This window comes from Paramisgurnus dabryanus, chromosome 24 (assembly GCF_030506205.2).
Source record: "Paramisgurnus dabryanus chromosome 24, PD_genome_1.1, whole genome shotgun sequence".
Taxonomy (NCBI): Eukaryota; Metazoa; Chordata; class Actinopteri; order Cypriniformes; family Cobitidae; genus Paramisgurnus; species Paramisgurnus dabryanus.
In genome coordinates, this window is record NC_133360.1 from 23,919,892 (window position 1) to 24,024,586 (window position 104,695).

The 104,695-nt window shown below is 38.5% G+C and overlaps 5 protein-coding genes and 1 long non-coding RNA gene across 7 annotated transcripts; 3 read left to right on the forward strand and 3 right to left on the reverse strand.

Moving 5' to 3' along the window:
* The first annotated feature begins 8,854 nt into the window (after positions 1 to 8,854).
* Positions 8,855 to 13,474, forward strand: LOC135741083 (atrial natriuretic peptide receptor 1-like). The gene is made up of 9 exons (XM_065259725.2): positions 8,855 to 8,974; positions 9,174 to 9,246; positions 9,781 to 10,076; positions 10,579 to 10,722; positions 11,147 to 11,268; positions 12,160 to 12,371; positions 12,514 to 12,654; positions 12,954 to 13,073; positions 13,190 to 13,474. Exons 3-9 carry the CDS (start codon positions 9,970 to 9,972, stop codon positions 13,319 to 13,321), a joined length of 978 nt encoding a protein of 325 aa, XP_065115797.1. The 5' UTR covers positions 8,855 to 8,974; positions 9,174 to 9,246; positions 9,781 to 9,969; the 3' UTR covers positions 13,322 to 13,474.
* A 15,593-nt stretch (positions 13,475 to 29,067) lies between these two features.
* Positions 29,068 to 36,681, forward strand: LOC135741218 (uncharacterized). The gene is made up of 4 exons (XR_010529379.2): positions 29,068 to 29,185; positions 30,208 to 30,343; positions 32,951 to 33,044; positions 35,282 to 36,681. It is a non-coding gene; the product is annotated as an uncharacterized lncRNA (long non-coding RNA).
* Positions 36,682 to 41,543: 4,862 nt separating this feature from the next.
* On the forward strand, positions 41,544 to 61,498 carry LOC135740961 (afadin- and alpha-actinin-binding protein-like). 2 transcript variants are annotated; one of them, XM_065259559.2, is made up of 12 exons: positions 41,544 to 41,749; positions 43,442 to 43,572; positions 43,667 to 43,870; positions 47,139 to 47,249; positions 47,384 to 47,516; positions 48,027 to 48,102; positions 48,653 to 48,833; positions 50,222 to 50,360; positions 50,747 to 50,877; positions 57,787 to 57,960; positions 58,041 to 58,152; positions 58,927 to 61,498. In XM_065259559.2, exons 2-12 carry the CDS (start codon positions 43,456 to 43,458, stop codon positions 58,986 to 58,988), a joined length of 1,440 nt encoding a protein of 479 aa, XP_065115631.1. In that variant the 5' UTR covers positions 41,544 to 41,749; positions 43,442 to 43,455; the 3' UTR covers positions 58,989 to 61,498. The 2 variants fall into 2 exon arrangements, with proteins under 2 accessions (XP_065115631.1, XP_065115629.1); XM_065259557.2 differs by having other exon boundaries at positions 50,219 to 50,360; positions 58,927 to 61,497.
* A 2,044-nt stretch (positions 61,499 to 63,542) lies between these two features.
* On the reverse strand, positions 63,543 to 70,275 carry LOC135740964 (vitellogenin-like). Its single transcript, XM_065259562.2, has 28 exons — positions 70,221 to 70,275; positions 70,072 to 70,092; positions 69,836 to 69,987; positions 69,502 to 69,753; positions 69,267 to 69,428; positions 69,039 to 69,187; positions 68,807 to 68,957; positions 68,540 to 68,697; positions 68,293 to 68,458; positions 68,068 to 68,193; positions 67,765 to 67,983; positions 67,458 to 67,675; positions 67,269 to 67,366; positions 67,013 to 67,137; positions 66,828 to 66,929; positions 66,616 to 66,735; positions 66,347 to 66,533; positions 66,164 to 66,266; positions 65,872 to 66,057; positions 65,637 to 65,748; positions 65,345 to 65,552; positions 64,965 to 65,263; positions 64,817 to 64,861; positions 64,647 to 64,724; positions 64,352 to 64,558; positions 64,129 to 64,271; positions 63,902 to 64,040; positions 63,543 to 63,813 (listed from the first exon to the last, which is right to left on the reverse strand). The coding sequence occupies exons 1-28, from the start codon at positions 70,258 to 70,260 to the stop codon at positions 63,691 to 63,693; spliced, it is 4,089 nt and encodes a 1,362-aa protein (XP_065115634.1). The 5' UTR covers positions 70,261 to 70,275; the 3' UTR covers positions 63,543 to 63,690.
* Positions 70,276 to 79,315: 9,040 nt separating this feature from the next.
* On the reverse strand, positions 79,316 to 86,033 carry LOC135740965 (vitellogenin-like). Its single transcript, XM_065259563.2, has 28 exons — positions 85,959 to 86,033; positions 85,808 to 85,828; positions 85,560 to 85,711; positions 85,192 to 85,443; positions 84,953 to 85,114; positions 84,727 to 84,875; positions 84,496 to 84,646; positions 84,237 to 84,394; positions 83,990 to 84,155; positions 83,789 to 83,914; positions 83,486 to 83,704; positions 83,173 to 83,390; positions 82,988 to 83,085; positions 82,732 to 82,856; positions 82,543 to 82,644; positions 82,338 to 82,457; positions 82,071 to 82,257; positions 81,883 to 81,985; positions 81,596 to 81,781; positions 81,364 to 81,475; positions 81,076 to 81,283; positions 80,696 to 80,994; positions 80,560 to 80,604; positions 80,387 to 80,464; positions 80,098 to 80,304; positions 79,870 to 80,012; positions 79,644 to 79,782; positions 79,316 to 79,553 (listed from the first exon to the last, which is right to left on the reverse strand). The coding sequence occupies exons 1-28, from the start codon at positions 85,996 to 85,998 to the stop codon at positions 79,431 to 79,433; spliced, it is 4,089 nt and encodes a 1,362-aa protein (XP_065115635.1). The 5' UTR covers positions 85,999 to 86,033; the 3' UTR covers positions 79,316 to 79,430.
* Positions 86,034 to 94,699: 8,666 nt separating this feature from the next.
* On the reverse strand, positions 94,700 to 101,515 carry LOC135740966 (vitellogenin-like). The gene is made up of 28 exons (XM_065259564.2): positions 101,411 to 101,515; positions 101,274 to 101,294; positions 101,038 to 101,189; positions 100,649 to 100,900; positions 100,411 to 100,572; positions 100,182 to 100,330; positions 99,953 to 100,103; positions 99,665 to 99,822; positions 99,428 to 99,593; positions 99,192 to 99,317; positions 98,891 to 99,109; positions 98,585 to 98,802; positions 98,402 to 98,499; positions 98,147 to 98,271; positions 97,956 to 98,057; positions 97,744 to 97,863; positions 97,461 to 97,647; positions 97,285 to 97,387; positions 97,018 to 97,203; positions 96,778 to 96,889; positions 96,492 to 96,699; positions 96,106 to 96,410; positions 95,974 to 96,018; positions 95,786 to 95,863; positions 95,497 to 95,703; positions 95,269 to 95,411; positions 95,042 to 95,180; positions 94,700 to 94,942 (listed from the first exon to the last, which is right to left on the reverse strand). The coding sequence occupies exons 1-28, from the start codon at positions 101,448 to 101,450 to the stop codon at positions 94,826 to 94,828; spliced, it is 4,089 nt and encodes a 1,362-aa protein (XP_065115636.1). The 5' UTR covers positions 101,451 to 101,515; the 3' UTR covers positions 94,700 to 94,825.
* Positions 101,516 to 104,695: the final 3,180 nt, after the last annotated feature.

Sequence of the window (104,695 nt, forward strand, 5' to 3'; positions counted from 1 at the left end):
TCCATTTTAGTACAGTGAACTCATTATCATGTTCAAGAACTAATTTAAAATGATTCAAGTTTTGGTGCATTATCCTGCTGGAGGTAGCCTACAGAGGATGGGTACATGGTGGTCATAAAGCAATGGACATGGTCAGAAACAATGCTCAGGTAGGCCGTGGCATTTAAACAATGCCTAATTGACACTAAGGGGTCTAAAGTGTGCCAAGAAAACATCCCCCACACCATTACACCACCACCACCAGCCTGCACAGTGGTAACAAGGCATGATGGATTCATGTTCTCATTCTGTTTACGCCAAATGAATGTCTCAACAGAAATCAAGACTTATAAGACCAGGCATCATTTTTCCATTCTTCAATTGTCCAATTTTGGTGAGCTCTTGAAAATTGTAGCCTCTTTTTTCGTATTTGTAGTGGAGATGAGTGGTACCCGGTGGTAACCCATCCACCTCAAGGTTGTGAGTGTTGTGCCTTCACAAATGCTTTGCTGCATACCTCGGTTGTAACGAGTCGTTATTTCAGTCAAAGTTGCTCTTCTATCAGCTTGCATCAGTCGGCCCATTCTCCTCTGACCTCTAGCATCAACAAGGCATTTTCACCCACAGGACTGCCGCATACTGGATGTTTTTCCTTTTTCATAGCATTCTTTGTAAACCCTAGAAATGGTTGTGTGTGAAAATCCCAGTAACTGAGCAGATTGTGAAATACTCAGACCGGCCCGTCTGGCACCAACAACCAGGCCACGCTCAAAATTGCTTAAATCGCCTTTCTTTCAAATTCTGACATTCAGTTGCAGAACAAACTGCAACTTTTCCCACCCAGTAGTATAATTTATAATTTCCTATAGTTAACTGTAGCAAACTGTAGTATATACTATAGTATATTGTAGTAACTGTAATACAGAATAGTATAATTATTACGATATACTAGTGTTTACTATGATAACACTATAGTATCTAGGAAGTTCACAAAATAGTAGATTAAATTGACTTGCAAAACCAAGTTGTTTTAACTTCATGCTGCATTTTTTTTTTACAATGTGGTAAACTGGTAGGGTACTACCATTGCAGAATTTATCATTGATTCTTGTGAGCCACTCCTTGTATGCAGACTTCAAATGCTAAAATACAACTGTAGGTATAAACCGGTTCGTTCAGCTTTATGTGTAAGAATGGCCAGATGTCCGTCTTGCGTAATTCTGATGCAATGAGCTGCAGCAAAACAGTTCACCTGAGTTGTTCATGCGCCCTCATGCAGTTGCGACAAGGATTCATTCCTGTGTAATGTGCTTCGGGAAAACAATAAAGGGACAACAGCTATAGCTTTGATTGTGAAACTAGCTTTTCCGGTTTTCTGTTTAACTTAAACTTAATAATGACACGCATCTACAGTAACTTACAAATATAATGTGGTAAAGCATTTAAAAATGACACAACTGGGAAAAATCCAGATGATTCACAATTCCACTTCAGAAACATAGTAAGCGGGAAATGTGCACATTACCCACAATTGGTTTAAATGGTCCCAAGCTGTCACTGTATAGGGCAGTAAGTATGTACCATTTAAGTGTACACTGTTTATACATTTGGTAAGGTAATACAAACTCTTTAGGTGCAAATTTGTACTTTTTGGAAAGGGTACCAACATATTTTTGGCCATTGATTTTGATATTCACATTTGGGTAAAGAGCTGGTGTTCAGTTGGTTGGCTAGTTTGACCAGCCTGACCAGACTTAGAAACCAACAAAACTTGGATATCAGCAAAATAGCCTGGTTTTGTGTATACGGTTATTTAAGGCAGATTTGTTTGTACAAGTCTGCTGTGATTGGTATGCCTTCAGTTCCCAAGAATCGTATTTGTTTTGAATAATCATGATGTAATAAAAGGCGGGGCTATACATGAGTTCCTATGAAATGTCTGTGCGTGTCAGTCTGTATATAAATCACATTGAGATGAATGCACTATGCAATAGCACTGTTTTTTTTGTTTCTTGCTAGTTTTATGTTTTATTTTTACCCTTTGAACGTGCATATTTCAGAATTATTTTAATGTAAAACTAAAAAAAGAAATATTGAGATTTGAAATGATTTACCAAAACAATTGCCCATTGGAACCCTTTCATTTTTGGTATGCTTTCCTTTAGTTTCCAATAATCATAATTGTTTTGTTTAATCACAATGTAATAAAAGGCGGGCCTATACATGAATTCTTCTAAAATGTCTGTGCGTGTCAGCCTGTATTTAAATATATGTATTTATCATTCTTTTTTTTGTCAGTTTTACACTTTATATTTCACACTTTGACAGTGAATATGCATTATTTTAATTTAAAAAAGGGCACTGGAACCTGTTCACTTTTGGAAGCATTTAAAGTTCCTTCAGAACTGGCTTAATTATACGTAGCATTGATTCAACAAGGTGCTGAAAGCATTCTTTAAAAATGTTGGCCCATATTGATAAGATAGCATCTTGCAGTTGATGGAAATTTGTGGGATGTACATCCAGGGCACGAAGCTCCCGTCCCACCACATTCCAAAGATGCTCTATTGGGTTGAGATCTGGTGACTGTGGGGGCCATTTTAGTACAGTGAACTCATTGTCATGTTCAAGAAACCAATTTGAAATGATTCGAGCTTTGTGACATGGTGCATTATCCTGCTGGAAGTAGACACCAGAGGATGAGTACATGGTGGTCATAAAGGGATGGATATGGTCAGAAACAATGCTCAGGTAGGCTGTGGCATTTAAACGATGCCTAATTGACACTAAGGGGCCTAAAGTGTGCCAAGAAAACATCCCCCATACCATTACACCAACACCAGCCTGCACAGTGGTAACAAGGCATGATGGATCCATGTTCTCATTCTGCTTAAGCCAAATTCTGACTTTACCATCTAAATGTCTCAACAGAAATTGAGACTCATCAGACCAGGCAACATTTTTCCAGACTTCAAATGTCCAATTTTGGTGAGCTCGTGTAAATTGTAGCCTCTTTTTCCTATTTGTAGTGTAGATTTGTGGTACCCGGAGGGGTCTTCTGCTGCTGTAGCCCATCTGCCTCAAGGTTGTGCGTGTTGTGGCTTCACAAATGCTTTGCTGCATACCTTTCCCATTCTGACATTCATTTTGGAGTTCAGGAGATTGTCTTGACCAGGACCACACCCCTAAATGCATTGAAGCAACTGCCATGTGATTGGTTGATCAGATAATTGCATGAACTAGAAATTGAACAGGTGTTCCTAATAATCCTTTAGGTGAGTGTATATGAAAAGAGCTTATTGCACAATTAATTGTACATAATATTTTGGATTAGCCTCGTATAAAACAAATAAACATTTTGGTAATTCTTTTTAATATAATTTAAATGATTATAACATTACATAATACTACAGAGATGACAAGATTAGTCTACCTGGGTTAAAGAGTTACTTCACCACATAATGGCATCTGTCATCATTTCCTTTTATGTTATTCCAAACTTCCATGATTTTTTCTCTGGAAAATAGACTGATGCTGTATGCCTAATGCCTCCTTTTTTTCCCAGAAAAAGTCATGAGACATGAGTACATTTTTGGTTGGTGTTGATCTCTCCCTTCACATTGACTGTTTTGAAAGTTTTGCATTATACTTATGAATGGACAAATCTACTGGCCTCTATTAAGCATTTGACCCTATTTTCACCAAATCAGCAAGATCCTGTTATGTTTGTTATTTTTGCAAACCTTTACAATGTTATATTCACACATGAATTTATACTTTCAATTGAGTCCTGTCGCTGAACCTTAAACTTTATTATTGCTCAACTGTAAACTTTTTTCCCCTTCTAGTAAACCACAAAAAAATCCCTTTTTTTTGTTTTATGTGCGACTGCACCATAATTAAACCATATTAAAAAGCCAATAAAACACAGATGGTAGCAAATGGGGTAATGAACTCATGCTGGTATAAAATTTCTCTGCAAATGTCTGAATTTGATTTACGCTGATCATAAATATGTGACTGTGAAAACTCAGCTAAAGTCATATTTTTTATGATTTAGCCTACTGTTATCTATATAAAATCATAAAAAATATAATCTTAATATCTTTAATATTGAGTAAGTAAGATGTCATTTATACTGTATCATGAGACTTTGGCCTGCACTTCACAAACAGAGTCACCATTAGCTGCATGGGAACAGTTTTTTTTTATCGTTATTTGGGTTTGTTTATGCATTTCCACGTGCTCACAGTATTCGAGGGTCCTGAAGGTGAGTTGTTTCTCCTGGGTAAGTGTGTAGGGGCAAAAAGCCACTGTGGTTATGATTAGTGAAAGCCCTCCTAACTAATTGAATAATTATGGGGCTAATAAAGGCACGAATAAATAAATAAATAAAGGGCAGCGGACCTTTCTTAGCAGATCAGTCTGCACAGCGCATCCAACCTGACCAGCAGGACAATATGGGTCTATGTAAAACCTGGGCTCTTTCTTTTCTTATGGTAAGTGCAAGCTTTTCTGCCTTAGGTAAGAGTTAATGAATATTGCAGTGATGCAGGAGAGCTGTTTTACCACTTTGTCAGCTCCTAAAACTGCTAAAACTTGTTATGAGACAATGCTTAATGATGATAGAAATCCTGTGTGAGTGATTCCTTGTCAGCTTTGTACCATTTATTTATTTATTTTTAAAGTGTTAATGTAAAATTACAGAAAAAACTGTATTTTTGTATTACAAAAAAATTCTGTCATTTATTATGCCCGTTATTTCATGGTATTTCCCCGGCACCCCAGCTGCCAGAATTGTACAGTTTATTTATTTATTTATTTTTACAGTGTTAATGTAAATTACAGAAAAAAATTTATTGTTGTATTACGGAAAATTTCTGTAATTTATTATGCCCCTTACTTTACGGTATTTTCCCGGCACCCCAGCTGCTGGAATTGTACCGTTTATTTATTTATTTATTTTTACAGTGTTAGTGTAAAATTACACAAAAAAACTTTGTATTACGGAAAATTCCAGCTGCTGGAACTGTACCATTTTTTTTTAAAAAATTTATGGTGTTAATGTAAAATTACAGAAAAAATTGTTATTTATGTATTACGGAAAAAATCTGTAATTTGTTGTGCCCGTTATCCTGTCAGCTGCTTCTGGCGTTTTATCGCCAACTGTGCCGCAATAGCGATGCCCAGAGCTTTCATAGAGTGTGCACGCAACACACTTTTTGTGTCCTGCACCTTTATGGTGATGTGCAGTTAAAAAAATCATAACAAATTTGAAAGTCGGGGGAGACATGAATAGGATTTTGCAAAGTGTGGGGGGGCATGCCCCCCTGTCCCCAGAGAAAACGGCACAGTCGGCCCCTGAGATGTTGAATAATAGGCACACACATATTATTTTCACAGGTTTAGAAATGGCTTGGGTTCAGCGTCCACCAGAAAAGGTCACTTATGGGGAGGAGTTCAACGTCACCTATTCAGTCAGCGCGTCAGACTCCTTCTATGAATACGCTGTTCGAAACAAGATTTTCCAGTTCAGGCGAGTGAAACCTTCTCAGATATAACATTACCTGAACTTTATTATTATCAGGATGCTATCAGATTGCAAACAGTTGAGAATTACACGATATTCCTCTAGGCAACCCATCACTATTTTAAGCTTCTTCTTGAATGCAATATCATGTTAACAATGTATGTCGGTATGTTGCCTTCACATAACACTACAGCTGGTTACAATGGAAACTTTGTTTCTTTGCAGTAATGCTTCAGAGGCCAAACGGTTTTGCCTCGAGCATGAGTGTCCCGCAAACTGGAACAATGCTGATGAGCACAACTGCTTCTGTATCTGACAAATTCTGTATCTTGCATCTTTTAAGTTGTTCACATGGAGTGTTGGGCAACTATTACTAGTAACTAGTACTTGAAATACACCTCTGGTGCAACTCAGACACATAATCAGTGATGTATTCTGCTTCATTGGGTGTTTCGGGTCTCACAACATCATACACCCTCACCCAGGCGACCTTGCCAGGGTTGATCAGACCCTGGCTTGTGTCTGAGTAGCTTGTATGATCCAAGGATCACCCCGCTTGATCCACAGTAATCTTGTCGCCTTCAATGTTCTTGGCGGCTTTCCGGCTGTGCAGACCCTTCACTCCAAGCATCTTGACGAATCCTCTACACCCAACCTCGATGGGATTGCATGGGGTCCTCCAGCCCTTGCTTCGGCCTTTGCCTGCCAGTTCCTTGTACTAGCATTAAAGGAACACGCTGACTTTTTGGTACTTTAGCTTATTCACCGTATCCCCCAGAGTTAGATAAGTCTATACATATCCTTTTCATCTCTGTGTGACCTCGTAACTCTTTCGGACGCACCCACCGCTAACCTAGCATAGCACAATGAATGGAAGTAAATAGCTCCAGCTAGCATACTGCTCCCAAAAACTGTCAAAATAACACCAACATTTTCCTATTTATATGTTGTGATTTGTATAGAGCATGTTCAAATAACAAGGTCATATGAGACACAGGCTCACAGCCATCTTTTAACCATATACACTGCAAAAAATTATTTTCAAGAAAAATTTTCTTAGTATTTTTGTTTTGTTTTCAGTAAAACATGCAAAAAAAATCTGCCAATGGGTTAAGCAAAAAAATCTTGAATTTTTTTCTTTCAAAAAATCTGCCAATGGGGTAAGCAAATTTTTCTTGAATTCAAGAAAAATTCAAGAAAAATTTGCTCACCCCATTGGCAGATTTTTTGCTTGTTTTATGCACAAAATTATATTTTTGGTCTAAAAACTACACTTATTTCCTTGAGTTGTTTTGCTCATCAAGAAAAGGCCTCTTAATTTAAGAATTTTTAGATATTTTTACTGAAAACAAGACAAAAATACAAAAAATATTTTTCTTGAAAATTAATTTTTTGCAGTGTTCATACCGGGAACTATATTCTCAGAAGGTGAAGCGCTGCTACTTGGGCGGAGCGATGTTATGCTAGCTGGAGCCATTTAGTTCCAGTCTTTGTGCTAAGCTAGGCTAGTGGTAGGTGCTTTAGACAGAGTTACGAAATGCACGGAGATTAAAAGAGGTATGTACACTGCAAAAAATGACTTTCTTACTTAGTATTGTTGTCTTGTTTTCAGTAGAAATATCTAAAAATTCTTAAATTAAGATGTTTTTTTCTTGATGAGCAAATGACCTAAGAAAATAACTCTAGTTTTAGACAAAACATATCAAATTTAAGTTAATTTGTGCATAAAACAAGCAAAAAAATCTGCCAATGGAATAAGACATTTTTTCTTGAATTTACTTAATACAAGAAAAATTCAGCAAAAAAAATATTATTTTATTGGCACATGTTTTGACTTGTTTTATGCACAAATTCACTTAAGTTGTATATTTTTGTCTAAAAACTAGACTTATTTTCTTAGGTCATTTAGCTCATCAAGAAAAAACATCTAGATTTAAGAACATTAGATATTTCTAATGAAAACAAGACAAAAATACTACGTAAGAAAGTCATTTTTAGCAGTGCAAAAAGTCGGCGTGTTCCTTTAAGGTACAGATAAACATTTTGATACCGTACGGGGCGTCAACAACAGCAAGGTTGATCACGACACTTGATAATGATCTCCGACACCTTTCATTCAATCACAATCTTTGTATAAGTTTAAGAGGGTAAAATAATACGATTTCAAGGTTTCTTTTTTTATATAGCTGTTTGTGCATGTATAATATCTGCATAGTTACAAAGTTCGTTCGTTCTCAATTCTGAAGAAATTCGCTCGGAGACCTACCTGAAAAGCCTCAAGGCATTTCCAACTTTGCTAGGAAATTCTTGCTCTTGTGATTTACAGACTGTAACGTAGGTGTGTTTTAACTATTTAATGTTAACTCAATAACTAAAAACACACGTTAACATCAAAGAGGATAACGTTTTATCCTTGATTCCTGTACCCTTAGTGCAGGAGTCAAGTGTTTTGTTTTAGACAGATATTAAAGTTAATGGTTCAATTAAAGGACTGTGTGAACAGTACCTGCTGTAAATTAACAAACTATTAATAAACCTGTTGCCAAGGCATAAGAGTTATAAATTAATAATATTTAATTAGGAGATAAGCTATCATTTTGACAAATGGCTTAAAGAGTAACTAAACCCCAAACCAACTTTTTTTAGTAAATGATCTGTAAGAATGATGCTTTATTAGTGCTGTTCATTGATTTGAGTAAGTTTTTTGACATTTGGATGTAAAGTGTTTCAATACTACAATATATGGTGTAAAAACGTCTGAGTGCTGCCCTCTTGAGGTTGAACGGTGGCTACTGCAGTTGAATTTTCCTATTGGATGTTGGGTCCAAGAAATGACTCGTGACGTAAGCAGGTTCAAGCTCACCACGCCCTTGTTACAATCTCACCACACACTTAGTTCGTCCCCTCTATCTCCGTTGGGATCTGCCCACTTTTCTTGCATTTTTCAAATATTGCAGTGGGTGGAGTCAGGCTCTGACCAGGGGTTTAGTTACGCTTTAAATACACTGTATACACAAAACCATATCTTCACTGTTGCGACCGCCATCCTTTGTATGGGACATTTAAGAGTGAAAAAGTTGGCAACCCTGGTATACAAGGATATACAGTAGATGTGCAAAATATACCCACAGTATATGTTTATTTATGGAAGTGTTGGATTTAATAAAGCTGTTGACATATTCTAATACTATTCCAGGAAACAATTCACATTTTCTCAGACGAAAACAAAACGAATATTTGCTTAGCCATTGTTTGTACTTTCAGTTGCGTCTGTGTGTCAAAGTGATTTTTATTTGTTTAGTGCTGTTTACACTATTGTTTTAAAGTTTGTGGAGATGAGACGTGTGAACTGGAGGAGTAACGTGTCCCGCTGACTGTGAGGTTTGTCCTTTGGCCACATCCATTAAAGTGGCCACTGGGCTTCCTGTCGCATTGTTCTGCAGTGGTTTCATCTTAACGCTGGTGGTGAGGATGTTTGCAAAGTACATAACCCATATTTGTTCATTTTTTTAGAAGCCAAGACATTATAATATTTTGGCAACTGCATAGCAAAACAACAACAAGCTGCAACACATTAGCAGCAACTGTAATGTAAGAAAATGGTACAGTATGATTTTTAAAAAATGGTACTGTACGAAATAATCCTTTTTACTCACTTTCCTAGTGGCTGCAATACCAAAAACAGAAAATGTTTTGGGATGAAAGCTGGATCATCAACTACAATAATATCATAATCGGTAAGAAATTAAATTTTTTTTATTATGATTATCTATTATTTAACTCACTCACATTAAAAAGTAAAGGTTCCTATTCGATTCAGTTCAATTAAATTTATTAAATTTTTCACAATGTTTAATGTCTCAAAGAAGCTTTACATTTAATAAAAGAAAACACAAAACATACTTTTTTTAATATGTAGAACATATAGCATAAAATACATGGTATTATTGCAGATTATAGTCAGATAAATATTTGGCGTCCCCAGAGTACGTATGTGAAGTTTTAGCTCAAAATATCATAGATAATTTATTATAGCATGTTTAAATTGCCACTTTGTAGGAGTGTGTGTCATTTAAAAATGCAAATGAGCTGACCTCTGTACTAAATTGCAGTGTTGTGGTTGGATAGTGCAGATTAAGGGGCAGTATTATCCCTTTCTGACATCACAAGGGGAGCCACATTTAAATGACCGGTTTTTTCACATTCTTGCAAAGAATGGTTTACCACAACTAAGTTATTGGGTTGATCTTTTTACATCTTGGTCTTATAAGGTCTGCTACACTGGGTTTTGTAGCACCATAAGCCTTCAGACAGTAAAGAGGAACTCCAGTGTGAGCAGAGTCACAGATGTAACCATCAGCACCGGAGTGAACGCCAACTTCAAACCACGATTCATTTAGGCTGGCATCTAGTGAGTGTTTTCCTGCCATTGCTGCCACATCTTGTCTATCTGTGGTTTGATGCAGTTATGTTTCTGTAGTGATGGAAAGACCGTAGCTGTAAAACACATACAAAAGAAACATTTCACTTTGACCAAAACCATCAGGAAAGAAGTGAAAGAGGTCAGGTGAGTAACAAATAATAAATGCACCCTTAAAAGGATAGTTCCCCCCAAAATTCAAAGTGTGTCATTATTTACTCAATCTCATGTTGTTACAAACCTGTATAAAATGCTTTAATGAACACAAAGGAAGATATTTTAAGGAATGTTTGTAACCAAACCAATCAGAGGCCCCATCGGGGTATACGTTTTTCTTATTGTGGAAGTCAATGGGGACTCAGTTTGGTTACATATATACAGGTTTGTAACAACATGAAAGTGAGTAAATGATGGGTTTTTGGGCGAAGTTTCCATTTAAAATTAAAGGTGCTACAAATGGCTATTTTAAATTTCACAGCAATGAACCATTTTTGGTTCCCCCAAAATAACCATTCAGTAAAACAATTACTGTCTTTATTTAGCTATATCTTTAGCTTTAATAAAATGTGACGAATGCATACAAATAATTTGATATGTATGAATTAGCATCTAGGATTATACACAGCCTGTGATTGTTTGCCTTAACCAGGGAGCTGGACCACCCAAACCTCTCCAAGTTCATTGGAGGCTGCATTGAAGTTCCTTTTGTCAGCATAATCACTGAATACTGTCCAAAAGGAAGCTTGGCAGATGTGCTGCAGAATGAGGACGTCCCCATCAACTGGGGTTTTCGGTAAATCTTTAAAGGGACACTCCACTTTTTTTGAAAATATGCAAATTTTCCAGCTCCCCTAGAGGTAAACATTTGATTTTTAACTTTTTGGAATCCATTCAGCCAATCTCTGCGTCTGGCGCTACCACTTTTAGCATAGCTTAGCACAATCCATTGAATCTGATTAGACCATTAGCATTGCGCTAAAAAATAAGAGTTTTGATATTTTTCCTATTTAAAATTAAAGGATTTTTCTGCTGTAACATGGCTGCAGGAGGCGCAATGATATTACACAGCAGCCGAAAATAGTCCCCTTAGTAACTTTCAATGGGGGCTATATCGGGCACTGCATAATATCATTGCGCCTCCTGCAGCCATGTTACGCAGTGTCCCTTAAGGAAAGACGGTCAATTAGGAACTAAATCTTCATATCTCCCCTCTGTAGGTTGTCTTTTGCTACTGATATTGCACGTGGGATGGCTTACCTGCACCAGCACAAAATGTTTCATAGGCGTCTTCAGTCACGTAACTGTGTGATCGATGACCGGTGGGTCTGCAAAATATCAGGTGCGTAATGAGCGGTTTATCTGTACATACAGTAGTGGCCAAAAGTGATGTCCAATTTTGAACAGTGATACTTTATAGTCAAATATTTTTAAAGATGCATTTAAAATGTTGCATGCATGTTACATTGGTGTGTTGACTCAGCTTTGAGAAGAATTTAAAGAAAAACATCACCGTTTTTAATATTTTACTATGTTCTTACCTCAACTTAGAGGAATTAATACATACCTGTCTTTTATCAATGCGTGCACTTAATCTTTGAACAGCACGTTGTGAATGTGTTAGCATTTAGCCTAGCCCCATTCATTCCTTAGGATCCAAACAGGGATGAATTTAGAAGCCACCAAACACTTCCATGTTTTCCCTATTTAAAGACTGTTACATGAGTAGTTACACGAGTAAGTATGGTGGCACAAAACGTGTCGATTTTTTAAGGGGATAAAAATGCGAAATATATTTTTATGGTTGAAGAGCACTTAGTACGCAGCACTTCAACCTCGGGTGCAGTAATATTGATTGATGATCCGCTTAGAAAAATCGCCACGTTTTATTTTGTGCCACTATACTTACTCGTGTAACTACTCACGTAACAGTCTTTAAATAGGAAAAACGTGGAAGTGTTTGGTGGCTTCTAAATTCATCCCTGTTTGGATCCTAAGGAATGAATGGGGCTAGGCTAAATGCTAACACATTTATGATGTGCTATACAAAGATTAAGTGCATGCATTGAAAAAAATATACATATGTATTAACTCATCTAAGTTGAGGTAAGAACATAGTAAAATATTGAAAAACAGTGGTGTTTTCCTTTAAAGAGGCTTTGGCAAAAAAATTCAGAAGTTTAGAAGACATAGCCCACATTTATCAAAAGACACATTTATTCCCATTATACAGATTATGGGCTTATGGCCTACAGAAAGGAGGATTTTGAAGACGTGATCACCAATTTCAATTGTCAAAATGTGTATCGCATTTACTGCGCCCCTGAAGTTTTGCTCCGGATCAGCTCTAGCTTCACAACCGCAGCTGACGTGTACAGGTTACAGCAACTTGATGAACTTCATGTCCTCAAAAACCAGATCATCTGTGTTGATTTCTTCGAAGCCTGAAACAAACATTTGTCTTTTCTTCCTCATCTCCATTATCTTGGTCGAAATCTCCACTCGGAGTGACCTCATTTTAGTAAGTATACAAAAACCAGGAAAACAGGCTTTAGGTTTTTTTTTTGGAACGTTTGTTTTTACATAGGATGTGATAAGAAACCTGATGGTTGTCACATCAGCCGGAACAAGGGATTCGGTCAAGCTTGATGTAATGTGGCTTCCGTCACTTCCCAAACTGAAGGCTGGGAAAGACAATGATTGCCCAGATCCGGACGATTACTGTGAGGTTTGTGTCTGTTAAACTGAAGAATGGCTCTTGAAAGGTATTTACTTACTGTAAGCACATTTGCTTTTATGGTGCATTATGGGAAACCCTCAACCTAAGCACTGATGATGTATTTTAGCCCTAACCATTCCTTCTTAAAAGTGTACCTAATGGTACTTTACATACTAAGACCTTTTTAAAGTGTACTGCCCCAGTGATAGCTGGGGTACGTATTTTGACCATTTTTTCTAACAGTATAATTTAGGCATTAAGCAAATGTATTTTCCTGAAAAAGCACTCAACACTTAAATTTTACCCAGCTGATTAAGAGATGCTGGTCCCACAACATCACAATGAGACTCACGTTCGAGCAGGTGAAGAAGATTCTTGATAAAATGAACCCACACAAGGTCAGCCCTGTGGATATGATGATGAACCTGGTATGTATGTTTCAAAAGACTTTCTAAATTCATATATTTGTTTTACTTTTTTTTTTTCAAATTGCATCTCACATATAAGCGCAATTAACTTATTAGTTATATTGTTTTTATTCTAGATGGAAAAGTACAGTAAACATCTGGAAAGCATTGTAATTGAGAAAACACAAGATCTTCTTCAGGAGAAGCAGAAGACAGACCGGTTGCTCTACAGTGCAGATTTAAACATCACAAAAACACTTTTGCAATAAAAATGCAGTATGAAGTTAAGCATGCAACATGATCTCACGGAAAGTTGTGTTATAGTCACGCAAAATTTGATTAATTTATTCGTGTCCATGGCACGAAATTCAGCTTTTTTTTTCGTGCCTTGAGCACAAATGTCTTTTTTGTGACAAATTTCTATAAATAGTTTTTCGTGTCATTTTATGTATTGTTTTCTCTTTTTTTCCCTATTTTTAAATCATTGTTGCTTGGGGTTGGGGTTAGGATGTTATTTTATGTATGTTTTTCTTCCGCTTTTAAAACTATTCTCACCTGCACTGCAAAAAATGATTTTCAAGAAAAAAAATCTTTGTATTTTTGTCTTGTTTTCAGAACAAATATCTAAAAACTCTTAAATTAAGATGCTTTTTCTTGATGAGCAAAATGACCCAAGAAAATAAGTCTAGTTTTAGACCAAAAATATCAAATTTAAGTGATTTTGTGCATAAAACAAGCAAAAAATCTACCAATGGGGTAAGAACATTTTTCTTGAATTTTTCTTGAATTTAGTATTTAAGAAAAATGTAAAAGATTTTTTTTTTTTGAAATATTAGGAAAAAACACACACGAAAAACTATAGAAATTTGTGCTATAAATAAATTAATAACATTTTGCGTGACTATAACACGACTTTCCATGAGATCAGTCTGAAGTTAAAACAACACTGCAAAAACATTTTTCAAGAAAACTAATTCTTAGTCTTGTTTTTAGTAAAAATATCTAAAAATTCTTAAATTAAGATGCTTTTTCTTGATGAACAAAATGACCCAAGAAAATAAGTCTAGTTTTTAGACCAAAAATATAGGGTAAGAAAATTTTTCTTGAATTTTCCATGAATTTAGTGTTTAAGAAAAATGTTCAAAAAATTTTTTGTTACTTCATTGGCAGATTTTTTTTTTGCTTGTTTTATGCACAAAATCGCTTAAATTCGATATTTTTGGTCTAAAATCTAGACTTATTTTCTTGGGTCATTTTGCTCATCAAGAAAAAGCATCTTCATTTAAGAATTTTTAGATATTTTTACTGAAAACAAGACAAAAATACTAAGAATTTTTTAATTGAAAATCATTTTTTGCAGTAAACCTGGTTTTGCACGTCAATTCAGCCATTTTAAGTTTTGACTTGTAATAAGTTGACATACAGTAACTAGTAAAACAAGTTGAAATTGTTTTACTTAATTTGTTAAAGGGATAGTTCGCCCAAAAATGATATTAAACCCATGACTTACTCACCCTCAAGCTGTCCAAGATGCATATATCTATATCTATTTTTTAGACAAACACATTTTCAGTTATTTTAGAAAATGCCCTAGATCTGTCAGTTCTTAAAATATAATGATATGGGGTCCACCTCCAAAAAATGTGCATACATCCTCAAAAGTAATCCAATCGGTGCAGTTTTGTCGTAGAAATATCCCTTTTTAAAACTTTATAAACTAAAATATCTAGCTTCCGGTAACACCGCTCTCAAATCACCCATAATCCTATGTGCGCAGCGCTGAAAGCACACCTTTTCACTGACGTAATGACCCAATGACGTGCACTTGCTAGCCTGTTCCATTTAGGCGTTCTCCCAAATGCTAAAGAGGAGCCTCCCCTAGCCTCTGAAGGAAGTGTCTTGGAAGGACCAGTCCTGCCAAGGAAGTCTCCTTGACATTGAGAAACACCCTATGATTGGGACAACAGCCATGAACTGTTATGCTAATGGCTCCACCTACTGGACATTTAACGTATTGCGGGCAGTTGTATAAAATTTCCAAGCTTGAGATAGTATGTGTGAAATTACAAATACTGTATGAATGTTCACATAATTTTTTCTATAAAATGATTGTGAATTCGGACAGAAGCTCAAAAATAAGACAGTATACAATTGTACATATGCTGAATCCACCCTTCTGATGGGATCAGTTTAATCCAGATTTTTTGGATCAAAGTGATCCAAATCCTCCAAAGAAGTTCTGAAAAACCCAAACTAAAGGTTTGATCCGGATCAAAACCAAGATTAGATTACGTGATCTAATCTGATTATGTAATCAGTTTTTTCTTTTGAAAAACCCATTTTCAAGATTTGATCCAAACCGTTATCCAAAATCCTAGTGGATTACTTTTGAAAAACTGGGCCCAGGAGTACCAAAAGAGAATGGGATCAATCACGCGGGGGAAATCGCCAGCATGGCTCTGGATCTAGTCGGTGTTTGTCACGAATTTAAAATCCCACACAAGCCCACCACACAGCTGAAGATACGAGCTGGCATACACTCAGGTCTGCATCAGTCTCTGTGCAGACCAGAGCCATTGAAAAACAGAGTTGTGCCACCGGAAGTCCAGAAGCTCGCCCGTCACGTGATTCACGGAGATTTCAGTTAGTTCCTAGAAGCCCATAGTGAGCCATTGAAATACATTGAGTTAGAGGCAAAGAGCTGTGATTTTTCTTAATTTATAGTCAAGAAACGTATTTTTTTTTAACAATATTTATATATCACATCAAAATGTGAAGGTAGTATTGTTATGTAGTTATATAAACAATGTTTTTTTGACAAATTAAATTCACCAATATAGGAAGATTTGTATGGTCATCTGCTGGTATGTCCCTTGTTAACATGTTTTACGCTGCCTTTAGTAACTTTAAAGCTTTAAAATGCATCACACTGTGTACTAATGTAAGTTTATGCCTGTTAATAATATACAAAGTGAATGTGCTGTGTATGTAACTCATACTGGTTTAATTAATTAATATACAAAGCACAACATAAAAAAAGACTTACAAAGCACTTTGTTTAATTTATTATAAATTATAATAATATTTCTGGCTTAGTGTAGTTTTCTTTTTGTTGTTAATATAAACATCTGATGGGAAATAACATCATCATCACTTTAAATGATTACTAATCTCTTAACTATGTAAGTATACATTTGACAAGTTATTAATAAATTAATTTATTTTATTTATTAACCAGCAAAACCACAGTGTCAAAAACACTCCACCCATACGTTTGATGCATAAATATGCACTTTATACCAGCATCACTTTATTTAATAGCCTCTCTAATTACACAATATTCACAATAATAAATGAATCTGCATTAAGAAAACAAAATTTACCAATAAAAGGCTGTTCGTGTTGCTAAAGTAATCCACAGCTTGTCCTAGCCTGACCCGTTTTCTACTAACACCCCCTAAATGTACTTATTAAATGAGAAATAATGCATTACAAACACACTGATGCATAAAGTCATTCGATTCACATGAATTGCTAACATACAATCTTATTTGTAAAGCGTATTAAGTCTTAAACCTTGTATTAAGTTCAACACATTCAATCTTTCTAATGCAACTCTATGGAGCTGACTGTGACTTCCGGGAACTCTGGAGAGACTCCGTGGTCCGCCATTGCTGTAAAAAAAACGTTCCATTGGAGTCAACGGACTTGACGTAACTCTCTCCTTCTCAAGGGCGTAGGTTTGATTCTGGCATTGGTGGGGACATAAATAAAATGGTTGCATTGCAAAAACTGTTTATCACCGTTTACTTGACACAAACAACAGACAACTCATATGCACTTTACTCAGTAACATCTGACTCGCCACCCCCGGCCATCCCAAATTTATAAAACAATTCGTTATGTCCTAGAGCCTAATAAACAGTAACTGTTTAAGTCTTTGTCAAAAAAAAAAAAGAAAATCACATTGTAAGATATAACCATATTTACTTTATAACAATGAAGAATATGCAATTAATATTTAATTCTTAATTTAATTTTGCCAAAAAATCCCAGTGTTAAAGTTGGTATGTATATCATGCTGTTTCCTGAACAACGTTTATTAACGTTTCTGTAGTTCACATTAAATCTTCTTTTCATTAACAGACAGTTAATCAGTGTGGAAAAAAAATAATTTTAAGTTTAAAATGCAACCTTACATTATGTCTACATCTGTGCAAGTAATGACCACAGTGCAGTAATGTAAAGTATTCAGCAATCATGACATGAATTCATGTTTTTACCATGTTGGGGTTATTTTCTTTCATGGATTAGGGGACCCCCTAAATAACCTTGATACCCCATTTATAAAAGGTTGACAAAAGTTTGCAACTCCTCAGGTTAACATGGGATTGTCGTGTATTGGTGAAAACACTGTCCTTGAATCATTATGTGACACAACTTGTTCCGTATTTTGTGCAGGAAACAGTTACAGTGGGTATAATAATACTTTCTTCCTCACTTACCTGTTGCCCGAATAATCACGCGCGTCTTGTTGAGTGAACTTTGCGCGTTGTACAAAGTGAAACCATCCTATCACATGTAGCGAGTAAAGACAAGCCCATAAAGTGATGTGATTTAGAGAGGTGGGACTCAAGAAATGCTAATCCAATCATATTAGCAATGTGATCAGAGAGGCGGGACTAAAGAAATGCAAAGCCAATCATATTAGCGATGTGAGTTACGGAGGCGGGCATTGCAGAGAACGAAAGCTGTTAACCGTTTGTGTACCACATAGAGCGTCATTTTTACAGAACGGGATTGCAAAAGATTTCTAGTCTCATTTAAATGATTTCCTGAAAAAAATATAATAAGAAAAAAAAAGAGAACACAAGAATAAGAAGGAAATTAGTGGTTATATATAAATACAGATGAATTGTTTGGTCGAAATTATTGCTAGGGACAATTCAGTCTTCCCTGAATATTGCTAGGGACATGTCCCTAGCGTCCCACCCTAAATCTACGCCCATGCTCCTTCTATGGCTCTGGTATAAAATATATAAATAAATATATACTATGCAAAAGTCTTAGTCCACCACCACCAGACTTGTTGTTTTAGAAGTTTTAATGTCAATCCATATTTATTTTTCAATCTGTCTTATTAAATACATACAGAAAAAAATTCAGGACTAATTTTCTTCTTTAGGCATCGTCGGTGTTTAGTGTGACCTTTCTTGGCACTAAACACATCTTGAGCGTTTTTGAGCAGAATGAAGTAAAATGACTAATATCTTTAAAATAGGATTAAAACTAGGATTAAATTTCATTTAGGTTTAAAAGATCCTGCAGTTTTCTGCTACAGCTCAAGTGGAAGGATAGTTTACCACTTCACACTTCAGTTTACAGTTTTTTTACAGTTTTTAATACTATACACATTTCCTGTAATTTCTGGATGTATTCTGTTAAAGAGACTGAGAATCAATTATACAAAAGTATAATTATACAACAAATCTAATTGTGGACATGTAAATATTTCTTAAATACATACATGAATGTGTGTCGTATTACCAAACCCCTGCGGTGACAGTGGAGTTAAAAAAATCTAAAGTTTAGTTTCATGTGCCCACGTGAAACTTTCATGTGCCCACGTGAAACTTTCATGTTCTCACGCGAAACCTTCATGTGCAGAATTTTTTTAAAAGTTTATTTTCGTGTGCTCACTTGATAGTTTCACGTGAGCATGCAATAGTTTCATGTCCGCACGCGAAACTAAACTTTATTTAATTTTTGCTCCATGTCCCCTTAGGGGCTCCGTATGTATTATATATTATATACATAATAATTAAACACAGCACACCCTCATATATATTATGCAAAAAGAACTTTTATTTTGTATGCGATTTGTATGAAAAAACTACTAAAAGTCTTGTTTATTGTGGTCAATAATTAATAATTTCCTTTAAAATAAAGTATCTATCTAAATTTATTCAACCCTATCTCCAATTTTTCTTACACAGGACCTGTAGTGGCTGGGGTGGTCGGTACCAAAATGCCATGGTACTGCTTATTTGGCGACACTGTCAACAAGTCCACGAGGTATTTGAGCAAATTGCTGTTTACACAGTGGCAATTATTAACAAATTCGGTAACGCTTTAGATTACAGCCCGGAAAGTACTGCGTAAGTACAGCGAATTTACAGCGTATGTTTCTGTAATTATAGTGTACTTATGAAGTAGGTATGTGTAATTATAAGGGAACAATTTATAATATTGGTGGAATAAAGGGGTAACAACCAGGATATATGCAGTAAAGTACTGCGTAAGTGCAGTGAATTTACAGCGTAAGTTTCTGTAATTATAGTATACTTATGAAGTATGTACGTGTATTTATAAGGGAACAATTTATAATATTTGGGGAATAAAGGGGTAACAACCAGGATATATGCAGTAAAGTACTGCGTAAGTGCAGTGAATTTACAGCGTAAGTTTCTGTAATTATAGTATACTTATGAAGTACTTACGTGTATTCCCAGCAAACATAAGGCCAGCGGTCCAACGGCGGACCACCGGCGGCAAAGTTGGCGGTCCACCGGCGGCTGCCGCCAGCGGCTCGCCGGAGTTTTGCCCATCGTTTTTCCAGCGGACCACCAGCGGCAGCCGCTACTTTTTCGACGGAGGTCCGCTGTCGGACCGCTGCCCCAGCTAACATAAGGCCAGCGGACCAGCGGCGGTCCACCGGTGGATGCCGCCAGCGGCTCACCGGAGCTTTGCCCATCGTTTTTCCAGCGGACCACCAGCGGCAGCCGCAGAAGTCAGAGGTCCGCTGTCGGACCGCTGCCCCAGCTAACATAAGGCCAGCGGACCAGCGGCGGTCCACCGGCGGATGCCGCCAGCGGCTCACCAGAGTTTTACCCATCGTTTTTCCAGCGGACCACCAGCGGCAGCCGCAGAGGTCCGCTGGTTTATACCGGTAATGTTTGCTAGATGCCCACGGTCAACCATTTACATCAGCAACTGCAAATTTATTATTGTCAGTAAACAGAATAAATATCCAAATGCATATACATTTATCAGATGCATTAAAACCAACGTGACTTACAAATAAAAACAATCAGTTTACACTTTTCTGTACCCATGCAAAGTTATACATGATTTTACCATCATTTGCAGTAAAACATGGTAAATATAAAATCAACCATGGTTTTACAACAATTATAAAGAATAAACATTCTCTTACAACAGCATACTACATTTTAGTAACCACAAACTTTATCATGATTTAAAAAAATATGGTTACCATGGTTTCACTCCAGCATTAATATAAAACTACTACATTGCCCTACAAAGCCAAAGCGCAGTAACTATGCATTTGGTCAAAATTGAGTTAAAGGTTGAAATGGGTTTTTGTGAGATCTGTTGTGTCTTGTGACAAAGTATCCTGGTATAATTTGTCCCATCAGAGAAATGTGTTTGCCAAAATTGCAGTAACATGTTTGACTGGCTGGTGTAAAAAACTTTAAGGGCATTTTTCTCAGTTTCAGTGTTTGCATAGTTACTGCACTTAGCCTTTGTAGGGCAGTATAGTAGAACCACGGTAACAAAACCTTAGTTTGAAAAATGATCTGCAGTTTTACCAAAGTAAAACCATTAAAGGGTAGATTGTTCTTCACAATACATTTCATATTTAGAAAATGCATGTTTCAAGATTACAAAACATCCCTTAATCAGCCAGAGGTGAGTGTGACACACTGAGGAGCATATTTTGGAAACAAATCAATATTCATATCACAACAGCTCTAATATAATACAAGTCATGTGTTAAAGCCATGTTTAGTTAACAGACAGTTATTATTATAGGATAAGTTAGCAGGATTTCAACCCACTTTGTGTTGTTACAATGTCTGTAATATGTAAATTAACAATATTTGGATGATGCAAAACATCATTTTGGCAGAGTATTGTGGACAAATAAATGGAATTAAATCAGTAAAATTAAAAAGTAAATAAAGAGTAAAAAAATGTTTTTCAAATATAAACATCTATTGTATTTGTAACAATATTAAGTGAGTTGAAAATCTGCAGAGTTGTGCTTTGGTGCAGTAATTACAATATATTACATTTGCCAGTTGTGTATGTCCATCTATAGATGCCATCATACAATGTCTTTTTGAGTGTTTACGCCATCTGAAGTCTTCACAAGTGAGGCTGGATCCAAACAGAGACGTAAGCTCTAGTTATCTTATGATGTGTATCCTGATGGACAAAAACAGAAAAGCAAAATGAGAAGGATTAGGATTGCTGCTGTTCATATTATTTCAAGCAAAAGCTTATTTGCACTTTTTATTATTTCATTACTGGAAAACAAGGTCATAAGATGTTTTAGTGTATGTGAATGCTTGTCTTAGAAGAAGTGTTTTTTTATTATTTTTTTTACTTGGACTGGGAAAGTTTAAATGTGAAAAAGCCTTCTTTATATTGTATTTTTGTTAAAGAGCAATTATGGTCCGACTCACGATTTTACATTTCCTTTGGTGTGTAAGTGTGTATTAGTACATGTTAACGATATGCGTAAACAATGAGTAGACAAAGAGTTATCGTTTCCAATGTAAATCTTTTTTCTTGGACTACAACACACACACAAGTAAGCAACAGTTTACTGTCTGGGCTTGTTTACGTAGACAAGACCGACATTATCATAGAGACAGACCGCAACGCTTCATAATCTAAAAACCACGCTTACCGGGGGGGGGGGGGGGGACAATCCAACCGTCTCCATTGACTTTGTATTGCATGAGGCTGCCTCCATGTCATTTCTGGCTTATAATACCAGAACAATGCCTAAAAGTGTAGAGCTAACATAGCCTGGCTCCGCCCTCAAACGTGCTTCCGCTTAATTTTCATTTAGCGTCAGTACAACTGGGACTGCTGTGTAGAGTTTCATTTCTCCTGCAAAAATCTGCAGGTCCAATCAGCGAACAGAGGGAGGTGGCTAAGAACGATGAAGTTGAGGTCGTGCGTCAGTTTGAGTTGTAGTTGTAATGGTAGCGGAGAAAGACGTGAGAAAAGCTATTCGGTCCGTTATTGCAAAACTGCCGAATATACAGAAGTTAAAGCCGGAGCAAGAACAATGTTTGCTAAGTTTTGTTGGTCTTATCATTTGGACTTGTTCTTTCCGGACGGTTTTGGCGCATGATATGTGTCACGACCACACGTTAGCGATCGCCTATGGCAGATCCTGAGTGACTCTGGGCAGATCCAATAGTTTTAAACTTCAACAGAGGACTCTCCTTAATGGAAGTAACGGTTTGTCATGGAGTGTGGCCAGACTCTCTGTACAAATTAAATGAATGTACGAGAGTCTGGTTGGACCAGGCTAGAGCTAACAAGCCAAAAACCCAGAAATAAGATTTTATAAGCTGTTGACCCCAAAAAATAGTGTTTCAAAGACACAAAACTGGATACAGGCAACTTGTCATGGTACTACTAGAATTAGAACTATGCCCAGTTGCCCACTGGAGGGAAACGTAATCAGCGATCCACTTATGTCTCCTTAAAGGCTGAGTTTTATGGCCTGGTAGAAAGAACTTATTTCTGGGTTGTTCAGCTTGTTCGCTGTAGACTCTGTCACGCAGCAGCTTTTAGGCATTTGTCACAAAGTGACTTTTTGGGGCGGAACTAAAGTTGGTGGAGATTGGTTCCGCCCGGACCGTAAAAACGCAAACACCGGCACTTCCGGGAAACTCCGGGAGGAAAATTAAGCTTTATCAGGCACAGGTGTGTTAAGGGAGCGTGGCGATTATGGATTGGACAACGGAGAGAAAAGGAGGAGTATATAAAAGAGCCTCAGTAGTTGCAAACGGGGCAGTTTATTCTAGCCGATCTGGTGAGAGGAGTGGAGCGTCTGGGCGAATTCAGTGGTGAGAAGGCGGAGAATAATATTGACTGGGTGAAGAAGGATTTAAGGACACGAGTGACTGGGCTGAGTATATCACATTTAAATGATGATCTATGAGACAACACATGCAAGTCAGTGATATATTCTGAGTAACTGCAATAGGAATACTCACCAGAAGTGTCACCGAGGGAGACCTCCAGCGATTGATAACCGTTGGCAGGGAGAATATCCGACATCTGAAAGGAGAAGGAGACAAAGGGAGAGTGTTATCACCGCCTGTGAGAACCTCTGAGCATTTGTAAACCACATCATATTGGAGTAAACCATTCAGCGAGTGTTGTGAGTTCTAGCATACAGGTGAGCGGCCCCACTGTGGAAAGGAGTTGTGGGTGAGCCGGGGATCACAAGTAGAGAAAGACGCAGGGGTGTCGTGACGGCGACGGTCACATTTCGATCCTCCGTTGTACTCAGCGCCCAACGAATCCCAGGACGAGTCCCAGTCAGCCGTGGTTGTGACCTTATTTCACTTAGAGTGTGTGGAGTGCAGTGGGTGAGTCCTTGTCCTTGCCGTGAGTGTGTACACTTGATAACTTGCAGTGCTATGCTGTGTTTGTGCCGTCAGTAACCACCTCTAGGCTGGATGAGTCTTGGTGAAGCAAGTGGACGTCGAGGCTGGTGAGGTGACATCTTTATTTTCATGCCATTCGCGACATCCTGTATGGATACACTGCATTGACATCCTGCATCGACATCCTGGATCTTCCTGTCCCTGCGGGTGAACTAACCAAGTAAGAAAGACTGGTGTGAGTAGAGTGGAAAGTATATATATCTGCAAGGAGAAAGCTTGGCTGCTGTAGGAGGAAAATCAGCTGTGTCGATAACATTACCTGTTGTGGAGTCCCTTCAAAGGTTCGCCCCTGTCTAAATCTCTTGTCCCGTTAGCTGGAGGAGAGGAGAGGGAAGCGTTCGGCTCAGCCTAACAGTTTCCAGCTTCAACCGCCGTCTAGTGGAGCCTCTACGTAGGCCAGTGTCAAGACGCTTTCGCCGCTAAGGTCTGTAAGCTCCATCTACTTACTGTTTCGCAGTCTACTTATCATAAGTCCACCGCCCAGGAAGAGTTATGTTATGTGAAGTACCCGCCTGCCGTTGAGAAATCATAGAACAGAAGTAAAGTCCCAGTCATCTGTAAATTACTCCTGCCTGAAGCTAAGAGCCAGTAGATCGAGTTGTATGTTACCGAAGAAACCGTAAAGCCCAAGTCCCCTGTAAAGTACTTACCTTATGCGAACAGCTAAGAGCCAGCATATTGTGTTGTACGCCGCCTGAAGTTAAAGTCAAGTCCAAGTAACCTGTAAAGTATTTACCTTATGTGAACAGCTAAGAGCTAGCATATTGTGTTGTACGCCCGCCTGAAGTGCAAGAAAAGTCCCAGTCCCCTGTAATATACCTACCGTATGCCAACAGCCACAAGCCAGTATACTGTGTTGTACATTCACCTGCAGGCCAAAGGAAACCCCGTGTCCGTCCCTCACACCCATTGTGTTGCATACTTACCTGTTGTTCCATCGCAGATCTAGTGGTCTCCTTCCCGAAGCGCTTATCTGTGCCGCGATCCAGGGATCGGTGGAACACCTACACCAGCAACCTCTCATATACCCACCTGGACGGGCGGAGCCAAGCCCGGCAGCAGGAGTACTGTTCCCCTGACAGTAGGACGAGCGGGAGTGCCCCCGCTGGACCATCCTGGAGTTGAGCCCGCACGAACACAGGTACTGATACGACATCCCAACCTTTAAATACTCACCCTCTGTCCTCCTTACGCCCAGGAAAAGGAAAGAGCCCCGGATCGGTCCCCTGTAAGCAGAACACAAAGGAGCCTAGTGAATAAGCTGATTGTCGTCGCATAGTCAGGAGATAAGGAAAGGAAGGACCCACCTGAGACTTACCTGCGACGGATTTGAAGAGACTCGAGACTGTGCTTTCCCAGTTGGTGGATCGGATTTTAGCTTTCCCCTTTCCCATATTTTTAAGTAATTTAATAAAGTTTGTTTTAATTATACTTGCGCTCTCTGTGTGTCTGGTCATTGGGGTGCTCTTGGGACCTCCTCGAGGTGGAAACCAGGAAAAGGCGTGACTCACGACACCTGTGGTCCGCTCCAGCCTGTGACACATTGTTATGTTTTTTTGTTATAAGCCAGAAATGCAATTTAAAGTCATTGAAATAATATGAACAGCAGCAATCCTAATCCTTCAGTCAATGGAAAAGGTTGGATTGTTTTCCCCCGGTGGGCGTGGTTTTCAAAAAATGCACTGTCTCTATAATTGCTCCCGCTTTTACTCATAGCCTACACATTAACTCCTGTCAGCATTGCATTGTGACAGAATCTTTCAAACAGGAGCGTCACATTTCCGGCTGACGTCAGAGGCATTCAGGCCAATCACAACGTACAGATTAGCTGGCCAATCAGGGACACAGCGCATTTCAGATCGATGAGTTCTGTACAAAATCAAAGCGTTTGAGGAAGGGAGGAAATACAAAGCTATAAAAATGTATGTGTTTTTAACCGTACACCACGCAAACACATTGTATTATACCAAATACACAAAATAAAGTTGTTTTTTACCAATGAAATTGGATGCACTTTAAATAAATAAACCACAACCTTAAACCTGTAAACAGCAATGTATTACTTACTAGTTATGAGAGTATTACTTACTAGTTATGAGATTCATAGCACCTTAGAGATGTTTTCTGACAGGTCTGCTTCAATCTGCTGCACGGATATTAGCCTGGAAAATCTACAAACATAACATGCAATTTGTCACAAAGCAATCAATATTGATTAAAAGGATGTGAAACACTGAAAAGAAAATTATAGTATACAAAATATAACAGAATCTATGTTTGTAGGTTTACTTGTTCATTTAATATTGCTCATATGGTGCCACTCACGTTTGGATGTTAAAACCTTCCTAGAATAACTGCTATAAATGCAGAAAAATGACAAGATCCATGGTAATATGTTGTGAAAAAAGTGCATATAAAGTGAGTTAATATGCTCTCAACTCACCTGAGTTTACATCTCTGTCTGTAGCTCCCTTCAGAAAATGTTGAAATCTTCAGCTTTTATAGAGGTTATTTTGTCACTCCTAAAATCAAAGAACATTTGTCTATATATGTTTACGATAAAACATGTTTATGTACTAGTTTCACCAAATATTCACGCTATATGAAAGTTATTTTCACTGTTTAACTGTGCAGTACATTGCATATTTTAGGCTAAACAAATTAGCCTAAGTTACTTCCAATAATGCATTGACAACCTGAACAAAGCTATAACATCATCTCATCAACACACGAAGTTGCTTTTTAAAAAGCCAAAACTTAATAAACAATGCAAAAGCTAGTTACCCTAACATTATCACTTTTGAAAAGCGTCCACATGCTAACAGACTTTTCTCGAAGACAAAAAACATTTCTATGAAATAAATATTCAACAAAAGCGTTTCTGTTACGTGTCAATAATAGTTGTGTGTATTATTTGTGTATTTTGAGGGACTAAACTTACCTGAAAACAGTAAAGAAACCCGTGAAAGAGGAGCTCGTTGTAGTCGTCACTCGTCAGTCCGCCTCATGGTAATCCGTGTTGAGAAAGAAGGCTGTTCGACTTCCTGCGGCCACGCTAGAACTGACAGGCGGATGACGTTAAAGTGCCGCGAGAGCGAGACGAAATTACACTTCGTATGAGTTCTCGAATCGTTCTCGCGGTACTTTGACGTCATCGCTGTCGGTTCTTGCAGCGCCGCATGAAGTAACAAGCCTAGTGTTTTAAAAAGGGCACGTGTTTAGCGTGCACAGAACACGCGTCATGGCAAAGTCACACATTGACATAATCACTACAACAATGTAAAATCTCCTCAAATTATTATGAAATCACAAACTCGTTTTGTTGTCTAATTCATATATGTCCAAATTACCACGCCTGCACGTACTATATTGTATTAAACACTATGTATATCTCTTATTTTTTAATTCTATTTTTATTCTTTTAAACTGAAATATTAAAAAAATATGTATGTATTTCGTTAAATAAGCCCTATATGCAGTCTCATATTGTTCTTCATGTATTTTCTTAAGATTATTATAATTCTTAGTTTCAGTAGAAACCTAGCGGTTTGCCACTGGTGTACCAACGGTGGTCCAGCAGCGGCAAGCCGCTGGTGGCTTGCCACCCAAGAAACGCCGGCAGACCGCCAGCTTTTTTACGTTGGTCGGTTTGCCGAAGGTGCCCCGACGGTGGTCCGACCGCGTCAAGCCGCTGACTTCGTGCCGCCCCAAAACCGCCGGCGGACCGCCAGGTCATTGTTTGCTGGGTTAATAAGGGAACAATTTATAATATTTGGGGAATAAAGGGGTAACAACAAGGATATATGCAGTAAAGTACTGCGTAAGTGCAGTGAATTTACAGTGCAAGTTTCTGTATAGTATACTTATGAAGTACGTACGTGTATTTATAAGGGAACAATTTATAATATTTGGGGAATAAAGGGGTAACAACCAGGATATATGCAGTAAAGTACTGCGTAAGTTCAGCGAATTTACAGCATACATTTCTGTAATTATAGTATACTTCCCAGCGGGCACCTTGATGTCAATTTGACATCAAATATTAGGCAAGATTTGATCAAGATGCTGCAAAGCATCATTTCAAAGTTAGATTATACATTAAGTCTTCTGGTGGTTAATTTGTGAAAATATGAGTTTTATTCCATACTGAAATTGATTATGTAAGTATACGGGCCAACATGTTTGACATAGAGTTGACGTCAAATCAACGTCATGTTAGGCGTTCAGTTGATGTCAAATTGACATCAAATTGATATCAATGTAAATTTAAAATAATAAAATAATTAACTGGGGCCTCAAAATGCATCCATTTGGCACATATGTTTTGAGCAACCCATTCTCACCAAGATGCGTGCAAATGACACGCAGTGTGATTATCGTGCAATAGATACGCCAAATTCCGATTTTGCGTGCATATGATACGCCAGTCCTTCCCATTCACTTATATGGCGAATCGTTTCGTGACGTTTTATTTATTGTTTTCTCATTTGTTTTCTGTTTTTTAAACCATTTTCGCTTGGGATTAGGGTTAGATTTCACATTTGTTTAAGCAGGTTATTTAATATACAGGTTTCTCTAAGTGTTTATCTATATTTAAGCCATGGTCGCTTGGAGTTGGGGTTAGAGTTGGGGTTTGGGTTAGAATGTCATTTTTATATAACAAAAAGTTGTTCTAACCCTAAACCCAAGCGAAAATGGTAAAAAACAGAAAACAAATGAGAAAACAATAAATAAAACGTCACGAAACGATTCGCCATATAAGTGAATGGGAAGGACTGGCGTATCATATGCACGCAAAATCGGAATTTGGCGTATCTATTGCACGATAATCACACTGCGTGTCATTTATACGCATCTTGGTGAGAATTCTGCATAAAAGTGGACTTCTGCAACTTCTGTGGGTAAAACAAATAAACAAACAAAAAAAAATATTTATGTGAATTACTGATAATGAAATAATTAAGCGAACAGTAATTATTATATTTGACAAAAAAGGGCAGCATTTTTGCTGTAACCCCACATGAAGTACTTATTTTTTTTAAAAATCATTTTTTATTTTTAGTGATATTATATACTTTTAAATTAAAATACATTTGCTGTAATTGATAATGAAATTGTAATACCCTATAATGTAAGCATATAAAGTATTACAACTACATGGTAATATATGGAAAATTAACATTAGTTAGAGTTTTCATAGTGAAAATGCTACATATTTTTAAATTATTTACATTTTATTGTCTTTATCTGATAGATGCAATGCTAGGGTTCTTAAAAAAAATCATATTTGTTAAAAAAAAAAAAAATTGTAATTATGAAAAATGTAGGACCTACAATGCCTATTTATATTCTCTATTCCTAATTCCACCTGTAGATGGCGCCATAGCTTTTGGACATTCTGGGGTTTCTCTGCAGCTAAATAATGGACTACAACAATTAATTTATTTATTTTTGTGTGTAAATTGATGCAAACCTAGGATGACAATGTTATACACGTATACACGGAAAAACATAAAATAAAAAATATTTGGAAGATTTATGACGTTGATGACCGTTGAAACGCACGTCATCACGTCAGGCCAGCTGTGAGGGGAAGTCGAAGCAGCTCAAGAAAGTTGGCGCTTTTATCAGGTGAGTAATAAACATCTCATGAAATAAAACATAATTTGGTGACTTTAAAAACTTAGAAGATTGTGTTTTGATTAAATATTTGACGTTGCAATGATTAATTTGTTCTTTTTGTGAATTGAAATTACCCTTAGTTAATGTAACATTACTGTGAAGGATTCTGAGGTAATTTAACAGAGTTAGATCCATTAAGCAGATAACTTGTTTTTTAAAATGTCTACGATTTTGAAATGTCGCGAGTAATGTTAGTTTTACAGTTTTTGTTCGTACTAATAAAAGTTATTCAAAAAATTGTCCACTAAAGTTGGATGCGAAATTAATATGACGTATCGTAGGCAACATCATTGTTATGTCTTTATCAGTGCAGTTGGATCATTAAATCGGTAAGTTAGGCTATATTGTAACTGTACACAGCGAGTTCCCCAGTACGACGTTCTCGCACACGAATGACTCATTTGAACCGCTTCATTTAAGCTATTGAACTTTTCAGTCATATGTCGTGTTGGTAGTAAAAAATCTTGTGAAGGTGGTGAAAAAGGTAGTAAATTCATCTCTATGATTCCTGAATATACCCTGATTGGGTTATTTAAAATAAACCACAGAGATTGCAACAGAGATTGCAAGATGTGAATGAGCTTTGATCATTTAGTAAAACTGGTTAATTCAGTTGGCCATTGTGGGCTAAAAAGTTAGTTAAAGGTGATAAAAAGCTTTATTTTATTAAAAACATCCCTGTTTGGTAAAATAATTAATGTTTTATATAAATTTTTACTTAATAATTGTCATTTTAATCAACTTTTATTAGAAATAATACGTTGAAGTCACTTTGGGTAAGCCACTTAAAGGTACGGTAGGCCTACGTGTGTGTACAAGTTAAGATCAGGATGACACCACCTCCGCCTCCTTTTGTGCCAGGAAAAACCCTGAAAATAAACCTTATGAATGTAAAATGACAGTTTTAGGAGATGTAAGCTGCTGCTCATTCCACCTGATATTTAACACCCTGTCTCTCTTGTCTTTGTCAGATCGTTTGTTTGGAGTCTCTGTTTGTTCCAGCCATTGTGTTCCTTCATGCTCCTCCAGAGACTACTATCCGGATTGTCCGTGCCAGGGTTGTGACTCTTGCATCTTTCACCATGTGACGTTGTCCGGGGCCCAGGGGTGAGTGGGTGCTCTGAATCTCTCCCTGTGATTTGCTTATCCAGGGTTTTTTTCCTCTCCTTGTATGTTAGCCTATATGTGCTGTTTGGTGTAACAATGGAACGTGTTCCACATAGGGCTGTCCCGGTAACCGCAATCCTGTATTTCCGCACTGCTGAGAAGCTTAACCACATGAATGACACGTAACCGCAACAACCGCGCTTTTCACATTAAATTCATATATAGCTATGCCCTTCTTGTTTTTCACATCATACATGTATAATAAAGGCCAAATAGATTGTCAAGAGTTAAGAGAGTAACTTGTTTTTCGTAAATTTCAATTCAAAATGTAATACTATACTATTCATATTTCGTTAAATCATACAGTGAATGTGTGAAAGAAGTGAAACTAAGATGACAGAATAGCTGCGTCGTCTGCATCTAGGTGCAGTTTTAAAGATTAAAATTACTTTAATTTAACTGATCAACACAAATACAAAGCACTAGTGCTGCAACGACGCGTCGACGTCATCGATTACGTCGACTATGAAAATACGTCGACATGCGTAAAATGCGTCGACGCGTCGCTGTTTACATTAATTTCGCCTAATGGCGGCTTCTGCTCCTGGCAGTGTTATACATACATTGATTTGTTTGTGTGCGCCACAAAATCAACAATGGCCGCAACATTTACATTTTTATTTTCATTTAAAACGGCTTCATTTGTTGTTGTGAGCGCTCGGTGGTGCCTCTCTTGTGCACGCACGCTCTCTCTCTTTCTCTGCGTGAAGCCCCTAGACAGCGCCTCTCATACATGACACTGAATGAAAGAATTAAAAGTTGGCTGTGTTTTCCATGCGGATTCTATGCGGATTCCTCTGTGTACTTGCATTTTCACGTAAACGTCAGATGTTACTGGCAGAGAAGACGACTGATTTGAGTTTATCATGAGGTTAGCAGTGTTTTCCCACATACACTGCGCGAGCTCTCTCTCTCTCTCCTATGCCCGCGCATGCCTTCTGTAGTAACTCTGTGTAATGGCATTTTTTTAATTTGCGCCGAATTGTCTGCGATGTCGCGTTTATAAATCAAGATTTTAGTAACTTAGTAGTTAAAGTAACAGCTGGTTGGATTAAACACAAGGTTATTGGTCATGTTAAGTCACTATTTTAATAGTCTTTGGGCTGGTTTCCTGGACAGAGATTAGTTTATGCCAGGACTAGGCCTTAGTTTAATTAAGAAATATAATTAGTTTAAACAAACATGCCTTACTAAAAACAGTACTTGTGTGCTTTTTTAGGCCAAACTAAGGGAACTGATGTATTTTAAGATATGTCAGTGCAAGATGTTTTCAGTTTGGACAGCTCTTATATTTATTTTAGTCTAGGACTAGTCTAATCCCTGTCTGGGAAACTGCCCCTATATGTCTGACAACAGAACAGATAATATGTGAAAATAGCATTCAGTTGTGTTAAAATACAATAAAACAAACAATGACTGTCAGATCAGACAGAGTAGAAAAACAGATTATCCAACAGATTAAATAGCTAATAAAAAAAAGAACACTGTATTAATAATAAAAAATAGTCGTTAGAGTAGTCGACTAATCGGAAAAATAATCGCTAGATTAGTCGACAGAAGAAATAGTCGTTAGTTGCAGCTCTACAAAGCACCATAATATAACTGATTGCTTACCAGCATTAAAACCACTTAAAATAAAAACATTTAGTTTTTTTCTTTGTGTATCTACAGCGTCCGCTCCGTGGATGAGGAAACTGCAGCCATTAACGCCGGTTGCTTTATTATTAACTGACTGAACACTTGACTCTTACCTGGACATTTAGATATTAAAGTTTTTTGTCACCAGTCTCTGCGTGAAACATTAGAAACATTGATGATCATCTGCCGACCCGATTGTTTCTGCACGTCCTCTATTTTACAGAGAGTTCGCTTAATTAACGGCTTTTCGTTCAGTCCGCGTGAGCTAAACATTTTTGTTCTGTAATTTGTTCTCGCATAGGCTATATTTCTACATATTTTCGACCAAGTTACACTCGGGATATAATTTAAGTTGTTATAGATAGCATTTAAGCTTGATCTGAAATTATGACAAATCAGTCTAAAAAATGATCTATCCAGATTAATTTAGCCAAAACAATGATTTATTCGTTTTCATACTTAATAGATACACGTTAATTTATCTACTAATATACTATTGAATTTGCCATAAATAAATATTCATTGCCTTCTATATTGCATTCGTTTTGTACATTTACAGGGGCATAAATACGGTCTAATTTACATGTATTTTTAAGACACTGCTTTGTTTTGTATTTGCCGATGCTATGTAAATTTGCACTTAAAAAAACTTCTTGTTAAGAAATTGTTCTTCAATTTATTTTAGTTTTTTCAAAAAATATATTTATATAATAGTATAGCTTGTTAATCTTTTTCTCATAAGGGAAAGACATTTAAAACAGCATAGCGCGCTAGTTAGCCACGCAAAATCACTGCAAGGGAAATTCCTTCACCACGACAGCCCTAGTTCCACATCTTTCCCCTCACCAAACACATAAATACGATTACTGTTATCATGTATATAATTGGTTGTCTTTTTTCTTTTATCAGAGTTCTTACAAACAGATTGATGGCAACAATGAACATGGATGGTTCAGGGGTGAAGAAGGCCTTTAAAAAACACAGCTATGTTGTGTTATAATAGGTACTACATTACTTCTTTTGTATGATTAGATGATGTACTGTTGTGTGTCTATTCAGTGTTACCCATTGTGCGGCAAACTTTTATCCATCACAGATGCACAGTGGCTATACTGTAGGGGTGTAATAATTAATTGTACAATTATTATGCCCAGTTTCTCAATAAGTTATGGTCAAATGCTGCCACATCCAAAAGCAAGAGGGCGCTCTCATGCATAAACTCAAAATATGTTATATATGTTATTTATCTACAAATGTTCAGACAATATTAAAAGCACAGGTTTTAAAAGTGTGAAATCTGTTATGCCTATGCCACCTTTAGTTAAAGGTCACGTTCTTCTATATCCCTTTTTTTAAACCCTAGTTAGTGTGTAATGTTGCTATAATAGCATTAATAATACTTGTAAAATGATGAAGCTCAAAGTTCACTCCCAGGTGATATATTTTCTTTAACAGAATTCCTCTTTCAAAGCCTACAGCGAACGGCCATTTTGGACTTTAGCCCTCTACTTCCTGCTTTAATGACCTCAGTAGAATTTTTTTTTTACTAAACTCCGCCCACAGGAATACGTCAGTCGTCTGCTTAGCTAACGGCAAGCTACTAAGCTGCTATCGAATCACAACACACTAAACAAACTACACAATCAGATAGGGCTTGGGCGATAAATCGATTTTATCGATTAACTCGAATGTGTAGTTTAACATCGATTTGTTTGAATTAAATCGGTTTCCTCTTTAACATCCGCTAACACTCCCCTCTGTGCTCCCGTAGTTCCGAGTGGGCTCAGCCCTCCCCCGCAAGTTTGCCATAGAGATACCAGGGCTCGCAAAATTTTTTAATCCCTGATAGCCCTTCGGGCAGGCACTCTTTCATTTTTGGTAGCCCTAAATGAATTCAAGCAGCCCGAATAAAAAATACACTGTTTAATGTAGAATATTGATAAATCCTGGATTTCCATGTAAGCCAACTATTTCTGCCCATCCCCAGCTAACAATTTGGTACCCAAAACGTTCCCCTAACATTAGTTTTTGGTTTCTAGAATGTTATTTTCCAAGGTTTTTGTTTAATAGCAAGGAATGTTTTCTTCTATCAAATATATAAACAACCAGTGACTTTAACACAATATAGAAGACTTAAAACAGATATTTATTAAAAAGGAATAAACATTTAATTCCCTTTAGGTTAACAGATCTTACCATAGCCGTTTATTTTCGCTAGAATAAATGTTAGACTCTGAGGTAAAACGAAATGACAAACACACATTCTATTCGCTTTAGGTAAACGTAATATCTTACCACTGCTGTTTAGTCACCTTTCAAAAGCTTCTAACTTCATATTCTCTTAATAGCGTAGACGTGTCAAATCGATCGGAAATCAAATCACTCAAATATATTTTCCTTCTCATATATTTAAGTTACTACCTGAAGAAAGAAAAAAGAAACGCTAAAACAATGTTATTCTATGAGGTAATTTTTTTTTTAAATGACTTGAGTTCGCGCTGAGCACAAGAGCAGGCAGGTGCTTGTGAAGAGCGAAGCCGGGAGAAGCGCGTGCAGAGGGTCGCGTGCAGAGGGTGAGCATGTCACGCTTTCTGTTTGTGTCACTGTCACGTATTGGTTACTCAACTTTTTTGTCCTAATTTCTAACCATTGTCGCTTCGGTTTAGGGTTAGATTTACATAAAATTACATCCTTACCTAAACAAACTCTAACCCCAACAGGGGAAATCTGGTTAAAGTTTAGAAAATATAAAAGAATAAGCCTTGTATCTTTTTTTTATAAACCAATAATTAAAGTGACAAATACTTAAAGTGACATATAACACAAGCACCAAATCTAACCCTAAATCGAAGCAACAATGGTTTGAAAATAGGACAAAAAAGTTGAGTAACCAATACGTGACAGTGACACAAACAGAAAAGCGTGACATGCTCACGCTCAAACACGGCAAAGCATGACATTTTCACGCTGGTCCATGCGTGAAATAGTCACGTAATTTCGTGATATAGGGTGGGTGTGTCTGTCTGTCTGTCTTGCACTCTTGATGCTTTAGAGTTTCACCCATTCATTCATGCTGTGCACTTTTTTATATCGTGGCTGATTTGTGAATTGTACACACACAAAAACATTTTTTTTCCATATTTCCCCATTCATTTCCAATTATTGTACTAGTGTAACAAGTTTTTTCTTTTTTGACATTCTGCTAAATATATAAATATTTCTCTACTTGTGTGATTACAGGTGGCAATTGCATCAGAGGGAGAAGACTTCACAGTGCCTCCCTATACATGGATGTCAGCTGACGTCAATCACTTGTCTTCCGCCATTTTGAGGACCTGAAGTGGTCGCAAAAGAACTAGAAGCTATGCCTTCAATATGCTGTGAGCATCAAAATCGCTATTTTAACAACACTAAGAAGGCTCAACACAACATGATATTTTGCTCGAAGTATCGCCTATGTCTCTACACGTGAACTTGAGCATTGAGAACATTGTTTGTGAACACAGAGTTAACTAAAAAGAAGGTTTTGAACAACTGACTTTGGATGATTTGGCGTCCGCTCACCGCTTTCTTTCCAGTCAAGATGTATCGATCTCCAATTGCGACGTAAGGAGGGAGGAGAGTAAAGATGATATCTCCTAAAGCATAGTTCCTTAAAAATGCACGCATAAGTCGTTGTTTTGTTGCAAGTGAAAAACAATATTGACCTTCTAGTTGAAAAAGGAGCCTTATGTGAGATTCATTCATTCGCATTCGGAAATCGATTATTTACGTCTGGCAGAGATGACGAGCGGACACCATAACAGCCAAAGTCAGTTGTACAAAACCTTTCTTTTTAGTAAACTCTGTGTACAAAAACAATGTTCTCAATGCCCGCGTTAATGTGTAGAGATCCAGGTGATACTTCGAGCAAAGTTTCATGTTGTGTCGCGCCTTCTTATGTTGTAAAATAGTGGTAGTTCGGTAGCAGCGGACAGCGGCTGGAAGAACGCATCAGGGATCGAGAAGGCATAACACCCTAACCAAGATATATTTTTTTAAGTAGCGTTTATTTTCATGACAGTCGAGATGCGACATGTTGTCTTTCGTAGCCCTTTACTGTATCCGTAAGAATCATAGACAGTAAAAGATAAGAAATCCGTAAATCGTAGCAAGGTAGCCAATGCTTGTCAATAGCCTACTGGTACTTGGTAGGTCCTCAAGATGGCGGCATAACGTAAAAAGTCACATGACTGAAATCTATCTATACTGCAGGGACAACCTTGCAGTCATATGCAAAGGATTTGCTGAAATTTCTTTCATCCTGCCCCCAGCTGAAATCGAAAATTGAAAAAATGAAGGCAGCAAACAAGCTGTTGCCTATAAAACAAATTTAGGGGTTAATTATTTTTAAATAATTAAATTGATGTTCTCTTGTTAAATTGTTCATTCATCGTTAGTTGTTTTTACAGTTTCTTGTTATTCTTTTAAAATTGTTAGTATTTAATATGTTATAGTTTGGATAAATATTTTTGTTTTAAATAAACTTGTTTTGGGTTAAATTAAGGTGTTTCTACTATGCTTTTAAATTTGTAATTTAGTTCTTTGTTGATAACTTTGGCTGAAATTAGGTTTATCTACACCAGTACTCTAGTATTGAATTTACCCTATAACTACACAGAACAAGGGGGTAACAAGTGCCACTTTAATTTACAGCCCGCAGATGTCATACTTACTCTGTAACTACGTGAAACAAAGGTGTAACAAGTGCCACTTTAATTTACAGCCCGCAGTTGTCATACTTACTCTGTAACTACGTGAAACAAAGGTGTAACAAGTGGCACTTTAATTTACAGCCCGCAGTTGTCGTACTTACTCTGTAACTACGTGAAACAAAGGTGTAACAAGTGGCACTTTAATTTACAGCCCGCAGTTGTCGTACTTACTCTGTAACTACGTGAAACAAAGGTGTAACAAGTGGCACTTTAATTTACAGCCTGCAGATGTCATACTTACTCTGTAACTACGTGAAACAAAGGCGTAACAAGTGCCACTTTAATTTACAGCCCGCAGTTGTCGTACTTATTCTGTAACTACCTGAAACAAAGGTGTAACAAGTGCCACTTTAATTTACAGCCCGCAGATGCTGTACTTACTCTGTAACTACAGGAAACAAAGGTGTAACAAGTGCCACTTTAATTTACAGCCCGCAGATGCTGTACTTACTCTGTAACTACGTGAAACAAAGGGGTAACAAGTGCCACTTTAATTTACAGCCCGCAGATGCTGTACTTACTCTGTAACTACGTGAAACAAAGGGGTAACAAGTGCCACTTTAATTTACAGCCCGCAGATGCCGTATTTACTATGTAACTACATGAAACAAGGGGGTAACAAGTTTGACTTAGAGTGTAACAACACAAAATATTGTATATTTACACAGTAACTATAGAAAATAGTTGTAGTTTTGCTTGCTTTGCTTTCACTATAGTTGCCTTGCCTATTTTTATTTTTGCTTGATGACCCAAAAAATTCCTGTACTCTTTTTCTTAAGGTAAGTAACCTTTGTAATATAAAAAATATAGGAATTTATAACTTCGTCACAATCCCCATTTCCATACTCTACCATCTGCATTCCTGTGCTTACTGATAGTGATCACAGATTATTGTCACAGCTGTTTATTCAATACAGTGGGGGTTAAAGGTGTGGTCTTCTGATTGGTCAGTTTAAATGTATCATGTTAGGTTTAGTCACATGGTCAAGGGATAGAGAATAAAGATCTTGGTTTTCATATGCTCTGGGATTTTGGCATTTGCCTTTTGGTTGCTGCCATCTGCTTTTCTTCTTTACCTGAGTTCTTGGGTTTAGGCCATTAAGATTCCAGTTCTAAATGGTGATTCTCTTTCATCTAAACTTTCTTTCTTTCTCTGTTCTCTATCTTATCAGGTAATATCTCACATACATTGGAAACAGTTAATTGTTTGTATTAAGTACCCTTTCATGCATTTATAGTGTAATCATTTCAATTGTTACTTTAAGTCAGTACTGTTACTAAACCTTTTCATTTACAAATATGTTGTTTTGTTTTGATTTAGTGTTAATACTTAAACGCTACATATTGCAATTTAATATATTTATATTCTAGCAATGCTCTCCCACATATCTTGCTATTATAACTGCACTTATTCCGTCTTTAGTAGGTTGCAGAAGGGTGATAATTGACCAGAAATACACAGTTTTAAAATATCTTGCTGTTAACATTTCTCAGTCATTTCGGCATTCCTACAGACTGAACCACTGTAGTGAATCCACCCTTACACCTTTATTGAAAATTCTAAATAAATTGTATCGTACTAATAAATAGCATAAACACATTAACTGAATTTCAAGTTTTGTTGTTCAGTCTCCATCACATGCATCATGAAATGAAAAAATATGGTACCCCGTGGTTAAAAAAATACTTAGCCTAAATATATTTTATACCTATATTATTTCAAAAAAAAATGTGGTGTATGACTATGATTGAATGAAGACCCAGCGTACGTTACAACCATCTCAGAGGTCTCTTCTGAATCAGCGCAGTTTGTGGAATCCATGTGAAAGCAGATGACGCCAGTGTGATCACCACGCACCAGCTATATGTGGAGAGGAGTGTGATCGAGCCAATACAGTGAATGTGTTTTCTCGCTAAATTACTCTCAAACATAAAATTGTTTTGCATGTAGCCTACGCCATATCACGTAGGCCTAATATTTGAATCGTTAGCCAGAGGTTACTTACTGTATAAATAATTTGTAATTTCCCACGTCTTTAGCATAATATGCAATATTACATAATGCCATGTAATATTAAAATAATTAGCCCTTAGTTATAACATACTGCATATATTATTTGTATTTTTCAAGGTTGTTACCCCTTTGGTTCCCCAAATATTATAAATTGTTCTTTTAAAATTACACGTATGTACTTTATAAGTATACTTTAATTACAGAAATGTATGCTGTAAATTTGCTGTACTTACGGAGTACTTTACTGCATATATCCTGGTTGTTACCCCTTTATTCCCCGAATATTATAAATTGTTCCCTTATAATTACACGTACGTACTTCATAAGTATACTATAATTACAGAAACTTACGCAGTAAATTCGCTGTACTTACGCAGCATATATCCTGGTTGTTACCCCTTTATTCCCCAATATTATAAATTGTTCCCTTATAATTACACATACCTACTTCATAAGTACACTATAATTACAGAAACATACGCTGTAAATTCGCTGTACTTACGCAGTACTTTCCGGGCTGTAATCTAAAGCGTTACCACAAATTCTGTCCCATGCGTCTGATGAATGGAATTTTGTAAATATTTTTTTCGAGTGCTTTTATTTGAGTGCCATAAAGGGTAAAAGTAAATATTCGTTTTGGTGGGAAGCAAAAGTCTTTAGGGAACTTAATATTATTTTTGTGATCTTTTATTATAAAACCTACATATCCTCTTGTATTTTCTTTTTTTATTATTATATTGTGCCTTTAGCTTTAAAGATTCAGTGCAGTGGCTCCACAACAGATCTGCTACACAAACTTGGAGGATATGTGCTGATGTGCCGTGGGTCTCTCAATGTTGTGAAGGTGAGATGGAAAGTTGTTTATATTGTACAATACTTGCGTGTGTGCGTACAGGAAATGCTAAGTAGCCACCCACTGTGTTAATCGTTTGCCATTGTTTGACTGTTGTAAATGTAGCATGGCTAAATATTTAGGTTTGCTCTGTATGGTTGCCATGGATAACTGACCTGTTCTCATAAACTATGCATTCCAGCATGACATCATGATTAATATGATGATACATTTTGTTACATTTAAAAAAAAAAAAATTAAAAGCAACATAATTATTTTAACGAAATATACATGTTTTAAAGTGTATGTATTTTATTATTGTGAACAAACTAATTCAAAGTACAATTTTCACCTGGTGAACAATAAAACAAAAAAGATGTTGTGGGCTTAGTTAGCATAATCAAGTATTTTGACACATAATTTACAAGGTCAGCATAATGTAAAAAAAGAATGCAGTCAAAAAGTTTAACAATAAAATATTCTTCTGCATGAGTATTGTCTTGAAAATGTTATTATTTTGCACATTTGTGTTTAGATCCCTAAATCGATCTGTTATTGATCTTTCTGTTCTTGAGATGATGGCATAATCACATGAGAATACAGACCAGGGGATTTATGGTCCCACGAGACTGAACTCAAGACCTCAGCTCAGCTGTGCAATGTATCAATTAGGGCTTGGCCTCAGCTGGCATTGTGACTTCACTTAAATCATGTCTGTTCCTTATTCACAAGCAAAGGCACCCCCATCTCTCCCCCGCCCCCTTTTTGCTGTTGTCTTTAAAAGTATTGTGTTACGATACACTGGATGAGATTTATTCATCGTGGCTTTTTATTTAACAGGGTAAAGGTGAAATCACGACTTGGTGGCTGGAGGCGAAAAGACATTCTCTGTTTCAGGAGGATGGGTCACTGAGATATCCTGTTCTTGTTAGCAATTAACTTATCTGCTACAATAGCACGTGTTTAATTTCTGGTAGTGTATATGTTAGGTATTACATTTGATCGATGTTCTGCTACTCTCATTGTTCTATGAACAGACATGGATGTAGTAAAAATGTTTTGCACATTTGTAAGGAGGATTTGAAAATAGGTATAGTCTGTATTTTTTGTAGTTACAATAAATGGTTGTGCCTTACTAGTAGATGTATGTTTATTTTTATGAATTCAAGAAAAATTTGCTTACCCCATTGGCAGATTTTTTTGCCTTGTTTATGCACAAAATCACTTAAATCTGTTATTTTTGTTCTAAAAACTAGACTTATTTTCTTGGGTTGTTTTGTTCCTCAAAAGCATCTTAATTTAAGAATTTTTAGATATTTTTTACTGAAAACAAAACAAAAATACTACTTGAAAATCATTTTTTTGCAGTGTATTATCATTATCATTATTGTATCTCTTATTATTTCAACATGATGTACATGTATAAGGTATAATGTATATACATGTCATTTGTCTGATGAATAATACATTAGCCTATACATGTCCTTTGTCTTAAAAATTAAGTTGCTTCACGGTGCCATTTAAGAACCTTTTTTGTCTAAATGGTTCCATGAAGAACCTTTCTGTTTAAAAAAAGTTTTTTGAAGAAAAAAAAGGTTCTTTAGATTATAAAAATGTAAGAAAGAAATGATGAAAAGTTCTTTGTGGAGCCAAAAATGGTTCTGCTATGGCATCACTGTGAATAAACTCTAAGCACCATTATTTTTAAGAGTGTATGAATATATATAAATTTGTAGTGTAGTGACATCATAAACTTCATTTTTATTGACTGGTTATGATTAACTTCATAACACAACTTACTTTTGTAGTACTTGTTAGTTTAGGTTATTGCACCTGCAATGTTTACGACAAATGCCATTGGTGGATTTTTTGCAGGGAGACAGCCAATGACACGCCCCCGTGTTCGTTGCTTGGCGACGTGTTTGCTTGCGACTGTCTTCTTTCAAGGTTGATCTGAGGAGCATCACGCTTATCCATCAATGTTACGTAGCACAACAAGAAGCTTTATTCCATAAACTTACCGGGAAAACGTTAAATCTGTGCTGAATGGCGAAAAATGGGATCGTGAAATGTAAATGGTGATCTTGGATGCCAAAAGATCGCACGCAGTAAGTGAACCGCGGGTCGTTTATAAGTTAACATCTGATTCTGAGGTAAAATCGTAATCATGTGTTTACCAGGACTGACTGAGTAACGTTAGTGTGATGTCCCTAAACATTAAGATGTATTAAGATGTAAATGTCGTTTTAATTGTTAATCATCTTTATCGAAATCCTTTTATTCACCTTAACCTACTTTTGATAATTCAGTTTCGTGGTTCAGTCATCAGGAGGGTACGTTTAATGCAAATATGGACTATTTGTTTACGTTATCACGTGATAAACGTCTATTTAAAACGAATTAATTCATATTTTGTTTCATGTTATTAGCATATTTTTCCAAATGCTTTTTACATTTATTTAGTTATTTATTTATTTTATTTAGTCTGATTTGCTTTCAACATGTGGTGTTTTTGTTTTTTGATAGTTTGATAACTTTATATTAGTGTCATCGTTTTCATTTCAAGACCTAGACAGATATAATCTCAAGACTCATCAAAATATTTTTAAATGGAAAAAAATAAATAAAAACATTCTCGTGTACTGTATATCTTTTATTAGAGATTCATTATATGAGTAAAATATACATTTAATTGCAATATTAAAAAATGTGCTGCTTTGGGTGTGTCATTTAACATGCAAATGAGCTTCTCTCTGTACTAAATGGCAGTGGCGTGGTTGGATAGTGCAGATTAAGGGGCGGTATTATCCCCTTCTGACATCACCAGGGGAGCCAAATTTCAATGATCTATTATTTTAACATGCTTGTGGAGAATGTTTTACCAAAAGTTACTGGGTTGATCTTATTCACATTTTCTAGGTTGATAAAAGTACTGAGCACCCATTTATTGCACTTAAACATGAAAAAGTCAAAATTTTATGGTATGTCCCTTTAATGGTGGTATATAAGTGACATCATTTAAAGTCATTGGGTGTTGATGTGTGCATCTGGTGTACCGAGCAAACATATGGCTGCTATGGATTTTTTGGGGCTTCAAAGGTTTTTTCTAAATTTTGGAGCTTGACAGACCTCGGTCTCATATATAAAATTGTAGGATCCTTACTAAAGGTCTACGCACAAATGCCAAAAACGACATACAGCAAAAAATATTAAGACTTATAAAACAAAGCAATGTTCTCTTTATAAATCACAGATCACCTGCAATTGTGCGTACATGAATCATCCTCTGATCCCACCCATTTTTTATAGATCACATTTTTTGCATGGGAACTGGCGTACGCACGTTTCCAGCCCATTTTGTGCATACGCACACTTTATAAACAAACCCCTGGTCTTTATGATAACCTACAGAAAGTGAAATTGGAATGGCATGAGAGTGTGTTAATAATGAAATGTTACATTTTCCGAATTAACTAATTAGGTTTGATTCGTCTTATTTTACGTTTATGAATCAATTGTCTATATAAAGTCATCAGGCCATATAAATATAGTATAAGTAACAGATTTTACTCTCCATGCTCCACATAGCCAAAGTCTCATGAGAGAAGGGAAGATAAGGTGACCCAAAAAGTTATTTTAAGGATCAGTTTCTCGAATAACCTCATTTAGATTTGCTGTAACCCATCACCTCAGGCACAAATGTAACCTTGTAAAAACCTTCGTGTTCAACAGTGCAAACGTTATCATAGATTATTGCATACAAGTAACCTTTTAAAATGAAATTATGTGTGTTGTTTCAGGTTTTTTTCCAGAAATGTCTCCTTCACGGCTATACACTCCATCTATGATGTCTCCTCAAAGTTCTCTAAATGTCTCGAGCAACTTCTGCACAGCGGACAATATCTCTGAGTGCATTTTATACATCAATCAGGTAGATGCTCCAGATAACAGGAAACATGGTAACACAACTACCAAGACACAAGTTATTTTGTTATGTACTGTACCTTTACTTATTTTATTCACAGGAATTGTCATCACTGGGCTTTCCACCGATTTTCCGTAACTCGGAGGGAATCCGTGATTTAGATGCTGTGGTTGCTTTAAATAACATACATGACCTGCTGCGGCTGCACCGTCAAGCTGTTAAAATGATAGAGGAGCTGGAGGTAGAGCAGCTCAAGTCCAGCAGTGACCTCCACTATCAACATCTTACCAACTCAAGACTAAAGGTATTAGATATTTATAAAACCTCTCTTTATGTATGCTGTTATGCAATTTAATGTGTAATATGTAAGGGATAATGTATAGGCAGCAGGTTGTTGTCGCAGAAATAATTTTCGACAGTGTGATCAGGACCCGATGCGAAGCGGGTGTTGTAGCACACTAAAGGATCTTATTTCATGATAACAATTGCTGCCTTATAACATGGATAGTTACCTCAGATAAGAAACATTAAATAGTGTTTTGAAATATTTCATTTGCTCATTTTTAATAAATGCAGACCTTCCGTAAGGAAAATTCATTTACTTTCAGTTTTAAGATAAGGCAAGATATTCAAATGTCAAGAACACACAATTTGGTTTAATAATTTGTAAATATAATGTCATATGTGACCCTGGACCACAAAAACCAGTCGTATAGATCAATTTTCTGAAATTGAGATTTATACACCATCTGAAAGCTTAATAAATAAGCTTTCCATTGATGTATGGCTTGTTATGATAGTGGCACCGAGATACAACTATTTAAAAATATGGATTTTGAGGATGCAAAAAAATTTAACACCTTTAAAGGGCGCATGTAATGGCCGCTTTACAAGATGTAATATAAGTCTCAGGTGTGCCCAGAACGTGTTTGTGAAGTTTCAGCTCGAAAATACCTCACAGATAATTTATTATAGCATGTCCAAAACACCCCTATTTGGGTGGGTGCAAAAACACGCTGTTTTAATGTCTGTACCTTTAAATGCAAATGAGCTACAGCTCCTCACTTCCTTACAAACTGACAGTGAGCGCTTTCAGTTAAAATAGATCTGGTTAATACAGTCTGAGACAATAGTATCTAGTAGACAGAGTACAACTCGCTGAGGGTGGAAACTATGGTAATGCAGGACTGTAAGTGGGCGGGGCTTTATCAATGTGACTTCACATTGATAAGAAAATCCAAATGTCATGTCTAATGAGACTGTTTTGGTTTAATGGGGATTAAAAAACAAGGAGCGGGTGGATTTTTTTCATAGTAGGGTGGTTGTGTTCACACACTGCCAACACACATTTATGTCCAAACACCTTGTAAAACTGGATTTTGCATAATAGATGCCCTTATGAAAATCAGACTTTTTTCATGTTTAAGTGCTATAATTGGGTCCCCAGTGCTTCAATCAACCTAGAAAATTTCAAAAAGATCAACCCAGTAACTTAGTTTTGGTAAACCATTCTCTGCAAGCATGTGAAAAAATAGGTCATTGAAATTTGGCCCCCTTGTGATGTCATAAGGGGATCTTATTATAATAATACCGCCCCTTAATCGGCACTATCCAACCAGGGCACTGCTATTTACTGCAGAGATACAATTTATTTGCATTTAAGATGACATCCAAAACAGCACATTTTTGCTCACACCTACAAAGTGGCAATTTGAACATACTATAATAAATTATCTGTGGGGTATTTTAAGCTAAAACTTCACATATGTACTCTGGGGACACCAATGATTTATTTGACATCTTAAAAAAGTCTTGTGACATGTCCCCTTTTAAAGTTTTCCAAATTAACTCATTAGGAAAACTAATGTTTATTGGTAATAAACAGCTTTGTTTTGGCGCTCTCTACTGGCCTACTGCTGTAATGACATTGTTTGGGGAATATGAGTAAAAAGAGGACACTTTAAGGTTTCCAAAGATACCAAGCGACCAAGCAAGTTTTTCCGTTTTTGTTTGGTTTTAGCTGCATCCACTCACAGAAATATTTGATATATGAAAATTTACAATACATCTTTTTGGAATATGATCTTTAGATAATATCCTAAAGATTTTTGGCATAAAAGCAAAATTTATAATTTTGACCCATACAATGTTTTGTTGGTTATTGTGCAACTTCCGACTGATTTTGTGGTCCAGGGTCACATATATGTTATTAAAAGACCCATTTACATAATTTTTGTGTAATCTTAAACTATACCTGTCAAAATGACTTATGTTATTAGTTTCAGGTGGTTGTCATTTTAGAATAACATACTTTGAAATCTCGCGACTGGCCAATCAGAATCAAGCATTTTAGAGTGACGTCTATTTAAAACATTTGTTTACATTCTCTTATAGACCAATTTCGTGTTTGCAAACAGAGATGACGTTTTTTGTGGGCGGAGCCAAACTGGTTGCAGAAAGTGACTGCTCCGCAGTAGGGTTGTGAAGTGTTTTAGCATTAAACCGTGATTTTTATGGATCCTGTGTTCTGTCGAAGTCTGATTCCCCTATGTTTCCCTTTAGTGCAATGTTTCTTATAGCGTTTTAATCACGTTACGTTTATTTTTTAGATGGATAAAAAGTTTAAATGGCTTGGCTACTGATATGCATGTATGTAATGTATCTGTATTGTTCTTTTTTGCTAAATCAATTATTTTTACAGTCTGAATCGCTAAAGTACATATAAAAGCAATACTATCATGTATTATATATAACAGCGTTTATTTAATATTTCATAATTTTCCTGTTTTCTATTATTTCTTCCTTATATTTATCTTACGTGTTTGTTCTAAAACTATTATAAAAGTATTATGTTTAAACATACATTAAAAAGACCTGTTTATATATTAATAACACTTTACATCATCTGTGTGTGCTATATTTATATATTTATTAAGTATGTAAACAGAATAATTTTAGAACAAATAGGAAGAAGACATAAGCTAAGATATAAGGAAATAAAAAGAAATAATAGAAAATGAAAAAATTATGAAATATTTTTAAAAAAAATTATATTTTTGCTTTTCTATTCTGAATAAATTATAATTGTAATGTGATAAAAACGCTATAAGAAACACATGGAGTGAACAGACTTCGACAGAACACCGGACATCTTCTCTACTTATTTTCTATTCTAATTATTAAAAGATTTCCAGATGATTTCCTCGCTCCATTCTGTCCGTTTAAGGGCTTATTGTAATCATAAACACCTACGTTTATCTTCAAATGATGTCTTCGACGATGGTATTCTATAAAAATGAAAACCTATAACTTATGTAAAAAAAACTTTTATATTCTAGCATCTGTCACAAGTTATGATGGAGCTATTGTAGACTCGCTCTAGTTGATCATTGTCCTGTTTTCCTAGAAACACTCAACTTTCAACAATCCAGATAGTTCCCAGACAAATTCAGTTCCCGCTGTACATTTTTTCTCATTTCAGAAGCCATTTACTCAAATATGCATCCTGATAGGAAAATAAAGACACAACTTCACATCCATGGTTTAACGTATAAATTTTCAATATTTTGTAGGACCAGCTTGAAATTTCGAAGAAAGAAAACATGCGGTTGCATGAGAGAGAGCGTCAACTGGAAACAACTATGAAGACATTACAAAACTGCCTAAAAGATGCAAAAGAAGAGGTTTGTGGAATCAGAATCATTTATAGTTTTTATTTATATATATGTATAATTTTATTTATAATCATTTAGAGAATCATGTATAGTTTTTGCATTCTATAATAATGTGATCAAAAATACTTTTGGTGCTATAACAGGTACAAAGGCTGCAGGGTGTCATTGCGAGCCGTGCCACACAGTACAACCACGATATAAAGAGAAGAGAAAGGGAGTACAGCAAAGTAAAGGAACGCCTTAATCAGCTACTTATTGCCAGAAAAGATAAACAAGGTACGTATTTCATCTACTGTATACAGTGGTGTGAAGTGTTGCCCCCCTTCCAGATATCTATATATATATATTGCATAAATAATTAATATATTTAGTGTTTCAGATCATCAAACTAATTTAAATTTTATCCAAGTATAACATAAGTGAACGTGCAGTTTTTAAATGGTTCAAAAGAGCTGATGCTTCTCACAATGTTTAAGTGTCTTTTTATTAATCAAATTAGCACTAAACTACACTTTTGAACTCATTTTATTTCTGACACAAATAAGTTAATTAAGTAATTAGTCTATGGGTTCACTTACTTTTACCTCCAGTATTGGGAATATTGAATGGGTGTTTTCAAAAAAGACACAAGAAACTTCAATTATTTGCGTGCTGTCAGTTTATGCACATTGTGTTTGTCTATTGTTGTGACTTAGATGAGGATCAGATTTAGTCCTAGGGATTCACATACTTTTTCTTGCCACTGGATGCTCAGTTTGTTTATACTGTATGTGTACTCTCTGTCAGGAATGGAAGTTTTGAATTATGTTGGGAGGCCGGATGGGAAAAGATCTCTTTGGAAAACTGGGAAAACTGAAGCAAGGTAAGAGATTTTTTTCTATAACATTAAAAATAACATTTGCTTCTCAGGCATTGTCATCTGGTTTGATTATTGCATTTAAATGTAAAAAATTGTGGTTATTAATTTAAAATTTTTGGTTATTAACTCTTTCACCGCCAGCGGTTTTTTTTTTTTTAAGTTGCCATAACATAACATTTTGAGCAAAAAGCAGAGATAATTCCATTTTGTGATGGACTTTTCATAGAGATCCCATTCAGCAACTTGCCATAGGGCAATACTTCCTGGTTTAAAAAGTTGCGGAAGGGCGCCACTTGGTGGATAATAGCGGTATTGCGGAAAGACTGAAAATCTCGTCATTGGCAGGGAAGCGTTTTCTCTTGATTGACGAGATATCTCGTCAATGGTGGCGAAAGAGTTGAGCAAAGTACAAACAATTAAAACTAATGGAGAATACCAACATAGATTTTGAGTAACATGCATTATTCTGAAGATATTTTTTAAACCATATAAGATGTATATAAGATCTGGTTTGTGTCTTTTATATGTGAATATGTGTTTATTCTTTTTTTAGACATGAGGGAGAAATGTACAAAACACTTCTAAATGAATTTGATAATCGGCAGAGGGAGCTAATGCTGGAAAACATTGAGTTGAAGAAAGTGCTGCAGCAGATGAAGAGAGAGATGATGGCGGTGTTAAATTCAAAGAAGATATTAAAAAATGAAGAGAAACAGAGCAATAATGTAGATCAGGTTAGACTTACATCTCCATAACATTGATGGTTTCATTAAAGCCCTTTTCACACACAGATTACAGAAAATACATTTGTCCAGGAATCTTTTTATTTTGATTTATTTACGCTGCCAATGATTTTCTGGAATCTGTGCATGCGTTTACACACATCTTTTAAAGCATGGGTCTCAAACTCACAGGACGCAGAGCTTTTTTAACATAAAAAACAATATTTCTGTTTATGTACTGCATTTAAATTCGAGTATTTATCATATTAATAATACGTAAAAAATATAAACTTTGCTTTCAATCTTTTTTGTAGATTATTTTATAACAGTGAGTATTAAGAATATTTTCTTAACCTTATCTTAAAGATTTTTTTTATCATGAAAATCTGACATTTCCATGTTTAAGTGCTATAATATAGAAATTGTGTAAAAGATCAGTTTTGGTAAACCAGTCTCTGCAAGCATGTAAAAACAAAGGTCATTAAAATGTGACTCCTATTGTGATGTCAGAATCTGAACTATCCAACCATGATACTGCCATTTAATGCAGAGAAATCAACTCATTTGCATTTAAAAGTACACACCCAAAAACGGCACATTTTTAACATGCTATAATAAATGATCTATATGATATTTTTAACTAGAACTTCACATACAACTTTGGGGACCCCAAATATTTATTTGAGATCTTAAAAAAGTCTTGTGAAATGTCCCCTTTAAATGTCCCCTTAATCAAATTTTTATGAAAAATTGACATAAATTATGATCTAAATTTGATTTAAATTGTTTTTAGATATTGATCTAGATGTTATGTGTTGAATTCAGCCATCAGGTGTTTGGAAAAAGAACATAAAAGAATTACAGTTTAGGAAATAAATAATTTCGACCAGCAGAGGCCCATAGAGACCCATTCATTTCACTGGATGTGGCCAACTGCTCACATCACTACTTCAGTGATACATTTTATGAATTTATGTTTATATAAACATTAGAAAGGACATCAAAAATAAATATGATTTAAATAGTAGAATTTTTTGTAGTTTTTGAAGCATTTTGAAATGTTTGTTTTTACAAAATGCCATAGAAATTTGACTGAATGTAAGCGTGTATGCGTGTGTGTGTAACTTTGTCTTTCTGCATGTCCCCTTTAAATTTTTCTATTAAAACCTTGCACTAACAAATTAAATTCCTAATATATATATATATATATATATATATATATATATATATATATATATATATATATATATATATATATATATATATATATATATATATATATATAAAATGTAAAATGTATTAATATATATATTTATTAATATATATATACTAAAAGTTCTACCAACAAAAAGAAAGAGTGTGTACCTGTTTTTTGTGTCTTTCTAAACTCTGTCTAGCAGGCTAATTCAGATGATGAGGAGAACTTATTGAAAGAACATCCTGAGATGTCATGTGATCATGCCCGAGAGAAACTCACCAATAGCATTCGTCAGCAGTGGAGAAAATTAAAATACCATGTTGAGAAACTGGACAGCCAAGGTATACACAGGCATATGGTCAAAGTCCCTTTAAGGAAGTCACGCTGTCCGGGTACCGTAGTTATTTCAGTCATGCAAAACTAAAGTCTACTTGAAAGAGCAAAAATGAAACCTGACATCAACTGTATAAAAACTTTTGTTTCCTAAGCGGTCATTGTTCTGTTCTAAAAAAAAATTCAAGGTACTTTTAGATACTGTCACCAGAGAGTCTTTATTGAGCATTGCACTGTCCCCTATTCATAGTAATAGGAGTGCTTATTCTTTTTATATCTAATATCTTCTATATGGTCAAACGCATACTAGCATAATTTTTTTTGGCCAGGTTGCATTCAATTTAATCTCAAAATCCATGGCCATGTCACTTCTGTTTGAATTTTTTTTTTGCAGCATCTATAGTGCAAGATGGTGACAGTGATGAGACGATTACCAAACAAGTCCATGAAGAGGAGATTGAAAAGCTCAGAGTAGAAATTCAGCAGTGCAAAGAATTCATTCAGACACAGCAGCAACTTCTACAAGTAAGCAAAGGGATAATTAATTCAATTTTGCTTTGGTTTATAAAAGAGACATATTTTATGATCTCTGGAATTTTTCTTAGACCGCTAAATTGTGGCCCAAAATGTATAGGGTTAGCTTCAGACATTTGTAAACAATCTACATAAAAAAAATCTAAATTTGTTTTTTTGGCACAAAATTTAGAAGGCTTTTCAAAAACAGTAAATATGCACTGCAAAAAAATTCTTGTTTTCTGTAAAAATATCTAAAAATGAAGTCTAGTTTTTAGACCAAAAATATCAAATTTAAGTGATTTTGTGCATAAAACAAGCAAAAATGAAAACATCTCCCAATGAGGTAAGCTAATTTTTCTTGAATTTCATTGAATTTAGTGTTTAAGAAAAATGTTAAAGATTTTTTGCTTACCCCATTGGCAGGTTTTTTTTTGCTTGTCTTATGCACAAAATCACTTAAATTTTATATCTTTGGTCTAAAAACTAGACTTATTTTCTTGGGTTGTTTTGCTCATCAAGAAAAAGCTTCTTAATTTTAAGAATTTTTAGATATTTTAACTAAAAACAAGACAAAAATACTAACAGTTTTTTTTTTCTTGAAAATAATTTTTTTGCAGTGTGAAGATGTTCATTTCAGGAAAACGTCTCGGTTACGGATGTAACCCTCGTTCCCTGAAGGAGGGAACGGAGACGTCACGTCGTGACCGACGAATTGGGAACTCGCTTAGAGAGACCAATCTGCTTCGAATACTACTAAAACGCCAATGAACTTGGCATTGAGATATTTGCATAATGCTGGCGCCGCCCCGCCAGGTGCGTATATAAGCAGCAGGTGCAAATGAGGAAATTAGCTTCTTTTTCGCTGAGAAAGCCGGAAAGTGTGACCGGCCGTAACAGCAGGTGGCAGCACCTGTGGCGACGGGACGTGACGTCTCCGTTCCCTCCTTCAGGGAACGAGGGTTACATCCGTAACCGAGACGTTCCCTTTCAGTCGGTCACTACGACGTCACGTCGTGACCGACGAATTGGGAATCCCTATCAAAACGCCACTAGGGGCTGACCTCTTCCAGTGTCTGCGTAAAGCCCTCCGGTTCCACTTAAGGATAAGGAGAATTAGGTTTTAAGGCAGAAGGCCGGGCACTAGATGTTCCTTTAACCCCACGGAAGTGCCAGCGACTGGGAAGCGCCCTACCTGAGCGGGATAGGAACGCTGCGGAAGCCACCACCCGTCTTAAGGGTTAATGGTGGGCGAAAGTCAACCGTAGTTGAGGTAAAAATGACAGCCGTGGCTGTGTAAGCAAAGCAGTGCTCTGCTAAGGGAAACGTGGGCTAGTAGGATTAACCCCACGGAAAATACTCACAAAGGAACCCGGTGGGACACAATGTGGAGCCCGAGCCAACACGTAGGTTCGCGAGGATGCAGCTAGTGAAGGCTGACAGCCAATGCTCCGCAACAAAGGCTGCCAAGGCAGCGGAGGAAGAACAATTCAAACCATTACGCATTTTTGTTCTGAAGGCCGTCCATACTGATACAGTTATGAAGCATCAGATGGAGGCTGCAAGCCGACCTGTGAGACTGTTCTCCGTGCTCCCCCTGGTGAGGAAAGAACACGAGAGGATACAGGCTCAATACGAACACTGTAAAATCTAATGAACGTATTAGGTGTCGCCCAACCAGCAGCTCTACAGATGTCTGTTAGCGAGGAACCACGAGCTAGAGCCCAAGATGAGGCAACGCTCCGTGTGGAGTGCGCTCTCAAATTAAAGGGGCAAGGAATACCCTGAAGATTATAAGCCAGGGCGATAGTATCAACTATCCAATGAGACATCCTCTGCTTAGTGACAGCTTTCCCTTTCTGCTGGCCACCATAACAAACAAAGAGCTGGTCTGAGGTCCGGAGGCTTTGCGTGCGATCCACGTAGAGTCGCAGTGCGCGTACGGGGCACAACAAAGCCATGGTTGGGTCTGCGTCCTCCGGAGGCAGCGCTTGCAAGCTCACCACTTGATCTCTGAAAGGAGTAGTGGGAACTTTGGGCACGTAACCTGGTCTGGGCCTCAATGTTACGCTTGAGGCAGCAGGACCAAACTGAAGGCACGAGTCGTCAACAGAGAATGCATGTAAATCCCCTACTCTCTTCACTGAGGCCAATGCTAGCAGGGTCAGAGCTTTCATTGATAAAAGCTTCAGACTCACAGACTGCAAAGGCTCGAACGGGGGGGCCTGCAGGGCTTTCAGCACCATGGACAGGTCCCAGGGAGGAATAGAAGGAGGGCGCGAGGGGTTTAGCCTACGAGCGCCTCTTAGAAATCTAACAACCAAATCATGCTGGCCAACTGTTCTGCCGTTAATAAGTGAGTGATGAGCAGAAATAGCAGCGATATCAACTTTAATGGTGGAGGGTGACAGCCTACCGTCTAACCTATGTTGAAGATATAAAAGCACGGAGTTAATAGGGCATTCTCTGGGGTCTTCGCGTTGCGAAGAGCACCAGGTGACGAAAAGGTTCCATTTAAACGCGTAAGCCCGTCTCGTAGACGGAGCTCGTGCCGCGTTGATTGTGTTAGATACCGCTTGCGGTAAATCACTTAAACCCTGCGCGCGCTCAACGACCACACATGGAGATCCCACAGGTCGGGGCGCGGGTGCCATAATGTGCCCCCTCCTTGAGAAAGAAGGTCCTTCCTCAGGGGAATCCGCCAGGGAGGGGCTGTCGCGAGGAGCATCAACTCTGGAAACCAATTCTTGCTCGTCCAATATGGGGCGATCAGTAAAAGGTTCTCCTCGTCCTGCCTGACCTTGCACAGTGTCTGTGCGATTAAGCTCACTGGGGGGAATGCGTATTTGCGCATCCCCCGAGGCCAGCTGTGTGCCAATGCGTCCACGCCGAGGCTGCCCTCGGTTAGTGAATAAAATAGGCGACAGTGGGTATCGTCCGGCGACGCAAACAGATCTATCTGCGCACGACCGAACTTCTTCCAAATTAGCTGGACCGTCTGGGGGTGGAGTCGCCATTCGCCGGGGCGCGCCGCTCGAGAAAGCGCGTCCGCCGCTGTATTGAGCGAGCCCGGAATGTGAATGGCACGAAGGGACCTCAGATGCTTCTGACTCCAAAGGAGGAGATGACGAGCGAGATGCGACAGGTGACGGGAGCGCAAACCGCCTTGACGGTTGATATACGCAACGGTCGCAGTGTTGTCGGTGCGTACTAGTACATCCTTCCCTCGCAGCTCCGTAGCAAAGCGTACGAGTCCCAGATATACTGCCCACAACTCTCGGCAATTGGTATGCCAGTGCAACTGGGGTGCTGTCCACACCCCTGAAGCTGTAAGCTCGTCGTACGTGGCACCCCAGCCCGTGTCGGACGCATCTGTGTGTACAACAGCATGCTGAGCGATCTGTCTCATGGACACACCGGACCTGAGAAACGCGGGGTCCGACCACGGGGGGAATGTTAGGCGACACGCAGGTGTAATGGTTACACGATGGATGCCGGCGCGCCACGCTCTCCTCGGGACTCGATCGTGAAGCCAACGCTGAAGCGGTCTCATATGGAGCAGTCCGAGCGGTGTCACGGCCGCTGCTGCAGCCATATGCCCCAGGAGCTTCTGAAATTGTTTCAGCGGGACCGCATTCTTCCCTCGGAATGAACCGAGGCAAGTCAGAATTGACTGGACGCGCTCTTCTGTCAAACGCGCCGATAAATCGATCGAGTCCAGTTCCATCCCGAGAAAAGAGATCCTCTGCGTGGGGCAGAGTTTGCTCTTTTCCCAGTTGACCCGAAGACCCAAACGGGCGAGATGCCGAAGCGTTAAATCTCTGTGCTCGCACAGCGTCCGTCGAGAATGCGCTATTATAAGCCAATCGTCGAGGTAAGCCAATATGCGAACGCCGCTCTCTCTGAGGGGTTTTAACGCCGCCTCCACTACTTTCGTGAACACACGGGGAGAGAGGGATAGCCCGAACGGTAAAACTTTGTACTGGTATGCCCGTCCCTCGAACGCAAACCGGAGAAACGGTCTGTGACGAGGGATTATGGACACATGAAAGTACGCGTCTTTCAGGTCTATTGCCGCAAACCAATCTTGGGGGCGAATTGAATTGAATATTTGCTTCGGTGTTATCATCCTGAAGGACCTCTTCTGCAGAGATTTGTTCAGAACGCGCAAATCCAAGATCGGTCGCAACCCACCGCCTTTTTTGGGTACTATAAAATACGGGCTGTAGAAGCCCGATCTCATCTCGGTTGGAGGGACCGGCTCGATCGCGTCCTTCGCCAACAGGACTTCGACCTCTGCACGCAGTACGTGTGCATCGGACGCTTTCACCGTGGTGAAACGAATGCCCGAGAATTTGGGTGTGTGCCGGATGAATTGAATTTCGTAACCGAGGCGAACAGTGCGTAAAACCCAACGAGACGGGCTGGGAAGCTGAAGCCACGCCCCCAGGGACCGTACGAGGGGAATTAACGGCACTGTCGGGGTACCCGCGGTGGGGCGGCTGAGCGGGACAGGTGGTACTGCCGGTACGTCTGCTGGGACAGCATAAGTATCTACAGTATGTGTGTGTGTGACACTGACCTGAGCCCGCTGAGGGTGACGGTCGTCTGGTCTCCTCAGCGGAGAGCACAGACTCCGAAGAGGGTGCTGGTGGTCCCGTCTCCTCAGCGGAGAGCTGGAACTCCTCAGAACACCCGCTGGCGATAGAGGAGAGGGAGGAAGAGCATGTGAATGCCCGCTCACATCTCTCTCGATCCTCTGAAGACCTGGAGAAGGAATAGGAATGCACTCTTTTTGTGGTTTTGTGGGTACCGGCTGAAAAGCCGGCGGAACAGAAACAAAAGGAAACCAAAGATTCTCCACCCGGCCCTCTACCGGTGGAGGGAGCGATGCCATCACCGTCTCCCGTAGAGTGATCCCATCCCAATCCAGGTCGCCCGTCTCAGGGCCGCTTCGTCTTCCGTTTACCACGGGAAGCGGGTGGGGCGGGCGGGGCGGGCTGTCGGCGGCTGTTCCCCCTCCGTGGCCTGGAAGATGTTCTAGTGGGGGGGGCGGAGGCAGCCGCCGCAGGGCGCCCTCGGCGAGGAGCAGACGGGCCCGCCGGCGCTGGGGGGCGAGATGCAGGTCGCTTGCGCCGGGGCATGATCTGTGCGATCGCCTCTGTCTGCTTCTGGGCGGCGGAGAACTGCTGGGCAAAAGACTCCACCGACTCACCGAAGAGGCCAGCCTGTGACACTGGAGCGTCCAAAAACTTGTTCTTGTCCGCTTCCGACATGTCAGCCAGACATAGCCATAAGTGGCGTTCCTGGACCACCATCGTGGACATGGCACGACCAATCGCCTGCGCTGTCACCTTCGTAGCGCGAAGAGCCAGGTCAGTGGCAGCCCGGAGCTCCGAAAGGACAGGCGAGTCGTGTCCTCCCTCGTGCAGATCCCTCAAGGCCTTGGCTTGGTGAACCTGCAGCAACGCCATTGCGTGCAGGGCTGAGGCCGCCTCTCCACATGCCTGGTGGGCAGCGCCCGTTAAACCGGAGGACTGTCTGCAGGCACGAGAGGGGAGGGTTGGGCGGTCCTTCCAAGAGGGAGCGTGTGCCGGACACAGCTGCATCGCGACAGCACGCTCCACGGGAGGGATCCCCGTATAACCCTTAGCGGCTCCGCTGGTGAGGGAGGTGAGGGGGGAGGGCTGAAACGGCCGTAATCTCATGGAAAACGGCGACTTCCAGGTTCTAGTCAGCTCCTCGTGCACCTCGGGGAAGAAAGGCACCGGTGGAGAGGGTTGTGAAACCCGGGCAGCTCCAAAGAACCAATCATCCAGGCGGGACGGTTCGGGCTGAGGGGGGGGAACCCACTCTAACCCTACGGTCTCCGCCGCTCGAGCGAGCACGGCCACCATCTCTGGATCGAACTCCGGCGTCCCAACCCGACCAGAGGGAGGAAGGGCGTCGGGGTCCACGTCAGGGGGAGGAGGCCCACCCTCGGATGCTGCGGCGTCGGTGGACCCGGAGGGCGGCACGATGGATTCTAGAGACATCGTAGAACACGATGCTGAAGTCTCCATCGGCACATCAACCGGCTGTGGATGAGGAGGCTGAGAGCCTGAGGACGAATCCCCCGCTCGGCTCAGCACAGTGATGCGCAGGTCGTCTTTTGAGAGCTTCACAGCCGCACCGTGGCGGCGTTCAGCACTCGCATGACGAGGGTTGCGTTTTTCCCGGAGGAAAGACAACCGTCTGCGCAAATCCACAAGGGACATGTTCTCGCAGTGAGAACACTTACCCCCAGCGAACGCTGCCTCTGCGTGCTCGATGCCCAAACACGAAAGACAACGCTCGTGACCGTCCTTCGGACCCATGTACTTGCCGCACCCAAGATCGCACGGACGAAAAGCCATCCTGAAAAGGACGCTGATGTCCGGATATACGAGAGAGTGGCTGCCTTTAACAAGGCACAAAGCTCTCTCGTATCACTCTTTTAGGGAAATTCACTCAGATGCTTAGTTGATGAGCGCACAGGAAGGCAACGCACACACAAAACTCAAAACAAAATAAAGATGTAGAGTCGTGGAATTAAGCGAAGCGTCCGCTGTGGTACTGCTAGTCCAACCAACTTCAGCAATCGAATCCCACCAGAGTAGAGTAGCTTCTCAGTAGCAGATACTGCCGGCTTTCGAAGCGATAAAAAGCTAATTTCCTCATTTGCACCTGCTGCTTATATACGCACCTGGCGGGGCGGCGCCAGCATTATGCAAATATCTCAATGCCAAGTTCATTGGCGTTTTAGTAGTATTCGAAGCAGATTGGTCTCTCTAAGCGAGTTCCCAATTCGTCGGTCACGACGTGACGTCGTAGTGACCGACTGAAAGGGAACCAAGGGTACTGTCATATGTAGAAAACATAAACATTGCATTGCTTTTACAGCAACAGCTCAACACGCCCTGCGATGAAGAGACTGCAGCTGTCCTGAATGATTGCTACATGCTGGAAGAGAAGGAACGCTTGAAAGAAGAGTGGAGAGTTTTTGAGGAACAGAGGAAAAACTTTGAAATGGAAAGAAGAAATTTCACAGAGGCTGCCATCAGATTGGGCCATGAGGTTCTGACTCATGATAATTATTTATTATAGACCTTGTAATGTCAGAAAAAACATTTTATTGATCGTTCTTTATCTTACAGAGAAAATCGTTTGAGGATGACCGTGCAATGTGGCTCAAACATCAGTTTCTAAACACATCATTTGCAGACCACGTGAAACCACAAAGTCGCATTACTGATGAATTAACAAGGCGTGAGTGATTATCAATTCGTTAAAGGAAAACACCACCGTTTTTCAATATTTTACCATGTTCTTACCTCAACCTAGATAAATTAATACATACCTATATTTTTTCAATGCGTGCACTTAATCTTTGTACAATGCGTTGTGAATGTGTTAGCATTTAGCCTAGCCCCATTCATTCCTTAGGATCCAAACAGGGATGAATTTAGAAACCACCAAACACTTCCATGTCTTCCCTATTTAAAGACTGTTACATGAGTAGTTACACAAGTAATGATGGTGGCACAAAATAAAACGTGGCGATTTTTTAAGCGAATTAAAAATGAGAACTATGTTGTATGGCGGAAGAGCACTTAGTTTGCAGCACTTCAACTTTGGGCGGAGTAATATTGACGGAAGTTTGAGCGAGAGGGGGAGTAGTCGTGATGATTTTACTGCGTGCAGAGGTTGAAGTGCTGCAAACTACAATATAGTTCTAATTTTTTGTCTGCTTAAAAAAATTGCCATGTTTTATTTTGTGCCACCATACTTACTTGTGTAACTACTCATGTAACAGTCTTTAAATAGTGAAAACATGGAAGTGTTTGGTGGCTTCTAAATTCATCCTTGTTTGGATCCTAAGGAATGAATGGGGCTAGGCTAAATGCTAACACAAAGATTAAGAGTTAAGGTAAGAACATAGTAAAATATTTAAAAAAACTGTGGTGTTTTCCTTTAATTTGACTTGTTTGTGATATTTAACAAATAAAAAAGATTCATTGAAATTTTTTTGTCATTTCGCAGAGTCTCATCATGAAGAGAAACACCTTCCAATTTCAGCCAAAGTGAGCAAATCTCATCTTTAGTTCACCGACACCATGGACCCCCTGCCAATTTATCCAACACCAGAAGAGTAATACACCTATCCAGACGACTTTCCAAGTTTGAGAGTATCTTATGGAGGAACTTTCAAAATATGAACATTAGGCGTTTGTGTCAAATGTGAATTTGTGATAAGATTGTTAGAGATCTAATGCTAAGTTTCACCAACCGCGTTTCAGGCGTCAAAATCGTGTCTACCGCGTCTAGTTTGCCGCTTGAACAGATTGAATGCATTCGCGTGTGTAGAGCGAAGTAGACGCGCGGAAAAAGCAAGCATTTGACGGGCGTCAGAGGCAAAATCCGCTTCTTGTGGGAGGGGCAAGTGCTGTGCGGTTGTCTGTTTGCAAGATGAGTGATGTTGATTGTGCATTTATCGAGAGAGTTACCGGTTTGTATTTGGTAACCTTACTATAGGGGAAAAATAACCGGCGCGGGTCGATAAACGTCACGTGACTCAAAAGTGAAGTGTGTATTACAACTTACCAGGTAGCCCAATGTCCTCACTGACACTCTTCCAAGCGAAGTCCTTTTTATTCCTGTCTCCTCTATAGAAATAAGAACTTGTGTCATATAGCTCCGGGTGACTGCTTACGGACAATATCAAGCGTTGGTTGAATGAGTGACTCCGGGCGGGGCTGCCACCACAGCAGCAAGCAGGCTCCTGATTGGTTAACGCGACGCAAAATTCCGTCAAATTTCAAATTTTTTAACTCGGGGGTCAGCCGCAAATTCGCGTGAACCACAAAATGCACAAAAAGCAACATTACCGCGCACAACGCTCAATTCGTGCCTTAGACGCGCGAATGAGGTGGAAACACGTCTTCCGCGCCACGCCAAACAATTCTTCCGCCGTGGGACCTCTTCTCATTGATTTAACATTGAAATCACTCGCGATTCACGCCTCTACCGCGGTTGGTGTAAACGCAGCATAATGCTTTTCCGAATGAAAAACAGCTATGAGCAATGCTTTACTTATGGCCATGATGCTTTTAAAACATTTTGCAATTTCACATAGAAATTTCTAATACTGTATGTCAATGTAATTTTAGCAGTTACAGATGATTCGGATAGATGTATTGGTTAATCTTTTATGGTTTACTTGCTAGTTAGAAATCTGTTGCATCATGTTAAGCAGTGTTCGATTTTATCTTGTGTTTTTAGTTAATTTATTTTTTGTTTCTGTATACAGTAGGTTGTACAGTGTTATTTTAGCACAGAATTTCTATGAATTACAATAACTACAGAATTAAGCACTGATACATTTTATTTGTTGTTTAGGATTTGTCATTGAGTGCGTTTACATGCACAGTCTTACGCCGATTATGCTTAATAAACTGATAACACGTGGGGTCATGTAAACGCGTAAAACTGTTTTCTTTAATCGGGGAAAGCTCATAAACGGCGTAAGCAAAAACCGATCGGCACAGGTAGTTTTTTGCTCATTACGCCGATTTTGCGTGGCATGTAAACACCTTAACCGGCTTTCTCACGGTTTTGTCCATGTGCGCATGTCTCCGCGTATGAAAGATAAACGTCACACACAGAAGTAAGTGCAAAGTAACGCATAAAAGTCTCCGCTCGACAAAAGCAGTTGTCAGAGAAACTGTTAAAATAGAAGCTCATGTTACATTTACAGGTTCTGCACACACAAGAGATACAACAGTACAGCTTAAGACAGAAATGCCGTCGGCTTTTTGATCGACTATTATGTACTATAGGTGGTGACGTCACTGCCTGCGAGAAAACTGATAAGTCTTCAAGTCCCATGTAAACGCATTTGTCTGCATAGCTGGCTTATTGATTTGCATGTAAACGCATGAAAACGGTTTTCTGTAATAAGCTGATTGTTGATAGTTATCCGCTTATTCTGTGCATGTAAACGTACTCAATAAGTCGTTTACTTATTTTATATTTTAGAAATGTAGCTTTTGTCCACCGCCATTATATATTTTACATTCAAAGCATGTGGATAATACAAAGCTATGCCACTGTAACTGTAACATATTACAGGAATGTGTTTTATAAATAGTAGTCACAACATTATTTGGGATAAAAACTAAACAAACACTTTTGTTAATTAAAAGTAATGCATGCAGTAATATAGGCTACAGTGCAATGCAGTTTACAGCTTTACAATCACACCTCATAACGTACATTGGGGACGGAAACAAGAAAGATTATAAAAATCAAATGTCTCACATCTTTACACAACAAGACGGATATGATCACTTCCACCATGCATCCCAATTCAGGGGCTTCGTCATTTGAAGGCTGTATTTGAAGGCCAGTGACTTCACCGGGCCATGAAGAAGGCAGTTCCATGCAATTCAAAGGCTCGTTCACGTGCAGCCTCCATGTGGCATTTGTTTCCCCTGAAACCAAGGATCCCTAGATGGATCCTTCACAGCCTTGGCTAGCCTAAGATTCCATGTGTGCCTGTGACGTCTGAATTTATTGAGAAAAACATTCAGAATTGTAGTTAAATAAAAGTGTATATTTGGCAAATTAAAGGTCCTTGTCACTGTTTTACTTTTATAAATAATGTGTTAGTGATGTGAATTGATTTTTACTTTTGTATATTTCTAAGGTTGGTTAATTTTAGTAAAATCTGCATTAATGTGTCATATTTTCGAAAATACCATAAAAAATCTGAAAGGTCTCAGCTGGGGTGTATATTCCAGAAACCAGGGTTTATTTACCATCAGATTAACCCTGAACTCTTGGGGGCGGTTTTCCAGACAGGGATTAGAGGTGTTCAAACTGAACTTGCACTAAATCTTAAAAAAAAATCATCAGTGCTCTTTTTTCCTCAAAACGCACACAAGTGATGTTTTTAGTAAGGCATGTTTGTTAAAAAGTAACTAAATCCTAAACCAACTATTTTTAGTTAATGATCTGTAAGAATGGGGCTTTATTAATGCTGTTTATTGATTCGAGTAACTTTTTTGACATTTGGGTATAAAGTGTTTCAATGCTACAATATATGAGTGCTGCCCTCTTTAGGTTGAACGGTGGCTACTGCAGTTGAATTTTCCTGTTGCGGTACCGCGTGACGTAAGCGGTATGGCGAAATGTAAGCAGGTTCAAGCTCACCACGCCCTTGTTACGATCTCACTACACCCTTGGTACGAGCTCAGTTCGTCCCCTCTAACTCAGTTGAGGTCTGCCCACTTTTCTTGCATTTTTCAACAACTTTTTAAAAGCGGAAGTATTGCCCTTTAGCAAGCGGCTGCATGTCCGTGTCTGTTTTAAAGATCGCTCTGAATGGGATCTCTATGAAAAGTCTGTCACAAAAATGGAATTATCTCTGCCTTTTGCTCAAAACGTGGTGTTTTTGCAGAAACCTACCCATATTCAAAAGCTGATTGCAAAAGAATCACTGAAGGTAGAATGAAACGTTTTTTTTTTGTTTGAAAGCAGAGGGTCTGTTCTTTCATTTGATATATTGTATGTTTATATATTTAAAGAAGAACATTTTCTGGAAGGCATTAAACTTGGTGAAAATCATGAAAAACGCTGGGGCTGGCTGGCAACTTTTTTTAAAAACGCTGGCGGTGAAAGAGTTAAAGGTGCTCTAAGCGAATTGAAGCATTTTAGACCATAAAACATTTTTTGTTACATACCGGAAACATCTCCTCACTATCTGCTTGCTGCCTGTCCGCTGATCAAACTGTAAAAAAACGCGATCTCTGTAGACAGCCCAGGCTTCACAAACGGCAATATCAACAAATGGCCAAACCTAGCTTCAGAAAACAAAACAAAGTATTCCAGCCAATAAACGACAAGAAGGATTTGGGGGTGGGGGTTGGGCACGTTCATGAAAGCACGGAAGGGAGGGGGAGGGGGAGGAGTTAGCTACGCTCTGTCTGTTTGAAAACAGTTCAAACATCAACAGGAAGTGACGTCGCACATTATTCGCTTAGAGCGCCTTTAAGGCCTAGTCCTGGTTTAAGCTAATCCCTCTCCGGGAAACCACCCCTTAGTTGAAAAGTTCCACTTGCTTACTCGGGGTACATCGACTCATCAGCGCCCCCTTTGCACCCTTGATGTGGTCTTTGGCGAAGTCCACACTGCTGCAGGCTTTCCACACTTCACCTACCCTGAAGTTCTTGCGAAAGAGCAATCAAACCACGGATGGGAGGAGTTCACACTGATGAGCAACTTCTCTTTCTATTTTGGGCGTGACGCTTGAGTCTGTCCCAAAATATCACTCCGGTGCACCCTCGTGCACTCACGTCAAGGGTCCCCAAGGTCCCTGTTTATGTTTTTTAGAATATTATCATTTTGGACACTCCTTACATTGTATGGACCTTGATATTGTATATAATTTTCATACTAATATTTGTTTGGGTTGAACTGAACAAAGGAAATTATTTACATTTTCGATAGCATGATGGTGAGTAAATTATGATGTGTGAACCCTTTTGTAATTTAGAATAAAAAATGTAACAGCCTGTTTGTAGGCATTGCAAAAAAATATATATCTTTCAAAAAGTACTTACTATGAACAGTTGTAAATAATAGCAATTGACACATCATTAATACTTGCAGAACATTTATTTGTGGTACATTAGATACATTACATTCAAAAAAACACATTTAATTAAACTGTCAAAACAATCAAGATTACATAAACATTGCTTACATTTTCTTCGGAAAATGTCAAATCTATTTCTAAATTTGTTATTATTCCTCAAATTGCTTCTTAAGCCAGGTCAGAATGTCCTCATCAATATGAATGGAAAGAGTTCCATCTGGATTGATGGGAACAGCATAAGGGAGATGAATCGCCATTCTTGACATTGTCATCTAGAGCAATAGGTAAACGTTTCATGTTACATCTTTGAATCTCCATGTGAATCATACACATTTAAATGAATGACTGTTGGCCTCTCACCTCTGGAATCCTAGCAATGACATTCAGGGTCCTTTGATTTGGCAAGGCTGCAGTCAGGTCAATCTCTTTATCGCTGTTTGTTGCTCTTTCAAGTTTGAATCCTGCCTGGAGAGCTGCCATAGAGATGTGCTTAGACAGCCTATTTGAGAAAAAATACAAAGAGCAGAGATTTTATTTAAACATTTTTCAAATAGCCTAAGAATATGTTGTGTGTTAATTAACATTACTTTTTGGCATAGGCGGTGACAATTGTTGGAAGTCTTTCCCATTCCAGCTCCAGACGAGCGGCAGGGAATTCTCCAAGAACACCAGCCTCAGCTTTGGCAGTGACTTGATATTGTTGACACTCTGGACCCCAAGCAACCTTGGCCTAAAAAGGACATTTGAGGTGTGTTGAAGTCACTTCAGATTTTTACTAAAGATATTTAGAATCACAAGATCCAGCCTTACAGTGACTTTGTGCTTGCTGAGCAGGGCACCATCAGCACAAATCTTCATGTTGTCATTTTCAGCAATTGAGGAAACAACAAGCTGCACTCTCGCAGTTGGCTTGTCAAAATAATAAGCAAGTTGATAGCCCTGGAGCTTTTGGTCAGCTCTCACAGCACGGGCAAAGACGGCAAAGACAGGTGGGATAGAGTTTCCAAGGAACTTAGCCTGAAAATGTAATTTCAGATTTTTACTTGCAAAATTACACCTGTGGGTTTTGTGTTATGAGCAACACAAATAACACAAATTGACTCACTTGTTTCTGAATGTTCTCAAAACTAGATCCAGAACTTCCACTGCTTCTTGCCTTTGAGGCTCCATGGGGTGCCATGAACTGTACACAAAATCAAGTTTTAGAACAATTAAAATATCAGAATCGTGGAAATAATAACAATATTGTTTAAATTAGCATATTATAGTAGTTACCCGATCTTTGTGGAATTTCCTAAAAGGCTCAATAATGGTGGCAGTCTGAAAAAAAATATAATGAATATACACTCCATATGCTTCTAAAAGGAGGTTTATGAGACACATGGTTAATACCTAACCAAGAGGAAACATCTCATACCCTCACCTTACTCATGCGAGAGGACATGGAGGAGCTTGAACTGCTGGAACTGCTAGAACTGCGGCTACTGCTGCTTCTGCTGCTGCTTTTGCTGTTTCTACTGCTGCTGCTGCTGCTACTGCTACTCTTCGAAGATGCAGGAGCGTTTTTGGCTTCAGCCTCCAGGATTTCCCTCAGTTTCAACAGGATGGTCTTTCCCTCTGGAGTATTGTCATCAATAAGGTTGATTTGCTTATTGAGCATCTCAGCTGCTTTAGGTCCAATTTGTACCTCAAGCTCAAATCTTTCAACTGCAGGACCATCACCTGCAGACAAAACACAAACATTTATATTTTTCTGTAAAAAGATTTCAATTTGCATGAATGTAATTTTGTTTATAGGAATACCTCTTGCTATAGCAACACGTGCTGAATGCTGTCCAATTATGTAGAATAGTGGAGCATCCTTGATAAAAGCAGCATTGTGGGAGTTCACCTCAATGCATACCTTCATTTCAAGGAATGGGCAAACAAGACACATAGTCTTGTGCAGTGGAGCAGCAGATCTCACAGACCGGACATCAGACGATACACCATAATTACGTCTCTCGGAAGACTGTCAAGAAAAATTTAAATTTAAGCAAATTAAATCATAGGATGTTGCTGGATATCCAGGTTCAGGAGTTGATTAAAAACTTACCTTTTCACCAGAATTAGTCTGAGAGTTTTGAACAGACGCCTCTGGTACCAAAGGAACAATCCTCTCAGCAGTGGGATTTTCAATATTTCTGACCACAGCAAGAGTCTCAAAGCTGTCCAAAAAGAAAATTATGAGATACTTTTAGTTGTCTTTATTTTTTACTTTTTGTTATTTTGTTTGGTTCAGTTCCTAAATTTTTGCAAACATTTTATACCAGCTCTACTAACTGTGTTACCTCATGGTAGCAATATGTTCAGGAACTGCAACAGGCAGGAACTCCACCTTGTAGTTGCCCTTAAGGAGGTCTGCTCTTGCAGCTACCTTTCCAGGGAGGATTGTACGGATCTTTCCTTTGGCCATTACAGAAGCTTGGATCAAGGCAGTGTTTACTCCCATAACAGCAAAGGTCTGCAGAGCAACACTGAAGGAAGAATTAGACAGATTATATTTTTAATTTTTTTTAAGTTTTAAAGTTATATACTTTATTTCTGTCTTTATGAATAAAGCTATTATTACACTATATGTACCTTGGTTGAGCTTCAGCTTGCAATTGAATATCAGTCCTCTTCAGCTGGTCAAAAGTTAAGGTGTCATGCTGCTCAGGAAGAGGAGGTGTGATAGTGGCCTTAACTTGAAGGATAAACAGAACAAAATTAAAACTAGAAGTCTTTTATATAATAGTACAGAACAAATTAACCACAGAAATGTACCATTGACGGTTGCAGCAGCAACAGCAGCAGTATACAAACTGAGCTCCATTGGCAGACCAACTGCTGTTGGCAAGATACGACGCACTTCAGCTGCTAACAGGGGTTTGGCATACTGCATGGAAAATCCTTCTTGCAATGCTTTAAGGGCTTCCCTTAACAGTTCACGTTGTTTTTGTCCAGTTGCAAGCTAGGAATAGTATTTATGAAAAAAATTAGCATTCTGATTGTAGCAGATCTGAAATTTATGATGACATGAACTACATTAATACCGGTATTGCTTGTTCAATAAGAGTCTTGTCAAGGTGGACAAAAGCCACTTCTTGTCCAAAAAATTTCATGTAGACTGAAGCCAATGGCTGATTGTCTGGCAGAGCCTTCCAGTTGGTGAGCTTAAGGAGTTGAAAGAAAAATCATGATGTAGGCAAAATGCATCTTTGTTTTTAATGGTTCACAATTAAACTACAAAATATACATCACTTACTGCTCTAACTGTGTGCTTTATTTTTGTGATATGGTCAGCACTTTGATCTCCAGCAGGTGATTTCTGAAGAGCTTCCTGGATTCCTTCAGTTCTCACACCAATCTGTTTAAAAAAAAAATCATAGAATAATGAAAAAAGCATTTTAAACAGGAAGTCTGTTTAGGAAAATCATCTTAATCTTTCACCTCAAGAACATCAGCAGCAGCTCCAGCTAGGTAGGCACGTGCTTTAGCTACGAAAGCTCTGGGCAGGATGGTGGCACCATCATTGACTATATAGGCACTCCCAGCAGCTCCAATCATTAGAGGAGCTTCACATTGACAGAGAAACCAATGAAATTAATATACAAACTCTTGTAATTTCACATGATAAAGATGTTAAGAAATTCTCTTGGTGCCTTCTGTTCTCTGACTACCATGATTTACTATGACTTTGACTTACTATGATAGATATCCAGCTGAAGGGCTCTGCTGTAATAGTAACTAAGCCTGTCCAGCTTGCGGCTCATAAGTTTGATGGCAACATTTGCTGCACCAGCCCTGAAAATTTAAACAATAATAATTATCTCTAGTGCTGAAATAAAGGGATTTTTATAAAATATTACATTTAAAAAAAGTTTGTTATCCTTACACAGATGCCATATCAGGAGCAGTGATTCTGGTCAAAGACTTAATGTGAGAATAGGCAAAGCTTGCCACGTGCATGTTAGTCTCAAGTCTCAAAGCACCAGCAAGACTGGAGACGAGAGCTACTGAGGGCCTTGACTCAAACAACACAATACAAGCAATCATGCGCACTTCAGGGTTGAGAGCCCTGTCCACTAAGAGCTGCAAGGCCAGTGGCTGAACCTGAGGTGGGAAAGAAAGTTCGTTCACTTTTTAGAAAAATGTGGGTTTTTCATGATTGAATTCCAACAATTTCTGTTTCAATTTCTTACCAGTTTTGGCTCCTTCTTGGCAATGTTCCTCATGGCCAAGATGGCATTAACCTGGACTTTAACGGGCAGAGTAGTAGCTGCAGATCTCAGTCCTGGCAGGACCTTGGTGATTGTTTTAAGACTAGCAGGGTGACCAGCATTGCCCATGACTTTCAAAGCCAATGAGATTTCATGAAAGTCGTTTTTGGCAATGGCTTCTGCAGCCATATTGTGGATAGGCTGAGGATTTTAATGTGGATATTATTAGAAAAAATAGCAAATCAATAGCAACTTCTCAAAACAAAGATAGATTGAAGTTTTTACCCTGAGGAGCTCAGGAGGGCAGTTGGGTACTGCAACACAGTATTTGGCGATCATAGAACCATATCCAAGCATGACCACTCTACGTACTGCTGGGATTGCAGCGACTTTCTCATGCAGAGCCAAACTCTGTTCAAAAATATTTTATTTAATTAAATAAACTGCAATCAGGTTTGGCTCAGGCCATATTTACAAATCCACACTTTGATAAGTGTAAAATGTACCCACAGCAGTGAACTTGATGGTTTCCAAATCAGCAGTGACCATTTGCAGAGCCATCACAAGAGCTTGAATGAATTCAGGATTGTTAAGTTCACCAGCAAGAAACTTCTCCTTAATGAATTTTACAACGATTGGTGTCCCAACAGCAGGAAGAGCATCCAGAAGCCAGCGCCTAACAGGAACATTGTTTTATTAAAAAAAAAAAATCTTTATAATTCCAGTATATTTCAATAAACATATTTCAACAATGTACCTGTAAATTGGTTTGTCCTTGAATTGAGCCCAGATAGCCTCAATATTTTCCCAGGTGGCAACACGGAGGAGCTGAACGAGCTGAACAAACTTGAGAGGAGCATCATCATGGACCACAGCCATATTGTTACTAACCAAGTGCTTCAGGACTTCTACAATCTAAAAAGAGACGGTAATATTAAACCTCAGAGCTTTAAATCTTAAACAGTTTAAACCTTTTAAGTTAAAGGATCATTTAGAATAATCATAAAGTGACTATGAAGTGTACCTGGGCTGGTGCATCACTGATCTTCATTAATTGAATAGGTGACTGAAGAACCTCAGTTGCAAACTCATACTGCAGGGATCCACGGGCCAAATAATCAGCTTTGTTGGGAACAACTGGGTTCTTCTCAATCTCAACAAAAGTCAAGGTTTGTCTGGAAGAAAAAATGATCAGTCTTAACTGCCTAAGAAAATGTGTAAAGAATATCGTAACTTAATTTGAGAACCCATCATACTTTGCTTCCATCAGAGCAGCACCATGGATCTCATTGAAGGGTGAGAACTGATGCACTTCCTCAACTGTTGCTTCAGTTATCAGTACACCGTTTGCAGCTGGTTTCATGATGTAGTTGTAAGTTGCAGTTTCAATCAGACTCTTATCCCTCTGTTAAAAAACAGAAAGTGCCATTTTTGTATAATATAATGTATATAAAGTCTTTTAGTTCTTTTATATTTTGTATTACCTGTGTGCATTCAGAACATCTCTCAGTGTATGCCAAGCCAATGTCCTTCATGATTCTGTCATGACAGTGGCTGAGGTCCTTAGACTTGGTGACAATAATGTGGTTTGCCTTTTGATCTTCATTGATGACATAGTGGGTCCTGCACACTCCCTGAGCTCCAGCCTTTCAGGAAACGTAAAACAAATTAGATAACAGGTCTTCAAATGGATTAAAAAGTACATTGGTCACGTCTTACCTCTTGCAGTTCATAAATGTTCTGGGTCTTCTTGAGGTTGAGCTGAAGGATGTTGAGGATTCCTCTTTGCAAGTTCAAAACAGTAGGGGAAACTCCTGCTGGGGCAAACACCTTTCCGACCACACCATTAGCGTACTCAAACTTGATGGGAATCTGAAGCTGAGCAGCCAGTGCTGCAGTGAGTTTAGTGGCAGGAATGAAAGAATCCTTGGGCCAGATGCCACCATACTCGTGGAGCAGAGGATCCATGAGCTGTACAGAAACATTTTAACAATTCTCTTAAGATACTACTATAGCACAATTTTTGTTTATTTTCTACATTTGTAATATTTACCTTCATCAGGAAGATATTTTCTGTCACAGCGGTGAGATGAACCTTGCTGCTGACTTTTATTCCTGCTCTGGCCAGACCTTCTTGAGGCAGACCGCCCAAGAGCTGAGCCTCATAGTTGTACACATAGGTCTTACCAGGGGCAAACTCAGGAACTGAAAAGAGTTCAGACCATTGTTAATGGCAGTTTTAAATTACCATATAAAGAAGAACAAAAATTGATAGATCATAATTCTTACCAAGGTTAATCTGTTGACATGCTGAAATAAAGAAAATTTGCTTAAAATCACATTACATTTTTTTACATATGTTTTTTCTATAAAATAAGAATTTTCTTTAAAAAGAAATAATATTATATACAATATAGTAAAGTTTCAATTTTACTTACCCACAAGGGCCACTGTCAGGGCAAGCACAACACCTCTCATGGCTGGTGGTTTGTGTAAAACTCCACAGAGGTACAGACCTTTTATAGTAGTTTCTTGCTGACCACGTATTATTTGTTAAATCAATTATTAACATTTGGTAAACTGATTTGTACATAGATATCAATTAGAAGTTAGGTTGCCCCGGCCTGTAATCAGGTCATCCTTCAGGCCAATGTCCGCAGTGAAATATTTGTTAATATTAATTATTATTATGATTCATTAAGAAAACGTTATAATAAAACAACGCTGAATATTTTTTTTACTTTTATTCTTTAGAAGAGACATATTGTAAAGGTTGTTCAAGTCAAACCCGAGATGCTTTGTCTCGTGAAGATAAGAGGGTGATTTAAATGTTTTTTTCCCGTCAACTTTGTTACTTACAAAATAATTATTTGTTCGTAACTTGGGAAAATACAAAGAATTTAGTAGTCTGATTGACAGATTCTGTTTCCACTTACCAAAACAAAATTGGAGGTATATTATATTGCAATTTTCACAAAAGTAGTCAAATAAGTCAGGCTTGGTGGAGGGCGAGAGACAAACAGGTGAATGGTATGGTTTACACTGGGAAATGTGAAACGCAGGATGAATACGGTAATATAAAGGGAGTTGCAAAAGCTACCGGATTGATCTCCTTAATGATTTTAAAAGGGCTGATGTGGCGAGTAAGGGAATTTGTGAACAACCACACCATCTGTCCCAACTTAGACGGGATCCTGGAATGGTGGGCATCTGCAGTCCATTGTTGTCGCCTTAATGCCCCCTGCAGATGGTGGTGAGCTGAGTCCCAGACCCTCTCTCTCCTGGAACAAATGTTGAACAGAGGGGACTTCAGAAGGTTCCTCCATCCAGGGGAACATCGGTGTTTGGTAACAGAGTACCCACTAAAATGTTGTGAGACCAGTAGCTTGCTGACGAAGGAAGCTTTGTTTGTACTCGGCCCAGGGAAGGAATTGGCTCCAGGAGTTCTGTCGGCTGTGGCAGAAGGTTCGGGGAATGGCCTCACTTCCAGAATCTTGCATTCTGTTTGCCCATTTATCTGGGGGGGGATAACCAGAGGGGAGGCATACGGTCACATCTAGGAGCTTCATAAAGGATTTCCAGACTCCTGAGATGAGTTGAGGACCTCGGTCGGAAACTATGTCTTCTGGGATTTCAAAGTACCTGAACACAAGCTGAAAGAGTATTTCTGCACTTTGCAAAACATGACTTTCTTACTTAGTATTTGAGTTTTGTTTTTAGTACAAATATCTAAAAATACTTAAATCAAGATGCATTTTCTTGATGAGCAAAATGACCTGAGAAAATAAGCCTATTTTTATGACAACAATGTAATTAAGTGAATTTGTGCATAAAACAAGCTACTTTACAAAATGAACAATTAAATAAACAACTTAATTTCAACATGTAGTGGTATTGGGAAATATATAATTTTTACTAGTTAAGTATATTAAAATATACTTCACTACCATGAGATGTACCCACAATTATAGAATGACCCATATACATTTGTTAATTTAACTAAAGTTTATTCATGGCCTAATCTATTACTGTGTATTAAAAATTATGTATGGCTGCTGAATATCTTATTGTAGTAACACAACCATTACATATACAACATTTTCGTGGAAAAATACTCTCTTTGTGTAAGCATGAACTGATTACATTGCGATAGTTTAAGGTTAGGTTACCCTGGCATCAAAAAAGAACTGTTAAAGTCCATATTTCTTTTTAAGTAAAAAAAGAGATTAAATAACAGGAATTGAACTTTGTAATTATTCATTTCCAGATATTGAATCTGGACATACCTGTCATCATGGGATTTGAAAGTAACCAAACTAAACATTTACCCCCTGCCCACCTTATTCTAAGGCCCATTTAGACAAATATAATCTTGGTCCTATCTTGGCAATTTTGGTCCTAGAGGGCAACAGTCCTCCAGAGTTGAGCTCCAACCCTAGACAAGCACAGCTGAACTTCGTTTCCAAGTGATACTAAAAACTTTGATTAGATTTTTCAGGTGTGCTTGATTAGGGTTGGAGCTAAACTCCGTCCAGGACCACAATTGCCCACCCCTGCACTAAGAGAATGGATGGGGAATACCCTTTTCATTTGTTGTGTGGCTCTCCTGAATCCTGCAAAGGACCTGTTATACAAATACAGTGGTGTAAAAAGTCTTGGCCCCCTTCCTGATTTTTAATTTTTTTGGATGTTTGTCACACTTTAATGTTTCAGATCATTAAACAAATGTAAATATTAATCAAAGATAACACAAGTAAACACAACATGCAGTTTTTAAAAGATTTTTATTATGAAGGTAAAACAAAATCCAAGCACATGTAGCCCTGTGTGAAAAAGCGCTTGCCCCCTAAACCTAATAACTGGTTGGGCCACCCTTAGCAGCAACAGGTGCAATCAAGTGTTTGCGATAACTTGCAATGAGTCTGTTACAGCGCCGTGGATGAATTTTGGTAATATGATTGAGGTCAGAACTTTAACTAGGTCACTACAAAGTCTTCATTTTGTTTTTCTTCAGCCATTCAGATGAAGACTTGCTGGTGTGTTTTGAATCATTGTCTTGCTGCAGAAGCCAAGTTCACTTCAGCTTGAGGTCACGAACTGGACATTGTCCTTCCGGATTTTTTGGTAGACAGCGGAATTCATGGTTCGATTTATCACAGTAAGTCTTCCAGGTCCTGAAGCAGCAAAACTACCCCAGACCATCACACTACCACAAAGTATATTCCCAAAAGTCTTTGGGACCATCAAGATGTTCTGGCCAAACTGAGATAAACTTTTATTTTTTTTGCTCAGCAGCTTTGTCGTCTTGGAACTGTGCCATCAAGGCTATTTTTGCCCAGTCACTTTCCTATGATGGAGTTATGAACAGTGGCCTTAACTGACCCCAAGTGAGGCAGCTCTTTGGATGTTGTTGTGGGGTCTTTTGTGACCTCTTGGATGAGTTGTTGCAGCACTCCTGGGAAGGTTCACCACTGCTTCATGTTTTTGCCATTTGTGGATAATGGCTCTCACTGTGGTTTGCAGTCCCAAAGCTTTAGAAATGGCTTTCTCTTGATCTGCCATCTTTATCATTAGACATAATATTTACATTTTGATCCACTTTTTGGAAAGAAATAATATTAAATAATTAAATAAGATTTATACCAACATCTTGGGCCCTATTTTAACGATCTGAAACGCAAGTGCGAAGCGCAACGCGCAAGTGAGTTTGTGGGCGGATCTTGGGCGCTGTTGCTATTTTCCCGGCGTGAGAAATAACTCTTGCGCCGGGCGCAAATCAATAAGGGGTTGGTCTGAAGTAGGTTCATTATTCATAGGTGTGGTTTGGCTAACCAACATTCCCTTTAAACGCAAGGGCGCAAGTTCCATGGCGGGTTGCTATTATTATGACGGATTTACCAGGCGCACGCCAGGAGCGGTTCACAGCCGAGGAGACCGACGTTCTTGTAAGAGCAGTCAAAGACAGAGAAGTTATTTTGTATGGGGATAGGAGAAACCCGCCCAAATCAGCGTCGGTTAAACAGGCGTGAGAGGAAATAGTTACAGTCTCATCAGCTGGCATATCGTTGCGCCAAACGCTACAATGATGTCAGGAGACGGGGGAATCCCAAGCTTGCCAGCTTAAATCGGGCACGCCGTGTAACGGGAGGTGGATCTGCCTCAGGACCTGACGCCAGCAGAGGACATCGCTGTGTCCACCCTCACCGCTGAAAGGGTTTGGGGGCTTTGAAATCGGTCCAACCCCAAAGTACTCTTACAAATCAAGTTCACATATATTAAGGTTTCTTGTGAAAACATTTTAATTATTATTTACATAAAATAAACGTAATACAGCCACACAACAAACTTATTATTATTAACTTATGAAAATATTTTAATCATTATTTGCATGAGAATTTTTTAACGCAGCCACACAATAAATAAAAACTATCACCACAATGCTCACCACTATGATTTCCCTTATCTCGTGTATTAATATTTTTTAGTGTAACAATTTATGATTTGCAAAAATAACTCTTGCATCTGTGTAGATTAGATGCAAAGTGTATTCGCGTTGTGCACGCTATACATTATGGTCAAGCATGCGCCCTTAAAATAGCATAATGAACCACGCGCAACGCGCCACTGACTTTAAACTTTTTTTTTCTGGTCAGTGGCGCAATTGTTTTTTGAAACTGCAAAATAGCATCAGGGATGGTTTGCGCCGGAACATGCCTCTTTTTTTGCGCTGAACCGCCCAGGGAGCGCAAGTTCATTCCCTAGTTTGCCGATGTGCGTTTGTGGAGGGAAAAACCCGCTGTGCGCCGGTGCAAAATACGAATGATACATGCGTCACTGACAAAGTCAATTGCGCTGGGTGCAAGATAGGGCCCCTTATCTCTTATGATCTAAATTGGGTAACGCTTTAGATTACAGCCCGGAAAGTACTGGGTAAGTACAGGGAATTTACAGCGTATGTTTCTGTAATTATAGTTTACTTATGAAGTACGTACGTGTAATTATAAGGGAACAATTTATAATATTTGGGGAATAAAAGGGTAACAACCAGGAAAAATACAAATAATATATGCAGTAAAGTACTGCGTAAGTACAGCGAATTTACAGCATACATTTCTGTAATTATAGTGTACTTATAAAGTACATACGTGTAATTTTAAGGGAACAATTTATAATATTTTCGGAACAAAGGGGTAACAAGTGCCACTTTAATTACCAGCCCGCAGATGTTGTATTTACTCTTTAACTACGTGAAACAAGGGGGTAACAAGTGCCACTTTAATTTACAGCCCGCAGATGTTGTATTTACTCTGTAACTATGTGAAACAAGGGGGTAACAAGTGCCATTTTAATTTACAGCCCGCAGATGTTGTATTTACTCTGTAACTATGTGAAACAAGGGGGTAACAAGTGCCATTTTAATTTACAGCCCGCAGATGTTGTATTTACTCTGTAACTATGTGAAACAAGGGGGTAACAAGTGCCACTTTAATTTACAGCCCGCAGATGTTGTATTTACTCTGTAACTACATGAAACAAGGGGTTAACAAGTGGCACTTTAATTTACAGCCCGCAGATTCTGTACTTACTCCTACTACGTGAAACAAGGGGGTAACATTTTTTGACTAAGACTGTAACAACACAAAACAATGGTATATTTACACAGTACCTACAGAAAATACACTCATAGAAAGGATGTGTTAATTTTTTACACATCTTTGTGTGTTAAGTTTTTAAAACATTATGTGTAATTTTAACACATTATGTGTCATTTTGTGTTGATTTTGTGTTAAAATATCACACAAGTTGTGTTAAAAGTAACACAAAATGTGTTGTTTCCATAATAACACAGAGATGGGTGGATTCTGGGACAACGCATTTAGTGTGTTGTCCCAGAATCAACACTAATGTGTTGTTTTTAACACATCCATTCTAAGAGTGTAGTTCTAGTTTTGATTGCTTTGTTTTCACCATAGTTGCCTTGCCTATTTTTAATTTTGCTTGATGACCCAACAAATTCCTGTACTCTTTTTCTTTCTTAAGGTAAGTAACCTTTATTGAAAATTCTAAATAAATTGTATCATACTAATAAATAGCATAAACACATTAACTGAATTTCAAGTTTTGTTGTTTAGTAATCTAAAATACTTACTGCATATATTATTAGTATCTTTCCTGGTTGTTACCCCTTTGTTCCCCAAATATTATAAATTGTTCCCTTATAATTACACGTACGTACTTCATAAGTTTACTATAATTACAGAAACATACGCTGTAAATTCGCTGTACTTATGCAGTACTTTACTGCATATATTATTAGTATCTTTCCTGGTTGTTACCCCTTTATTCCCCAAATATTATAAATTGTTCCCTTATAATTACACGTACATACTTTATAAGTAAACTATAATTACAGAAACATACGCTGTAAATTTGCTGTACTTACGCAGTACTTTCCGGGCTGTAATCTAAAGCGTTACCATTTCCTGGTTTTTCAAAGCTTTATAGCGGTAGTAAACAGGTTCCAGGGTGCATAAAGCCACTCCAACACAGTAGGTGGCACATTAATGCACCTTCATGTTGGTGCTACCCGCCATTAATCGAAGAAGGAGAAACTCTGTCAATACGATACCAGAAGCTAGTTATTATAGTTTATAAAGTCTCATTTGAAAAAAAAAAAAAAACCTGGATTAACAGATTCCTATCTTAAGTTTTCCCATTATAATATAAATCCTGTATTTAATTAAGTAAGTCATGAGACAGTGTGTGATTTGCTGTTGCTAAATGACTAGCTGTTTTTTTCTAACTGTATGTATGTGCCACGACCTGCAAAAGCAGGGTTTTATTAAACAGAGTTAAAGGGATAATTCACCCAAAATCATTAGTTACATAGCCAGCAGCCATATCACTCTGAACCCCAAGACTGGTTGCCCACTGAAGCTATAGGTTTGAGCCTGGTCAGTTATTGCAAGTCACCTAATGCAATAACAACTGTGCGACTGTCAACGTTTGCAAGGGAAGTAAAAACAACAAAATATGGACCATGGATATTAGGGGTGCACCAATAAATCCTGACATACACTAACAATATGTGGCCGATAACTATTCTGAATAGCTTGAGTCGTTTATAACATGCATTTAATAAAGCAACACTTGTCAAACATAATCATTATACATATTCTTTATTGTCATGAAAATACCTGAAAAGGTTTGAAGAACAGCAATATAAATATATGCTAAAGCCATTTCTTGGAGCTGTATGTCATAGCTGCGTGTGTATGGTTCTTCATCTGGAGCACAAATTGAGTTTGTGCATGAGAGCGCCCTCTGGCTTTGGATATAGCGGCATTTTACCGTAATTTATTGAGAAGCATAGCCAGCATCATTGTCCGATATATCGGTGGATATGCAGTCATAGCCTGCCATTGTTTACAAATACAACACTGAGCTCGCTGTGCGGCATTTTAGAGGTAACTTCCACATTCTCACTGAGTTTATTATTGTGGTATTTTGGTACAGTATGAATGATATCTACACTGCAAAAATGACTACTTAGTATTTTTGTCTTGTTTTCAATAGAAATATCTAAAAATTCTTAAATTAAGATGTTTTTTCCTTATGAGCAAAACGACCTAAGTAAATAAGTCTAGTTTTAAGACAAATAATATACAATTTAAGTGAAATTGTCCTTAAAACAAGCAAAATTATCTGCCAATGGGGTGAGAAAAAAAAACTGTGAAATAAGATTTATTTTTTCTTAAAGCAGACATATCATGCTTTTAAGTCTGTCCTTTTTATATATAAATCATCTATTTGAGGTCTATATAAAGCGGAACTGCAATGCTTGGGTCTGAATTCCTCATTATTATAGCTCCACAGGCCCCCTTTTTACCCCTTTTCTGATGTACATCTGAGAGCAACTTATTTTGGTACTGTCTTTTTAAATGCACGTCATACCCTGCCCCCTCTCCAGGTTGCAGAGGTGACACTCTGTTAAACTCCACCCCGTTCGGCCATTTTTGTAGTTTTATAGCAGAGATACTATTATCTAGCGGCACAGAAACTTTTTATTCACTCGTTATTCACAAAATGTCAACAGCGGAAGGCTTGTCCATCCAGCCGTACATGTTCGAGCCAGAGTCGGAAACGGACCGAGATGAAAACGAAGACGACGAACCTGCAGAACAACGTCTTCATATGGAGGTATCGCAATGTTGTGAGGCTGCAGCCTCCGGAGGTCGCATTTCTTGGCTGCATATGTCATCAAGACGGTCTTATTTCAGAATATTAACAATTATAAAGTTGACTATTATTCTTAATTAATCGTAAGTTGTTGTAATGTGCTCATGACTTGCAAATTTAATGCTCAGTTAACTTAATTAAACCAGGCTTGATGACCAAAAGCGATCTCCGCAGGCTGCAGCCTTCGGATTGAGAAACGGCACTGCTAAACCATGACCACCGTGTACTTTACTCTTTTTTAAGTTATTTACAGCCGTCTCCAAAGATAGAAGTAATTGACCCCTCAATCAGACGAAGTCTATCAGCAAATTCTTCTTTATACTGGCAGAGATTGGTGAATTAGTTATCCTTGAAGTGCTTCTGGCACACAAAAATGACTTTACCCACAGATATGGGTACATTTCTTACGCTCTCGTAACTTCTGCATCCTTGAGCTTGGACTACAATATAGCAGCGAGAAATAAAAAATGGCGGATTACTCGAAGTGTTGGGCTGGGAGTCGATGTCTTTATTTGGTAGTTCCGATGCAAATACTGGGACGTAATTGTTCAAAAAACATAATAGATAATAGAAAAATCAGAACAGGTTGGAAAATATGACCAAAACAGAATATAAAGATATCAACAAAGCACCTGAAGAGACTAATTTCAACTTTTATGTACTTATAAACACTACAAATATACAACACAATGCATTTAAGAGCTAAGAAAGTGGATTTAGCATGATATGACTCCTTTAAACACTTAATTCAAGTAAAATTTTCTAACCCCATTGGCAGATATTTTTGCTTGTTTTAAGCATAAATTCACTTAAATTGTATATTTTTCGTCTAAAAACTAGTATTATTTTCTTAGGTCATTTTGCTCATCAAGAAAATACATCTTGATTTAAGAATTTTTTGATATTTCTACTGAAAACAAGACAAAAATAGTAAGTAAGAAACTCATTTTTTGCAGTGTAACTGGTAAAAACTTTACTGCATGTGTAAACATCACATTTTTATATGCGCTAAAACCTAGTTTTTCCTTTTGCGATAAGGCATTCCAAACATCTTGTCAGAGGATGTTTTCTAGATTTAGTAACTTTACATCCACCGCGCATTAGACATTATTATTAATCGAAGAAGACATGGGAGTGTCCATGGGAGTATCAACATTAATGACAAAGGAAAGTCCCTTATACTTGGGAGCGGCAATGCATGAGGTGTTTTTGAACTAAAAGGCTGACCCATTTGTATTGCAATCATTATGAGTGTTGCAGGTTGTCATTATAAAAATAAGAATTTACAAATCCATGATGCTTGCTGAAACTTTATTAGGATCACATTACAAACATTTTCAATTAAAATGTCAACAACAATCAGATGAACACTGTTCTCATTTTCTTCAGAAAATGTAAAGTCTAGTTTGTTAATTATTCCTCCAGTTGGTAAGCCAAGTCAGAACATCCTCATCAATATGAATGGAAAAAGTTCCATCTGGATTGATGGGAACAGCATAAGGGAGATGAATCGCCATTCTTGACATTGTCATCTAAATACAAAAAGAAATGAGTTTTTTTCATGTTATATATTACTATCTGTGAGTTATAAACATTTAAATGAATGATTCTTGTCTTCTCACCTCTGGAATCCTAGCAATGACATTCAGGGTCCTTTGATTTGGCAAGGCTGCAGTCAGTTCAATCTCTTTCTCGCTGTTTGTTGCTCTTGCAAGTTTGAATCCTGCTTGGAGAGCTGCCATAGAGATTTGCTTAGACAGCCTATTTGAGAAGTGAAACAAAGAGCAGAGGTTATATTTAATTTTCTTTAAATAGCCTAAGAATATGTTGTGTGTTGATTTACATTACTTTTTGGCATAGTTGGTGACAATTACTGGAACTCTTTCCCATTCCAGCTCCAGACGGGCGGCAGGGAATTCTCCAAGAACACCAGCCTCAGCTTTGGCAGTGACTGCATATTGTTGACACTCTGGACCCCAAGCAACCTTTGCCTAAAAAGGACATTTGAGGTGTGTTAAATTTACTTTAATTCAACTTAAATATGTTCAGTTAGATTTTTTCAAGATCCACTCCTACCATGACTTTGTGCTTGCTAAGCAGGGCACCATCAGCACAAATCTTCATGTTGTCATTTTCAGCAATTGAGGACACAACAAGCTGCACTCTTTCAGTTGGCCTGTCAAAATAATAAGCAAGTTGGTAGCCCAGGAGCTTTCGGTCAACTCTCACAGCACGGGCAAAGACGGCAAAAACAGGTGGGATAGCGTTTCCAAGGAACTTAGTCTAAAAAAACATAAGTAACCTTAGTAAGATAATGTTAGTTTTTATATTTGTATAAGGAACAACACAACACAAACTGACTCACTTGTTTCTGAATCTTCTCAAAACTAGATCCAGAACTTCCACTGCTTCTTGCCTTTGAGGCTCCATGGGGTGACAGGTACTGTAAGCAGAAAAATGTTTTGTAACAAATGCTGTATAGGAAATCCTAAAAAATGTCTACATTGCTGTTAAGAATCATAACTTTATTATAGTTACCCGATCTTTGTGGAATTTCCTAAAAGGCTCAATGATGGTGGGATTCTGAAAATGCATATAAAATGATTATAGCAGTTTCTAAGAGAAACTTCATGACACCCAATGCCTAACCTGCAAGCACAATCCATGTCCTCACCTTACTCATGCGAGAGCTGGAAATGGAGGAGCTTGAACTGCTGGAGCTGCTGGAGCTGCTGGAGCTGCTGGAACGGTTGATGCGGCTGCTGCTGCTTCTGCTGCTACTGCTGCTGCTACTCTTAGAAGATGCAGGAGCGTTTTTGGCTTCAGCCTGCAGGATTTCCCTCAGTTTCAACAGGATGGTCTTTCCCTCTGGAGTACTGTCATCAATAAGGTTGATTTGCTTATTGAGCATCTCAGCTGCTTTAGGGCCAACTTGGACCTCAAGCTCCAATCTTTCAACTGCAGGACCATCAGCTGCAGACAAAACAACAAACCTATATATTTTTTCTAAAAAGACTTTGATTTGCATGAATGTAATGTTGTTTATAAGAATACCTCTTGCTATAGCAACACGTGCTGAATGCTGTCCAATTATGTAGAATAGTGGAGCATCCTTGATAAAAGCAGCATTGTGGGAGTTCACCTCAACGCATCCCTTGATTTCAATGTATGGGACAACATAACACATAGTCTTGTGCAGTGGAGCAGTCGATCTCACAGACCGGACATCAGCCGACCTACCATAATAAGTTCGCTCGGAAGACTGTCAAGAAAAAATGAAAACTTAAGCATATTAAATCTTAGGATGCTGCTGCATATCCAGGTTCAGGAGTGGAAACCTACCTGTTCACCAGAAACAGTCTGAGAGTTTTGAACGGATAACTCTGATACCAAAGGAACAATCCTCTCAGCAGTGGGATCTTCGATATTTCTGACCACAGCAAGGGTCTCAAAGCTGTCCAAAAAAGAAGAAACAAATACTTTTAGATGTCTTTTTCTTTTTTTCTTTTTTGTTATTTTGTTGGTTTGTTACATTTTTGCATACATTTTATATCAGCTCCACTAACTATGTTACCTCATGGTAGCAATATGTTCAGGAACCTCAACAGGCTGGAGCTCGACCTTGTAGTTGCCCTTAAGGAGGTCTGCTCTTGCAGCTACCTTTCCAGGGAGGATTGTACGGATCTTTCCTTTGGCCATTACAGAAGCTTGGATCAAGGCCGTGTTTACTCCCATCACAGCAAAGGTCTGCAGAGCAACACTAAAGGAAGACATAACACACAATCAAGGTTATATTTGTAATATTTAGTTACATATTGTATCTCTGTCTGCATTTACAGGTATGCAGCTTTTATGGTGTACCTTGGTCTAGCTTCAACTTGCAGATGAATATCAGTCCTCTTCAGCTGTTCAAGAGTTAAGGTGTCATGCTGCTCAGGAAGAGGAGGTGTGATAGTGGCCTTAACTTGAAGGATAAACAGAAGAAAATTAAAACTAGAAGCCTTTTATAAAATAGTACAGAACATGAAAAATTAACCACAGAAATGTACCATTGACGGTTGCTGCAGCAACAGCAGCAGTATACAAACTGAGCTCCATTGGCAGACCAACTGCTGTTGGTAAGATACGACGCACTTCAGCTGCTAACAGGGGTTTGGCATACTGCACGGAAAATCCTTCCTGCAATGCTTTAAGGGCTTCCCTTAACAGTTCACGTTGCTTTTGTCCAGTAACAAGCTAGGAATAGTATTTATGAGAAATTTAGCATTCTGATGGTAGCAGATCTGAAATTTATGAGTAAGAGGACATCACAATACCGGTATTGCTTGTTCAATAACAGTCTTGTCAATGTTGACAAAAGCCACTTCTTGTCCAAAGAATTTCATGTAGACTGAAGCCAATGGCTGATTGTTTGGCAGAGCCTTCCAGTTGGTGAGCTTAAGTAGTTGAAAGAGAAATCAGGATGTAGGCAAAATGTCATGGTGTTTTTTAATGATTCAGAATAAAATAGACATCACTTACTGCTCTTATTGTGTGCCTTATATTTGTGAGAACGTCAGCATTTTGATCTCCAGCAGGTGATTGCTTAAAAGCTTCCTGGATTCCTTCAGTTCTCACACCAATCTGTTTAAAAGATACCACCAAGTAAATGCAATGAAACTGTCTTAAACCAGAAGTCTAATATTTAGGAAAATAATCCTAATTGTTAACCTCAATAACATCAGCAGCAGCTCCAGCTAGGTAGGCACGTGCTTTAGCTATGACAGCTCTGGGCAGGATGGTGGCACCATCATTGACTATATAGGCACTACCAGCAGCTCCAATCATTAGAGGAGCTTTATATTGACAGAGAAACAAATGAAATTAATGGACAAACTCTTGTAATTTCACAAGATAAAGATTTTAACAAATGCTCTTGGTGCCTTCTGTTCACTGACTACCATGATTTACTGTGACTTTGACTTACTATGATAGATATCCAGCTCAAGGGCTCTGCTGAAATAGTAACTAAGCCTGTCCAGCTTGCGGCTCATAAGTTTGATGGCAACATTTGCTGCACCAGCCCTGAAAATTAAAACAATAATTATCTCTTGTGCTGAAATAAAGGGATTTTATAAAATGCTAAATTTAAGAAAGGTTTGTTATACTTACACAGATGCCATATCAGGAGCAGTGATTCTGGTCAAAGACTTAATGTGAGAATAGGCAAAGCTTGCCACGTGCATGTTGGTCTCAAGTCTCAAGGCACCAGCAAGACTGGAGACGAGAGCTACTGAGGGCCTTGACTCGAACAACACAATACAAGCAACCATGCGCACTTCAGGGTGGAGAGCCCTGTCCACTAAGAGCTGCAAGGCCAGTGGCTGAACCTGAGGCAAGAAACAAAGTTCGTTAACTTCATAGAAAAATGTAAACAGTTGGTTTTTATGGCTGAATTCCAACAATTTCTGTTTCAATTTCTTACCAATTTTGGCTCCTTCTTGGCAATGTTCCTCAGGGCCAAGATGGCATCAACCTGGACTTTAATGGGCAGAGTAGTAGCTGCAGATCTAAGTCCTGGCAGGACCTTCGTTATTGTTTTAAGACTAGCAGGGTGACCAGCATTGCCAAGAACTTTCAAAGCCAATGAGATTTCATGAATGTCGTTTTTGGCAATGGCTTCGGCAGCGATATCGTGGATAGGCTGAGGGATTTAAATGTGCATATTATTAGAAAATATAGCAAATCAGTAATTCTTCACAAAACAAGAATTGATTCAAGTTTTTACCTTGAGGAGCTCAGGAGGGCAGTTGGGTACTGCATCACAGTGTTTGGCAATCATAGAACCATATCCAAGCATGACCACTTCACGTACTGCGGGGATTGCAGCGACTTTCTCATTCATTGCCAAACTCTGTTCAAAAAGATTTGAATCAGGTTTGGCTCAGGCAATCAAATCGACACTTTGATAAGAGTAAAATATACCCACAGCAGTGAACTGGATGGTTTCCAAATCAGCAGTGACCATTTGCAGAGCCATCACAAGAGCCTGAATGAATTCAGGATTTTTAAGTTCACCAGCAAGGAACTTCTCCTTAATGAATTTTACAACGACTGGTGTCCCAACAGCAGGAAGAGCATCCAGAAGCCAGCGCCTAACAGAAAAAATGCATTTTAGAAAATCTAGCTGCTTTCTAATTCCAGTATATTTAAATTAGCATGTTTTAACAATGTACCTGTAAATTGGTTTGTCCTTGAATTGAGCCCAGATAGCCTCAATATTCTCCCAGGTGGAAACACGGAGGAGCTGAATGAGCTGAACAAACTTGAGAGGAGCATCATCATGGACCACAGCCATATTGTTAGAAACCAAGTGCTTCAGGACTTCTACAACCTAAAACGAGAAAGGGTAATATTAAACCTCAGAGCTTTAAACCTTAAACCGTTTAAACTTTTTAAGTTAAATGATCTTTTAAGATAAATGATCAAGTGTACCTGGGCTGGTGCATCGCTGATCTTCATTAAGTGAATTGGTGACTGAAGAACCTCAGTTGCAAACTCATACCGCAGGGATCCACGGGCCAAGTAATCAGCTTTGTTGGGAACAATTGGGTTCTTCTCAATCTCAACAAAAGTCAAGGTTTGTCTGGAAAAAGATTTCTCAGTCTTAACTGTCTAAAAAAATGTTTAAAGAATGTCATAACTTAATTTGAGAACCCATCATACTTTGCCTCCATCAGAGCAGCACCATGAATCTCATTGAAGGGTGAGAACTGATGCACTTCCTCAACTGTTGCTTCAGTTATCAGTACACCGTTTGCGGATGGTTTCATTATGTAGTTGTAAGTTGCAGTTTCAATCAGACTCTTATCCCTCTGTAGATAAAGAGAAAGTTAAATTTTTATATAATATAATACATAAAGTCTTTTAGTTCTTTTTTATTTTATATTACCCGTGTGCATTCAGAACATCTCTCGGTGTATGCCAAGCCAATGTCCTTCATGATTCTGTCATGACAGTGGCTGAGGTCCTTAGACTTTGTGACAATAATGTGGTTTGACTTTTGATCCTCATTGATGACATAGTGGGTCCTGCACACTCCCTGAGCTCCAGCCTTTCAGGAAACGTAAAAAACCCAAATTAGATAACAGTCTTAAAATGTATTAAAAAGGTACATTGGTCACGTCTTACCTCTTGAAGTTCATAAATGTTCTGGGTCTTCTTGAGGTTGAGCTGAAGGATGTTGAGGATTCCTCTGTGCAAGTTCAAAACAGTAGGGGAAACTCCTGCTGGGGCAAATACCTTTCCAACAACACCATGAGCGTACTCAAACTTGATGGGAATCTGAAGCTGAGCAGCCAGTGCTGCAGTGAGTTTAGTGGCAGGAATAAAAGAATCCCTGGGCCAGATGCCGCCATACTCGTGGAGCAGAGGATCCATAAGCTGTACATAAACATTTTAACAACTCTCTTAAGATACATCTTTTACTTTTCTTTTAAGAGCATCTACTTTAGCACAATTTTAGTTTAGTTTATCTCTACTACATTTGTAATATTTACCTTCATCAGGAAGATATTTTCTGTCACAGCGGTGAGATGAACCTTGCTGCTGACTTTTATTCCTGCTCTGGCCAGACCTTCTTGAGGCAGACCACCCAAGAGCAAAGCCTCATAGTTGTACACATAGGTCTTATCAGGGGCAAACTCAGGAACTGAAAAGAGTTAAGACCATTATTAATACCATTTTTAACCATAATAACCATATAAAGAAGAACAAAAAATAAAAACTGCCAGATCATAATTCTTACCAAGGTTAATCTGTTGACATGCTGAAATAATAAAGATAATACACTTAAAATCACATTATATTTTTACATGTTTTTTCTTCTCTAAAATGAGAAGTTTTATTAAAAAGAAAGAATTTATATACAAAATATAGCAAGTTTCAATTTTACTCACCCACAAGGGCCACTGTCAAGGCAAGCACTACAGCTCTCATGGCTGGTGGTTTGTGTAAAACTCCACAGAGGTACAGACCTTTTATAGTAGTTTCTTGCTGATCATGTATTATTTGTTTAATCAATTATTAACATTTGGTCAACTGATTTGTACATAGATATCAATTAGAAGTTAGGTTGCCCCGGCCTTTAATTATGTCATCCTTTAGCCCAATGTCCAAAGTAAAATATTTGCCTTATTTCTAATATGGTTTATTGAGAAATCTATGTATGTTTGTCTTAATATATTAATATAAATTAGAAGAAATATATAGATTAATTTATAATTAAGGGTACGTTCCTTTTTCCCAAAAACTCAAAGATAACATTATATAAAAGTTTTTTTGGGAGACCCATTACTCAATCGAATTGAGGGAACAAGTTTCAAGTTCAGGTAATTGTAAGGATTTTCTGAATGCTTTGAAACAGTCTATACTGTATAAAGTGTTATATAAATAAAGGTATTCTGTAAGAATATTTGGATAAAATACCTATTTGCCACTGTCCATTACAGTATGTTACCTTTACTGGGTAACATAGTTGGCAGGTAACTTTTGACATTTTTTTGTGTTTTGAGCCTATACTCAACATGGAAGCCTACACCTATTGACCATATGGTATGATTATAAATATATTTTCATGAACAAAACATAAGTTTCATTTAAACTGTTGTGTTAAAATTTGTAGCAATAACACTTGTGTAACACTGTTGACAGTCAGTTAACTTACTCTTGACACAGGTTTGCTATTTTAAAGGGATTTTGAAGGGTTCAGCCAAAAACGATATTAAACCCATGATTTACTGACCCCCAAGCTGTCCGAGTTGCATATGTCCATCGTTTTTCAGACAAACACATTTTCAGATATTTTAGAAAATATTTTAGATCTTTCAGTTTATTAAATGTAATGTTACGGGGTCCGGCCATATCCCACGACCTTCAAGTCCAAAAAAAGTGCGTCCATCCTTCACAAATTAAATCCAAACGGCTCCAGGATGATAAACAAAGGTCTTCTGAGGGTAATCCGCGCGGTGTTGTTGAAGAAATATCCATATTTAAAACTTTATTAACGAAAATAACTACCTTCTGGTAGCGCCACCATCTTAGACTCCTCTGTATTCAGGAGAGAGTATTAGCGTAGTGTACGCACTTTTCTTAGTGACGTATGACAAATTCGGAGGGTGGGGGCACAGAGCAGCAGCAGAGTATCCTCCGTAGGCTGCGTAAGCTCTCATCCTGAATGCGGACGCGACTAAGATGGCGGCGCTACCGGAAGGTATTTATTTACGTTAATAAAGTTTTAAATATGGATATTTCTACAACAACACCGCACGGATTACCCTCAGAAGACCTTTGTTTATCATCCTGGAGCCGTTTGGATTTAATTTGTGAAGGATGGACGCACTTTTTTTGGACTTGAAGGTCGTGGACTATGGGTGGACCCCGTAACATTACATTTAATCAACTGAAAGATCTAAAACATTTTCTAAAATATCCTAAAATGTGTTTGTCTGAAAAACGATGGACATATGCAACTCGGACAGCTTGGGGGTGAGTAAATCATGGGTTTAATATCATTTTTGGCCGAACTATCCCTTTAAGCAATATTATGGGAAAGAGAGAGAACATAACTTCTAGTTTTATCCACGTGCTTTCAGAGGAATTGACATCATACTGTGCAAATTATGTGAGAATGTGAGAGGACAAACCATTACTTTTTGAGTATAGTTTTTTTCTAGTGTGCAACTAGTTGACAATGATTTTTCAGAAACAATTAAAAAATTTTATATCATCATAAACCCTTATTATTTTTGAAGAGCACAGCCAAATGTCTTGTTTACCTAGTCTAACTTAGTCAAAACAATCAAATGTATTTTATATCCGAGATATTTTCATGCCTTTTTTGTTGCTTCAGATGCTGGCGTCTGGACAGGTCGAAGGGTAGAGGCCTGACAAAGAGCGATCCACTGGTCCTCCAGGTTGGGGGTTGGGCACAGGGCTAACCACCAAGTACCGTAAAAAAAAGTTTGGTTATGGAAACAGCAACTGGGAAAATTAACACTACTATGTGGGATGGGCTTTTAAGCTCGTCGAATGATACCTTAATGATTGGCAGTAGTGAAAGCCGAAAGGAAGCTACTAACAGGAAATTGGAAGTCATAAACGCCAAAATTAAGACCAAGATTGGCTTCTGGAATGTACGAACCATGTATGAGGCAGGAAAAACAGCCCAAGTAACATTTGAAATGAGGCGTTACAATCTGCACATACTGGGCATCAGTGAGGGCAGATGGACAGGATCGGGCAGACAGAGGATCAAAGGGGGGAGACAGTACTTTACTCTGGTAGAGCTGACAACCAACACCATGAAGGGGTAGCTATCATCCTTAAGAAAGGTATAGGGAAGTGACTAATGGAGTGGAAACCTATCAACAGCAGACTCATGAAAATAAGGATGAGAGGGAAACACATTAATACTCCAGTGTTACGCCCCAACAGATGACAGCGATGAAGAAGCAAAAGAAAACACAACATATGCTGGTCTTGCTGGTATAACCAGCATGGGATGCTGGTTCTTATGCTGGTTTGGTGCTGGTTTAGCTGGTGTTCACTAGCAAACCAGCACCAAAACCCAACATATGCTGGTCTTGCAGGTTTTTTCAGCAGGGAACCACGGAAGACCAACCAAGGGGCATTTGCAAGCTGAACTGGAAACGGCATCACAACATGATCTAAAAATCGTTATGGGTGACCTGAATGCCAAAGTTGGGAGCGATAAAACAACCTATGAACGAGCAATGGGGAGTGAAGGATGTGGATCAATGAATGAGAATGGAAAACGACTACTAGAACTTTGTACCCCTTACGACCTCATCATCGGAGGAACTCTCTTCCCGCACCATGATATACATAAACTAACCTGGTGCTCCCCCAATGGAAGAGACAAGAACCAGATAGACCACCTTATGATAAATGGCACCTGGAAACGATCACTTCTGGATGTCAGAGTAAGGAGATGAGCGAATGTCAATTGTGATCACCACCTGGTAACAGCGGTCCAGAAGCTCAAATTGAGGAGATCAGGACCAAAAGAAATGGGTTGACAACGTCTCGATGTAGGGAGACTATGTGACCCTAAAATTAAAACTGCCTTCATCCTGAAGTTGAAGAATAGATTCCAAGCTCTGATCAACATGAATGAGGACCTCACACAACCAGATACTAATGAAATCAATAACAAGTGGGAACAAATCAAGCAAACATATTTAGAAACCAGCAAAGCTTGTCTAGGAACAACAAAACATAAAAAGAAGGAATGGATAACAACTGACACCTGGCAATCCATTGAAAACCGGGGAGACCTAAGAAAAAAGATACTTGAGTCTGAGAGGCTGCAAGAGAAGTACAAATCAGAATACATGGAAGTCGACCGAATGGTAAAGAGGAAGATAAGAGCAGACAAGAGGACATACATGGAAGATCTTGTGAAACAAGCAGAAGATGCGGCCCGACGAGGTGTGCAAGGGATTGTGTACAGCAATAAGATCTGTGGAAAGTATCCTCAAAACACTGATGCCCCAATTACTTATTTATTAATTATAAAATAAAACGGGCCACTTATTTCATCCAAAACAGAAATAGAAAATCGATGGGCAGAGCACTTCACTGAAATCCTCAATAGACCACCACCTACAGTAGAAGCTGACATACAAGAAGCTGACCTGGATATTAACATGGAACCACCAGAGAAAGAGGAAAATATTGCCGCCATCAAATCCCTAAAAAATGGGAAAACACCTGGACAGGACAGCTTAAAGGACAAGTTTGGTATTTTACACTTAAAGCCCTGTTTTCAGATTGTTTATGATGAAATGGAACGGTTTTGACTGAAATTTCGACATATGCGGCTGCCTCGAGAATTTTCGGGTGTTTGTGTTTCACCTCCCACCTCTACAATGGGTTTATAGGTGCACTGGAACAATCCTTTCTAAAATGCATTAAACTTTCGTTTACAAAGACGTGAAACTCACCGAGTGGTCAGGGGTGTTCACTGATATGCTCACACAAAAATCGCTGCAAAAGACGCATTCAAACAGGTGTTTTAGCATTCGTTGTTAACTTGTGGAACTATTTTTCCAAATGCCTCACACCCGTACATTCTTCCGCTGAGAGCTTGAATAATAGACACTCCAGCCCAGGTGGTGGCGCTAATCCGCCATTGCCCATTGCAAGAATAGAAACAAAGTTCCCGGCGCGGAGTAATACCGTACCTCACAGGACGTCTAATACAGTCAATGGAGTTGGAAAAAACTATGATAAAACCTGTTGGAATGCGTCTTTTGCAGCAATTTTTGTGTGAGCATACCAGTGAACACCCCTGACCACTCGGTGAGTTTCACGTCTTTGTAAACGAAAGTTTAATGCATTTTAGGAAGGATTGTTCCAGTGCACCTATAGACCCATTGTAGAGTTGGGAGGTGAAACACAAACACCCGAAAATTCTCGAGGCAGCCGCATATGTCGAAATTTCAGTCAAAACCGTTCCATTTCATCATAAACAATCTGAAAACAGGGCTTTAAGTGTAAAATACCGAACTTGTCCTTTAAATGCTTAAAGGTAGACCAAGGGCTGGCAGCTAAAGTGTGAAGGGCAAAGAAGAATACACTTGATGTCTGGACAAAAGGCATCATTGTGAAGACACCAAAGAAAGGTGCCCTGAGTAATTGGCGCAGCATCACTCTTTTGTCTATTCCTAGTAAAATCGGGTACAATTGATGACCAGCTAAGAAAGGAAGCAGGACTCCGGAAAGGTAGAGGGTGTATTGATCAAATATTCACACTACGCAACATTATCGAACAGTGCACAGAGTGGCAAAAGCAGATATACCTAAACTTTGTGGACTTTGAAAAGGCCTTGGACAGCATACATAGAGACAGCTTTTGGCAAATACTACGAGCATATGGGATCCCAAACTAAATGGTTCTTCTCATCAAGAGCTTCTAATGCAACTTTACATGCCAAGTTGGAAACAGCCACATCAATTTTGCAGTCAAGACGGGAGTGAGACAAGGCTGTGTGATGTCTGAAGTGCTGTTTAACGTGGTCATGGATTGGGTGATGAGGAGAACCCTGCTGAAAAAAACAGCATCAAACCAGCATGGACCAGCATGAGAATTATGCTGGTTTAGCTGGTGGTCACCAGCATACCAGCACCAAAAAACAACATATGCTGGTCTTGCTGGTATAACCAGCATGGGATGGAAGACCAACCAAGGGGCATTTGTAAATGTTGCAAATGAAAATATCCATCAGCCTAATGATAAAGATAGAACATCAGGAGTTGGAAGATTTTATTTATTATGTCTCTGGAAATAAATTTTTTAGTAGATGTTAAAATATATGTGGGCTTTCTAGTGTCAAAAAGTTGATGCAATTTAATCTGCTATTGAATACTTTTTTATTGGTTCGCTAATATTTTTTATAAAATTGTGTCTTCAAAACTACTTTCTCTTCTAAACACCTTTTGTAGTCCAGATTCCATATCTGAAAATAAATAATTACAAAGTTCACTTACTGTTATTTAATCTATTTCATTAAAAAATAATATGGACTTTAACAGTTCTTTTTTGATGACAGGATTACAGGCCAGGGTAACCTAACCTTAAACTTTCGCTGTGTAATCAATTCACGCTTACACAAAGAGAGTATTTTTCCACAAAAATTTTGTAAATGTCATGGTTGTGTTTAGATATCCAGCAGCATAAAAATACATAAAAATATACATTTTGAATTACTTAATACAAAGTACGTTTTGGCCTCCCTGGTTTTACAAACAGGATTAGTCCAGGATATAACCTTAGTTAACTTAGCACATATATATGGGTCATTCTATAATTGTGGGTACATCTCATGTCGGTAAAGTATATTTTTAACACATTTTCATCTATATGAAGCCACAATGCTTAATTTGCTAGTACAAAATTATATTTTTTCAGCATGTATTATGTTTAAAAAAAAAAAAAAACGCATAAACTCTCAGAAATTAAGGTACAAAAGTTGTCACTGGGACAGTACCCTTTAAACAGGTACACCTTTGTACCCAAAAGTGCATATTAGTACTTCAAAGATACATATTTGTACCTAAATGGTACATATTAGGAACTTTTTTAAAGGGAACTGACCCAGTGACAGCGTTGTACCTTTATTTTTGACAGTGTACTGTACATTATTGTTGCCCCATTATTGTTGACCAAGCTTATTTTATAAATGTATTAGTAAATGAGGAAATGAACATGAACAAAGATTAATCGATGCTTTAGAAGTATTGTTCATTTTTGGTTAGTTAACAAATACTACCTCATTGTAAAGTGTTACCAAATACCCATTTGCATTATTGCCACTTAACTCACTTTTATCACCTAACGCTACATTAAAAAGTATAGAAGCCACTCCTACACAGGAGGTGGCGATAATGAACCTTAATGTTTGTGCTACCTGCCATTAAATGAAAAGAAAGAAGTTCTGTGAATGTGATACCGAAATAGTTATTATAGTTTTAACCCCCTGGAACTGTGTGAATTACTTTTGTGAAAGATGGATGCACAGTTTTGGGTTTCAAAGTCAAAAGTTGGTTCCTGGACATGTTATTAATCTTTTGGAAGAGCCAAGACATTTTCTAAAATAACTTTGTGTTTGTCTAAAAAAGATAATCATGTACATTGAGGATGACTCGAGGTATATAAAAAGTTAATGTTCAAAACTTTTAACCCTAACCCAATTCACAACAGTAAGCTTATTATGATTTTTAATTTGAGTGGTTGGGCCAGAATTCACAAGAAATGTGACTTTGAAGTCATTTGTCCTGCGTAAATAGAAAAAAGAGCACTCGGCTATGTCAATGTGTGTGTGTTCTACAGATAGTGGAGCATTGAGTAAACACATGTTTATATTTTATAAAAAACATTGATTTCCTGTGAGAATCAACATCTGAAAAGAGTTCACATCTACCTCGAAGACAACCACCCCACTGGGTGGAGACAGAAGAGTCACACCTTACCAATTTATTTGTGCTTTAAGGGGTTTATAAATTAGGGCTGTTTCAGCAAAACGTGATTGTGTCTGACCAAATATTTTTCCTCTTATTCGGATGAATTCGTTATTCGTTTTGAATTATCCGTCATTATTCGTACCCTTACGTATTGGTTTAGGACACATCCCTACTTTCAAACAGGATGCGGACGCCCCCTGCCAGCTTTTTTCAGCTGAAAAAAAGATGTGCTGGTTGGTTGTTGTGATGCCATGTGTGAACTGAGTGACATCGACAAGCTTTTCACCCAAAGTTGAATATTTTTATACTCTCAGCGTTCAGTGCTGAGTGTGGAAAAAACGCAGAGCTTCAGTGAAGAAATAAAGCCAGGGTTGGGTTTTTGAAAAGTGCCATGCGTCCATTGGAAACAATTGAAAACATAACAGGCTTAAAAGCTTTGGTGTGCACACTACCTAATATACATTGTATATGAAAGTAACATTCCACAGATAGTAATCTAAATGGTTCTGTTTGGTATCATTTGAAATTATATGTCTCCATGTGATTGGTGCAATGGTCTCACTCCAGTAACAACGGAATAAGATTGTGAAGAATAACAATAAATTTTACTCAATGTTGGAATGCACCTCCCACCTTAGATAGGTAAACCAATCCTTCACTCTATGCAGATTAGGTGCAGCCCCTGGGTCCACAAGACCTAATCACTACAAAATTCTTATCATTATTACTATACTTTATTCTCTCTGGATATTTTGAAAGTTTGTAAAAGATTCAGGATGGAATTTCTATATTTAGAATTGAAACCCATGAGCATCATGTATTCTAATTTCACTTGGGAATTCCATAGTCAGATCTTCCACACTACTGTGTATCTTCCTTTTGCTAGGTATACAATGCTTCCATCTGATCAACTTTATTGATTTATGGTTCATATTTGAATTAGACTGTGAATTGACGTTTGAATTATGATTTTCTTACTTGGCTAATATATTATGTTTGACTTTATTCTAATTTCCTTTGACTTACTGACTACAGCTTAATTTTATGAATCTACGACAAGGATTAAGTAGGCGTATCATCTGCATTTTCTGTTATTTATATGGCTTGAGGAACCACTTGATTCTAACCTTATAGGTAAAGTTTGGTGCATCATTTGCCTTTTTTTTGATTCACATGGTCTGACAAACCAGTTAACTCTACCTACCAGGGTTAAGTATTGGCGTATTGACTCCCTTGAATCCCTCAAAACTGTAACCGAGAGCCTGCAACGGTCGGTGCAAGGACTCTAAGCAAGATTGAGAACCAATTGAACAAGTAAATATATAATTATGAGTTCAAATTGAATAACCAAACATCTTTCTAAATGTAAATATTATCAGAGATAAATATATTTTAACTTTTGGATTCAGGTCTGGTGGTACTCATATAAACACCAGCAGTGTACATTTAACACTGATGATTTTGTTGTGTAGTTACAGTGTTCCAGCATTAAGGTGTTTTAATTATTTTTGCTATGTCAGTTCATAGTAGCCATTTTTTAGCCGATAAATCATGATGAAACAAAACACTTTAAGCTAAAAGGCTGACCCATTTATATTGCATTCATTATGGGTGTTGCAGGTTGTAAATATAAAAATAAGAATTTACAAATCCATGATGCTTGCTGAAAATTTATTAAGATCCTATTACAAACATTTATTTAAGATGTCAACAATCATTACCATATAAACACTGTTCACATTTTCATCAGAAAAAGTAAAATTTAATTTGTTAATTATTCCTACAATTGGTTCTTAAGCCAGGTCAGAACATCCTCATCAATATGACTAGAAAGAGTTCCATCTGGATTGATGGGAACAGCATAAGGGAGATGAATCGCCATTCTTGACATTGTCATCTAAAGCAGCAGATACATAAATAAATTAGTTATTTTTTATGTTATATATTACTCTTTGTAAGTCATAAACATGTAAATGAATGATTCTTGTTTTCTTACCTCTGGAATCCTAGCAATGACATTCAGAGTCCTTTGATTTGGCAAGGCTGCAGTCAGTTCAATCTCTTTCTCGCTGTTTGTTGCTCTTGCAAGTTTGAATCCTGCCTGGAGAGCTGCCATAGAGATTTGCTTAGACAGCCTATTGGAGAAAAGATACAAAGAACAGAAGTTATATTTAAAACATTTTCAAATAGCCTAAGAATATGTTGTGCATTGTTTAACATTACTTTTTGGCATAGTTGGTGACAATTATTGGAACTCTTTCCCATTCCAGCTCCAGACGGACAGCAGGGAATTCTCCAAGAACACCAGCCTCAGCTTTAGCAGTGACTTGATATTGTTGACACTCTGGACCCCAAGCAACCTTGGCCTAAAAAGGACATTGGAGGTGTGTTAAATTTACTTCAATTCAACTTAAATCTGTTCAGTTAGATTTTTTCAAGATCCACTCCTACCATGACTTTGTGCTTGCTAAGCAGGGAACCATCAGCACAAATCTTCATGTTGTCATTTTCAGCAATTGAGGACACAACAAGTTGAACTCTTTCAGTTGGCTTGTCAAAATAAGCAGCAAGTTGGTAGCCCAGGTGTTTTCGGTCAACTCTCACAACACGGGCAAAAACGGCAAAAACAGGTGGGATAGAGTTTCCAAGGAACTTAGCCTAAAACAAAATATGTAACATTGTTAAGATAATTATAGTTTTTGGATTTGTATTATGAACAACACAACACTAATTGACTCACTTGTTTCTGAATGACCTCAAAACTAGATCCAGAACTTCCACTGCTTCTTGCCTTTGAAGCTCCATGGGGTGCCAGGTACTGTAAGCAGAATTTTTTTTTGTAACAAATGCTGTATAGGAAATCCTAAAAATGATCTACAATAGTTAATTTAGTATAGTAAAGAACAATAGTAATTTTGGTATAGTTACCCGATCTTTGTGAAATTTCCTAAAAGGTTCAATAATGGTGGGATTCTGAAAACACATAAAAAATGATTATAGCTGGTTCTCAGAGAAATAACACCTAATACCTAACCTGCAAATTACAATCCATGTCCTCACCTTACTCATGAGAGAGCTGGACATGGAGGAGCTTGAACTGCTGGAGCTGCTGGAACTGCTGGAACGGTTGATGCGGCTCCTGCTGCTTCTGCTACTACTGCTGCTACTGCTTCTGCTGCTGCTACTCTTCGAAGATGCAGGAGCGTTTTTGGCTTCAGCCTGCAGGATTTCCCTCAGTTTCAACAGGATGGTCTTTCCCTCTGGAGTATTGTCATCAATAAGGTTGATTTGCTTATTGAGCATCTCAGCTGCTTTAGGGCCAACTTGGACCTCAAGCTCCAATCTTTCAACTGCAGGACCATCACCTGCAGACAAAACAAGACACCTTTATTTTTTCTCTTAAAAGATTTTGATTTGCATAAATGTTATGTTGTTTATAAGAATACCTCTTGCTAAAGCAACGCGTGCTGAATGCTGTCCAATTATGTAGAATAGTGGAGAATCCTTGATAAAAGCAGCATTGTGGGAGTTCACCTCAACGCATCCCTTGATTTCAATGTATGGGACAACATAACACATAGTCTTGTGCAGTGGAGCAGTGGATCTTACAGACCAGACCTCAGACGATACACCATAATAAGTTCGCTCGGAAGACTGTCAAGAAAAAATGAAAACTTAAGCAAATTAGGATGTTGCTGCATATTTAGGTTCAGGAGTGGATTGAAAACTTACCTTTTCACCAGAATTAGTCTGAGAGTTTTGAACAGACAACTCTGGTACCAAAGGAACAATCCTCTCAGCAGTGGGATCTTCAATATTTCTGACCACAGCAAGAGTCTCAAAGCTGTCCAAAAAAGATAAACATGAGATACTTTTAGCTATCGTTATTGTTTTAACAATACTGTTTTATTTAGTTGGGTTTAATTTTTACATTTTGGCATAAATTTAATATCATTCTACTAACTGCGTTACCTCAAAGTAGCAATATGTTCAGGAACCTCAACAGGCAGGGCCTCCACCTTGTAGTTGCCCTTAAGGAGGTCTGCTCTTGCAGCTACTTTTCCAGGGAGAATTAAATGGGTCTTTGCTCGGGCCATTATAGCTGCTTGGATGAAGGCAGTGTTTACTCCCATCACAGCAAATGTGTGCAGAGCAACACTGGACGAAGAAAGATTGTGTTTGTAAAAATGTAATATAGTTTATTTCTTTATATTCCAATGTGTGGCTATTAATGTGTACCTTGGTTTAGCTTCAGCTTGTAGATGAATGTCAGTCCTCTTCAGTTGCTCAAGAGTGGTGGTCTCAGGCTGCTCAGGAAGAGGAGGTGTAATAGTGGCCTTAACTAGACGGATTAACAGAACAACATTAAAACAAGATGCCTTATTTTGAAAGAACTTGAAATAAAAACCACGTACCGTTGACGGTTGCAGCTACAACAGCAGCAGTATACAAACTGAGCTCCATGGGCACACCAACAGATGTTGGCAAGATACGACGCACTTCCATTGCTAACATAGGTTTGGCATATTGCACTGCAAATCCTTCCTGCAATGCTTTAAGGGCTTCCCTTAACAGTTCACGTTGTTTTTGTCCAGTAGCAAGCTAGGAATAGTATTTATGAGAAATTTTGCATTCTAATGGTTACAAATGAGGTGAAATTTATAGTAATGAGCAAGATGACATGAACTACATTAATACCGGTATTGCTTGTTCAATAACAGTCTTGTCAATGTTGACAAAAGCCACTTCTTGTCCAAATAATTTCATGTAGACTGAAGCCAATGGCTGATTGTCTGGTAGAGCCTTCCAGTTGGTGATCTTAAGGAATTGAAAAAGAAATTATGATGTAGGCAAAATGCCATGCTGTTTTATAATGATTACAAGTAAAAAATAAAATAGACATCACTTACTGCTCTTATTGTGTGCCTTATCTTTGTGATATGGTCAGCACTTTGATCTGCAGCAGGTGATTGCTGAATAGCTTCCTGGATTCCTTCAGTTCTCACGCCAATCTGTTTAAAGGAAGCCAAAGAAACTAAATGCAATGAAAGTATTTTAAACCAGAAGTCTTATATTTTGGAAAATAATCTTAATCTTTCACCTCAAGAACATCAGCAGCAGCTCCAGCTAGGTAGGCACGTGCTTTAGCTACGACAGCTCTGGGCAGGATGGTGGCACCATCATTGATCATATAGGCACTACCAGCAGCTCCAAACATTAGAGGAGCTTACATTGACAGAGAAACCAATTAAATTAATTTATAAAATCTTGTAATTTTACATAATAAATAATTAAACATTTTCTTATGGTGCCTTCTGTTCACTGGCTACCATGATTTACTGTGACTTTGACTTACTATGATAGATATCCAGCTGAAGGGCTCTGCTGTAATAGTAACTAAGCCTGTCCAGCTTGCGGCTCAGGAGTTTGATGGCAACATTTGCTGCACCAGCACTAAAAATAAAAAACATGATTATCTCTTGTGCTCAAATGAAGGGATATTATCGAGATTGAATTTAAAAAAGATTGTTTTTCTTACACAGATGCCATATCAGGAGCAGTGATTCTGGTCAAAGACTTAATGTGAGAATAGGCAAAGCTTGCCACGTGCATGTTACTCTCAAGTCTCAAAGCACCAGCAAGGCTGGAGACGAGAGCCACTGAGGGCTTTGACTCAAACAACACAATACAAGCAACCATGCGCACTTCAGGGTGGAGAGCCCTGTCCACTAAGAGCTGCAAGGCAAGTGGCTGAACCTGAGGTGAGAAAGAAAGTTTGTTTTATTTAGAGAAATGTACACAGTTGGTTTTTCATGACTGAATTCTAACCTTTTCTCACATTTACCTGTTTTGGCTCCTTCTTAGCAATGTTCCTCAGGGCCAAGATGGCATCAACCTGGACTTTAATGGGCAGAGTAGTAGCTGCAGATCTTAGTCCCGGAAGGACCTTTGTGATTGTTTTAAGACTGGCAGGGTGACCAGCATTGCCTAGAACTTTCAAAGCCAATGAGATTTCACGAATGTCGTTTTTGGCAATGGCTTCTGCAGCAATATCGTGGATGGGCTGAGGATTTTTATATGCATATTATTAGAAAATATATCAAATAAGTAGTCCTTCTCAAAAAAGGATAGATTGAAGTTTTTACCCTGAGGAGCTCAGGAGGGCAGTTTGGTACTGCATCACAGTGTTTGGCGATCATAGAACCATATCCAAGCATGACCACTTCACGCACTGCTGGGATTGCAGCGACTTTCTCATTCATTGCCAAACTCTGTTCAAAAAGATTTTAATTAAATAAACTGTAATCAGGTTTGGCTCAGGCAATATTTACAAATCTACACTTTGATAACACTTTTGATATTGAGAGTAAAATGTACCCACAGCAGTGAACTGGATGGTTTCCAAATCAGCAGTGACCATTTGCAAAGCCATCACAAGAGCCTGAATGAATTCAGGATTGTTAAGTTCACCAGCCAGAAACTTCTCCTTAATGAATTTTACAACGACTGGTGTCCCAACAGCAGGAAGAGCATCCAGGAGCCAGCGCCTAACAGATAAATTGTTTCAGTTATTAAGAAAACGACAGTCTATTACTGTTTACATATTTCCACAATCTACCTGTAAACTGGTTTGTCCTTGAATTGAGCCCAGATAGCCTCAATATTCTCCCAGGTGGCAACACGGAGAAGCTGAATGAGCTGAAGAAACTTCAGAGGAGCATCATCATGGACCACAGCCATATTGTTACTAACCAAGTGCTTAAGGACCTCAATGATCTAGAAAGAGAAAAGTTGAATCAGTTGAAGAACAAATGCACCTTCAAACTTTCTATTTAGACCTTTTAAAACCTTATACTGTTTAAAGTTAAAGGATCTTTTATTGTAAATTAAGTGAAATCAAGTGTACCTGGGCTGGTGCATCGCTGATCTTCATTAAGTGAATAGGTGTCTGAAGAACCTCAGTTGTAAACTCATACTGCAGGGATCCACGGGCCAAGTAATCAGCTTTGTTGGGAACGACTGGATTCTTCTCAATCTCAACAAAAGTCAAGGTTTGTCTGGAAAAAGATTTCTCAGTCTTAACTGATTAAGCAAATATTAAGAATATCGTAACTTAATTTGAGAACCCATCATACTTTGCTTCCATCAGAGCAGCACCATGAATCTCATTGAAGGGTGAGAACTGATGCACTTCCTCAACTGTTGCTTCAGTTATCAGTACACCGTTTGCAGCTGGTTTCATGATGTAGTTGTAAGTTGCAGTTTCAATTAGACTCTTATCCCTCTGTTGATAGAAAGAAACAAGGTTTATATTCTGACATTTTTAATCTATCAAATATTTCTCAAATTTTTGCTTTGCATTACCTTTGTGCATTCAGAACATCTCTCGGTGTATGCCAAGCCAATGTCCTTCATGATTCTGTCATGACAGTGGCTGAGGTCCTTAGACTTGGTGACAATAATGTGGTTTGACTTTTGATCCTCATTGATGACATATTGGGTCCTGCACACTCCCTGAGCTCCAGCCTTTCAGAAAAAGTAAACACATATTAGATAGCAGGTCTTAAAATAGATTATTAAGGAACCTTGGCCACATTCTTACCTCTTGCAGTTCATAAATGTTCTGGGTCTTCTTGAGGTTGAGCTGAAGGATGTTGAGGATTCCTCTGTGCAAGTTCATGACAGTAGGGGAAACTCCTGCTGGGGCAAATACCTTTCCAACCACACCATTAGCGTACTCAAACTTGATGGGAATCTGAAGCTGAGCAGCCAGTGCTGCAGTGAGTTTAGTGGCAGGAATGAAAGAATCCCTGGGCCAGATGCCGCCATATTCGTGGAGCAGAGGATCCATGAGCTGAACAGAAACATTTTACCTTAAATTCTAATAATGTTTTTTTTTTTTAATAAATCAACTCTATTAAGGTAAATATTGTAAAAGCATCTACTGTAGCATGACTTTAGTTCCATCTCTACTAAATTTGTAATATTTACCTTCATCAGGAAGATATTTTCTGTCACAGCAGTAAGATGAACCTTGCTGCTAACTTTTATTCCTGCTCTGGCCAGACCTTCTTGAGGCAGACCACCCAAGAGCTGAGCTTCATAGTTGTACACATAGGTCTTACCAGGGGCAAACTCAGGAACTGAAAAGATTTAAGACCATTATTAATACCATTTTAAAATTACGATATAATGAAGAACAAAAATTGCCAGATCATAATTCTTACCAAGGTTAATCTGTTGACATGCTGAAATAAAAAAATCACACTTAAAATCACACTTTAATTTTACATATACGTGTACAATGAGATAAAAAAACAAATAATATATACACCCAATATAGTATAGGTTTAATTTTACTTACCCACAAGGGCCACTGTCAGGGCAAGCACAACAGCTCTCATAGCTGGTGGTTTGTGTAAAACTCTACAGAGGTACAGACCTTTTATAGTAGTTTCTTGCTGACCAGATGTTCTTTGTTAAATGAATTTTTATCATTTGGTCAACTGATTTGTACATAGATATCAATTAAAGGTTAGGATGCCCTGGCCTGTCATCATGTCATCCTCCAGACCAAAGTCCGTAGAAATACTGAAAGGGCCGTGTCTTTAGATACTTCTGCTGACATGCTATGTTGAGCTAACCATAAGATTTAGCCAACATTAGCACACATGACTGTTTGGGGCAAGTTGTCTCAATGACTTTTGCTTTCACACTGGAAATAGTTAACCCCGCAAATTGTCTTGATTACCTAGTCTAACTTAGGCAAAACTATAAAATGTATTTAATATTTGAGATAGAAATAATTTAAATGCAGAGTAGAATGAGCAACTTTACAAAATCAGTTGACTTAATTTTAAAACAACTAGCTGTCATGGCACACACGGCCCAGAGGCGCATGTGGTACCACCGTGCGGACTGCTCACCACAGAAGGCAACAGACCGAACGCCAAGAACCTTTAGGCAGCCGACTTTCCAACGTTACCTCTAGTTGGTTTTGCGAGCGTGCAACGAGAGCGGCGTCCCCTGATGGCGTGCAGTTTTCCGAGACGTCGTGTGGGAGCCCTCGGGCAGACTCGCCTGCCGATTTATGCACGCTTACGCCTTTTCCAGGCACCGCGGGTGACCTGACAATTTCCAGCTGTTTGTTGCGGGTTCATAGACTTAGTAGGATTGGGTCGAAATTCGGCACACACGCACTTGGGGGTCCTCCAAAGCACAGACTCCTGCGATGTTCAGAAAAAAGTTGGCGAGATGGTCTGGGGGTCTAGGTTGGAACAACAAGCCCAAGGTGTGACACTCTCAGGGGCGGAGCTACTTGCATTTTAATATAAAAGCTTATTTTTTATATCTCCGGAAGGGCAGGTCCTAGAGACTTCGTGTTGGGGGCGTTTTGAAAGGGGCAGAGAGAGCTTTTAAACGACACCAGCCCCAAGTATATACTTTCGTATACCTCTTATTATCTAGACTCTCAGTGATTTCGGTCGATGCCCCGATCACAACGAGGTAACTTTCGAGAACATGCGACAATGTATGCAAATTATGGCCAATTGAATAAATAACGGGTCCGTGGCCTTTTTTTTGGGGGGGGGGGGTCGTCAAGGCCCCATTTGCAAATAATGGGCAAATGGACAAATAACGGGTCCCTGTACATTTGGGGGGGTCGACAAGGCCCCCCATGCAAATAATGAGCAATTGGATGAATAACGGGTCCCTGTACGTTTGGGAGGGAAGCCAGGGGCGCGAGACCGGCGCTCACCGGGCCGGCCCATGGGGACGGGGGGTGCCGCCCGTTGGGCCGAGAAAAATGTTGGGGGGCAGCACACAGCTGACAGTTTCCCATGTACTTTTCCAATTTCATAACAGGCAAATGTACCGTTCCCTTGCGTGGTTCCCTAAGGCACGAAGGGAAAGCTGCGCAGGACCATCGGGGGTGAAGGGGAGGCTGCGCGGGACCAGTTGGGGAGAAGGGGAGGCTGCGTGGGACCAGCAGGGGCAAAGGGGAGTCTGTGCTGGACCAGCGGGGGCGAAGGGAAGGCTGCGCGGGACCAGCGGGGATGAAGGGGAGTCTGCATCGTACCAGCAGAGGTTGTAGACAACAGAACAATTCACAAATAAAGTCACTTTTCCAGACATTAGTTGTAGGCCGGGCGGGACAGCGGGGGCTAAGGGGAGGCTGTGTTGGACCAGCGGGGGCGAAGGGGAGGCTGCGCTGGACCAGTGGGGGCAAAGTAAATGTTCCTCGAGTAAGGGATACCCTTGCAGTGGGGACAGAAGTTTAACAGCAGGGATAACCATATTGTGCGCCAGAGTAAACTAAATTTCATATATATATACAACATCGAAAGCTCGGCCTAACAGCTGATCATACTGTAGCTGGACAAACCCAGCTAACAATTTTACGTTATAAAAACGTTCCCGGAACGTCTTACGAAAGTTTGGAAAACGTTTTTTTTTTTAACGTTCTTACAACGTTAAAAGCGTCCAGTTTTTTAGACGTGGTATTAACGTTAATGTGTGGTTATAAGAACGTTATTAAAAACGTTTTTAGAAAGGTTCAGTCTGTTGTTATATTAATGGTCTAATAACGTTTTTAAAAACGTTATTGAAACGTTCCATTCACCATTATATTCATGTTCTCAGAATGTTTTCCTAACGTTTGTTACAGGTTATAAAAACATTGTTTAAACGTTCTTACACAGTACAAACGTCCAGTTTTTTAGACGTGGTATTAACGTTATTGTTTGGGTACAAGAAAGTTTTTAAAAACGTTTCTAGAATGGTCCGGTTTGTTGTTATGTTAATGTTCTAAGCACGTGTTTCCAAACGTTATTAAAACATTCCACTCACCATGATATTACTGTTCTAAGGACGTTTTTAAAACCGTTCTTGAAACGTGCCATTTGCCATTACATGAATGTTCTAGGAACGTTTTTCTAACGTTTGTAACTGGTTACAAAAACCTTCGGTTGAAACGTTCTTGGAACGTTAAAAATGTCCAGTTTTTTAGACGTAGTATTAACATTATGGTTTGGTTACAAGAACGTTTTTAAAAACGTTTTTAGAATGGTCCGGTTTGTTGTTATGTTAATGTTCTAAGCACGTGTTTTCAAACGTTATTAAAACATTCCACTCACCATGATATTACTGTTCTAAGGACGTTTTTAAAAACGTTATTGAAACGTTCCATTCACCATTATATTCATGTTCTCAGAATGTTTTCCTAACGTTTGTTACAGGTTATAAAAACATTGTTTAAACGTTCTTACACAGTACAAACGTCCAGTTTTTTAGACGTGGTATTAACGTTATTGTTTGGGTACAAGAAAGTTTTTAAAAACGTTTCTAGAATGGTCCGGTTTGTTGTTATGTTAATGTTCTAAGCACGTGTTTCCAAACGTTATTAAAACATTCCACTCACCATGATATTACTGTTCTAAGGACGTTTTTAAAACCGTTCTTGAAACGTCCCATTTGCCATTACATGAATGTTCTAGGAACGTTTTTCTAACGTTTGTAACTGGTTACAAAAACCTTCGGTTGAAACGTTCTTGGAACGTTAAAAATGTCCAGTTTTTTAGACGTAGTATTAACATTATGGTTTGGTTACAAGAACGTTTTTAAAAACGTTTTTAGAATGGTCCGGTTT

Excerpts from the sequence above, each read along its gene's own strand:
- LOC135740965 (XM_065259563.2), bottom strand. The coding sequence starts at position 85,998 with ATGAGAGCTGTAGTGCTTGCCTTGACAGTGGCCCTTGTGG. Across the intron at positions 85,712-85,807 it reads ATGTCAACAGATTAACCTTG|TTCCTGAGTTTGCCCCTGAT; the intron begins GTAAGAATTATG and ends AACTCTTTTCAG. Across the intron at positions 80,305-80,386 it reads TTGAGAAGATTCAGAAACAA|ACTAAGTTCCTTGGAAACGC; the intron begins GTGAGTCAGTTT and ends ATGTTTTTTTAG.
- LOC135741083 (XM_065259725.2), top strand. The coding sequence starts at position 9,970 with ATGCAGTTATGTTTCTGTAGTGATGGAAAGACCGTAGCTGTAAAACAC. Across the intron at positions 10,723-11,146 it reads CCCATCAACTGGGGTTTTCG|GTTGTCTTTTGCTACTGATA; the intron begins GTAAATCTTTAA and ends TCCCCTCTGTAG. Across the intron at positions 12,655-12,953 it reads ATCCGGACGATTACTGTGAG|CTGATTAAGAGATGCTGGTC; the intron begins GTTTGTGTCTGT and ends AATTTTACCCAG.
- LOC135740961 (XM_065259557.2), top strand. The coding sequence starts at position 43,456 with ATGTCTCCTTCACGGCTATACACTCCATCTATGATGTCTCCTCAAAGT. Across the intron at positions 43,573-43,666 it reads GCATTTTATACATCAATCAG|GAATTGTCATCACTGGGCTT; the intron begins GTAGATGCTCCA and ends TTTTATTCACAG. Across the intron at positions 48,834-50,218 it reads AGAGCAATAATGTAGATCAG|CAGGCTAATTCAGATGATGA; the intron begins GTTAGACTTACA and ends AACTCTGTCTAG.
- LOC135740966 (XM_065259564.2), bottom strand. The coding sequence starts at position 101,450 with ATGAGAGCTGTTGTGCTTGCCCTGACAGTGGCCCTTGTGG. Across the intron at positions 99,110-99,191 it reads GCCCTCCTGAGCTCCTCAGG|CCCATCCACGATATTGCTGC; the intron begins GTAAAAACTTCA and ends AAAAATCCTCAG. Across the intron at positions 95,181-95,268 it reads GTCACCAACTATGCCAAAAA|GCTGTCTAAGCAAATCTCTA; the intron begins GTAATGTTAAAC and ends TTTCTCCAATAG.
- LOC135740964 (XM_065259562.2), bottom strand. The coding sequence starts at position 70,260 with ATGAGAGGTGTTGTGCTTGCCCTGACAGTGGCCCTTGTGG. Across the intron at positions 69,988-70,071 it reads ATGTCAACAGATTAACCTTG|TTCCTGAGTTTGCCCCTGGT; the intron begins GTAAGAATTATG and ends AACTCTTTTCAG. Across the intron at positions 63,814-63,901 it reads TCATTGCTAGGATTCCAGAG|ATGACAATGTCAAGAATGGC; the intron begins GTGAGAGGCCAA and ends CTATTGCTCTAG.